At 35.4% G+C, this 144,179-nt stretch overlaps 2 protein-coding genes and 1 long non-coding RNA gene across 4 annotated transcripts in view; 1 reads left to right on the top strand and 2 right to left on the bottom strand.

The window, feature by feature from the left end:
* The window catches only part of LOC115218849 (acidic mammalian chitinase), a 32,441-nt gene extending 15,873 nt beyond the window's left edge, over positions 1-16,568 (top strand). The window contains exons 4-11 of the mRNA XM_029788801.2: positions 931-1,183; positions 2,725-2,828; positions 4,430-4,517; positions 5,935-6,120; positions 11,151-11,273; positions 11,618-11,748; positions 13,590-13,669; positions 15,029-16,568. Of these exons, the coding sequence (XP_029644661.1) occupies positions 931-1,183; positions 2,725-2,828; positions 4,430-4,517; positions 5,935-6,120; positions 11,151-11,273; positions 11,618-11,748; positions 13,590-13,669; positions 15,029-15,237 (1,174 nt within the window). The 3' untranslated portion in view covers positions 15,238-16,568. The remainder of the gene's footprint in view (positions 1-930; positions 1,184-2,724; positions 2,829-4,429; positions 4,518-5,934; positions 6,121-11,150; positions 11,274-11,617; positions 11,749-13,589; positions 13,670-15,028) is intronic.
* A 47,770-nt stretch (positions 16,569-64,338) lies between these two features.
* LOC118763420 lies at positions 64,339-73,678 on the bottom strand. The gene is made up of 2 exons (XR_004999180.1): positions 73,617-73,678; positions 64,339-73,531 (listed from the first exon to the last, which is right to left on the bottom strand). It is a non-coding gene; the product is annotated as an uncharacterized LOC118763420 (long non-coding RNA).
* Positions 73,679-74,528: 850 nt separating this feature from the next.
* Positions 74,529-140,475, bottom strand: LOC115214865 (patatin-like phospholipase domain-containing protein 7). 2 transcript variants are annotated; one of them, XM_029783899.2, is made up of 33 exons: positions 140,180-140,474; positions 122,370-122,454; positions 120,234-120,319; positions 118,547-118,629; positions 116,576-116,719; positions 114,923-115,082; positions 114,234-114,314; positions 113,540-113,601; positions 111,539-111,686; positions 110,540-110,753; positions 109,246-109,382; positions 107,242-107,391; positions 106,035-106,112; positions 105,267-105,341; positions 103,073-103,206; positions 101,858-101,989; positions 100,092-100,265; positions 99,571-99,698; positions 98,772-98,897; positions 97,101-97,164; positions 95,024-95,195; positions 93,836-94,018; positions 92,091-92,209; positions 89,670-89,826; positions 87,387-87,450; positions 86,708-86,830; positions 85,530-85,646; positions 84,346-84,494; positions 82,823-82,975; positions 81,539-81,661; positions 77,121-77,214; positions 75,293-75,399; positions 74,529-74,678 (listed from the first exon to the last, which is right to left on the bottom strand). In XM_029783899.2, the coding sequence occupies exons 1-33, from the start codon at positions 140,252-140,254 to the stop codon at positions 74,628-74,630; spliced, it is 3,948 nt and encodes a 1,315-aa protein (XP_029639759.1). In that variant the 5' UTR covers positions 140,255-140,474; the 3' UTR covers positions 74,529-74,627. The 2 variants fall into 2 exon arrangements, 1 of the variants encoding a protein (XP_029639759.1); XR_004999176.1 differs by lacking the exon at positions 74,529-74,678 and adding an exon at positions 79,229-79,321 and having other exon boundaries at positions 75,383-75,399; positions 140,180-140,475.
* Between the last annotated feature and the right edge of the window lie 3,704 nt (positions 140,476-144,179).

Here is a 144,179-nt window from a genome sequence, read left to right as displayed (position 1 = left end):
TACTCGCTGGAAGAAAAATATACCTTTCTCTGGAATCGTTACCATACATACGTTTGTATTGTTTATATTGTATCGCAAAATTCAGTTTTCTGAAGAAATAATATATCTTATAGTGACAGGCGACGTAGGCAAGCCACCTCATTAAGTGTTATTTTGCTTTGAGAGGGGTTCTAAGATATTTTCTTTTTCTTTTATAAATTGGACGAGAGAAAATTGACTGATAATTGACATCTAAATTGCTGTATGCTGCTGTTGGTATTCTCAAGTATTAACGTTGAGAATATATATATATATATATATATATATATATATATATATATATATATTATATATATATATATATATATATATATATATATATATATATATATACACATATATATAGTTGGAAAGGAGTTAAGCGTCCATAAAAATCAAAAGTTATGGTTGAAAACGTAAATAAAGTTGGAAAAGGCACAAAAATAGGTGTCTGTGTGTGTAAGTGTGTATATATATATATACACACACACATCGACGTACAAGATTATACCAACTTAATATCATTCGATGATAAATATATGTCTCTCCAGTCTATCACACTAGGGCTTCATAATAGTAAATCCAGTTTTGAAATATTTGAAAACTGCGAATTTTTTAATGATTTTCAGAAAGTATTTCCAGAGTCTCAGGGTGTTTAAAACTGATACGGTAACATGTCTTCTTCAGTGCTGTTCTTGAAAGACAAAAGGCCTGAAAGGTAATTTCAAAATAACTACAGCAAAAAATGTTTAATAACAACTAGCAGTTCATGATTTTTATTCGTTTTCATGTTACACGTGATATTTCAAAACTTATTCATTCTATAGAAAACAAAACACTAAAGATAATAAAGTTCAAGTTCTTTATGTAATATTTTATTGCTCATGGTTTATATCAAAATATTTCTTTCAGCATTAGCCGTGTTCTCGATCTCAAAAAACGAAATCCCAACCTAAAAGTCTCAATCGCAGTTGGAGGCTGGAACGCTCGATCTCCAGCCTTTTCCCAGTTGGTATCTTCTCAGCAGAATATTAACGCCTTTTTAACGAACTCTATTAAATTTCTCCGAAAATATGGTTTTGATGGCCTTGATATTGACTGGGAATACCCAACCAAACGTGGAGGTAAACCAACTGACAGAGAAGGCTTTTCCCAGTTAATACGGGTAGGTACACCACTCAGTTCTATAATTAAACGTAATTTTCATTGTGATATGGAAATGCAAACGAAAATGTACATGTTGGTAAGATGTGGGATAAAATTCATGCCTTTTTTACTTCACAGAACTTTTATTTGCAATCCGATTCGTCTTAACATAGACCATCGGAAGCCTACCGACTATATGTATGATTACTGTAATACTTATATTTTTAAACCTAGAGGAAATAAAATAATGTAAAAAGACAGCATTAAAGTTTTTGAAGTTGAAAATGTCTATTAAAATTCCCTCGGATCTTTACCTTTTGACCTACAGATTTAAAAAATATTTTTTGTAACTAAGAGTAAAACATGTTTTATATGACACATTCTGCCAGTGTCCGAAGTTTGAAAGTGTTTAGTTACAAAAGATTATTTTTTAAATCTTTAGGTCAAAAGGTAAAGATCCATTTCCTCGTCTATGTTTACGAACAGGCGTGAGAAAAATTTGCTAAAATAGAGATGTTCGGTTTTCGATGTATGTCGTATGAATAAAATAGGATCTGACTGAATGTATGGGAGAGATAGAACAACAGTGATAGAGAGCGGGTGAATCTTATCTCCGATTTCTATTTCAACATGCAGCGTTGTATTCTCTGAGTGTAACTGAACATATACAATGCATCTCAGTACCAGTCATATACAGAAGTCAATGGTGTCAACTAACCTCTCCCTTAAAATGAATAGTCTCGAGGCTAAATTGGAAATGATTATTACTTCCTCAATGATCGAAAATATGAAATTGTAATTACGTTAAATTACCCACACAAACTGAAAACTGCAGACACAATTTAAACTATTTCTGCTTCACAGATTTGCAGCGAGAAACGGTGTAGCCAAGTATTTAACTGACTGATCATGTGTAGTCTGTTCAAAACTGTATGACACTGGGTACCTCGGCTTAATAAGCAGTTAGAAATTGGTACCAGATCGCGCTAAAAGATAAACGCCTTACCATTGGTTCTGAGTGTGTCACTATCCATAAAACTAGATATGTTTTTGTTTTTTAAGTAGTTATGTAAATAAGATCAGATTATAGATATTGCCGAAGGAGGAAATTGTGAAATATATTTCTATTTATTTATTCATTTGCCTTCCTTATCAAATTTACCCTTCTTTGCAAGATTTAAAATCTTATATTTCTTTTCCTTGCCTATTCTCTTGTTTCTACTTAGAGAAATGGCTACCGAAACTACTTAGGCATAAAACCTTACTTTACATGTTTATATTGTCTACCTAATGTAGTAGTTCAATAATTCTGTGCAAATTATTTCCCATGATTTGCTTTTAGGTTTCCTTGTCTTGTTTTTCATAATCAATTATGTACACTAGTAAAGTATATTTTTGCAATGTAACATCTTTGATTTCCGTATACATTGATACCATATTTATCTAAATCGCTTCAAGGTTTAACAAAACACAGCAATGTTTGGGATGGGGGAAACGAAAACCATGAATTTAATGTGATTTATTTATTCACTGTATTCATTTTTCTAATTGTCTTGCCAGACATTGCGACCAGCGTACCAGAGAGAAGGCTTGCTACTGACCGCAGCTCTTTCAGCAAACACACATTTTTCACTTCAATATTATAATATTCCAGTTCTTGCACAGTAAGTAATTTTTTTTCTTTTGATAAAATAAATCATTTTTAATGATTTTTTTATCTTTTAAAAATCGCTTGCGTTTTATATGTTTGCTTTATGTATGTAAATAAACATATACGTTAACATCTCTATGCACTATTAATAATTGATCTTATCAAAATTATTCATGGTTTATCTACAGAAAGATCGCTGAAAATGTATTTATTTTAATGTGTTTATTTAATGCTCCATCTAGATAGTAGTATTGAATTAATTTCTCTATCTCGTTTTAATTGCTGGTTTTCTCTAAAACATTTATGCTGTATCTGTCGAATGCTTGCTGATACAAGAAGTGTTCAGTTGAAACCTGTAATCCAGTAAATGGGTCATAGCGGCAAAATTTGACGACTTCGTTGTCAGGAATTTCAGCGGTTTTTGCTCAAGTGCATACTCATCGCGCAAGCCAATGATCAAAAGCGTTTCAGCAAAGACCATCAAGTCTTTTTTTTTTTTTAGGGCTACATTACCGAACGTGTCTATACTATTGAATATATCCTTCCTCTTTTTAAAGGCATCATTTGATTCGAGGGATTTTTGGCTGCCATAGAAATATTGATCAGTATGCATATTTGTAACCCATACCGTTATCAGGATCGGTTTGATCTTAAAATTAATCAAATCTATATCCCACTTTTTAAAATAGATGAAAGAAATTTCAATTGATATTTTTAAAATCAAACAAAAATTTTGACTAATAGAGAGACGTAATGAAAGATGTCATCCATGGCTTTCTTAAAGGTATTAGCAGCCAGTGTAAGTGAAATAAAATAGTTTCAAATGGGAGTAAGAACTAGATTCAGATTCTGTCAGATAGAACGGTTCGGGGTTAGGTTTTTTCTTTCCTTTTTTTTTTTTTCTTAGACACTCGTGACACTTCTAATGATTATGTTTATATCATAATACAAATATCATTGTAAAGATAATGCTAACCTCTTTCAATATCTAAATATTGTTAAGGCGGCGAGCTGGCAGAAACGTTAGCACGCCGGGCGAAATGCTTAGCAGTATTTCGTCTGTCTTTATGTTCTGAGTTCGAATTCCGCCGAGGTCGACTTCACCTTTAATCCTTTCGGGATCGATAAATTGGGTACCAGTTGCATACTGGGGTCGATTTAATCGATTGGCCCCCACCTCAAGAATGTTGGACCTTGTGTCAGGAGTAGAAAAGAATATCTAAATATTGTTTTAAGAAATAACATTTCAGTTGTGGAAAAATAACACAATAGTTTTAAATAGGTGGATTTGATCAATAAATACACAGCTTTATTGGACTATGAACTGTTATATTCTTACATTTACTGGTATAAATTCCCGTAAAAAAGGGCTGAGTCATGTAACCACATCCCTGGCAATAATGTTTCTTAAATATCTATCAGATCTTTTATTCGACTTCAGTTAGGTTTTATGAGGTAAAATATTTTGTTTTGTTTTTTCTAGTAGAAAAGATGAAATCATTGCTAGTAAGAGGTGCTAACCGCCTCAACATTCTGTTTGAATGACTTCAATATTCTTGTTGCCGTTTATATTTGGATTATATTATCTAATATACATTTTGTTTTCCTTTGTAGGTATTTAGACTTCATAAATTTAATGACATACGATTATCATGGACAATGGGAACAGAAAGCTGGTCTTTGCAGTCCTAATTCAGAAATAGTAAATATTATTATCATCTGATATTTCTCTAAAAGTTTCAAATTTACTCAGAGGAAACTATAGGGGTGGGGTGGAATAAATAATTTCTGATTTATCATTATTTTCTCCCTACCTGTTTGAAGCCATTCTGAAATAGTGTTCTGAATATGTTATAGTGTTTTTAGTGCACGTAGAGGTCTTTTGCTTTGCTAATATAGATTTTGTAAGGTAGTGAACATTTATAAAAAAATCTTTTTTTTTTCTCAGTCAAAAATACAGTAAATATTACTTGTCGTGTCACCCCTAACTTTCCCACTTTTGTCAGTGACATTGATAACAGGAATGGCTGTGTGGAAAGTAGCTTGCTTACGAACCAGATGGTTCCGGGCTCAGTCCACTGCGTGGCACCTTGGGCAAGTGTCTTCTACTATAGCCTCGGGCTGACCAAAGCCTTGTGAGTGGATTTGGTAGACGGAAACTGAAGGAAGCCCGTTGTATATATATATATATGTGTGTGTGTGTGTGTGTGTATGTGTGTGTGTGTGTGTGTGTGTTTGTCCCCCCCCCCAACATCGCTTAACAACTGATGCTGGTATGTTTACGTCCCCGTAGCTTAGCGGTTCGGCAAAAGAGACCGATAGAATAAGTACTAGGCTTACAAAGAATAAGTTCTGGGGTCGATTTGCTCGACTAAAGGTGGTGCTCCAGCATGGCCGCAGTCAAATGACTGAAACAACTAAAAAGAAAAAGAGAGTGTAATGGTAATGAAATGACCAACTAGTAAAACATTCAAGAGTAGAGATTTCCAGTCGGTACGCAACGGCATATTAGTGTGTCACAGTATTTAACAAGGTAAACCTACAAAATGATAAGATTTTATTCTGAAAATTTGAGAAATACCTGAAATTCAAAATATACAGTCTTGATAAGTATGCTTCTTTTATTGAATAATGAAGTAAGTCCTTGATTTTCTAAGGTTAAAATTATCTGTATTTATATCCTAAAATTCACAATACTTTCAGAAAGGCATTGTATACACAAAAAATATGACTGTATACACAAAAATGTGCCAAAATGCGCCAAGTATTTTCTCTGCTTCATAGAGTGCCTCAAGTAAAAACAGTTCTAGAAGGTGGTATAGTAGCAAGAACAATAAAGTGCCAGATTAAATGCCTTTTAGTATGTAATTCGTCGCATAACACAGCAGTACTTATAATATTACACTCTCATTCACAAACGTGGACACTCTTCTGTTCCTCTCTGTTTTTTTTTAGTTTCTGTCTCTGTTTCTCCCCATGCGTATATTTCTCTCTCTCTCTCTCTCTCTCTCTCTCTCTCTCTCTCTCTCTCTCTCTCTCTCTCTCTCTCTCTCTCTCTCTCTAGTTCTCTCAATTAAAAATGTCATGCATAGTAATATTTGGTCTTTTCAACTTTTCAGCATGAAACAGTTGACTTCTATATCCGAAATGGTGTGCCAGCAAATAAACTTACTTTAGGTTTACCAGCGTATGGACGATCTTTCACTTTGGTAGATTCTGAGTTGTACGGAGTTGATGCTCCTGTTGCTGGAGGTGGCCAAGCAGGGAAATATACTCGAGAGAAAGGATTCCTCGCGTACTACGAAGTAAGCTGATTTCTATATATATAAATCATTTCAACTGAATTAGTAACAATGTTAGAATCTTTTTAAATTTCCTTCATTTCGTATTTTATATTTTTTCCAAGTAGCAATCCTTTAAGCAAAGAACTTGCTCAGTTTATATTTCAATTACATATGCCTTCATTGGCAGCTTTTTTCATCCATTTTTGTTAAGCCGTAGAAAAAACAATCAATGTCGATTAAAGATTGCTACCATAAATTTAGAATAAGCACTATAATCCTACTATTCCGGGCTCTACATTCAATACATTACTTTATGAATTAGCCTTTTTCAAAAACTAGCAAAATTGTTATAGGTTAGTGTTTGTTTTTTATCAATATAACAGGGGGAGCAACTTCTAAGATATATTGTCGGCCATTTTGATGTTTGTTCAAGATTCTTCGCCTTTCATAATCACAATAGTTTAAAATATAACAGAACGTCCTCAAACTGTCGATTCATTCTACTCAAAACTTTGCTAATTTGATCAAGACATGCGTCTTCATGAATGAAGAATTGGGACGATATTATATATGTATAATATATTCATAATACATCCACAATAGATGTATCAAAAATAACTACTATATATGAAACCGAAGAGACAATAGAGAAGCAGAGTAAATAGAATATGGAGTTTAGTTACCAATTCCTTGCTCTGTTTTACAAATTACACCTTTTGGCTCAATTGTTGGTTTCATAAAATCAGAAATAATAATATAAGTACCAGCAAAATTCAAAGATCAATGTAACTTCTTACACCTATACCCTTTAAGACCTATTGCCTAAGAAAGAAGCTGCACAAATATAACTTAAACTGATTGGATACTTGGATCTGATACCCAAGAAAGAATGGGCTTGGGAGATGTCCATGCTTTACACCTGACATTGTTCAAATACTAATTTTCATAACACTATCAGAGATTATGTCTCCAAAATCTGAACACGTACCATCACGCATACAAACGCATATTTTCATAATGCATACATACATACGTGCATGTGTACATACAGACATACGTACGTGTATGTATGTATATATATATATGTATGTATATATATATATATATATATATATATATATGTATGTGTGTGTGTGTGTGTGTGCGTGTGTGTGTGTGTGTGTGTGGTGTGTGTGTGTGTGTGTGTGTGTAATATATATATATAGGTTTTGAGAGGTAATGGTATCAAGAAGATCCAAACGTGTAGGTAATACTCACCGTAAGACCTTATCTTTATAAATGTTCTGAAATCTTTCACAGCCTAGGATTTTTATTTCATTCTGTTATATATATATATATATATATATAATATATATATATATATATATATATATATACATATATATATACACACACATATATGTATATATATAGCGTATCTTGTTGTTAAATACTCAAAAAACAGCCAACAACTGATGAAGTGATTTTCTTGTGTTGTTTTTCTTGTTTTCCATTTGTGTCTTTCGTTGTTTGAAAAAATAGTTCATATTCCATGTATTCGTACTTCATATTTTTTGTTGTAAACGTTTCGTGATATCCTGTGCCCACATATGCATATATATATATATATATATATATATACGTATAGATGTATGTACATATACGTATGTATATATGCATATATATATATTATTTATATTATTATATGTATATATATATATATGTATATATACACACACACATGTATGTATATATACACATGTATATATATATATATAGATATATATATATAAGTATATACATGTATGTATATATGAATGTTTTATATATATATGCGTGTGCGTGTGTGTATATATATATATATATATATATATACATATACATATATATATATATATATATTTATATACATATATATATATAAATGCACACACACACACACAGAAACACGTGCATACATAGATGTGTACGTGTATGTAAATGAGCTATGAGTGAGTATTTATTGCTAATCTCTATTGTCATTTAAATAGTTTCTTCCAACAATAGCTTCTTAAGCATTTTCCTTGTTCATCTTTGCGCAATCTTTTGTTCTGCAAATTTAAATTTTCATATGGAAATCACGTCTGCGCGCACACACAATGCATCTCATATGTGGTTTTGTGTGTTTGGTGTTTATAGACATATACATTTATATACACAAAGAGTTATTGTTATCTGATATTCATTGATCTTGCGCCTTTCTTTTACACAATCATTTCATTAAAAGAACAGGCATTGTGGAAGTTTGTCTATTATTCATGTAAGATAAATAGCAAGTTTACTTAGATTTTCTATAACACAAGAATCCCCACGTTAATTCTCCTATGTCTATTTCTTTATCAACTTCAGAGAAGTGTGATTGCAAATAAAATTTATCCATTTCAGTAAAGTAGAAACAATCCAACAGTGGGCTATGTACGGTCTCTGTATGTAACTATTTGCAACACTATGACTCTTCTGAGAAGCATGAACGTCATTCAAACTCATTTGCCCTCTTCTCTAAATTCCTTTGTATTTATCAAGCTCCTGAAAAGTATCAAAGACCATTGCCGGTCATCTACAACATACATGTTCTTGAAAAAGGCATTACGAGTTTCCTTTTGTCTTCTCAGATACTTTCAAGTTTTAACTTACAGTATGTTTAGTGTGATGAATTTGTAAGACAAGATCTTTTTTTATATTATCTATTTAGGTAGTTAATGTTTCTGCTTTCGAATCACATAGAGATCTATTTTCATCCTTTCAGAGTTGACGAAAACTATACTTGAATCAATTCAACCAATTATATTTTTTCTCTACTAAAATAGGTGTCATACATAACTAAGGAACCCATCTAATCACATCTACGTCGGATAAAGTATATACCCATATAATCACATGTTCTTGCATTCTCCTGTCAGCTACTGGAGAGAACGCAAGAAGGCTTTCATGTCCCCTGCGCTTTCATTTGTTACGTTAAGATATCAACTCAGATTCTGTAGGTGCAGTGTGGCTGTGTGGTAAGAAGCTTGCTCCCCAACCTCATGGTTCTGGGTTCAATCCTACCACATGGTTCCAAGAGTTTTCTACGATAGCCACGGATCAAAGCTTTGTGAGTGGATAAGGTCGACAGAAACTGTTTGTCTATCTTTGTATCTATGTTTGTTTCCCACTACCGCTTGACAACGAATGTTGGTGTGTTTACGTCTCCGTAAAGAGATCGACGGAATAAGTATAAATCTTAAGAGATCGATTCGGTAAAGAGATCGATAGAATAGGTACCAGGTTTTAAAAGAATAGTACTAGGATTGATTTATTCGATTGAAAAATTCTCAAGGCGGTGCCCCAGCACAGCCGCAGTCTAATGACTGAAACAAGTAAAAGATAAAGAATAAAGTTTCTGTGACTGAGATATTATTGTTAGGATGTTGTATGTAATTATGTGTCGGGTTGTTTGTACGCGTGTTAATGCATTTAATGTGTGAAAAGCACATAAGTATATGAGCGGGGTGTATATGTGCATATGTATATCTTCCAATGCGGGAAGATGTACTTGTGTGAGCCGGCATTAACGAAACTTTTAAAGTCTATTATACTCATTGTAAATATTAAATGTATTTTCATTACTTACATTTGACGGATATTTGTCCTCATCTTGTTTGTTGTTAACACATTTCTTGGGGAAATTTTGAACTTGGGTTCTCATTCTTGAGGTATTTTTCGATGTTATTATTATTCAGGTCACTGGAATCGAACTCGGAATGTTGGGGTTAGTAGCCCGCGCTCTTAACCTCTACGCCGTATGCTCGTGGAGTGAATTTTAGGGCTGATAAATCAAATATTTTCCTATCCTTCCTTAATACCAGTTCCCATATGCTATTCATATCTGCAATCGGTCTGCTTAGGGGGTTGTTGTGTACTAACATATGTGCTGCCTCTTTTAGTTTTCATATTTCCAGTGGTGTTCGCTGTCTTTTATTTTAACTTCATCCCACAGGGGAAGGTGGTTCTCCATTTTTCCATACATGATCAGCTATACCCGATTTATCTCCTCGTGTCACAGCTTTGTGATGTTCCTCTACTCTTATTTTGAAGCGGCACCATGTTTCGCCTTTGTATAACTTACCACAGCTGCATGGGATGGAGTTGCACACAGTTTTTGATCATATTCTCTTCTGTTGGTGGTTTTACTCGAAGGAGATATTTGCGAAGTGTTGTATTACTCTTCAATACTGTCCTGGTGTCATACGGGCCGCATATCTTTTGTATCTTTTCGGAGAAGTCTTTTACAGAGGGTAGACAGACCGTGGACAGTTTATTGGTTTCATTCTCTCTTTTCTTCATGATTGGAGTGGATAGTATGTTTTCGGGATAGTTGTTGCTTAACAGATTGTTACTGAGCTTGATCATTTCTTCATGGTAGATATCACGATCGCTTCTTATATTCTTTACTCGACGTTTTAGGCACTGAGTAATCCCTCTCTTTACACTGTATGGCTGGTGGGAATTGAAGTTGAGATATCGTCCAGTGAAGGTCGGCTTGCGGTATACGGATGTCCTGAATCCATGTTTGGAGCGTGTTATTAATACGTCCAGGAATGTCAAAAATAGAAAGTACGCCAAGCTGACGCATGCGACTTCAGCTATTTCCTAGCAACACATTTCTTTGAGCTGCAAAGCTACTTCCGTTTCCTTTCAATAATTCAGATCTGGTGAAAAAACTTACACTTATACACGAGGGGTTGCTGAAAAGTTTCTGGCTTTAAGTGAAAGAAAATACAGGAGGATCAGTTAATTGCGATTTTATTCAACGGATTCTCCTCTCAGATTCACTCATTTGTTGAAGCAGTCCTTCAGTTTTCCTAAGCCCTGTAAAAGAACTTGGAAGTTTGGGCCTCCTACCAGGACTTTCGCAATACGCTTAAAGCTAGGGACTTTTCAGCACCTCCTAGCATACGAGTTAATTGAATCAACAAATGAGAGCATTATATAAGTGTGTGATATCGTTACTTTCTTGTTTGATATTTATTTTTATTATATATTTTTTCTTTCAGATTTGCCTAAATATTCGTAACAACAACTGGATCCGCGAATGGTTAAGCAAAGAAGGTGTCCCCACTGCTCGTTCAGGCAACCAATGGGTTGGTTATGATGATATGCAAAGTTTTCGAGAAAAGGTGGGTATTTCTTTGAGCATTTATTGTTTCCCATAATAATTCATTGCCTGCGTCCAACATATATGCTAAAAATAATAACCAAATTTCTCTTATTCTGCTCTCTATCATCATGCAAAAATTCCCCCAATTGGATTATCTTGTAGCCTTTAGACAAGATAATCCAATTTTAATGATAGGCTTGGTCGATCATGAATCAACTGGAGCTCACATCTTAATTATCAACATCTACTACTACTACTATTACTACTACCAAAAAAAAATTAGGTACCATATCTATAAATATTTATATATGTCATCGCCAACCCCTACATATAAATAATACTTTTCCATAAATTTTATTGCAGTCAAGATATATTATAGAAAAAGGACTTCTTGGAGCAATGTTTTGGGCCCTTGATGAAGACGATTTTAGCAACAAGTGCGGCAACGGAAAATATCCATTGTTAACCACAATAAACAATGTATTAAAAGGAGGGTAAGTCAATTTATTTAAAGTTATATGTATTATATATAAGGTGATGTACTGAATGATGTAAGCAAAAGAATTCTTAAGTAAGTGGAAATGTCCTCATAGCTGGAGAAATAAATCAAAAACCTAGAGGCACTTGTAAGAGACTCAAAGTAAAAGAGGAAATAATCCCACGAAATTAATTGGAAATTGATTTCTCAAAATTTAATTTTCATGCTGTTGGGAAGGTATGTTCTTTGATGCAGGAAAAAGACAACTATGGACATATTTTGCTCTGTTAGATCTCATCAGCATAACATAAATTACTCGTGTGTGCCTAATCATAAAAGATTTTATATACAGAGAAAGTGTTCAGATCTTTTTTTTTTTTTTTTTGCGCAGGCATGAGTTTGTAGTTAAGAAGCTTGCTTTCCATCTACATGATTTTTGATAAAGTCTCACTGCACTGCACATTGAACAAGTGTCATCTGTTATATCCCCAAGCTGACCAATGCCTTCTGAGTAAACTTGGTATCCAGAAACTTTCTGGATGTCCGTTGTGTGTATATATATATATATATATATATATATATAATATATATATATATATATATATATATATATATATATGGGAGAGTGCCTTTGTGTTGAAGTTTTCCCCTCAACCGCTGGACAATTATCATTGGTTTGTTTACGTCCCTGTATCCTAGTGGTTCAAAAAATGAAACCGATAGAATAAATATCAGACTGTAAAAATACTGGAGTCAATCTGTTCGGATAAACCCTCCAAGACGGTATCTCTGCATGGCTACATTCCAATGGATGAAAAAAGTGAAATATAGATGTCCCTTAGTGGCTGACGATATGTGCATCTCTGATCATGAGCAGAAGTAGTAGGGGTGGTATCATACCCATGTGCTGAGAGGAATTCTTTGGGGTTTGGATAATTCACCTTTGGAAACATGAGTGTTTTGTTCAATATCCTTAAACCCTTATTCAGGGACATTTTGAGCGAGATGAACTACTCGCTCTGAAAAAAATTCTAATTGGGTCCCACCTACAAGGTCATGCGCTGTTTGCACATATGGTTGTGATGCATGTGCCTGGTGTACCCTTATCAGACAAGTAGTCACAATGGGTATACTGGGCTTTATATATTTTACCCCAGTGTCACTTTGATGGCATGCACTCTCATTCAATAATAATAAAAATAATAATAATAATAATAATAATAATAATAATAATAATAATAATAATAATAATAATAACAACAATGAAGGGAGTGTAAATTGTAGTAATAGCCCTGAAGGTTAATGAGATTAATGAATAGTTTGTAACTGTTACTTAAATGCCGTTGAAAGAAAAGATGTCTGCGACAAAATTTGGTAGCCGTAATTAAGATAATTTCTGCAACAATTGTATCTAAGATATGTGTATGGGAGGTATTGTGTGTGTTTGTATAGGAGTATATGCATAAAGCAAAATGTGTGTGTGTGTGTTTGTGTAAAAAGAGAGAGGGGCAAACAACCAGACAGAAAGACAGACAGACAATTTTTAATGAACTGTAGCATTTGACCCAATGGTTCATAGCTGCAAGATGAAATCCAGCCTGAAATGACTGCACTTTTTCATCGTGTTTCAATGTTAAAAATGTGAGAAGAAAATAAGTGGAATTCAATCAACAAACAACTCCTTTCTTAAAAATCAGTGTTGGGTACTTTCTTAAAAATCAGTGTTGGGTACCTCCTCAAAATCAAAAGAAATCTGTCTTCCTGATACATACCTATGTTTATATCAAGATATACTTCGTTTTGCTTAAGCTTCAGTCTTTTTGCATATTAAAAGATTTTTCTTTCATACATTTGTAGAGTTCCACCAATAACACATCCAACATATCAACCTATAACAACAACAAGCACATCAGTTACACCAGTTAGAAACACTTGTGGTAAGTCTTTCTATTATTATTATTATTATTATTATTATTATTATTCCCCACAAAATTTCCGGTCATGTGCCTGTAGTAGAAACAATTATTACTGTTATTATAGAGTAAGAGAGCAACGCATGCCATCAAAGTGACACTAGTGTACTAATATACGAAGCCCAGTATACCTGTCTGATAAGGGTACACCAGGAACATGCATCACAACCATATGTGCAGAACATGGTGACCTCGTATCATGATAAACAGTGCATGACCTTTTAGGTGGAGCCCAGTTAGAATTTTCTCCAAGTAAAGTGGCCTACCCTGCTCAAAAGATCCCTGAATAAGAGTTGTTTTAGGGTAATGAACGGAATTCCTATATTCCTAGAGGTGAATTATTCAAACCCCAGAGAATTCCTCTGAATACATGGCTCTGACGTTTCCTGCTTGTGAACAGACATGCACTTATCGTCAGCCACTCAGGGACATGCTCAACTGGTTAAACTCAAGCAACTGACGGGTAAACTTGTGGTATTAAGCAAAATATTTGCTGTAGGCCATCTATACCAAGACAAAATATCTTAACACTTCTAGTCAGTTAAGATCAGATGCCATGGGAGCCACTGCCTGATACTGTATCAGGGCATTTATTATTATAATTATTTCACTTTATCACAGGTTTTGTTGGAGCTCCTATGGTCATGCATGCGAAGCGGGCTTGCTACCCGTAGCCTACGGTGCCATGCTAACCGTTCGTTTTGGCTATCTAATATATTCCTGATTACTCTGGCAGTGCCAAGGAGGCAAACCTTTTTTAAAAGTTCTACTGGGCACTCAATTCCAATTTCCTTTATATTCCCCTTGATACCTTTTGATACTGTTCCCAAGGACCAAACAATAATTGGCACTATCTTCACCTTCTTCCTTTTCCATAGCTGGACTATTTCGTATTTAAGAGGATTGTACTTATCTATCTTTTCACTTTCCTTCTTGACTATTCATGGGTCAAAGGGGCATGCAATATCAACTATATAACAAATGTGGTGCACCTTGTCCATCACCACTAGATCTAGTCTGTTATGCTCTAGTACCTGATCTGTTTAGACTGGGAAATCCCAATTATTATTATTATACAGAAGGCGAGCTGGCAGAATCGTTTGCAATCCAGGCAAGATGCTTAGCGGAATTTTGTCTGTCTCTACGTTCTGAGCTCAAATTCTGTCCTGGTCAACTTTATTATTATTGTTATTGTTATTATTATTATTATTATTATTATTATTATTATTATTCAAATTCCGCTCAGTGCCAAAATTTGTGTCCATGTGTCTACATTCAAAACCATTAAATCTATATTCATACTTTTTTTCCATTTCTTTTCAGATTATTTTACATCAGTCCCTTTATATTGTGGTCACTTACGAGGAATGTTTTTATATCTTTATGACTGCCGTTGCTTCATTCTATGCGAAGAGTTATATGCCAAAATATTAAGATGTCCGTCTTATCTCCTCTTCAACCATCAGACTATGAAATGTGACTGGCCACAAAATGTACATTGTTTCCGTTTCCCTGGTCAACTTGGGAAATAGTGCCGTTATTCTGTTTACTGTATTATTTACTGTACAAACTTTGTTACACATCAATCCAAGTCTATGTTTCTTTTGTAGTATTTGTTAAACGAATGCTCACATTGCTTTACACCAGGTTCATGTACTGAATAAATTTCCATTTCAAATAGTTCATCTCTGATGAAGTAAACTTATAATTTATGTTAGACTATAAAGTAACAGGTTTTAATTGTCCTGCTGTTGCATTTTATTAACAATAAATTATTTAAGATATACATGGGACAACAGGGCTTTAATCATATGTAGATATAACGATATAATGGCTAATGATTGTTATAATATTATAAAAACTGCTGTAAAATCAAGACATTTAAAAATACAACAGATATTGCAATTGCTGTAATTGTAACGATTGATGTAACAGTATTGCTGTAGTCTTAGCTCGATATAAGAATTGTACAGTTATTTAAACATGAAGATTGTTGTAAGACTGTTACATAACGACAGTAAATGTGAAGAAATGATGAATTCTGTAACATAAGACAATCATTTTAACGATGTGACAGCCGTTGTAACAACTTCACATTTTTTAAATTGTTATGGTAGTAGTTGCAGTATTCATTGTAACAATATTTATTGAAAAGATATAACTGTCAATGTAAGGAAATAGTTTGTGTCATAACAATATAGTTGCCGTTATGGTTATATAAGAACTAATGTAAAAAATATTGTTTCCTGTAATATTTTTATTATTTCCTGAAGAGTAGTTTTATAAGAAATTTTAACGATATAGAAGTTATTGTAATGATATAAAATTGTGATATCACAGCAGTAATAGTATATCAGTTACAGTACTACTAAAATAGTTATTGTAAGGATATAGCAGGTGCTGTTTTAACATCTGATAACCAAAAAGCTTTTAGGAATTATACTGAAACAATTCTGAAATACGTTTAATGATTCAACAATATATATTATCAATTTCGTCACTGAACCATATAAATTATTTCCAAGTACTCTATATAAGCATACTTGGGTTGGTGTTGCTATATAAACCCCCATCTTTTCGTTGGGAACCAATGTATATACTTGTTCATCTTTGTAATTATGTAATGAATGTGAAAAAAATGTAAATTCTAAGAGACAATGATTTACACTTCATATTTAGGTCCTTGTAACTGTCTTTACTTTTCAAAACAATATTTACCATCATCAACGCAACAAATTAACATAAACACACACGCACACACACACACACACACACTTATCTATATGTAAATTTACACATCCCCACATACATAATTATACCATGCATTATCAAACGTGTTTAAAATTAAAACCAATTCTGCTCACTTTTGTTTTTTGTTTGTTTTTTTGTTTTGTTTTGTTTTTATTTTTAGTAATCAATATCTATAAAGCTGAAATGCGAAAAGTTTCTTTGTCTCATTTTGGGATTGGAACGGGTTAAGGGGCACTAGATGGGATCGGATTGGCTCCAAAATTTACAGGGACATGTAAAATGAGGCGAAGAAGTGAGTGGACTAGGTTAGAAATCTCTATCTCAAAAGCTGTGGTTACTAGGGCAACAAAACCCACACTTTGACAAGTGTTTGTCGTTTCCCTCTTTCGCATATCACCCTGTCTTCCACCGTCTCTCTCTTTCCTTCCTGTCCTCCACTTTCTCTCTATAACGACGTTTGACAGCTTCGCCGTCTCTCTGTCACTCTTTCTCTCACCACCTCTTTCACTGTACGTCTGTCTATCTATAGAGAGAAAGCGTTGACAGCCGCCACAAGTCTTTTAGAACGGTGAATTATTATCGCCCACCACCACCGCACAATCTAACAAATATTATTAATCATAATATCGTGTTAATTAATATATATGTGTGTCTATATAAATATATATATAATGTATATACATATCTATATGTGTATATATATAAAGTGTATTCATCTATATATATACGTGTGTGTGTGTGTGTGTAGACGTATATATAATGCGTATATTTATGTACATATTTAATGTGTATGTATATATATATATAATGTGTACATATGTGGTCAGATTGAGCTGAAAATATGCACACCTATGTTAAAAGTGCTTGCGAGTTTGCATGGTAACTTTGAGTTTGCTCAACTGAAAGGCATGCCCTCTAGAGTAAAATTCCTCATGTTTTAAAATGTGGCCCGCGTAGACTCGAATGAAATCGGGTTATAATACCGAAACAAGTAAAACAATCTAATCCATAAAATGAAGAAGGCAAACGTTGATACAAATTTTTATGTAAAATGAGGTTTAAATGGGGCTGGAAGGGGATTAAAATTTACAGGAGGGGGTAACTTGAGGTGAGAAATTGATTGGAAGACGTTTTGGGGCGCTACAGTTGTTGCTTTGGTGTGAAAACAAGGATTTTATTGATTTTGGGGGACACTTGGGTGTCTAGATTGGACGCCTTTTGCCCGATTTCAGTCAAATTTTCCACATGGTAAAGTGGAAGCGGATTTGTAATTTAAGCGTGAAAATCTAATTTTTTATAAAGCCTGCAGATGATCTCTAAACGCCATTTTTTCTCTTGCTTGTACTAAATAATAGTATTAATAAGAATTTCTAACAAAGATACAAGGGAAGAAATTTTATAGAAGGACACAATAAGTCAGCTATATTGACCCAGTACTTATCTAGTATTTTATTTCATTGCCCTCAGAAACATAGAAATGTGAAGTAAAGCGTGTTGATGCTGCTAACCCTTTCATGACTTAATTTTTGATAGATAATCTGTTTCAATTAATCTTTAGTGCCACTTCAGCATACAGTATACGTGGCCATTTACACTTTAGCATGCTATCTAACTCTAATTCTAAACCATAGCTCTAACCCTAACCTAACCAATAGCGAGGCATGTATATGATGTACACAAAAAGAAAAACAATACAAACGGATAAAGATTAAATTGATTTTAATGCTGAATATTAAACTTTCAAATGCACAGTAAGATTCCATGGCAGTACATACACAGTTCGGGCAAAGGTGCATATAAAAAAATAACCAGGCAGGTGTAACACATACAAATTACCGCAGACAAGTAAACAAAAGTTGGTGAAAATAAATCCCGAAATTAACGCAGGTAAGTATACAAAAATAAAATAGAACAAAGTGGTGAAAATAATCACAGGCAATAAGTAAAAATATCCAAATGCATTTTGTAGAGATGACCTATAAGTTGTTGCTCTTCCGCAAACAGCAGTACATTGCTTCAGTTAAATACACGTCATTGATTGGTTAAAATTACCCAAATACGACAACTTTAACACGAGATAACTTCTAAAATACGAAATTTTGTCAAAACTATTCAGAGTAAACCATGTTCTACGTGAGAAATTCTACTCGTATACGAAATTTCAAACTGTTTAGTTTAAAAGACTTAATCTAATAATCTGTAATTCAGATGGAATAGATCCGTCTATTGTGCTTATACGAGGGGCGTTCAATAAGTAATGCCCCTGACCCACTTCCCATAGCAGTAGAGCAACGAAACTTGGCACAGTTATTAGTCTTTTTTCACATAGGAACCACCCAGAGTTACGCATTTCTCCCATCGTTTGATGCAGCTCTGGAGACCGTTTTTGTAGAAGACCCCAGCTTGGTCCTCCAACCATGACGTGACTTCAGAAATCAAGGCTGCATCATCTGGGAAACGCTTTCCTTTCAAAAACAACTTCATGGCTGGGAAGAGGTGAAAATCAGAGGGTGAAAGGTCAGGAGAGTAGGGGGGATGTGGGAGGAGTTCATAGCCGCACGCCTGTACTTCTGATCTGGCGACATGCGAGTTGTGGACCGGAGCGTTGTCCTGCAGGAGGAGGATTCCTTTGCTGATCTTGCCCCGCCTCTTGATTTTGATAGCTTCTCTTAATTTCCTCAAAAGTGAAGCATAATAGGCTCCTGTAATTGTGGTACCCTTTGCCAGAAAATCTGTCATCACTACTCCGTCCTGGTCCCAGAAGACTGTGAGCATGACCATGCCAGCGGAGGGCTGCACCCTTGCCTTCTTTGGAGGAGGTGAGTCACGGTGCTTCCACTGCATTGACTGGGCTTTGGTCTCTGGATCACAGTGATAGACCCAGGTTTCATCCTGTGTAATCAGTCTTTTGAAAAATTTTGACTCATCTTCTTGGCACATCTCCAAATTCATCCTCGAGCACTCGACGCGTTCTTGCTTCTGGAAAGGTGTGAGCAACCTGGGAATCCATCTGGCAGACACCTTGCATATGCAAATGGTCATGAATGATAGTTTCCACAGACCCGGTACTAATCTTGACATCATGGGCTATTTGGCGAATAGTTATGCGTCGATCTTCCAAAATGGCAGCCTCAACTTGACGGACAGATGCCTCATCAATGGCAGAAGGGGAGCGACCAGATCTGGGAGCTGTTTCCACAGAGTTCCGATCATGTTTGAATTCACGATGCCAGCGTTTTACAAGGTCATATGATGGGGCATCATCACCATAAGTTACTTTCATTTCATCAAAAGTCTCCCGTGGTGTGCGTCCTTTCAAATACAAAAACCGGATCACTGCTCGACACTCAACAGGCTCCATTTCACACTTGACTCAGTTCAAACATCTGTAAATCAGAAACCACAATTAGTTCAGAGCTGTAATTTGCCACTTAATCTATAGAGATATAAATAATTGAACATGCAAAATTTCAGCTAGATCAAACAACTGCAAGTGGGTCAGGGGCATTACTTATTGAACGTCCCTCGTAAATATGACATACTTTTATTTTATATTCTTACATGAACCCCGTTCTTAAATATTTATCATTACAAAAGATTGTTTTCTTAAAATTAGTAAAACTATAAAAACAGCTATTCAATTAGATGCTGATATGTTAATTTTACGGTTGTGAGAGATGTTGCGGTAAGGAGTTGACTTTTGAAATCATAAAACAATTTCATGTCTTTTAAGTATTTAAGGTTTCATTTAACCCGCTTGATGTCTTGTTTTTTTGGTTTTTTTTTAACTTTACTTGACACCTATCGCTAGATTTTTAAGTGCTATAAACCTTAATTTTCTATATTTCATCCCATTTTATCACGTATGAGACATGTATTAAACCATAATAGTATTTCTTCAATGTATCAGCTAAAAATTATTCTACAAAATGGATTAAGAGGTATTTGTGGTTATTCTTCTGGGAATTTCTTTTAGGTCAGAGATTTTAAGTTTGTTGAAATATTTTTGACATCAACTTGTCTTTTCTAAAACAACGTATACTTTAGTTCAACCTTGATTCCAAAAACAAAAATGCTGACGATATCAAATAGGTATATGGGTGGAAATATTACGGTTGACTGACAGAACTAGAGGATATTGTTAATAAAATGACAGCCAATCACATTTGTTAGCAGCGAAGCACTATGTTCTGATATAAGCGAAATGGGGAATGAGAAGGGAGACAGTAAATGGCCAATCCGATCCCAATTCGACGCCAACTAAACATGTTGTTTCAGTGATGACATTGATAATAAACAACACTGAGCAGATAATGACTCTAGCAGTCACACTGAAGATACAGCATAGCGTAACATGGCGCTTGTCTGGAAAATTCTCCTTAAAACCTAAACAAACATTCTCCTAGTAATTGAACAAAAATGTCTTACAACTAACGAGATTGTCTTGTTTTTCTTTTTTTTTTTTCTTTCTTCAGTTCAGATTTTATTAATTATTATGAATCATTGTTAGCATATTTATTCCAAGTCTATATTTTTCGTACACAAATTTTCAGAATAGAACAAGAAACAATTTCTTAATATACGCCTTTTTATGACCAATTTCTGGCTGTTTCCGCTATCAGAACGCTTTGTAAACTTTAAAAGACGTAAGATTCTGTTGTTTTGTCTATTTTTTGGTTCCAGCTGCCGAATTTTCAAACAACAATGATTTATGTGTCTATTATTATTATTACTATTATTTAGTAGTAGTAGTAGTAGTAGTAGTAGTAGTAGTAGTAGTACTTTCAGACCAGGCGGCGAGCTGGCAGAACCATCAGCACGCCGGACAAAATGCTTAGAGGCATTTTATTCGTCTTTGTGTTCTGAGCTCAATTTCCACCAAGGTTGAATTTGCGTTTCGTCCTTTTGAGGTTGATGAAATAAGTACCAGTTAAGTATTGGGAGGAGTGCAAACATGCTTGGTATTCCTGCTTGCTTGAGGACATCTTTGTAACATGTCCAAGACGTATGAGATGGCTTGGCGATGTTAGCCGTATGAAAAAAGGCAGAATCCCCAAGGACATATTCTGCGGAGAGCTTGCTAGGGACACTAGGTCTGTGGGAAGACTGTTCATACGATACAAGGATGTTTGCAAAAGGGACATGAAGGCCTGCGGCATCAATATTAGCAACTGGGAAGCAGTTGCCAGCAACCGTGGAGATTGGCGACGTACCATAAAAGAGGGAACACAAAGGAGTGACAGAGGGAGAAAGGAGAAATGGAAAGACAAGAAAAGACGTCAACAAAAACTATGACATTACAACCAGCCAGACAAAGTCTTCGCTACATTTGCGGCACCTGCCAGAGGGAGTGTTTGTCCAGGATAGGACTACACAGCCACAGCAGGAGATGTATTAGGACATTGAAATGTAAAAGCCGGACTAGATTATTTTATGCGCAACTCCATTATCTCCCGAGACAAAAAGGATGCCAACAAGTACTGGGATCGATGTAATCTACTTGCTCCTCCCCTCAAAAACAACTAGTCCTGTACCAAAATTTGAAACCATTATTACTTTCAGTTTGAATGTTGTCCGTCGCTTTCTCTTTTTTTTTATTTTGGAGGGGCGGGAAACTGACCCCTACCCGAAAGAGATGGTGGGTTCCTTTCCTCGCCCCTTTAGCGGAGCAGAAAGAGATCATAATTCTATTTCAGTAAAAAAAAAAATTCTTTTAAATTTGCAAAAGAAAAACGCTGAAAAAAGATATCGTAGGAAATAAAGACAGGGGCAGATGATTAACTCGGGGACCGTCACCACCAACGCCTAGAACGTGACAGATGGCAATAATATTAGAAGCAGTATTCTTAAAATCAATGATACCATCAACAAGCAACAACAACAATACAACAAGCCGGCGAAGAAGACATTACGTAGTCACTCAACTTGCTAAATTAACAGCAATATATCTCTCAAATCATCGTATTAAAAATGGAAGTATACATTGGCTAATGTAGTCCAAGATACGCTGTTTGAGAAGATATTGATGGTTATTGCTGGTACCCCTTTCATCCTAGGACAACTCGATCAGAACTGACCCGGGTTTAAACATCACCGAGTCAAAGCTAGAAATAAAGACAAAATTCTCCTCAAACTAACATCTTAATATCTTTAAAAAAAAGAAGAGATTGGATAATGTAGTTTGAAAATAAAATAAGATGGCTATGGCTGGAACACTTTGATCATAACCGAGCTCAGACTACTCAACAACAACAGCAGAATTAGCACAATCAACACCTCCTCTATCACAGTTGTTAGCAGCGACAGTTGATTTACTATAACCACTAGCACAAAGAACCCCGCCGCCAACAATTGCAGAATAACCTTAAATCACAGAATACCATTTTACAAATATAAGAGGACACATTTGATAGTTATAGCTGGAATGCCTTTTGTCAAGCTCAGCTAGAGTCAGCTCGGGATTAAGAAACAAAAAAAATAACAAAAATGATCATAAGCGGGAGGCTTATTTCTCAGAACAAGTAGATCTTGCGTCCATATTTCTCTGGTGTCCAAGGAAGAAAATATGAAACGAGTGCACAAAAATAACGATATCTTTCCGCCAGGGAATGAAATAAAACAAAATTTCAAAATATATGTGAGTTGGCCGAAAATCTAAAATAGATAAGAAGACCGGGAACGCTGAAAAAATACTTAAACGGGGCGAATATTGCTTTGGGGGGGGTGTCACAATAGAGATACTGTACGAATTTATTATAGAGGCATTGTTTTACAAATACGAAGTCCAGAAACACTCTGCTGATCAATATGTCGGAAAGTAATTTGACTTCGTACCTTTTTACGTAGGATCCAAAATTACTTTCAATAAGGTGCTGCCAACGCTGGATAAGCGGGTGAATATGTAGACGTGATCAATTTCAGGTCGTCTTAAGAAACTGCATTGAAATTTCAGACTTCACAAACAATAGAAAGCATCTATCAACAGATGCACCCAACTACATTGTACAATGTCGAATAAAATAGAATGCTCTTGTACTATAACTACGGCAACACTAATCTTCTGAGTCTTCTGACACCAAAAAGGCAGGAAAGGTACCAACTCAACCGCATAAGTAGCAGCAACAGTAAGATCGTAACTAATGATTGGAACATCGGCAGCAATCACATGCACTAATGGGGGTATCTCTATATAGCTGAATAATCTAATCCAGATACTCCTTAAAATACAAAGTGGTCACGGATGGAATTACTATGATCATATATCTCTACTCAATCAGGGCAATATAAATATAAACATGTATGAACACATGTTAACCTCCAACTTCTCGTCAAGCAACGATACAGACTCCAAAGGATGAAAAGTTGTAAGCACCAAGAAGGAAAAGTCCTCTAAAAGAGAGGTAAGAGATCCAAGAACCTACCAGTTACTTATTTCCAGCAACAGCAAGAGCAGCAATAACCAAAGCAACAAAAAACATAAGCAAAGACAGCAACAAGAGCGATTTATTAATGTAAGTTGAGTACGTTGTTCTTAAAACTGAAACTTACAGAAAACAAATTCGCAAGCTAGATGGAAGCTGACAGATATTATTATATTATATTATAGATATCATTATATTATATTATTATATTATAGCAACAACTAAACAGAACCAAACGCACAAGCCCCTCCTTTCTATCATCAATTTCAATATTGTTCGGGAAAAAAACCGTGTTTTGATGAAGAGGGTTATCAACATCAAAAACATTTTTACGGAAGGTGAAGGTTATGATAAACTTCTATCCAAAACTACCCAAGTTTGACAAATACAAACAAACGTAACCAGTACTAATTTGAGTGACTTTCACTTTTCAACATAGAGTGGAAAACAAATGTACATGCACCAGGATCGCCTTAGAGGCAAGGTCACTTGCTCAACAACCTCAGATCATAGACATATATGTAGTAACCGTCAACAAGACAAGAATTTCTGTATCATTCACATTCACTTTTGACGATACGGTTTACTCATCATATGGCATCCGGTCTATGAAATATCAAAAGTGTACTATTGGGTATCACTAGTCACAGACTCCAAAATGTCAGAAGTGATTGCTTGCTTCGTAGCTGGTTTCAAAAATTCAGCACTAAGTTGAAAGACTCCCTCCCATTGTTTAAAACAGCAGACCCATTCCATAGTTTTGCGACGACGAGGAAGATATAAAAACGATGTGTGGAAGGCTTCTGAAAACAATGCGAAATGCAAGAAACGAAAACAGGCGCACCACCACTAAAATGTCAACATACCCTTAGAAAAGGCGAACGAAAATGTAAGAGGTTATCATGTGCACAAGACTGGGAAAAAGTTCAGTTCTTCGTACAAGAAACGAAGAACTGATAAAGCTACCAAACGATATGAAAGAAGAGAAAAGTAGTTATAAGCTATTTATTGAGAGTGAAAAAAACTCGATTGTGTCAAACATTCAAATCGTAGTCTGTTAAAAGCTATATGAGTTTATGATCGGCTAAAATGCACTTATCTAGTGAGCGTTGAATATTTCTTGCCCAAAGATGCTCACGGACACCTTCGAGTGTACCAGTTTCAGGGATTGGAGGGGACCGGAGTTTGAGGTGAGATGTTCTGGTCCCACTTAGCTTGGTTACTCTGGTGTGTGAGTGTGACTTACACAATTTGTGTTTTCTGCTTTTAATTTCATATCTTGCGTGTCATATGTTAAATTTCTATCCAATGTTTACTATGATCATTGTACATGCCACTGAGATCGACTTTGTCTTTTATCCTTTCGGAGTCAATAAAGTAAGTACCAGTTGAAGCCAGAGGTCGATGTAATCGACTTACCCTTCCCCCGAATTTCTGGCCTTGTGCCAAAATTTGAAACCACTATTATTGTTGTTATTGTTGTTGTTGTTATTATTATTATTATTATTATTATTGGGTGAAAGAGCAGTGCATGCCATCAAAGTGACACTGGGGTAAAATATATGGAGCCCAGTATACCCATCATGACTACCCGTCTGATAAGGGTACACTAGGCACATGCATCACAACCGTATGTGCACGACATGGTGATCTCATATCAAGATAAACAGCACATGACCTTGCAAGTGGGGCCCAGTTAGAATTTTCTTCTGGTCGAGTAACCCATCTGCTCAAAAGGTCTCTGAATAAGGGTTGTTTAAGGGTGTTGAACGAAACACCCATGTTTCCAGAGGTGAATTAGTCAAACCCCAAAGAATCCCTCTCAACACATGGCTATGATGCTCCCCAACTACTTCTGCTCGTGATCAGAGATGCAGATATCGTCAGCCACTAAGGGGCATGCTCAACTAGTTAAGGTCAAACAAATGACAAGCAAATCTGTGGTATTGAGCAGAATATTTGCTGTAGCCAGTCTTTTATACCAAGACAAAATAATGTACATGATGACACTTCCAATCAGTTAAGATCAGAAGCCACGAGGGCCACTGCCTGGTACTGCATCAGGGCATATTATTATTATTATTATTATTATTATTATTATTATTGAGCTGGCAGAGTCGTTAGCACGCTGGACGAAATGTTTAGCGGTATTTCGCCCGTCGTTACGTTCTAAGTTCAAATTCTGCCGAGGTTGACTGTGCCTTTCATCCTTTCGGGGTCGATGAATTAAGTACCAGTTGCTTACTAGGGTTGAGCTAATCGACTGACCGCCTCTCCCCAAATTTCAGGCCTTGTACCTATAGTAGAAAAGATTATTATTATTATTATTATTATTATTATTATTATTATTATTATTATCATTATCATTATCATTATTATTATTGAGTGAGAGAGCAGTTCATGCCATCAAAGTGACACTGGGGTAAAATATACGAAGCCCAATATACCCATCATGACTACCCATCTGATAAGGGTACACCAGGCACATGCATCACAACCATATGTGCGCGACATGGTGATCTCATATCAAGATAAACAGCACATGACCTTGCAGGTGGGGCCCAGTTAGAATTTTCTTCAGGTTGAGTAGCCCATCCCGCTCAAAAGGTCCCTGAATAAGGGTTGTTTAAGGATATTGAAAGAACCACCCATGTTTCCAGAAGTGAATTATTCAAACCCCTAAGAATTCCTTTCAACACCTCTCCCCAAATTTCAGGCCTTGTACCTATAGTAGAAAAGATTATTATTATTATTATTATTATTATTATTATTATCATTATTATCATCATTATCATTATTATCATTATTATTATTATTATTATTATTATCATTATCATTATCATCATCATCATTATTATTATTATTATTATTATCATTATCATTATCATCATCATCATTATTATTATTATTATTATCATTATTAGAAAGGAGGCGATCTGGCAGAATCGTTCGCACGCCAAGAAAATTGTTTAGCGGCATTTCGTCCGTCTTTAGGTTCTGAGTTCAAAATTCCCCCGAGATCCACATTGCCTTTCATTCTTTTAAAGTCGATAAAATAAGTGCCACTTGAGCACAATGGTCGATGTAATCGATTTACTCCCTCCCCCGAAATTGCTGGCCTTGTGTTAAAATCTGAAATTATTATAATTTCAGCGCTGACCAAGTCAGACATGATTTTTTTCAAACCGCTCTCCGATGCAAAGGATTTTACTAAGCGAAAAAGAGTTTTTACTAAGACTATTCCCATATAGATAGTACCCGAAAGCTTAGAGCTAACTCCGACAGAGTCGGCAAAATGAGAAATATGGCTTGTGATTTTAGTTTGTGGACAAAGTTGGTTTTTTCTTCATGTAGCCCACATACAAAAACATGGCTACGAACATTCCGAGCCACGCCCCAAAAAGAAATCGGAAATTGAGCAAAATAACACATTTGACAAACAAGAAACAAACAAAAATTTCTGTTTGCTCCAGGATCTAATCCAAGTGAAGAAAGAAGAGAATGACTGAGAAGACCAATAGTATTGATTTCCATCTGATGTCAAAACAGCAGTGGAAGGAAATACTTCACGAAATATCTGAAGGTGTTCTCCCGATTGAGTGGGGTAAGGCATACAGGATGCATCTTCGGATCGAGAACTCAGTCAAAGTACAGGATGAAATAATCAAGCATATCTCCACACTATACTGTTGTTCTCCAGTGTTTGGATAAGGATCACGAACAGGAACATTAGAAAAGATGTGAACCAATAGCTGGTTGTCACTTTTGTGCCGTTGTATGGGGAATGGCTAGAGCAGGAGTTACAAAAGGTGACACGAGGTCGGGAGGAATGAGAAGAGATTTGCAAGCCCTAATGACCCCCGAAATCTACAAGGCCATACCGGAGCTATGCCAAGTTGAAGATACCAAGAGAAAATGCATGGAGCTAATGGTAGGGACGAAAAACTCTATTGAGGGTTTATACTGAAGAACTGGAAAACTAGAAAAGCAGAAAAAAGATAAAAAGCGGCTGATAGCAACCAAGGCAAGAATACGATCACCAGGCCCCAATTTCCATAGGACCATAACTCACTGCTCCAGAAATGGTGAAAAAGGTCACTTAGAAAGGCTTGGAATGAGTAAGCAGGTACCATTTTCTTGACAATAGCAACCAGTCATACCAAACCATTTTCCATGATGAGGGAAATATGGTGATTGCAAGGGAAGGTTGCCAAATATTTAGGGAGAATGCAAAAAACAACAAGTGAAAGAAATTACAAAAAAAAAGAGTGATACCAACAGAAAGCACAAATTGGTTAGAACTCTTTCCTCGGAATGAAAATAAGCCTCTCCTCAGAATAACAAATTGCATTTCCCCAGCCTTTGAAGATCTAATAGAAACTATTACATTTGCGTTGCAACGAATATAATGACGATGTACTGAATACCGGGATGCAATTGGTGTTGGAGTATAAGAGATACTCAAAGGACAGTTTGTTGTAAAAACAAAAGTAGTAGGAGCACTCCGTTGGTTACGACGATGAGGGTCCCAGCTGATACGATCAACGGAACAGCTTGCTCGTGGAATTAACGTGCAAGTGGCTGAGCATTCCACAGACACGTGTACCCTTAACGTAGTTCTCGAGGAGATTCAGCGTGACACAGAGTGTGACAAGGCTGGCCCTTTGAAATACAGGTACAACAGAAACAGGAAGAAAGAGCGAGAGAAAGTTGTGATGAAAGAGTACAGCAGGGTTCACCACCACCCCCTGCAGGAACCTTGTGAAGCTTTAGGTGTTTTCGCTCAATAAACACTCACAATGCCTGGTCTGGGAATCGAAACCGCGATCCTACGACCGCGAGTCCGCTGCCCTAACCACTGGGCCATTGTGCCTCCGAAAAACAAAAGAAGATACTTATAATTAACTGAAACAGACATACCTTGAAGACTCAGAAAATGCTAATGGTTACCTTTGCGTTGTAGTATAAATAAGAACGGGTGGATAGAGACATCCGTTGCTCCAACTCGACCTGACCAGTGGTTTCTCATCTGTGTGCGGGTGAGAATCCTATATGTTTTTAAAATTTTATTTTGTTTACACTGTGTAATTACTCGAATGCTTTTGTAATTTTTAAAGCTTCTACTCACTTTAATTCTATTATGTCGTTCGCCGTTGCTCTCGCCTTTATATAACTTCTTTGTTCCATCCCACGCTTGTTTGCAAGTCCAGCGTTCAATGTGCATTGCATTTTATTGTCTCTTCGAGCTCTGTGTAAGTAATAAAGATCTGGTGCTGTTGTAATTTCTACAGAAGAATTCCTGTAGACAAGTACCCAAAGTGCGTACTCACGATATCCATGACCTTTTCTGTTTGTTTGCTTTTGTTTTTCAATGTTACTGAAATATTATAGCCAGCGGAGCGTAACTGAAGACGTTCTTTTGGAGAAATGTGCTTGTTACAATTGCTGCAGACAATCAAATAAAGCTTGGATGTTCTTTGAAGATGATCCAATGTAACTTATGTCGTCAACGTTAAAAAAAAAATACGGCCTGTTTTCATTTTACCTGTTTTTATTTAAAATATTTTTTTCGCAGTTTATGAACAGCTGAAATTATTTAAGAACCTCCTGCTTTTTTCTTTCTTTCTCCTAGACATCAAAACCTCCATGATGAATTACTCATCTCTACTACTAACAACTATCAGACTGATAGCTTTAGGATGAACTATTGTAAGCTTAACACAAAGTTACTTATAAGAGCATAAGGAAAATGCCTTTTCACCTGGAAAATTACACACGGAAGATTCAAAATTTGCCATGGGTCTCTTTGATCACTTGCTAACCTTGCCTAATTATTTTTCAGTCTAATTATCCAAAATATTTGGTTAGGAAGATTGACGCCTCTCACTCGTAACGTATTTTTCATATTCTAGCAGGAATATATATTTTTACCATATGAGATCTAATTAAAGATTAAATTAAACAGAAAAAACCTGAAGGAAATTAATAACCTTATAACCTAAATGCAAAATAAGCTAATTCAGTGACTACTCATTTGTGTGGTAACAGTGCTAATAATAATAAACTACCTCCCAAAACAATCAAATCTGAATTTCAACAGATTCAACTTTTTAAGATTATTCTAATTTAAATTTAAATTTGTAAGAATATTGATTGTTTGTTGTTTAACCCCAAGTCAGCGCTAAGATCAAAGGTCGTAATGTTTATTTTTTCACCAAAAGTAGACTACATTTTTTTAAAGAAGTCAGAATGCAATTTGAAGACGATTTGGCTAGTATTTCTAATAGTTCGAGCGGCCACATAGAGATTCCATCCTTACCAGAATGTCTTAAACTTTTTCAGTACTTCCTCTGTTTACCAGTTCGCTATCAAGATTTCCCTCCCATATATGATGAGAAAAATGTAGTTTGGTATACAGCCCATTTTTTGCCTAATAAAATAGGAAGATTGACACTGTATTAATTTAACGTTAACACCCTTAAAAATCAATATTTTAAAGCATCTGTTGATCAAGTTGATCATATATTTGCACATATGTGTGCAGATATGAGCAACATTTTCTTAAAGGAAGATTAGTAGCTATCTCCAGTATAGAAGTCTCCCCTCTTCCATGCAACCGATGTTTCTCCAAAGAAAAGATAGACAACTTACACTAATACAGCTTGCACCAGTATCGTTGAAGGCGTTGCTATCACAACCACAAGAGTGGAACAAATATCGCAAGACACCTGGCCAGATTCTCTAACAGTTTTGTCAATCCACCACCTTGGATTACTACCCTTTTTTTTATCAATTTTCAAAGTATTTAAAGGTACGGTTGACCCAGCGGCATTTTAACTCGGAACACCGAGAGTCGGAACACATATCGCAAGGTATTGTATCCAACGACTGATGACTCCGCCAATTTTTCACCAAATTCAGCATTGAGAAAAATAAATATAGGAAAATAGTTCTTTCTTTTGAAGGCACAAAGCCTGAAATTTCAGTAGGGCGGGATTTAGTCGATTACATCGACCCCAGTGCTTGATTGGTACTTAATTTATCAACCCCAAAAGGACAAAACGCATAGGTCGGCCTCGACAAAGTTTGAATTGAAAATACAAAGACTGATGAAATGCCACGAAGTGTTTTGTCCGGTGTGCTTACAATTCCCCCAGCACGAAACCGCAATCTAAAGAAATAATCCTTTCTACTATAGGCACAAAACCTGAAATTTTGTAGGGAAGTGACTTGACGATTACATCGAATCCAGAGGTCAACTGGTACTTATTCCATCGATTCCGAAGGATTAAAGGCAAAGTCGACTTCGGCGGAATTTGAACTCATTTAATTCAAGAAAATAATAGTGCGAATAATGATAAAGATTTTTTCGACCTGAAGATAATTTCCCCTCTGGAATTCCCATATTTCTCTCTGCAGTCTTGAAATCTTACCCGGATATGAGGGCAATTTTCCCTAGATTAAGAATTGCGACTCTGTATATTGATTTCAGACAAAAGAATTCGTCGTGAATTTATTAAAAAGAAAGAAACTTTTTGTGGTGCTTTTTCAAAACTGAGTTGCGAATTAATTCGAGCCCTATTCGATGGTTGAACCTTCTTTTTGAAAGTTATGACAGCTATATCGTTCTTTAAAGCAGTAACACTTTAATGGAAATGGAAATTGTTTCAGGTTAATCGAAAATGAAAACTTTCATATCAGAAATCAATGAAGGTTATGAGCGGTGAAAATATACAGTCCAAGCGTGGTTGTATAATAAGAAGGGTCCGAGTTCACTCCTACTGCATTACACCTTGGTCGAGTGTCTTCTAGTATAGCCTCGGGCTGACCAAAGCCTTGTGAGTAGATTTGGAAGGCAGAAAGTGAAAGAAGCCCGTTGTATATATCACGCCTGTCAGCCAACGAGACAATATTCAACATACATGCACCTTATTACAATGAAGCACTAGCTAGGACCGAGTATAAGGAAAAAATCAAGTTCACACCTGGCGAAACCCTAAATAATACTAATACCCAACAGCACGTTTCTAATTCAAGATCACTAAAAAGTTAACGAATAAACTATTACTTCGGGCTATGTTGTCCATGAATGAGCTACAGTAATTTTTGTAGAAGGATGTTACTTTCCCTTGGTAACATAAAGACCTTAGAATATTAGCAAAAGCGCTGGAGCTCCCAGCAGTTATGTGATATGAGGGACCAACGCTGAAAAAAAGGAGAGTTGCCGGTAAACACTTCGATCATATTGATTCTATTCTACTCACATTGTTTGCTGTACAATTCCTAAATTCTGACATTTAGATTTAAAGTCAAACTGTTCCACTCTCTCTTCCTATATTGTATTTAAATGGGGAATCTATTCAATTCCAGGTTATTTTTACTTGTTAAAACATTATTTATATTTACTGAAAAGAATGCCATTTTGTGTGAGAAGTATTCAAAAGCAGTTTTTTTTTCTTAGCTAATTATCCATATTTATAATGGAAGAGAAATTAGGAAACTAGCAACGAAGGCAAAGGGAAATCGAATCAGAACTCAAAAGAGAGCTTAACCTTTGGTTAAGAGTGATAGCCTTAGGGGTGTTGGTTATGATCTTTCTTTAGAATAGCTAATCTAAGTCAGTAATTTTTATAGGGTGAGACAATAAGGTTTGGAATGAAGGTGGATCGAACGAATTGCCATGTTTAATAAGAAGAGATGGTTTTAAACTTTTTAAACTTGGCAAAAATATAATTATCTGGATGCAAAATATTTTGTCACATACCTGTGACCTCTTCAGGAGGAGAGACGTGGGATGGAGAGTCGCTGAAAAGGTCACAGGTGTGTGACGAAAGATTTCAAGACAATGGACATAAAATAAGAGCAAACTATTTTGCTTTCACATTAATAAAGGAGTGAAGAGAAGTAAAAAGAATCTACTCCTATTTTGGTGGGGTCGTTTATGTCCATTTTGAGAATCACCGGGCTTAGTCAATTTGGTAGGGGTCGTCCTGTTCCTAGGTATACATACAGCAGGCGTATCTTTCAGCAAATTAAACTATTTTTAATTTTATCGTATTGTGTCAGTTTATTACAGCGTATTATTCAACACTACGGAGCTTATTTACATTCCAATGAAATAGACTGGTGTGCGATCAGTTGTCTTGCCTATAAACACAGTGCGGTGCTGGTGATATGATATGAATTGTCAACTGCGGCTTTCCTCAATAAGTAGGAAATATGAAACAGAATCTTTGTAAAATTAAAGAGGCGTTGGTTCAAAACAACCCACTAATGTGAATTGTAACACGTGTACCGTAATTCTTAATGTGTGGTATTTAAATTTTTTATGATACATTGTACTTTACCAAACAAAGGAAGTACATTTTTACAGTACACTACAGACCACCATAGCATAAGTAGAAAATAGCAACGTCTTTTTTTATTATTGTAATCTAACTCATTGCAAATCTGATATAAGTATTTTACCGCCTATCAACAAAAATATTCTTCTTCAAGAGGGTATTCACGACATTTAGCGGTGAACGCATTAATCTACATCTGTGAGAAGAATCAAGTTTAATACATAGCTAAGTGTTTTGTGGGTGGGAGAATATAACTAATGTTAATATAGTATCAAATTCTACTTCACTACCATAAGAAAACACTAACTATTCTATGTTGACAATCTACGACTAGATACAAACATATTCACAGAAATTTAGAGCAAATTTCTTTTTCCAGCAACGGCACAAAGTGATACTTCTTAATCTGTGACACTCGAAATTAATTTTTATTTTCAGATTTATGGAAGAATATTTTTATTTGTCAATATATATTAATCTTACAACATAGACGCTATCACTGGCAACTGAATGTGTCTCAGATATATGATCGAATTACTCTTTTACTTGTTTCAGTCATTTGACTGTGGCCATGCTGGAGCACCGCTTTTAGTCGAGCAAATCGACCCCAGGACTTATTCTTTGTAAGCCTAATACTTATTCCATCGGTCTGTTTTGCCGAACCGCTAAGTTACAGGGACGTAAACACATCAGAATCGATTGTCAAGCGACGTTGGGGTGACAAACACACATATACATATATATACGACGGACTTCTTTCAGTTTCCGTCTAACAAATCCACTCACAAGGCTTTGATCGGCCCAAGGCTAAAGTAGAAGACACCTACCCAAGGTACCACGCAGTGGGACTGAACCCGGAACCATGTGGTTGGTAAGCAAACTACTTACCACACAGCCACTCTTGCGCCTATAGTACTATTTAGAATTCGTTGGCTCAGTTTTCTGTCTGGCTCAGTTTTGTTTTGTTTTTATTTTTAATTTGTTGACAGAAATTTACATGATCATTTCAATTCAATTACAAACTCAATTTTTTAAAGAACTTCTAACTCTTTCAATGTTATCTCTATTCGACATAAATTATCAATATATGTTCTGTTGTCACTCAAATTAATGAGATGGTATGATTTTCTATTGTCACTTAAATTAATGAGATGTGACTTTACCGAAACTTTTGATATTAACGAACGATCTGAGCTGAATTAGCTTATTCACAAATATTGATTTACTCGACTAGCTATAAGAATATTATTTATAAGAAAGAATTTGAATCGATTTCAGTGTTACTATGCTATTTTAACCGATAAGAAATGGAAAGTAAATTTAACCTCAGCGGAATTTGAAGGCGGAACTCAAAAACACAAAACCGTAAGCTATTTCTGTCGTGTTATACAAACTCAGTTATATGCCCCCCCCCCCAACCGCCATCTTGTTATACTAATTTTAATTTCTAACCAAGGCACAAGTTCACAGTTAATAGGAAAGACGTAAGAATAATCGATTACTTCTATCCCAATACTTATCAGATGCTTAGTTTCTTGACGATGGGGTTGTGGGTAAAAGTCTATCAACTTTAATGATATGTGAACTGGGAATGTAAATACCACAGGATATTTGGTCCGACACTACGACGAGCGAAATTAACAAGATCATTTGAATTCTTGATCAAGTCTACAAACATTGAGATTAAATATTGCTATGCATCCCATGATTTATATCCGTTGTAGAAATTTATTCTTGTCCGTCGAAATTGAGAGACCGCCTTCGTTTTCATTTCTTCAGAAAGGATTAAATCACACAGCTTCAGCAAAGATATCAATACAAGTTGAATAACATGGATTGTGAACGAGGAAGAGTTTACTTTCTTTGTACAACGGGTATGATTGTGTGTTTAAGGAGCTCGCTTTGCAATTACATGGTTTCAAGTTCTGTCTTCCTGCGTAGTATTTTGGACAAGTGTCCCTTACTATAGCGGCGAGACGACCAATGCTTTGTGAGTGAATTTGATAAGCGGAAACTGTGTGGAAGCTTGTCGGGTATGCATATATATATCGTAAATCCTCGAGTATAGTCCGCCCTTGAGTATAATACGCAGAGGATTTTTAGAAAAACCTAAACCTTGTGTATAATACGCACCCCTTCTCTAACTTGAGTCAAGGAGGTCTATATAACGTCCTTGGTTTGTAAAAATGTATACGGTAATGTCATTTATTATTATTTTATATATAACTATAATGCAAACGTGTAGCATTTTTGTGCATTTTGTTTTCAGAAAATAAAGAAATAACAGTAATAACGTTTAATAAATGTTGCTTACTGCATGTTATGGATTATTCTTTTATGACTTCATGGATTTCAGGCTCAGCTTAAGGTATTTTCACGCCCGACATCAGAAAATGCGTCTGAATAAACATTGCCAGATAGCAAATAGAGACGCGGACATTGCTTAGAAAATAATTTTCATTTTTAACCTCGTGTATAATACGCACTAGGGATTTTGACCTTTAAATTTTGGGGAAAAAATACGGATTATACACGAGGAATGACGGTATATATATGCATGCTAACGTGTGTGTGTGTGTGTGTGTGTGTGTGTGTGTGTGTTTTGTTTATCCCCCATTTCCGCTTGACAACCAGTGTTGATTTATTTACATCCCCCGTAATTTAACGGTTCGGCAAAAGAAATTAATAAAATAAGTACCGGACTTCAAAAATAATTAATTGGGTCGATTTTTTTAATGAAACCCTTCAAGGCGGTGTCCCAGCACAGCTGCAGTCTGGTGGTAGAAACAAATTTAACGGTAAAAGGCAACATTGCAGTCTCAGTCTACGTTTTCATGCCATAAAATAAAGACAATGAGATGACATTTGTTCTGCTCCAGTAAATCAAGTCCCTATAACAGAAATAGACAATAAAAAAAATCAATAGTTATCTCATTTATTATTGCTTACTGATATCTAAGACTAAATATTGGTTTCAAATTTTGGCACAAGGCCAGCAAGAGGGGCTAGGTGGGTAAGTTGATTATGTCGCCCCCCAGTGTTCCACTGGTACTTATTTTATCGGTTCCCGAAAGGATAAAAGGCAAAGTCGACCTCGGTGGAATTTGAACTCAGAGCGTAATGACGGACGAAATGCCGCCTAACATTTTGTCCGGCGTGCTAGCTATTCTGCCAGCTCACCGCCTAATACAATGTAAAATATTGTTTAATGGTATTCTTTTATTCTTTTACTCTTTTACTTGTTTCAGTCATTTGACTGCGGGCATGCTAGAACACCACCTTAAAAGGGTTTTAGTCGAAGAAATCAAACCCAGGACTTATTCTTTGTAAGCCTAGTACTTATTCTATCGGTCTCTTTTTACCGGACCGGTAAGTTATGGGGACATAAGCACACCAGCATCGGTTGTCAAGCGAAGGCGGGGAAACAAACAGACACGTAAATACAAATACACACACACACACATACACACACACACACACACACACACACACACACACACACACACACACACACACACGACGGGTTTCTTTCAGTTTCCGTTTACCAAATCCACTCTCAAGGCTTTAGTCGGCCCGAGGCTATGGAAGACACTTGCCCAAGGTGCCTATGACTAAAACAAAAGAAAAGCAGAAAGCATATTTCCATGGTTTTGTTACTTCAAATCGGGTGACCAAATGCAATTCCGGCATTGTCCAAAAACGACACAAGGTTATATAGATACTGTAATAAAATAACATCGTTGCCAATATTCCGATCGATAAAAAAAAAAAAAAAGCGGGGAAGGAAAAGCAAACTATGCGTCCACCGATTTTTCACTTTCTGATACTACCATCATTCGATCGCAACGCGTGGCAGAAGAAATACGGTTACATCTATTCCGTTTAATACAAGAGAAACTGTGAGATGATAAAAACAATGGTTTGTACGCTTGGTTAGTAGAGTGATTGGATGAGTTTACCTCTGAATGATAGCTGTAACTGAATAATTGTTGCAAGCACAAATTGTCACTTCAAGCAAAACTAACGAAGGTGCTTCTATGTGGTTGCTAGACTTGCTAAAACTAACAGCCATATCTCCCTCAAATCACACTCTACTGCCTTCAAAAACGGAAGCTTAGTGGGTGATACAGTTCTATATGAAAAGTTATGATAACTTGCTCATCAGGATTTACCTTGGACTAAACAAAAATTTTGCTGTTGAATCATTGAGAGTTTGAGAGTTGGAATTCATAACTGTAGAAATGCTGTAGGAGACGAGTTATCACTACCTTATAATAATTCTGCTTGTCACTCCGTTTCTTAGCCCGTCCGTAACGTTTCCACGTGATTAGTTGAAGAGGAGAGAGAGAAGAGGTGGTGATGAATGAAATGTGTGATTTTCTTTTTTAATTAAGTTTGTTTTTCCTCTGTTACTTAGCCCGCTGTAACGTTTTCACGTGATTAGTTGGAGGGAAATGTGAAGAGCGAAAGAAAACGGAGAGAGAAAAAGAGAGTAAGACGAAGAGGGAGAGTTTTGTGTATTGTCTATAAAATTATGCATAAAGTGTATATATAAAGTGCATTAAGTAATCATCGTATTCCAATTTCCTTCACTTTTCAAAGATTAGCTGGTGAGCGACTATCTTTCGATACTGACGCAGCACAGGCTAGGCTTTCAGGCTTTTTGGATAAAGTTTTCAGAAATAATCCAATAAATTTACCTATTTCTTTTCTACCCACAATGGGCTAAACTCAGAGGGGACAAACAAGCACAGACAAACGGATTAAGTCGATTACATCGAACCCAGTGCGTAACAGGTACTTAATTTATCGACCCCGAAAGGATGAAAGGCAAAGTCGACCTCGGCGGAATTTGAACTCAGAACGTAACGGCAGACGAAATACGAATTTCTTTATTGCCCACCGGGGGCCAAACATAGATATGGACAGTACAACTGATGGGATCAGTGAATCGATATGATTTTACATAAATGTGACATCAAAAATAAAATACAATACATAAAAATCGAATGGAATACACAGTACAAAAGCAATACAAATGAAGCGATGATCAAGTTACGCTCCGATCCCACAAGCCCCGATCTACCGCTGATACCTTTTTATTTTTCCTTTTTTTTTTTTTTCCTCGTCTATTCACACGGTTCCTTGCAGGCACAACACTCGTGCAACATACTTCCATCTCTTTTGGAACGTACACTCTGACAGACACCTCTTCTCCAGCCACAGTTTCCTTTTCAAATGAAAAGAAAAAAAGGATCGTAAATTGTCACCAGAGATAAAGTTGCCTGTCTTAATTCCTTTTATCCTAGTATTCCATACAGCCTCTTTTGCTATTGCTACAACCGTGAGAAAACAATTCTTACCTTCGTTCGTTAGAACTCCCGGTGGGTCAATTTTTATAATTGACTCAGTCGACAGCCGTACTCTTCCTTCGCCGGACAACAGATGTTCAGCATAAGCCCACATTTCAGTTATCTCCGGACACTGAACAATAGCGTGAGGGACGGTTTCCCTGTCCCCACCGCATCTTGGACAGGTCGGCGACTGACGTTTACCATGTCTTGCGAGCTTATCCCAAACGGGCAAGGCACCTCTGTAGCATTGCCGGGTTAAGGACTTTTGGAAGTTGTCCAACGTTCTCAACCCGAATGTACGATGAAACAAGCTGTCCAGTTGAATAAATCCGAGACCTAGAGTCGACCCCAGGCCATCGTCGCATTCAGACTCTACCAACCCACTATATAAAATCCGTGTGGAACCCCCACCGCTGGCGTTGCCCGAGCGCCGGAACAGCAAGAGGGCCTTACGGCACTCTTTATGCCACTCACTCGACCTCGGTCTACGAGAACACCAGGCTTCCTGTTCGCAAAAACTCTTGAACTCAGGGAACATTTGTCTGGCCAGTGGAGACCACACCCGTTCACTATCCAGGAGAATCCAGAGGTGCCTCAACCTCAACGCATGTCTGCGCATCATTAACCAAGGCATCCCTAAACCTCCATTTAAAGGCTTTTGACAGCAGACAGAGCGTTTCACAAGTGGCGACCTGCCCTTCCACAAAAAGCGAAAGAGCTGTCTCTCCAACCTGATCAACCACGAATCCGGACAGGGCACGACAGTCAGGCGGTAGGTAATGACCGATGCGATAAACACATTGGCCACTTCCGCCCTCCCTTTCAGGGATAGCCACCGCCAAGACCAAGTCTTGACTACTGCAGCCACCCTGCTTAATACCTCCGTCCAGTTCTTCTCTATCTGGAGGCCTGGTCCAAACCAGACTCCCAGCAACTTAACCGGTCCCTCCATCCAGCGCCTAACAACACTGTCTGAAGGCATCGACTTGCCAACCCAGGTGCCGAGCTGCAAGCCGACCGACTTTTCCCGGTTAATCTTTGCTCCTGCTACCTCCTCGTAAGCCTCAATAGTCTTACCTACTTCACGTAGGCGTACCACTGTGGTTACACTGATAGTGATATCATCCGCGAAAGCCGTAACAAACTCCTCTAGTCCTGGTTCTCTCGGGATGCCACTCAACCTTTGCAGTAATGGCTCGAGAGCCATCACATACAAAAGTGGTGAAAGCGGACATCCTTGACGAACCGAGCGTCTGATGCAGAACGGCTTCGAAAGGAAACCGTTCACCCGAACTATCGAGTCAATGTTGTGGTACAAAGCGATAAACCACCTGAGGAAGCCAAAGCCCAGGCCAAACCGCGCAAGTACAGTCGCTAGGTATCGATGGTCAACCCTATCAAAAGCTTTAGACTGGTCCAAATGCACCAATGCCCCACCTTTGCCAGATTTATTACCAAACCTCTCTATGGTATAGCGAATAAGATGGAGGGTATCCTGAATGGTTCTGCCTGGGATGGCACATGTCTGTGCCTCCCCGACTATACCATTCGCGACACGCGCCAACCTTTTTGCTAGAACCTTGGCCAAAATCTTCACTTCTGCGTTTAACAGAGTGATGGGCCTGAAATTCTCTAGAACGTCCCCCTTGTCCGGGTCCTTTCTGACCAACGTCACTACTCCCCGGCGCACAGATCTGGGGATAAACCCATTCTGTTTCCAGTTCGCGTACACGTCAGTCAGTAGTTGCCCGAACAAGTCTGGCATACATTTATACAGCTCGTACGGAAGACCATCAAGTCCCGGTGACTTACCCGCTTTACAATCGGCCAAAGCCTCCATCACCTCCTCAAGTGTGATTGGCCCTTCGCAAGACTCCGCATCCGACCCCGAGAGGCACGGCAGCCCGGTAAGAAAGTCCTCGAGGGCTCTCCCACCACCAGGACCGCCGTCACCCCCGAACAGCTGGGCGAAGTACTCCCGAAAGACCTCACACATTTTCTCGGGTTCGTTTATCAAGACACCATTTTGATTCGTCAAAGACCGAATAGAGGAACTATTTCCTTGCCGAGCTTCCACCACTCGGGCCCATCCAGCGGCTTTGATTCCTTCACTTCCCATTGCCCGTAACTTAGCTCTGGTAATACTTCCCATGTGGTGGGCTTCAAGATGCTGGTTTAACTCCAGTCTTTTCACCCTCGCTTGGTCTGTATTACCAGTCCTCCAGGCTTCTTCTAGTTCCTTAACTAGACCATCTCCTATTTTACGTCCCTTCTTAGCTAAACTTATGCTAAACCTAATAGACTCATATTTGATGGCTCTTTTTAGGGCGTACCACCATTTGTTATTAATGATGGTACCTGTTAATACCCTCTGTATTAACATCTTGATCCGCTTTCTGTACTCCTCAATCGCCAAAAGGGACGTATTGAGTTTCCAGTAGCCAGATCCCTGTCTATGCAACTTATCTACCGTCAGTTTACAGGTAACCATCTTGTGGTCACTGTAGCTGACTAGAAAAAACTGTGGATACTCAACTATGGACTTATCTTTTTCTCTAATTAAAATCCTATCTAGATATGTTCTGGTAGACCCGTCACTATTTGACCACGTCCACTGTGGAGTGTTCGGGTGCTCCAACCTATATGGATCTGCTAGCTGAAATTGACTTAGCAGATCCCGAAAGCCTGTGTTACATTTTCTGTTCATGTTCGAGTTTGAGCCAACACAATCTGTGTGTGCTGCACATATTGTATTAGAGTCTCCTAACACTACTAGTGAATGCGACGTGGCTAGGAACTTTCCTAGGCCACGAAAATATTCAGTTTGCGGGCCAATAATGTTTGGTGCATAAATAGCGACCAGCCTGATTGTCTTGCCACAACTGAATGTCAAGTCGAGAACGACCAGACTGCCTTCTGGGTCAGAAAAAACCAACTTTTTCTCGGCTACCCGGTTTCTTTTTAGTAGGACCAACACCCCACCCCCACCTCCCGCCCGACTCGGAGAAACGTATTTCTCGTAGCCGTTCAGGAGGGGGAGCAGATCTCTTGGCCCCTTCACCCGGGTTTCCGTTGCAACAATTACATCCAAATTTCTCGACCTGATGTCATTCAGAAAGCGTCCTTGCTTCCAGCTTGACAACAGGCCATGAACATTTAAACAACCAATGTGAATAGCCATCACTTACCTGTTTAATTAGGATTGTCCGGTGGAGGGGGACCCTCCACCTTTTTTTTATCCAGGGTCGGAGGTGGACGGTCTTGGGAAATAGATTTGTCAAAATCCCGTCTCACCACCGACACAGAATTATCAGGTGGAGGGGGAATCTCCACCTTTTCCTTTTCTCGCGGGATCGGAGCTGGTAATCCATGAAATATCGACTTGTTAAAATCTAATCTCAATGAAGATACAGTCTTTCTGTACTTATTTTGTAGAATTCTATAAGTCTTATTTGAGACTTTATATATGTCGTAATTGATAAATTCCTCTGAAAGGTTATCAATTTTTTTTACAGTCTTTATGAGTTGAATGTCTCTCATGAGCTCAGTATCTTTAGTGTATACGGCTATTATGCCTTTTTCTTCTTTTTCTCTTCTGGCAGTCTTTTTTGGTCGTTGTTCTGTAGTAGTCGCCGCTCTCGGCTGGGTTGCTGGTTGTATTTTTCTTTTGTTTGTTGTTTTTTTCTCATCTGTTTCTTCTTTATCTTCTTCCTCTTTGTCTTTTTTCTCCTCTTCCTCCTCTTCTTCATTTTCCTTGCAGTTCCTTCGAATGTGGCCTAATTGACCACATAAAAAACATCGAGGTTTTCGGCCCTCAACAAACACCACGAGGTTCTCCTCCCCTACCTCAATTGTCTCAGGAATTGTTTGAATTATTTTAGGGTCCGCTTGAATGAGAAGATTAATTGTTTTACCATCCCAGCGTGGGTTTTCCGTAGCGGTAGCCTGGAGGAGAGTAATTTTTTCTACCTCTTTGATTAGGACTGCCGCCAACAACCACATAGGTTCGACCTCTGGCGGGACCCTTGTAATTTTTATTCGCGACGTCCTCATCCCCATATAATAGGGTATTAACTCCACGTCGTTCGTTTTCAACGTTTCCACTGAGTTCTTGTGTGCTATTTCTTTATTGGTGAACCTTACTTCCACCGTTCCGAATTTTTTTCCTCTTCTCAGAAATACTACGTCGCCCAATATTGGCTTTAAGCACTTTTCTATTTTCTCTTCTGACATTCTTTCAATTTTTCTATTTTGTAGACAATATGTTTTGAAAATTATTGTTTTTTGCTTTTCTTCCTGTAATAACTTTTGCGGAGGTTCAATTTTCACACTGTTGTCATTTATTTCCATCATTTTGCTGTATTTCATAATTTCGCTTTTATTCATCGACAGTATCTGGGTTCCACCCCCAGCAGCCAACGCAAAACTTTTTTTTCCATTTTTTGGTTCTATCTGGATGCTAGGCACATCAATTATTCTCTTCGACACAATGCCTTTGTTCTCTGGCAAAGTCGGAAACTCTTCTGGTGAAAGTTCTGACGAGCTCTCAGACACATCTCCAAAAATATCAAATATATTATCCTCTCTGCTATTCCTTCTTGTAGCGGGGGAAACCCCTATTTCCTTGTCTGTAGTTGGCTCCTCGCCGGACATGTATTTCCTCCTCTCAACAGGAGAAACAAGTATTTCTGCTCCAACGGTAGGCTCCATGCTAGACGACATTCTTCCCCCCCAAAGGGGGAATGAACAACGCGTGCTACCACAAGCACTAAGTGTTTTCAATTGAAAACTCCAACAGTTAAGTTATTCAACAGTTTAACAAGAAACAACAGTTGTTAACAGTATTAACACCACGAAACAGCAATTCTTACTTCACGAACACATGTGCGGCAGACGAAATACGGCTACGCATTTCGCCCGGCGTGCTAACGTTTCTACCAGCTCGCCGCCTTCTAATCCAATAAATTTACCATTAATTCCGTGAAATATTTACGGGTCCTGTTAGTAGTAATAATTATATGATGGTGACACTTTGGCAAAATATATTGAATTCCAACATAATCTAATAGTTGCTTTTCACTGTTTCATAATGAAAAGTGTAATCAACAAAATTACAGAGCGCCAGATTTCCTCTTGCAAGATAGCGGTGCCGTAGAGAATGAGCGTAGATATTAAGTATTTTGGCAACAGAACAAGGATTATCACTGGTACTTGTCTATTGATATTGTAAGGATGGAGAGAAAAATCAACTTTGTACGACAGTTGAACGATAATATTGTCTCAGCTTTGTTCATTACCTTTAATATACTAATATTATCAAGTAACTTTTGTTCTTGAGTCGTGTGAAACATAAAACAACGAAATTATAGCAACAAGATTATTTGCTTAACTGATTATTTGCTTAATTTTTCCCCTCCCAAGGCGGCGAGCAGGCAGAAACGTATTTCGTCTGTCGCTACGTTCTGAGTTCAAATTCCGTCGAGGTCGACTTTGCCTTTCATCCTTTCGGGGTCGATTAAATAAGTACCAGTTACGCACTGGAGTCGATATAATCAACTTAATCCGTTTGTCTCTCCTTGTTTGTCCTCTCTGTGTTTAGCCCCTTGTGGGTAGTAAAGAAATAGGTATTTCGTCTGCCGCCACGTTCTGAGTTCAAATTCCGTCGAGGTCGACTTTGCCTTTCATCCTTTCGGGGTCGATTAAATAAGTACCAGTTACGCACTGGGGTCGATATAATCGACTTAATCCGTTTGTCTCTCCTTGTTTGTCCTCTCTGTGTTTAGCCCCTTGTGGGTAGTAAAGAACTAGGTATTTCGTCTGCCGCCACGTTCTGAGTTCAAATTCCGTCGAGGTCGACTTAGCCTTTCATCTTTTCGGGGTCGATTAAATAAGTACCAGCTACGCACTGGGATCGATATAATCGACTTAATCCGTTTGTCTGTCCCCTCTGTGTATTGTCCCTTGTGGGCAGTAAAGAAATAAGAAACTTTAGCACGCCGGGCGAAATGCTTAGCGGTACTTCGTCTGTCTTTACGTCCAAGTTCAAATTCCGCCGAGGTCGAATTTGCCTTTCATCCTTTCGGGGTCGATAAATTAAGCACCAGTTGCGTACTGGAGTCGATCTAATCAACGGGCACTCCCTCCCCAAAAATTTCGGGCCTTGTTCCTAGAGTAGAAAAAATATTTTTCTCTCCCTCACTTTCAAATAATGGTTTCAAGTTTTGGCGCAGATAAAGTAGTTTTTGAGGAGAGGTGGAAGTTGATTGCATCGAATCCAGTATTTAACTGGTACTTGTTTTTATCGACCCCAAAAGGATGAAATGCAAAGTCGACCTCGGCGGAATTCGAACTCAGAGCGTAAAGATGGACAGAATGCCACTTATCATTTTGTCCAGTGTGTTAACGATTCTGCCAGCTACCGCTTTCCTTCCCTTTCAAATAATGTTATCTTTTGAATACAGTTTTGTGATTTCATTAAAAAAGTAATTTTGATTAATTTCTTCATATATATATATGGAAGCACTCCGTCGGTTACGACGACGAGGGTTCCGGTTGATCCGAATCAACGGAACAGCCTGCTCGTGAAATTAACGTGTAAGTGGCTGAGCACTCCACAGACACGTGTACCCTTAACGTAGTTCTCGGGGATATTCAGCGTGACACAGAGAGTGACAAGGCCAGCCCTTTGAAATACAGGTACAACAGAAACAGGAAGTAAGAGTGAGAGAAAGTTGTGGTGAAAGAGTACAGCAGGGATCACCACCATCCCCTGCCGGAGCCTCGTGGAGCTTTTAGGTGTTTTCGCTCAATAAACACTCACAACGCCCGGTCTAGGAATCGAAAATATATATATATATGAGTCTGGTGCAGCCATCTGGTTCGCCAGACCTCAGTCAAATCGTCCAACCCATGGAAAGTGGATGTTAAACGATGATGATTATGATATATATATATATATAGAGAGAGAGAGAGAGAATAAAATTAATGTTGATACTTGTTTGGCCATTGAATTTATTTTCCATTGTTAGTTAAATGCAATATATTTATGCTGTGAATAAAAATCATAATAAATTTACCAACGATGTATCGGTTCGCGGAGGCCTTGCACGTTGTAACAGATCAGAATATAAAAGACAAAGATTTGGCAAGCTACAGCTGCGTTCTGGATGCTCGAACCAAGCTGAAGACCTTGTCAAAAAAAACACAAAACTCAGAACCTTTAACAAGAACGTGAAGCTGATTCTACAGTACTTGTGTGAAATTTGGCGAGGTACAAAGTTCTCTATCGACAAGCTGCAAGCGTTTGTGAATAGATGTCAGCGGAACATCCTTTGGGATTGCGAGACAGATTCACAAACAAAACCTTTATGGCAACAGGTGAACCAGCAATTTATTGAAACTCAGGCTCAATGGGAGACAATGGATTGGCTAGGACACACCCTACGGAAACCTGCTTCCTACATTATAAGGCAAACTCTCTGATAGACACCGCAAGAGAAGTGGAAGCATGACAGACCAAAAACAACAGAGATGGTCTGCAGAAACTGAAGCACTGGTAGGCGACTACACTTGGAGACAACCGTAATCCATTTCCAAAGATTGAGACAGTTGGAGATCTTTTGTAGGCGCCCTATGCTCCACATGAAGTGAACGAAATTAAGAAGTATTAGTTTGTAATAAAATTACTTTGCAATGAAATTACTAGCCTACAAAACTGCAGGTGATGTATTTACCACTACACTATTATCTGTGATAAATTTGGAAAATTGTGGTTCTAAATAAAGTATAGGATGGTTTTTAGAATCCGAATTAAACGAAAAACATGTAATAGCGCTTGGATTGGACTGATATAGTCTTTAGTAATTAAGTGACAACACTTTCTGTTGATTTGATGACGGAATAGTAGTTTTACATTAAAAATATTTCATTCTCATCATCATAAGTATCATCATCAATGATATCAATATCATCGCCACCACCGTCAACCGTTTTTATCACTAATAGTATTATCGCCACTTATCATTACCAGGAGCCTCTATCGCTCCAATCCAGCAAAACACAACAATATTACCATCATCTTCTCCAAAAACATCATACCGAGACTAATGAGGAAACGACTTTAATCTGGTAAATCCCATGTAAATCATTTTCAGATGTTGTCTGAAGAATTCTTGCAAGCTTATGTTTTACATTAACTATTTATGGGGCAGCGGCAAATTTGGAGAAAAAATCGAATCCCTAGTCCAGATACGATCGGTAGCGAGAATGTCTCTGGAAAACCAAAAATATACTAATTTCCAATTTCTTCCAATTTCAAATTAGAGTCTTCTTTGATCGTTCATGTGTTGTAAATTATATTTTCGCTGTTATAATTACAACTTTGATTACATAGCACCTGTACGCCCCTTCACTCCAGTTCTCTTAATTACTTTAAATTATTTACTATATAGAATATACGAGTCTATTTTAAGTTTATGGTGTATGTCTGTGTGAGTGTTTGCATCTTTGTGCGCGCACGGTCGCATATGTATATTTGTGTCTTTTATATATATATATATATATATATATAAATATATATATATATATACACATGTATGTATATGCGTGTATGTCTGCATATTTATGTATATCCATGCACACACCCATACACATGAGCGAGCAAATACATGCATATAACTACTACGTGTGTGTGTGTGTGAGATGTACGAATGTATAAAATCCACGCCATTTTTCTTAATTTATTTTCCCGTGGCATCTCTGTTAGAATCATAAAGATTACTATCAACAATCCTGGCGACACACTGTCTCCTTCAGACTCTACCCTTCGAACATTAACCTCCTTACGGTTCTGACTATTCGCGGTCAGTTGTGTTCTTTATGTTTTCATGCTTTTCTGAAGAAAGTTGATGCTATTTTCCACATTTCCTGTTATCCTCAAATATTGTCAATCTAAAAAAAAATAAAAAATTAAACTATGTAATGTATTATTGTTATTTTTTATTTTGTGTTGTCTTTATATTTTTTTTCCTTTTCTGCTTTCAATCTCGACTTCAGATTATTTTTAGGTTACTTCGTTTTATTTCGTTGCTGTTTCTTTTGCTGTTGTTGCTGTACGCTCTATCAATTAACTGAAACCCTTCTCATCACCATGCTCCCCTGACAACATCCCCACTTCTTTTATTAAAAGAACCCCTTTTTTTGGCTGATTTTGAAAGGATTGTTAGCTTATTCTTTTTTTATTATTATTATCAGGTTTCAAGACGGAAAAAGGAGCTAGGATTAACTATATATTTACTGTAATCTTGAAGGAAATATCTTCGGCTATGTAGCGTAAATCAAATTTAACACGTTATACTTAGACGCATAAACACCACATGCTTAAAGGTTACTATCAGTTCAATTTTTCAGACTGACAAATTACGTTTAGGAAACGACATGGGGTGGTATAGCACATTTGAAGAAGTCTAATTTCTATTAAGATTTTAGTACGGATGAGAAAACTTCAAATTGGATTCTTAACTAATCGAATAAGCTTTTCTTCCTTCTCGAAGCTAGAAAATAAACACCAGTTACATAAATCAAACAACTAAATAACTTGGATGCATGAGTAACAAGAAAGTCAGCCACGCCTACTTTTTACGTGTTAAATGTCAAAACGAAAGACTGAGCCTTTACAAAACATACCTTGTCTACAAGATTTTTTTTTTTGTGCTGTTTGTTCTTGGTTTCTCTAAATCTACCAATGGAAGTTACTCTTCCGTTCAGTACGTTCCCAGAACAACATGTAAATGTGCTGAAATTAATTTGGATTTATCGATTATATCTGGAAGAACGATGAACAACAATGGTGAGAGAAAACAAATAAACCAAGAGAAGTTGCTAAATGGAAAAATAGTTGATTTCAAAGAATGGCATTGATCGGTGAATTTGAAAGTGACTGGAACGAATATTACAATGTATGTACTTTCTGAAGCTACTCCAAATGAACGGATTGAAATTGATGTTATATCGATATCATCACAGCCATTGATAACATCGCCAGTTTGCGGTGTTCTTGCACGAATTAAAGATCAATATTACATACAATATATTTTTATCTATAAACATTTATATTCAGTACTTTTGCCTTTGCAGTTTCTGACTAACTTTAAGAATTCCATGAGCCATTTTTTTTTCAAGTTCTTCTTTTGTATTTTTTTTCGTTTTATCCCCCGCCCCACCTCACCTTTTTTCTTTCTTTTTTGTGTGTGTGTGGGGGGGGGGCTGGAGCTGTAATTTTATATTAATTCATAATTGCAGCACAAGATTAAGTTCCTTTTGAGCTGAGACTGTCATTCATACGGTTTCGAAACCTACCTGAAACCAGTTCACTTTACAGAGTTCGGTAATGCGCTTAAGAAAAGCCTAAATGACACAAACTCTTATCTTTTTTTCCATATGAAATACTGATTAGCAAAATCAATTGATCGCTGGAAAAGTGATTTGCAGTAAACTGACATTACATTCTATGCTCAAATTTCACCAGGGTTTACTATTTCGTGTCTCAGAGGTAGATACAATAAAGTATTAGCATTGATTAAATTGACTATATATGTCCCCAACTTGTGTAACATTCTACTTCTTTCAGAAATAATAACGATGGTAGAATAGTTGGAGCTTTCATTATTTTGTTCCGGCTCTTTGCGTTCTGAGTTCAAATTTCGCTGAGCTTAACTCTGCTTGCCTAAATTTGAAACTATTATTATTATTTCATAGAGTGGCGAGCTGACAGACTCATTAGAAAGCAGAGCAAAATGTTTAGCGGCATTCCTTCGGATAAATATTGGATAAATTTGAAGGATCTGTGTTTGTTCCCTACATGCCACCAACAGCTTCACAACCGATGTTGATTTGGTTACGTTCCCGTAACTTTGCGGTTCGACAAAACGGAACGATAGAATAAGTACCAGACTTTAAAAAATAGGTACATGGGTCAATTTTTTCGACTTAACCCTTCAAGGTGGTACTCCAGTATGACCAGAGTCCAGAGACTGAAACAAATAAAAGAAAAGATAAAATAGAGTATAACTAAGGTGAAGTGTATTTCACTCTTTCAAACCGCCAGGAAGACTTACATCTAATCTAAAATGTAGGCAAATTAGCTCGGTTAAAATAGCAATAGGACCCATCAAAAAGAAAATGTTAAAAAAGATTAACAATAGGCGCGGGAGTGACTGTGTGGTGAGTAGCTTGCTTACCAATCACATGGTTCCGGGTTCAGTCCCACTGTGTGGCACCTTGGGCAAGTGTCTTCTACTATAGTCTCGAGCCGACCAAAGCTTTGTGGGTTGATTTGGTAGACAGAAACTGAAAGAAGCCTGTCGTGTATGTGTGTGTGTGTGTGTTTGTGTGTGTGAGTGTATATGTGTGTGTGTGTGTTTGCCCCCCCCCCCCAACATCGCTTGACAACCGATGGTGCTGTGTTTATGTCCCCGTAACTTAGCGGTTCGGCCTAAGAGACCGATAGAATAAGTACTAGGCTTACAAAGAATAAGTCGTGGGGTCGATTTGCTCGACTAAAGGCGGTGCTCCAGCATGGCGGCAGTCAAATGACTGAAACAAGTAAAAGAGTAAAAGAGAGTAAATAATATAGAGGCAACAAAGGCGACGAGCTGGCAAGATGGCTACCGTGCCGGACAAAATGCATACCGGCATTTCTTCCGACTTTACTTTAGGCGGTGTGCTGGTAGAACTGTTAGCACGCCGAGCGAAATGTCTAGCGGCATTTCGTCCGACTTTACGTTCTGAGTTCAAAATCCACCAGTCAACTTTTCCCGTTATCCTTTTGGGGTTGATAAAGTACCATTTGAACACTGGAGTGGATGTAATCACTAACTCCCTTGTCCGACCTTGCTTGCATTTGAAACCAGTATTAGAAAGGCAACTAGAGACCAACAATAGAAAAACAATGATATAATAATAGACAATCCGCCCTCTTTCTCCAGAAACTTTGAATACTTGAGCAAGGGACCAAAAATCATTTATATATATGTGTGTGTGTGTGAATAAACAATATATCAGTATAGATAAAGAGTAAAGTGACGAGCCGGCAGAATCTGATTTAAAAATAAAAATAATAAACATGACTATGTTTTACCAGAAGATGCAATAACATAGGCGTCGTAAAAATAGAAATTACGCAAGCAAAAAGTGCGCTTCTCTTCAATATTCTGTCTGGATCAAAAAATGAGACTCCATGGGTTCATTCATCATCACTGCGGGATCGTTTCATAACGCAGATATATGCAACTTTGTCGGCCTATACACACTAAATGTATTAATTAGGAAATTTGTTGATCAAATATAGGATTATATAAACATAATGGAATAAAGATTTCTCATCACATTTTGGCTCCCTTTAAGAAAACCTCAAAAATTTCGGCCAGAAATAACTATTATTCTCAGTATTGCAGATTTCCTTTCACTCTCTGCGTACAAACATAAATGCATTACGTGTAATAAAACCAAACAAGAAAGTTATGTATTTACTTATGTATTTCACGATGTTATAACTTACAAGGATTACTTCAGTATATATTTTTCACTCTTCATTTATATGGGTTTCAAATTTTAGTACAAGGCCAGCAATTTCGGAGGAGTGGGTAAGTCGATTATATCGACCCCAATGCTCAACTAGTATTTATTTTAAAGACTCCGAAAGGGTGAAAGACAAAGTCGACTTCGGCAGAATTTAAACTCAGAATATAAAGAAGGACAAAATGCCACTAAGCATTTTTGTCCGACGTGCTCACGATTCTTCCAGCTCGTCACTTTACTCTTTATCTATACTGATATATTGTTTATTCACACACACACACGCGCACACGCACATATATATAAATGATTTTTTTGGTCCCTTGCTCAAGCATTCAAAGTTTCAGGAGAAAGAGGGAGGATTGTTTATTATAATATTTCACCAAAAGCAAAGTTGACCTCGGCGAGATTTGAACTCAGTACGCAAATAGCAATAAATGGCACATGCATTTTGTCCGACGCGCTAATGATTCTGCCAATCCACCACTTAAAGTATATATTTTAAAAAAAGGGAAAAAAGCGAGTTGACACATAATGCATTTGTAGAGAAAGGGGCTGGCACATATGTAGTTTCTAAGTAGATTACTACAGATGTTAGAACTATTTGATTAGAAATGGATTAAATGGCTGGCTGATGATGTTCTGACATACAGCAGCTGTGTAAATAAAAAGAATTTAGCAAGCAAACTGGATAGAAAGGGAAAGAGAAGTGGATAAAAACAGACAGGGAATGAGATAGATGCAGAGACACATCGAGGACACGCAGCTACAAAAAGACAAAAAAAAATTGAGACAGGCAGGTAGATGAATGCATGCAAACATGCTTGGAGCGAGTAAAGGATAATGTGGCGGGAAGAAGAGAGAAGAATAAAGAAAGGGAGAGACTGTGTAAGGGAGCAAAAAGATGCATGCAAACAGATAGACAGACAGGTAGACAAAACGAGAATTATCTAACTGGTTATACAATTAAATACAAAGACAGGCAGCTAAGCAGATACAAAATAAGAAAAACTGACAGAATGATACAGGCAATTAGAATATTTAACCATTTGGTCGATAAAGATCGTGTTTTATTAGTAACCCTTTCTCTGAAAGTTAGCCGAGTCTCTTGTGAGCTTCAGCTAGAGATCAGCACAAAACAAACGAAGATAACGGTAGCCATCAGAGAACCAGAGCAGCTTGCCTGCCATACGATACCAAGGGGTCCAGCTAGCCTGGGTTGATAAGTCCGAGTGCCTGGACTCTATTGTTAACCCAACAGTAGACTGTAGCTGAGAAATCGAAGCAAGTCTTGATGCAGGAAGGTCAGCCCTTAACTATTCAAGACAATATGGAGAAACTGCAACCTCTACAAAAGCACCAACCTGAAACTTCCAAAAGTCCTGGTTTGGCCAATAGCCTTGTATGGATGTGAAGCAGGAGACCTAAAGATGGTTGACATCAAACAACTGAAGATGTCCGTGCAGCAGGCGAGTGCTGCAGATCAGTTTCATTCTCTCTCTGTGACTGACAAACCTCTGTTTGACAGTCTATCTATCCTTCGCTCTTCTTTTAAGCTCCGTTTAGCTTAATCAAAGCTTGACTTGATTTGTCAGTATTTTTGCAGAGATGGCTATCCGCAAGTGCGAGCCTTGTGAGTCGGAGTGGAAGCTCCAGCGCGTCTCCTTCGCCATCCTTCGGGGTAACTCCCTTTCTATTTTGTCCACCGAGACTATGAGGCGGACAAACAAGTCTTTTTAGCTGTTGTATCTCTTAAATAAAATAGAATATAATAAAACGCCAATTTCAACTCTCCAACAGAAGCAGTTGTTCGGCAAACAGATTTGCCTAAATAAAGTTTGCATCACCAACAAAACTACCCCCTGTCTCTCTCTCTCTTTCTCTCTCTCCCCTCTCTTTCTCTCTCTCTCTTTCTTTCTCGGTTTAATTAAGAATAAATTTTGACTGGCCACCTACTTGATAGCAAGGTTGTGAAAGGAAGTATTTTGTTCTGTTCATCATCCTTTAAACCGTAAGAAATTCGTGCAGGTTTTTAGAGTTCCAGATATCATGATTATATGTAGTGTATGAATTAAAGATTTACGTTTTCTTTCCAATGTCCCAAGTTCAACTATACTTTGTTCCAGATGGGTTGGTATGTATCCTGTTGTTCCAGTAATAATAGATATAAATCTGAAAGTGCATTTTGGGTACTGGATTTGCAAATTCCTTATCAATGGTCCAAAGATGTCTTCTTTCTCTTATATTTTTCTTATTACATTAGTGTCTACAGGGCAACTGATTTCCACAACACAACATATATTTTCGTTGTGGTCCCACACAACAATATCTGGTCGGTTATGTTTTATCTTGCTGGTTGTTTTAATTTTTAAGTTCCACCAGTATTCTTTTGAAACATCAGTCTCAATATAGTCAAAATCGTCTGTAGATGTTTTCTTTTTTGATATCTTGTTCTGGCCACCACGTCATGCCCATTGGTAGATGATATCTGGGAGATATTTTCTTGCAGTCGGCAAAAATGAGATTAATGTTGTCAGTCTTGGTTTTGCACAGCCTACGTTTGTTGTCTGTCAACGTTTTCTGCTTTTTATTTTCTAGTTATTTGATTGGGGTTTCTTGTTCTTGGATTGCGTATATATAGCCTTCGAAATAGGATGTCATAAATTTGTCTGTACTCCTTGCTAAGACATTGACATGATCAGTCCTTTCTGTGGTTTGTGTTTGACATACTATGTACCCAAGTACCAAGTACTGGTCCATTTTTCTTTTATATTTTGTTTTTCTGATAAATAGATTTTGCCAATGCTTCTTGGGAAGAGATCTGTATCGTCTCTTATGTCATACCTCTTCTCAAGTTCATTAACTCTCTTAATTATCTTATTGATTTCGTGGTCACAAACTTGGGCAAGATAGTTGCTGGTCTCTTTCTTCTGCTGCAAATATTGTTTCAGTGTCACAATACTGAATATGTTTCATATGACATTAATACAGATTTGAGACCGTATGTATGCAAGCACGCACACACACACACAATCATCCGAACTGTCGGACTAAAATACTAAGATGAGCACAACATTCTCTAACAGAATCAGACAACAGTAGTAGTCACATTTTCGAACTTTGCTTTCTCTTCTTGGAACGGCCATGTTCAATATAAACTCTTAATAATACAAGAGACGACAAACTAATCTTATTTTTCTTGGGATCCTTTCATTGTTATTAAATTAGTCTTAACGTTAAATTATCAAAATATATAAGAGTTCTTTCACATTTCTAGTTGGTCACTGTCCTTTACCTTAGGTAAATCCTAATTACGACTTACGATGAAAAACGTTCGAGCCGTGGGTATCCCGTCCGTCTCTTCTGCATTACATTATCCAATGTGTTCCTTGCTTTTCAAAACAGTAGTGCGTAATTTGAGGGAGATTTCACTGCTGCTTCTAAAAGGTCGAACGACTATATAGAAGTTACCTTGTTCGTTCAAGATCTATACGGTTTTCAAGTTTAGTGCTATTCTGTTGTGTCTAAGGCGTTCATTGAAGAAAAGAAAATATTTCCTCTTCTATAGAATATCAGTCAATTATATATAAATTTTCCCGCGATAATTGAATTCAGCATAGTGAACCAACGAATGAGTAGTCAAGTAAAACCTTCTACATAGATGCTCGACTTGCTAAAAATATAGCAACTAAAACTCCTTTAAATACTACCATACCGTTATTTAGTTATAACATTTTTATGTTCTGGGTTCAAACTCACAACGACCCCAGGACTTATTCTTTGTAAGCCTGGTACTTATTCTATCGGTCTCTTTTGCCGAACCACTAAGTTACGGGGACGTAAACACACCAGCATCGGTTTTAAAACGATTTTGGGGGGACAAACACACACACACACACATATATATACATATATACGACGGGCTTCTTTCAGTTTCCATCTACCTAATCCACTCACAAGGCTTTGGTCGGCCCGAGGCTATAGTAGAAGACACTTGCCCAAGGTGCCACGCAGTGCTGAACTCGGAACCATGTGACTGGTAAGCAAGCTACTTACCACACAGCCAGTGTATATGTTTTACTGTAGATAATTTGAATGTTTATCAAGCTCCCATGAAACTGTCGGCAAATAAGTTTAAGAGCGTACCAAGATTATGCAAATTAACAAATCAAATGGATGGTCATATGGCTGGTCGTACTGCATTGTTTTGTTTAATAATCGATCATTGTTACGCATTAATTCACTATGGGAAAGCGTCGTAGTATCAGCCCAGTTACTAGATCAAAGATCGTGTTGCTTCTTCAGCAAAATGTATCCTTCATGAACATTAACAAATAATTAGGATGCAACAAAACGGCTTGTGTTCAAGCATGGAAGCTTTACCAAGCCACTGGCCAATACAAAGATCGGCAAAGAACGGGCGCTCTGAGAAAAACAACAGTACAGGTGAATTCATAGGCTCTCTGAAGGTAACCGAATGCTAACAGCAGTGGACATTTGCAAGCAATTATCGGAAGAAACTGACATCAGCTTTACACCACAAACTGTCAGAAAAGAATTTGGACTGTTCGGCCGGATTGCTCGAAAGAAGCCGATAATTTCTGAGACGAACTGGTGGAAGCGGATCGAGTTTGCTAAAAGCCATATTGAATGGACGGCTGAAGACTGGTCAAAAGTTCTTTGGAGCGACGAATCCCACTTCTGCGTCTTTGGATCACATAGAAAGACTTACGTTAGACGCCGTCCAAATTGTAGAAAGATTTATAATGCCTATATCATTCGAAAGAGAAAAAAGTTCTACACATACTGTAAAATGCAAAATAGTTTTATAGTTTTGTTAAAAAGTTAATGAAAGAATAGAACTGTCAATATCGGTCTTAAACTTATTTTGGCCAGTGTATGTCTTTGTGTGTGCCCCCCCCCCACCACCACCACCACTTGACAATCGGTGTTGGTTTGTTTAGGTCGCCATAATTTAACAGTTCGGCAAAATATCGATAGAGTAAATGCCGGGCTTTAAAAATAAATACTGGAGTCGATTCGTTCCATTAAAACCCTTCAAGACGGTGCCCCAGCATGGTCACAGTCCAATGACTGAAACAAGTAAAAGATAAAGCAGGAGTTCCAGAAGAATGCAGTTTACGGCAGAAAGAGTTAGAGGAAATGGGATTGTGGGATATGGAACGGTACTGGTGACTAAGGCGGCGAGCTGGCAGAAACGTTAGCACGCTGGGCGAAATGCGTAGCCGTATTTCGTCTGCCGTTACGTTCTGAGTTCAAACTCCGCCGAGGTTGACTTTGCCTTTCATCCTTTCGGGGTCGATTAAATAAGTACCAGTTACGCACTGGGGTCGATATAATCGACTTAATCCGTGTGTTTGTCCTCTCTGTGTTTAGCCCCTTGTGGGTAGTAAAGAAATAGGTACTGGTGACAAGAAATAAAGCAGGTGCATCAAACAGATTTGACTCTGTTAGTTCAGAAAAATAGGTATGTTTGTAGTAGAGTAGAAAGGACAGAAAACGGGAAAATCGTTTCAGTGAAGTTCTAATATAATGTGGAAATCATTGGTTTCTTTTGTATAATTTTTTCACTACATATTTTAAAATAATGAGGAAATCGGATATTGTAATATTCATATCTTTACAAGTGGTGTAAATTTAGTGATGTTGCAGCAACTAGAAATTAATACAATATCTCACACCACACTGCTATTGGTTTTAAAATAAAATAAATCACGATATGATTTTGAGCTCAATATGTTGCTCAATATATTTGGTCGAGGCTTTCAGCTTTCATACCTAATATTCGCCTAGCTTTTAATGCTGATGACCACCGATTAATGTTCATATATGCCAGTATCCGGTTGACGCCCTTTAGAAAAACTTATGTAGGGAAGACATTCCAGAGGGGTTTTATTCTAGGGAGGAAAGATTGATCAGAAAGATTTGTGGGATGAGACAGTGATGACGAGAGAAGATAAAGAATTTGAGAAATAGATATCCTGGGGATGCTTTGAGCAAATACTATGCAGCTTCCTGGTTCTGATGAAAAGCCGTTATATTAGTGAAGGATGACCTGTTTTGGATACAGGTCTAGAATATTTGTGAGTGATGGTAATAGTAGCACCATTCAAAAAGAATTTGTAAGCTGCATTTCTTTAATTGTCCTAATTTTCAAAAATATTTCCAATTTTTATTGTGTGTGAATCATCACGTATTATTTGTGGACAAAATATTTTGACATTCCATATTATGAGGTAGGCTGAAACTTTTCTAGGCTGACTTTAAAAGAGCGATGCTAGAGCAGTGAAATCTTGCGCGCATTAATTAAAATTTTTTATTCCTTTCGAGGTAAACGGACATCTGCCTGTTCAAAGGAGACTTCAAAAGTAACTAGTTATGACTTCTCTTGAAAAATCAACAAAACTTGGCATCATGATGTTATCAAGTACCTTCAGGAAAAGGTCTTAGCCCCCAAAGATATTCACGCCGACATGATTGCTACATTAAGGGATGATGCTCCAGTTTTATCAAGTGCAAAAGTGGACAGCTGAATTTATAAGAAGGGTAAGTCTTTTTAAGATGACCCAACGTCTGGACGTTCTGCAACTGCCACCACCAAGGAAAACATCGATCATGTTTCCCACATGCTGATGGATGACAGGTGATTAACTATAAATCAAATAGCCAGTACTATTAGCATATCCAGTGGAAGGGTTCAGAATATTCTGTACAATGAACTTAATATGACAAACGTTTCTGCTCGGTGAGCGCCACGTCTTCTGACACTTGATCAAAAGCATACGAAGGTGATCACACCACGGGAAAATCTGAAATTGTTTGAGACAAATCCAGCTGCTTTCCATAAACGTTTTCCAACCCAGGATGAGTGAATGAGTGTTGGTTTTGTCACTTTGAGCCAGAGACAATCTATGCAATGGAAACATTCCTCCTCACCTCCTCCAAAGAAGGCCAGAGTCGTTTCACCTGCAGTGAAGGTGATGACCTCAGTTTTGGAGGATGCAAAAGGCATTGTGTTTATTGACTATCTTCAAAAGGGCCACACCATCAATAGAGAGTATTATGCCAACCTGATGCAATTATGAAAGGCTATCAAGATCAAAGCCCAGGAAAATTGACGAAAGGAGTCTTGTTTCATCAGGACAATGCTCCAGCACACCAGTCCTTGGTTTTAATGGCTACTGAGCATGACTGTAGCTTTGAAGTGATTGATCACCGTCCCTATTTTCATGATTTGACTCCATCTGACTATCATCTGTTCCCCAATACGAAAAAAAAAAAAACGCTTAGCTGGGGACAAGTTAGACGATGATAATGACGTCATATCTGCTGTTGACGTTTTTAACCATGAGATCGAAGCACTGCAACACCGATGGAAGAAGTGTGTGGACTCCAAGAAGAACAATGTAAAAAAATAAACCTCATTTGATCACATTCCATGAGAGTATTTTCTAAGCCTATGGACTTTTTAGCCGACCCTCATATTTTGATGAGATGACAATAGTATCTGAATAGTGATCAGTAGCAATTTTTTGCTGAGAATATAATTTTGAGTAGTAGCAAGATTGTCTTTTTAGAAATATGAAATTGTTATGAGTGGATTCCAAGTGCCTTCGTTCCCGCCCCTTTTAGTCACCTCTTACGCCACGCAGGGAATACGGCGACTGCATTCTACCGACCCCTCCCCCGTCACTGGGAGGTTTGCTAATTAACCCATAGCTGGGATCCTTACAGGTGCTACCATCCTGGGCCAGAGTAGACCTGGGATCAATAGTGGCTAAGAGGTAGTTCCACACTCCTCAAACCCTGAAACCAGGGCCCCACTACCGGATGTAGTTTATAGTCATATCCAATTGATAAGAGAGTGGTAGAAAGGTTGGTGGATGTGCATGTAATGAGAGGTGAAGGTGGAGAAGTGTCAGATCACTTCTTAGTACAGAGTAAGTTGCAGGTATGCTCAAAATGGAATTATAAACGAGTGACATGGAGGAGAGCGGTTGTGAAGGTGAGTGAACTGGATAGGAGAGAGGAGTATGTAGAGAAACTGAGAGATGAATATGAACAGGTTAAGAAACGGGAGGTGGGAGATGTGGAGAAGTGAGAGGCTTTTAGAGAGACAGTAATGAGTTGTGTTTCTGAGGTATGTGGTACGCGAGTGGTTGGAATGGGTGTGAGGAAATGTAGTGAGTGGTGGAATGAGCAGGAAAGGGATGTGGTGGCAGAGAAGAAAAGGGCCTTTGAAGAGTGGTTCAGAAAAGAGATGGAGAAGCTTATGATCACTACAGAGAAGTGAAGAGGAGGGTAAAGAGAGTGGTGAGGGTAGCGAAGTGGGAGGCGAGTGAAAGGTTCAGGAAAAGTTAAGTGAGCATTTTGTAAGAAATAAAAAGATGTTTTAGAAAGAGGTACAGAGGGTAAGGAAGGTGGTTGGAGGAAGGGAAGAAAGGGTGAAGGATGTAAATAGAAATTTGTTGAAGGGAAGTGAGGATGTACAAAGGAGATAGGTAGTATATTTTAGTGAGAAAATGGGGAGAAATGGAAGGTGAGTCCATTTTTGCTGATGTTACAGCACTGGTGGCGGATTCAGAAGAGCAACTGAGGAAACTGGTGGTAGAGTTTGGAAGAGTGTGTGAGAGGAGGAAACTGAAAGTGAATGTAGCTAAGAGTAAGGTGATGAAATGTTCGAGAGATGGAATGGCTGGTAGGATGAATGTGAGTATAAATGGTGAGATGTTAGAGGTGAGTGTTTTTAAGTATCAGGGATCGCATATGATGGTGGATGGGGGGGGTGACTGAGGATGTGGGATACAGAGTGAGGGAGGAGAGTAAGATAATTGGAGTTGTGAAAGGTATGCTGAGAGATAAAAGGTTGAGTATGAAAGCAAAAAGAGGCGTGTACATGGGTATGATTGTGCCAACAATGTTATATGGTACAGAGACATGAGGGCCGAGAGAGGCGGAAAGAAGGCGAGATGAGATGTCTGAGGGCTACGGTTGGTGTGACATGGATGGACAAGGATAAGGAATGAGGAGGAACCAACGGTGAGCAGGAATGAGAGAAAAACTAACAACCAAAATGGATAGACAAATGTTGAGGGGGTTTGGCCACATGGAGAGGATGGATGAGGAGTGGATAGTAAGGAGGATGATGAAGGCAGAAGTGGTATGCAGTAGAACCAGAGATAGACCTCAGTTTGTGTGGATGGATGGAGTGAGGAAAGCTTTGGTGGTTAGAGGTGTTGGAATGAGAGAGGCAAGAGAGTTTATAAATGACAGGAAAGTTTGGAGAGTATTTGTGAACAGATGAATGAATCTGATGATGCTCAAAAGGGTACGGAACCAGCATGAAGCGGTTGGGGTAAACCAGTATATGCTATTGGGCCCCGCTGCTGATATTGGGGGTTGCACTGAGCTGGGAAATGAATGGAATGCCTGGTGTGTGTCTTGTTGTGGCCACCCCCTCCTAAAATAATGGGAAATAGGCCTGGGTATATAAAAAAAATAGTAGCAAGGAGGCATTGCAATAAAGGAAAGGAGCAATAGTTGAAAAACATTTGAGAAGTAGAAGTCCTGCTAAATGACAAAGTTTGATTATTTAAAAAGTAGACTGTAGCAATTAGGACATACTGTATCCAATTTGTTGATCATTTAACATTTCTATATCAACAACTTTTGATAATGATAGCCTACTTATTTTAATAGGTAGGCTAATTAAGATAGTTGATCCAGTTGAATTTATTATAGGATAGTTTGTAATTTTTTCTACTAAAGAGAGGCTAGGCTTAAGCCTTGAGCATTTAATCCAGCCATATCCTGCCCAAATATTCTACCTGCTTTATGTTAAAACTGACCAGATCCAAACTAACACCTACACTACCATGTCATTCTAAAATTATACAAACACACCACTGAAACCTCAAAGCTACAAGATAATACCTGATTAACATATAACAATGTGAATAAATAAGCAATACATTTAACAAAGAAATCTGAATGTCAAAGGGTTAAGAGATGTTCGATGCAATGGCTGTGTATACACGTAATTTCCCTACAATATTTCTAAGTTAAATTAATTATTCATGGTTGGCAATTATGTCTGCTATGACATCTCCCAACCAAGATATGACAATAACAAAATTCATTAGTAAAGCACAATGTCAACAAGATTTACGGAGATGTACTTGCATAGCAAATGATTTGATCTGAGATCGTGTGATGGAACAAAAACAATTGCAGCGTGGAAGATGTTTGTAAGCCATTTAAGAAACACACAAAAGCCGTTCGATTCACTTCAACATTTAAGTTTAATTTGTCAAAATATTTTCGTCGCTATAAGACCGCGACCTGTTCACTAACAAAAATCCGTGCTGCATCTTGTAATGTCAACAAGGTTAACTTGAAAACATGTTCATAGCATATTTCTGGTATTTATCAGTACTCTGAGTTGAAGTGAATTGAACTGTGAACAGTCAGAAATGCACTGATTCACAGATGCCTCCTGAGACATAATAATGCTAAGATTAATTGAGGAACAGGATTGTTGTAAGGCTAAGAAATTCCTTTTACAACCATATAACTCTGAGTTTAACCCTTCACCATTCACATTATTCTATCAAAAGTAATGCTTATTTAGTGACATTGTTTTCAAGTAATCATACATTACCTTGTAGATTTGAGGATTCTGATGAGATAACTTAATTTTTACAATGATATTGTAGGGCTGATGTGAGAAGCCACATCTGGCCAGTTTGAACATAAAGCAGAATATTTTGGTTGGATATGGCCAGTTTAAATGCAAAAGGTTAATGTTATATTATGGCCCCTCTACCACCACAGCTTCAGACTGATCAATGCCTTGGTGAGTAAAAGTTTGTTAGACATTAACTGTAGCTTGTCATATATGTATATCAGTAAAAGAAATACATATCAAGAAAATCAATAAACCCATACATTAAACACAAAATACTTCAGTGTGTATTCCAACCACATTGCATTGACACTCTATTGCAATTCCAGCCATCAGAAATGCAAGGAACAAGTGATTGGTTAACTGGAAACCTATAACTAACAATCTTTTATTTTTTTACAAAAAGTAGAATATAAAATAAAATAAATCACTTTTTTTTTAGTAATTCAGGTATTTATTTTGAAAAAAAATTGTGTGATACAAATCCATAATGTACAAAATGACATTTGAAATTGTAGTAGAAATAGTAATAGTAATTTATACCATGATAATTTATATCATGATTAAAAAAAATATAAATACATCAGTAATAACTGTGTGGTATTTACAGGAATTGCATTGCCTATCAGAATGTAAACAGAATCCATTCTTTGAGTTTTTAGACATTTAAACCTTTAAAATTTGAACAAAACTTATTTTTAAAAACAAATATTGATAAAAAAAAAAAAACGATTCCAAGATGTATTATATATGAATTGCATTTCTTAAAGCAAAAGTTTTTTTTTTTTAATTCTTTAAACAAACATTTTGTTTTTTAAATATAACATCAGTATTTTACAAAAATGAAAAGGAAGGAAAAAAATATATATCTAGACAAAATGGCAAGGATTTTGATAAACATTTAATTTAAAAACCATTAGAATAATTGGCAGACTAGATGAAGCAAGTATAACTGAGTATCTTTCAGAATACTGTTATTATAAAGTTTTCACTTTTCTGATAAAAATTATCTTTTCCTGTTAGTCATGAAATTATAAACAAAAGAAAAAAAAAAAAAAAATTAATAAAGACATCTATGTAAACAAATTTACTTCATGGTTTTGAAAAGTGAAAATATCTTCCTCTCCTTCGCTTCATAGCATTTATTGAAATGAAGAAAGCAGTTAATGAATGAAAATACACAAATACATAGACCAGCAATTCTCAAACAGGACAGTAACAGATCCTTGAGAATATTATAGAAAATTTAGAGAATGGGGCAGTGTATATCAAAGGGAAGGGCCATTACACATAAGACAGGACAGAACTCATAAAATGTATAAACATGCTTTTCCAAGTACAAATATTTTTTAGTCATATATTTTAGCAATAAAGAATAGAATTATTAATTTTAACTAAATTTGAACCTTTACCTTTGTGTATTACATTGGAGATTAATGCAAATAATAGGAGAAAAAGGTAAAAAAATAAACCTTTCCATAAATACATTACAGAATGGTAATCTTCAACTAGATTCAGATTTTTACACTATGCTTTACATGAAAATAAATTATTGTGTCTATTCTAAACAGGAAACAGTTTCTGTTATTCTACTAAATAACAGGGAGATATTACATCATGCAAAGGATACAAAATGCTAAATAAAATAACTTTAATGTGCAAATACATCATTATAATTACAGCCACTCTGTTCAATTGGGTGACTAATTGTTTATAGGACAACTGAGCTAATCATTTGTATAATCTTAAGCCAATGGATGACAATATTTTAATATTACTAACCAAGTCACTAAGTACAAAGAAATGTACAAAAATAAACACACATTGCAGCATATCTAAAGTAGCAGATGACTGCTGACAGTCTGCATGCATAGCTAGTACACACACACAGTATATATAAATATATATATTATATATAAATATGGTTCAAATAGGAAGATATATTTTTCAATGCATAAATGCTGATAGAACAGCAGAGACAGGATAAAATTCTGACAAATTTTTCCTCTCTGTAAGGATTTTATCCTGTCTCTGCTGTTCTATCAGCATTTATGCATTGAAAAAAATATATATCTTCCTATACATTTCAATACTGCTAAAAAGACAAGCTTATGTTTGTTTATATAGGATGTAAGGATGTAATATATATATATATAGATATTTGAAATTAAGTGCAAAACAGCAATGCTAGTAATCAGATTGCTTGAATGTAATTTTTAATTTGAAAACTTCTATCCCTAAAATGGCATCTAATAATGAGAAAAAAGGTTCAATTTTTCTATCATTTATGTTATGAGCCCTGTTCCCATAAGACCCTCTATTACCTCTAAGTTTACTTTGCCAGTACAAAGTTTTCAATAAGACTATGAAAGATCATCTGTATAAACAGCTGTGATAAATGTTCAAAGACCATACTTCTAGGATTTAACAAACAAACAAACAAACAAATTCAGAAACAGGTTAAATACATTAGGAATTTTTAAAAAAATTTTTAAATCAGGGAAATTTGAGAACTAGATTCATACTGAAGTTGGGAAAGTCACAGAGCTTTGGTGAATCATTTTTTCAGAAATGCTGTCTATTGTTTCTCAATCTTATGGTGATAATCAGACGTATCCTAATCAGTAATTACACTGTTACATGAAAGGTGAAATGTCTCTTGATATGAAATACACTCCAAAAAGAGAAACAGTTTATTCTGCAAATTGCTGAAACTATTCTGAGGGCTAATGAGTTATTACTTTGAGTACATGGGCATTATGCTCCCTATCAAGAGTGCTGTAGAGTTATTTGTTCTGTTAACACCAACAAATTGCAAGGGGTTTTTTTAACATTAAAATTGTAGAAGTTTTTCTGGATAAAAAAAATAAATTCTACTAACATAACTGACTGTGGAACTTAAGGGGACACTATTATGGTTAGCAGACATCAAGACATAACTGCATATTTGAAGGAAAACATCTTTTCTGTTTTTGCCATTCATTGTACAATTTTCATAATCATTTCTAAATTGATCTCAAAATGCTATTTTACAATTTCATTTCTGTGAAGAATATTGTTTTGCATAAGTTATTTTCCCATATTTACAGATAAAGGGGTTTGCTACCACATCCTCTGTCACAACAGTACTTCATATGGTATCACTATTATTTTCCACTTGCTTAAAGTTTTAACACTCCCACAAGTTGAGCATATTCTCTAGATATACTCTGATTACTTCAGGTTTATATTGGTTTCAAATTTTGGCACAAGGCCAGAAAGTTCAGGGGAAGAGCTAAGTTGATTAAATCAATCCCAGTGCTCAACTACTGCTTATTTAATAACTTCAAAAGGATGAAAGGTCAAGTCAACTCCAGTAGCATTTGAATCCAGCACATAAAGACCGGTGTGTTAATTCTGCCAGCTCACCGTCTTTCTTCAGATTTATATTAAGATGTGATTTTCTCCAACCCAATTAAAATTTATATAAATTAGAATTTACCATTATTGTTCTTATGGCACCTTAATAAGCAACAAATATTTCCTTAAAATAAAGATGCCAAAAGTAGTATACTTGTATAAGTGCAATGTGATGTTGAGGGGACAGGGAAGGGGCTTGATTTTACAAAATCAAATGGGAATGTTTGAGCCAAAATAACCGAGGACCACTGTGGACGAGGAAAGATAAAATTTTGCATGTGGCTGATAATCTATAATAGAGTTAATCTTACTATGAACTTCACAGGTTCATAGAACTGGTAATTAATTGTTGCTTTTATAGCACTAAATGAAAACACATAGTGAAGAGATAAAAAACAGTCAGGACAACTGTATCACAACCTCTGATTGTAAGTATAAGAACAAAAAACTCCAGCTGTAGAATAAACTTGGGAGAAGCCACCATGTGATAAACAAGACTTACAAGAAATAGCAACTAAATTGCCCTCAAATCACATCCTACAATCTTAAAGATACATTCAAAAATATAGTCCCCAATACATGAAAAGATGGAAATGTTACTGTTAAAATACCTTTAATAGGTCTACTCACATATATAAAACCAACAGTATATGGTTTTATGTAAAACATACAAAATCATGTATTATTTGGGTCTTCTGTTTGTTTGTTTGATGGAAGATAGTTATTCTTTTGGAGTGGTGATTACAAACAATGTGTACATAGCTGAACCAACATCACTATCTGCTCAGACAAATATATACTCACAGACACACTACTATATTAAAAGGGAATGTGAAAGTCTTTGAAGCAGATATCAAATTATAGGAAATATAGGAAATTCAGGAATAATTAGTTCAAATTAACTCAATATTAAATAAAATTGCAAGTGTAAAATAATAATTTTTTTTTTTCTGCTTTTCAGGCAAGTAAACACAAATATAGATTATAGAATTAAAAGGAAAAACAAAACACACACACACACATACATACACACAAAAAAAGAAACTTAATGACAAGTCACATCAGGATAAATTGAGAAAAAGGAAAATGATGAATTTAGAAATCTATTTGCTTATATCTATATAAAGTTTCAAAAGTGAAATTTAAAATATTGACACTAAGAGTGTTAACCATCTTAGTTTAATATCTTATTTATTTTCCTGCATTCCAGACATCCAACAGATAGAGAGAGCGATAGAGATAAGAAAGTGTGTGTGTGAGAGAGAAAGAGATTGTAGTTGAGATGTGGTATGTATGAAAAAAAAAAAAAAAAAAATAGCTATGCAGTGGTTCTGAACACTTTACTCATGAAATAAATCATTCAGACTTGTTTATTAATTACCTCTGTAAAACATGAATTATAATGTAGAAGTAACTGAGTAATAAAGGAACCAAAATAGTCTTTCTAGGGGATTATGGCATATAGCTGCATTCATACTCCATTTGAAAAGAATCCCTATTGGCAGAGTTAGGATATCCTTTCAAAAAGGAAGCATTACATGGGGTAACAATTTAAATACAACTGGATATTTGGGTCTAGTAGTGTTCAGCTATAAGATTTTACAAATTTGTCAACTGTGGAAGCAAGTGGAACCAGTGAAAAGTAAACAGTACTAGTTATTAGTGAAAGGTTTTTGTGAGTGGAATTGTGGGTATAAAGCATTTAGTGAAGTTGATGGTAGAGTTGAATGACAAAAAAGAGAAAGTTAACCATGGTATCTTTATCAACATACAAATAGAAAATAAAATAGTATGTAACATGAATATTGATCTTATATGATTAGGCACAAAATTTCAAATTTATAGGGAAGGAAGAATATGAGAATGATGTACATGCATGCTTTTCCTGCCTTCAGCTTCTGTGGAGTATATGTTGTGTATTAATGTGTTATGGAAAAACGTTAAAATGCAGTCAAATAATTTTCCACAGAATATGTAGGAAGCTATAAGAAAGAAGTTCAGTAGGCACAAGTCTTTATGTTTTGTTTACCTTTATTTCAAAAAAATATTGAAAAGACTGCACATTTATTTATATCAATCCTAAGATATCCATCTCATCAAATAAAGTCATTTCCTTGACATTCCCTAATGAGAGATATCAATCTATGGTTGATAAATTCTGCTAGCTTTGTGCAAGGAGAAACAGTGAATTTTGAACAATAGGAGCAGTAGGGGTATATGGGAAACAAAACAATTCAACAAGAAATGAAGATTTGAAATAAAGCTGTGTCTTAAGCTCACAAAGGTCAGTAAGCCACGTGATGACACTTGCTTTCATTTATAAACAACTGAATGAACAACTGAATGAACAATTCAGATTTTATCAAAAGTGTTTTATTTTCATATTATATATGTTATTCACACACGCAAACAAATGGCTAATGTTTCGGTGACTGACCACCATCATCTCTTGTAACCTTACCACAAAATAACTCTGTGATACATCAGCCAATTTTGGCCTTTTTCACAGACATGAGACACTACTTTTTGTTTGTTTTTTTATCATATAAAATTTACTGAAGATTTTTGGCTGAAAACATTTTATTGAAATGTTAATACTATAGCCATCTTCCATGCCACGAGGCAGGGTTAAAAAATAACTGCTTATATCAGTTTGTGAATAGTCAACAGATTTCACATAATAACTGATTGATTAACAATAGAAATGGCAGCTAGCAGTAAATATATTTGTTCAATAACAAATATTAGGTTGGTGTACAGCAGTCTGTCTCATAGAGAAGAGGGCCTCTTACGATTTGGCTGGTAACCCTTCTAGAGATAGTGTCTTAACAAATGTATGAGAGGTAGGGGTCACCTTAAAACACTAGCTTAATTATCACTATATGTGGAAATGTTATATCATAGAAAATCCAGAACTGGAAGAATCAGAGACCCCTTGGGAATCTGTAAAGCTGAAGCTGTTATGGGTGGCAGGCAGGTGATGCAGGCAGTGTTGGCTGTCATCCAATTACAACAAATAACATCTTAATTTAGGCAAAAGAATAATATAGTTAAAAGTACTAACTCAATTGAAGCAAGATTTAGTAAAAATGTTAGATACTTGAAATGGACAAATAATTCCAACCATGACAGTATGGAAACAAAATGTAAAATATACATGTACATGTATGGATGTTAAATGGTGAGGATGTTTTCTATTAAAATTTCAATCAAATAATTCTGATGACTGCACAAATGAAAGAAAACTAAAACTATTGCCAATAATTATATTAGCCAAGTTCACTATTTTCACTCTTTCAGTTTATATATAACATCACAAAAAAAGAAAATATAAAACATTTGCTATCCCTTGATGACCAAACATGTTTTCAGAACTAACCAAATATGATGCAAAGCTTATCACCAATCAAAATATTTTCATATGCTTTAGGATTTTAGAAATCTGTAAAGAATGCTATTTTACATAAAGCAATCATGCTTTATCTATTATCAGGAGACTCAGACATAGTTATTAGATAACACATGACTGCAGGATGAAGACGAATTAAAATGCAAAGATTAAGAAGCTAATAACATTAAAACATACTAATCATGTTTTATCCATTATAACTATACCATTTATCTCAGTTTTATTGACACCTTAATAAAAATGATGAGATTATAATTATGAAACCTAGAAACATAAAACAGTAAGGTTTCTTTAAATAAGAATTAAATGAACCATGAAGACATCCAATAGTTCTCTTTCCCAGGAGAGAAGCAAGAAGGCTCAAATATTAAATAAAAAAAGAAAAGAAAAATAGCATTGGAAAAAACAAATTGGTGTGCTATGAGGAGAAAGTGCATTCCCAATGCAAAAATGTTGTCTCTGATCTTAAGAGTGAAGCAATGGCATAAGCATTATGGCAAATGTAATAAGATTGGTTAATTTAATCTTGTAATTATAACTAGGAAATATATTACTGTTTCTAGCATAGACACAACACAAGGCCTGAAATTTGAGGGCGAGGTGTTAGTCATTATCATTGACTGGTTCTTTATTTTATCAACTACAAGAGGAAGAAAGGCAAAGTTGACTTCAACAGGATTTAAATTCAAAATGTAAAGAGCTAAGACAGACTACAAATTATTCTGTCTGATACTCCAACAATCCAGCCATCTAGTACCTTGAGGAAACGCATAACGATTCCCAATTCAAACAGTTTCTTCAAAATAATACATGTAAACAAAAGACAGGAATAGCACTATTGATTACATGGTCATGAGTTCAAACCTTACTACATCTAATGTATTGCAACCCATGAAATGCAAATAACCCTGCATTAGTTTTCTGACTGACAACAGGTTCAATTCCATCTTCATGGTAGAGTGCAAAAGGTATTATGTAAAAATATTTCCTTTAATAAAGCAAAATCACCCATCCATGTAAAATGGAAACAGAATACCAAACACATTCAACCTCATCTTACTGCATATTATTCCAAAAATAATAGCCAAAATTCTTGGTTGAATATCACAAAGAAGAACATTACCATTAAGTGAAATTTATTCTGCAATAAAAGACGACAGACTCCCGATACAAGTAAAATATCACCAAAAATGTGATTTGTTACATTTATGTCCAGAATCACATCACACCAGAACACAACCAAATTAGATTAGAAGGAATTTTTTTCTGTTAGTGTGCATATACATAGATATATTCACACAAAACCAGGACAAATGACACCATCTTTGTTTTCATTAAAAGAACACTGCCTTTTGATATTCCAATAAATTTGTAGGGTAGACTTTGAAAGAAATGTAAAGATCACACTACAAATAAATGGAATTAAGATAATCTTGATAAAATCTTAGAGTCTGTATTCCTACTGCAAGAAAAAACTGCGATGGCATTGCACCTCAGAATGTAATATTACATCAGTATCAGAGATATTCTGTTACTGATTTCAATTATTCAGTTGCAGTTATGCAAGGTATTGCCTTCAAGGGTTTTAGTTTATTGTATCAACCCAGTACTTTGTATGATACTTATTTAAAAAACCACATAGGTAGAATGGCAAAGTCAATCTGAGAATAAAAGGAAGTAACCAAGATGGAATCAAAGACCCCAAAGTAATTTTGTTTGGCACAAATTAACAATTCCATGCTAAACACGGACACATCTAACAAACTGCACAGTTCTACTCTTTTAAATGTCACTCAATGCTTCAGCCAACCTAAAACATTAGTAGAATACATGCCCAAGGTATGACATTGTGGTATTACATTATTGCAAGGCAAACTTCTAAACTACACAGCCATAAATTTTTCTAATTTTAACATGTACTACTAAATGATATCCCTCTTACTTATATCATTTAGTAGTTTAGTGGAGCCATCAAAGTAAAATATCATACTATCCTTTACATATATATATTTCCCAATGTATGTGTATGGGAGGGATCGATAAAAAGATGGATCCTGATCATGAAGCAGGGATAGGATCTAGAGAAGGCTGATGCAGAAAAGATTCTTATTAGCCTCTTCAAAAAGGCACAAAATATAAGAATGTTCTCACAAAAGTGGTTTGCCAATCTTAACAATAAGGTTTAAATGAGACACATAGAATAACATAATCATTAATATATTTAACAAATAAATATGGAAATATAATTAAGAATTACTTATTTCCAAAACCAATCATTCAAAACTCATTTAAAATTTTGAAATATGTACCAAAAATATATTCTCCAGCTTCTTGTGAAAACATTTCTGAAAGCTAAAATTTATTAAATGTGAAAAACAAACAAAAAATGGTATTTACACTCTACAAGTTACTAAATGACAAACACTATCACGAATATTATAGCAGAAGTTATTCAAAAATATTATAGTAGTAACAAATTTATACATTTTTGATTTTAAGGAGCTGAAATATTACCGAAGTCAATGCTGCATCTCAGGGCAAGGGACGTAACTCTACCAATTTCAATCTAATTGACTCGACTGAGTGACAGCTAGAAGGAAATACAGTAAAAAGAAATAATACTTTTTTTCTTTTTTTTAACCAACGCAACAGAAATTTGCCTTCTGGGAAAAGGATAATTTGCAAACCAAAGAAACGAGCAAGAATAACTATGAAATCAAAGGATAGGTAACACTGGGAATCAAACTTTGGCAATCTTATATGATAGAAACATCCTTAGTTCAACAAGATATGAAATATTTGAAAAAGGGAAATGTTTTAATATACTTTCAAACTGTGTGTTAATAAAGAGCATCACTCCAACTACTTAACAGATATGAGCTGATGAGGTAGTATTGATGTAGTCACTTGATTTGTTAGAAATAGTAGTCACTTCTGACCCACCCCTGCCCCCTCACACACCTCAACACCTACTGTCTTTAAAAATGGAAGGGCAAATTGGATAAAGCAGTCCTTGTATTTCCCTTAAAGGAAACGCATAACGTTTAGGGTTCATTTAGGGTTGACCTGGGGCTGAACAACTCAAACACTAAATGTTTATATAAAATACCAGCCTCTTCTGCATTGAGGGAAAAATTGAGCTGGCAAGGAAATTTCTACATGACTTGACCTATTAAATATAACTAAAGCTTCAACAACTATTAACAGCCACATGTTTATGCTACATTTAAGGACAGAACACAAAAATGGAATGTTGTCATTTATAAAGGAATATTAGATAGATCAAAAAACAAATTTCAGCAGACCAACAGCCACATATTTTGTATCTAAAACAAAAGCACGAGATATTTAAATTGCAAAGTGGTTAAATATTTAATTACTTATCTCTGTGCCACTCTGAGGATAGTGATATTCAATAACATTAAAATAGATTTATAGGAATAGCTGTATGATAGAGAAGTTTACTTCCCAACCACATGTTTCTAGGTTCAGTCTCAATGAGCAGTACCTTCGGCAAGTGTTTTCCACAATAGCCCCAGGATGACCAAAGTCTTGTGAGTCGATTTAATAAACAGAAACTGAAAGATGACCATCAATGAAACACGTGTGTGTGTGTGTATGTTTTACTTTATAATCTGTGATCACCTATATGGTACAATGAGCGATGTGGTTGTCAGTTTCCTCTACTAACAAATCATAGGGCACTTTGTGCCTTCAAAACTATGTTAAATAAGAGATTCCTTACTTAAAAAGCAGATAAGAGTTAGTGGTGGAAAAGAAATCCAGCTGTAAAAACAATACTTCAAAACACATTCATCCAATCCAAGCAAGCATGGAAAAATGGACATAAAATGAACAAACAATTGAACAAAGAAACACAGTTAATTGTCAAACTCACCCAAGTGGTGAGCAACAGAAAACAATAACATCAGGTTTTGTCACATCAACAATAACTTGTGATATCACACCGTGTGTCACAATCAAACACTAGACGAAAATATTTTTTCCTGAAACAAAGAAATCGTGCAAAAACTTGTAAGATTGGAACTATAAGAAATAAATTTTTACTGTAAGAAGTGCAAATTCTTCAGAGTAATTATTTCATTTTGGTCACTCAAAGAACACTAGAATTTTTTAGTGAATTAAATTTAAGCTTATGAGGATAACCAAATGTATTCGACAAGGAAATGAAGACAGCTGTAAAAAATATATACATAGGCTGTGTTAAAAAATAAGAAATTAAAATTTAGGAGGACAGAGACATTCCACATTTTCCTTAATCCTCACACCAGCAGAAGTGCATGGATACAGCAATTACATTGATATCTGCATATATGAAACAAATATTGAAGATTATTCAGAAAAGGATGAAAAATTACATTGAGGTTATTAGCAAAGGATCAAAGAAGGTTAAAATATATAAGAACAACATAGCAAAGGGTTATCTAACTTGATGACTATGAATTTCTCTCTCTCACGCACAAATGCATGTATCAAAGTAGTCTAAAGAAAATCAGTGTGCTGTAGTAGACAATAGAAATACAGATAGAACATTAAATATCAAAAACAACCCTAATAAGGATACTGAAATACTACCTCATAAATATTTCATTAGTCCTGAGAGAAATTTAGAGCTGTGGGTAGATTTAACAATTGGCTTGAAATGAACGGGTGCCAATAAATTATATGAATATCATAATTCATAATATTTAACCCAATTTCTCCATGCATGTGTCACCCCACACTGATACTTAGACCATGAAACACAAAGCACAACCCTAAATTTCAATATCTTTAAATATGTGATAATGAGGATATCATATACAAGCATTGAAAATGCCAACAAATGGACAAGTAATTTATATCTTTTCTTTTACTTGTTTCAATTATTAGACTGCAGTCATGCTGGGGCACAGCCTTGAAGAATTTTCAGTCAATCGAATTGACTTCAGAACTTTTTTTTAAAGTTTGGTACTTATCAATCAGTCTCTTTTGCTAAACTGTTAAGTTACAGGGACATAAACACAACAACACTGGTTGTCAAGTAGTGGTGGGGGACAAACACAGACTACATACACACACACTAGACTTCTTTCAGTTTCTGTCTAACAAATCCACTCACAAGGCTCTGGTTCTTGAAAGCCTTAGACATAGATTTTTTTAACTAGAAATATCAATACTAATTACATATTTCTCAGGTAATGGTTCTAAATTGGCATTGTCTATATTTAATGTTCTGTATACATTGCTATCACCTATAACATACTGATTTTCTGTACATTTTGTGATGCTTCAAACAAACAACAGTCTTCTACTCAAAAGGAAACTGCTTATATTGACAGAGGAAGGAGAGGAGGATCATAACACCCACAGTTGACAAGTACAACAAATCTAAATGTCTAAACTCTGAACTTTCTGGAACACACATTGTCCTTCCACATATTATGATTCCAAGCTTTTTCTCTTTTTATATTTCAATTTTTGAAGTTGTGCAGGTTTGTAAATATATCTAATTTCATTCAATTTTCCTTTTGTATTGACTATAACCATGGTTAACTACAGTTCAGTTATAAACTTCTTTCTGACTCATCCACTCCAATCATCTCTCAAATGAATCTTTGAAAGAAAAAAAAATGTATATCTGCAGTTTTTATTGTCAAAATACACTTATCTCTCAAAATTTGTGAAGATTATTCCACCAGATATAGAAAAGAAGCACCCATCATTTCTCCGTAAATTTCAAAGTTTGAGTACACTTTCTGAGAATTCCAAGCCATAATCTGCACCATTAATTCTGCTCCAGATAGGACAATGTCGACATATTGGTGAAATCAATTTACAATAGAAAATAAACAGCATTCATCTGCTCAAACATCAGGCTGTTTTTGTTTGTTTGTTTTGTTTTGTTTTGTTTTTTTGTATTTGCTTTTTTTTTCTGATCACTTCATTGGAAATTGGGTAGCATGTTAAGTGGAAGACTTTTTCTTTGTATGTGAAGTTCTTTGCCTTACTGGATTCTGGGGAGAGAAAATAAGAGTACCACAAATTGATGATTATTAAAACAAATCAAATACATGCAACACACTGACAATGTTACCGTAACTTTTGCAATCAAAATGAACATATTTTAAACATGAATAAAGGAAAATAACCATAAATGCTCCATATTATTTAATTTTACTAATAATTTCTTATTGTTCTGATGGAGAGTCTTGCATGAAATCAGACCTCACAGCTAACTAACTTATTTCACTTTGTAAGCTGTCTGTATTTACTATTTGACAATTCTAATTCCACTAGAAGATGCTGTTGAAAATGATGTTTCTTTTTTCTGAATCCTCTATTTTACATTTAAAGCAATGTCAATATAATTTGACAGGCAGTCATCTCAATCACTAAGCTCAGGAAATTCAATCCATATCATTACAGATTCTAATTAAGCTTATATAATTTCTCTCTCTTTTTTCTTCTTTATTTTTTTTATCTATTTATTTATTTTCCAATTTCAATGTCTAAATCTGCTGACTACTCAAATATCTCTGAGATATCTACATTATAAAGTTATAACAGAGCTAAAATCATTAAAAAAAAATTATGTAATTTTTCAATAGGGAAAACAAAGTCAACTTACATTTGGTTTTGTCACTAATTCTTCTTCAGGTAAAGGTTCAGCTTCTGATGAGGTTGAGCCAGGAGAATTGTGCCTATCATCAAACTCTTCTTCATGAATTACTTCCTCTATTGTAGGAAAAATTAAACAATTTAACAAATTATTACTACGACATATACATACATTATACATATGTCCAAATTTAACAGATATTTTGCTAGAACACTGAATACTATATTATTTTGAGAGGACCTCTCATATGGATGTATGGTGCATAAAAGCAAGCATATTGTTGGCAGGCAAGAATCGTCTGCTATGGGTATAAGAACTGACAGAGCACATGATTTCAACCTACCTAGTCTCCTCAGTGGTAGACATCCAGTAGCAACATAACAGCTAAATCTCGCTATCAATGGTATCTGAAATTTCAGTGTTGTTTCAGGCACCAATGTCACATAGATCCAGTAGACTTATTAAAAAATAATTGATAGCAACAGAAGTAGTACAAATGCCAAAAGGCAATCTTTATGTCCAACTTAACGTTGATGTTATATTAGAACACAAAATTCTGCATTATTTACCATGAGTGGATCTCTCATACAAGTGAATGGTATATAAAAGCATTTATATTTATATCACTGTCAAACAAGAATCATCTGCTACGAGCAGAACTGCCAGATCATGTGATTTCAAACTGCTCAGTCTCTTCAGTGGAAGATGTCCAGTAGCAATATAACAGCCACATTTCAGTGGTTTTTCAGGCACTGATTTCTACCAAATCCACTCACAAGGCTTTGGTCGGCCTGACGCTACAGTAGAAGACACTTGCCCAAGGTGCCACGCAGTGGGACTGAACCCAGATCCATGTGGTTCATAAGCAAGCTACTTACCACACAGCCACTCCTACATTATTTGAGAGCAGGCATGGCTGTATTGAGAAGTTCACTCCACAACCAGTGATTTCAGGTTCAGTTTCACTGTGTGGCACCTTGAGTGACTTCTATTTAAAACTGAGGATGCCTAAAGTTTTGTGAATGGATTTGGTAGATGTAAACTGAGAGAAGGCTGTGTGTGTGTGTGTGTGATCATTTAACATCTGTTTTCCATGCTGGCATGGGTTAGACAGTGTGACTAGGACTGGTAAGCTGGAGAGCTGCACCAAGCTCCAGTCATCTGTTTGGCTTGGTTTCTACAGCTAGCTACTCTTCCTAACACCAGCCACTTTAAAGAGTGTACTGGGTATTTTACATGTCACCAGCACATGTCAATGGCAATGACCACAATTCACTTAGCTTGACAGATTTTCTCAGGTACAGCAAATCACCAGAAGTCTCGGTCACATGTCATTGCTTTTGTGAGGCACAACAATTGAAGATCATATTTCACCACCTAGGTCCATGTCTTCCTGAGTCTACCCCTTCTACCTTAATAATACATTTATCTTAAGAATATAGTTGCTTTACATACTGTAACAGTTTCCACAAAATAATCACAGAAAACCAAACTGGAGTTACAGCTAAGTTGGTTGCCATTGTCAAAAGAAAACATCGAAATCAAAGTACAAAAGGAAAATACTGAGTGTTCAGGAATGTTTTTCATATTTGTTCCTGAATATAAAACATTGGACTAACAACAAGGTCATGAGGTTAAAGAAGTTAAAAGTTTTCAGTACAGCCAATGACTAGACTAATAGTCCAAAGTTTAACATATTGCTGAGTTTGCAATAGCTTACCCAGTTACCAGTAACTATAATATATTCAAAATTTGTACAACCTATCACCAGATTTATTCTCAAAATAAAAAAAAAATGCATGTAAAACTATATATAAATAAAAGATAATATACTTACCTTCACTCTCAGAACTATAGTTAACAGCATGATCTTCTATCTTGCTGACCAATTCAGCAAGATCAGTGAAATTAGCCACAGTAGGCATTGATGGCTAAGAAAAGAATAGAGCAAAATTGAATAAAAAATCTCTAGTACAGACAGAGCACTATTTTTCTCTTTAATGCTTTTTACTGTATTATCCATTGTGGATCATTTGTGTAACTATTCAAATGGAATGTGATAAATTCATAAAACACAATAGACAATTATTTTTATAGAATCTGGTCAGTGTCAAAGAAGGCCTGAAAAGATCTTGGACATTGTTCCTGCCCTAAAAAAATCCATAAAGTTCAATGAACATTATAATTACTGGGTTCATTTAAAAACAGATGTAAAGATAAATAAATGATTGTTGTTTGCCATTGCTTCAATATAAATGTGTTTTCTCTGTTGCCACAATCATTCATTCTGACATTCTTTCACTGGATGACAGGATAAGAGTGAACAAAATTATTTAATCAATGATAAAAGTTCAAAGTTATGAAAATAAGGTACCTCTTGTAGAATGCATTCCATTTTTATAACTAAATATTTCACAAATAAGGAAAAAAAAAAAAAGGCTAATGATTTATGATTAACTTCAGATACATTTCACATACCAAATCTAAGGATATCAAGATATAATACAATGAAGAAATATAAAGGCCATTGCCATATGGTGAAAGCAGAAAATAAGGAATTATAAATGTAGATTAATAAGAATATAAACTGTAGCAAACCAATATTAAACTGGACACTGAATAACACAATATAACATCATATGTGTATATGAAAGAAAATATACTTTGTAAAAAAGCTAAAGCAAAATGTAAAATTGGAATGCAGAACAATAGAATTTAACAATGTATTCTCCAGGATCAATTCTAAACCAAACAGTAAAATTGGAGCTTTATAAAGGAACAATGCTAAGAGGTATAAGATTTGTATCCTTTTCAATTTCATTAACAATATAAGTAATATAGCTGCCAAGTGGGAGTCAAGGAACACAGCTAAAGCCTAACTTCTAATTTACATTGCTAAATTTGGTAATGATGGTGTTTAAAGACACACAGAATCGGTACATAAAAGAGACAATGTGCACAGAAGACTTATAGTTGTAGAGAAATAGTTAAGTGGATATAGCTTTCATTAGCCATTTTGAAAGTTGTAGGCTTCTTGTGATTTTGGAGTACACTTAATTCTTTATCTTTTACCTATCTATCAGAAATAGCTATCAGATTATGTGGAAATGTTATGATTAACACAAATACTTTATTAAGTATATTCGATCACTATCTGCTTTAAGACCATAAAACTGGAGCTAAACTAATCTTTGAAGCTTTTTGAGGTTTAGTAAACATTTACAATTACTCTAGAGTAAATAAGTTTCTGGTAAATCAACTCTATGACCAGATTTCATTTACTAGTTGTGGTTAGCTTATTTCAATTTATACAGTGAATAAGAAAGGATAGCATAACTAACATTTTCCCACCTCTCTAAAACCCTTCATGTCTCAAGAGAAGATGACTTGGAAGTCATGTACCTGTCAAGTAATAGGGTTGACATGATCAACGGTTTGCCCCATCACCCAATTTCTAATCATTTACTTATATTCTGTTGGAGAATAGAAAGAAAATATTCACAATATTTCTTCATAACAAGCTCTATGGTTCAAATAACATGCTCAAATGGTTTTATAAGTTACCCAAGCTTAAATGATTTTCAAAAACTCATAAAACAGAAGTTATGCTCATTATTAACCAATACCAACTGGAATATAACTGACAGCTGAAATAAGCTATGGTAGGAATGTTCATGCAAGGAAAAGAAATCAATTTTTATGTATCCCATAAATAGTTAAATGCAAGATATTTGTCAGACATTTAAAAAAACAAAATCTGCTTGTTGACAAATTGAATAAAAAGATTTAGAAGTGCATATTGTTATATGATTTTTTTAAAGCTGCAAAAAGCTGAAAAGGGTTTATAGTTTTATCCAAAAATACAAGATCTAATAAGGACTTTTGTGTGTATATATTATATGAATATATAATAGCTAGCTGAAGCATTAGCATCAATAACCTTACTAGGAGTTGGAATGGAGTAGATACATATCCTTGGCCTGTAATTTTAGGATCACCACTTTACTTCCTGCCTTGTAAAAGGCTCATATCAGCCTGCTAAAGAGTACAAAAATTTCAGAATAAAAATAGTGTGTGTGTGGGAGGGTGTGTAATTACTACATATATCTGATATCATGTAGACTTTAATGTTTAAGAATGCAATAAACAAATAGGTAATACTAATTATCTGAACAATACACCAGATTTAACACTTTCGCAATCATAATACTAATGCTAGTATTAAACACAAAGATGTATTTATATAAAAGGATGAAACAGCAACACTAAGAAAAACATTATTTCCTGTATAATTAGTTGCTATGAAAAAAGTATTCAGAAAACCCCAAAAGGTTAATTCATATAACTATTTTATAGCAGCTGAATTTGATTGGTTTGAATTCTAAGATTGGAAGAATTTGACCCAAAAAGTAAGAATCCCGCCCAATCTGTAGGATAGAATATCATAACTGTTTTCTGGTGTAAAGCAAATTCTGCCAGATGACTCACAGTCAATCAAAACCACTGAAATTAACTGACTACAGTCATTTAATTAAAACAAATTAACCTGTTACATCTTAAACAGAGCAACAGAAGACTTTCAAAATAATAACAATAATGAGGAGGTTTCTATGTCATTCCTAAAACAAACAAATATTACTCAAAGTCTTTACTACCTTTAAATAGGGACCTTGTACAAAGCACTAAACCTCATACTTATAAATATACAATGGACACAGCGTGAATGGTTTGTATATGTTCAATAAAAGCTTACATCTTAAATAGGTGACACAAGAATATAAAAATTTCAAAATTAACAACACTATACTGTACTACAAACACTATAATATCTCGGTTACCCAGCATACATTTATACTTCCTCAAGCTCTTGTGATTCAATTGTGTACATCAACATCAACTGTAGCAGTTGCACTATTACCAAAACAGCTAGCAACAAAGCCACACAAGTTTCAAAAATGTTTCATCGTCATTATAATAGTTTAGCATCCTCTTTCCATGCTGGCATGGGTAGGATAGTTTGACATGGTGCTAGCTAGCAGGGAGCTGTCCAGACTCGAACTGTGTGTTGTAGCATGGTTTCTACAGCTGGATGCCCTTCCTAACACCAACCACTTAGAGGTGCTGGATGTTTTTATGTGCCACTGGCACAGATGCATTTACATAGTACCAGCATAGGTGCATTAATGCAGCACCAACATGGGTGCTTTTTAAGTAGCACCAGCACCTGAAGGACAAGCCTGTATGTGCTTGATGCATCTTATCAAGTGCAGCAAATCATCACATCTCCCAGTCCTTCTGGAAGACCAAGAGTGCCAGGACTAGTGTTTAGAATTGAGCAGTTGTAAATACCATCATGAACCTCATGCAAAAAAAAAAAGGTTACTTGGGTCACTTGACTGATTGGCATGAACTTGCTCACAACCCCTGGACCACAGACAAGCTATTTCCTCATTTTGTATCTTCTGCCATCACTACTACAACCTCTGTTCCTTGTAGGTGGTTGATCTCATGCCACTTCTATCAGACCTACCAAATTCATTCACATTTCTTCATTGCCCATACTGTCTCTTTCCCCTTCCTCACTTCTTTTCAATCCTTCCTTCTCAGACTGTCCTCCCTCTGAATTTTCCTTACAACAATCATGAACTTGTAGTTATTCAAGAAGAACATTAACTGCAACAATATCTCTGGTCTCAGAGGGTCTTCCAAGGCCATGGTCATAGCCCATTCCTCCAAGCTGAAGACCCTGTACATCCACGGGCAAAACTCGGAGAAGCAATGATTTGAACAAAATATTGATCTCTACTATGGTATTGAGTACTCTTTATTTCTGATAGTCAACACTGAATGGATATATAAGACTACATTATGTTAATATTCAGTTTCAACATTTAAGATCAATTGTTAAGAAGAAAGGAAACAAAAAGAGACTAGTAGAAGACCAGTGAGGAGGAGAATACGAAGACAAAGCAAGTCAGTCAAAATGACAAGTAAGTTTAGGGTGTTAATTTATTGGTATGTTTAAAATAGTAATTCAAATATCTCAACAAAAGGATAAAAAAAAAACAAAAGACACTACACACAAAATATTTTACTAATTTGCTAATTCCAGTTTTGTAACAAGTCAATAAACTTCACATTATGTGTGTGCGTATGTATGTAAATATACACATACACACACAATACAAAGCTAAGAAAAATGTACAGAAATGGCAACTATTAGAAAAACAGTAAATCTTTCAATGATATTCTTACAAATAATGGCGATGCTTTCTTTTTGAACTTTCTTTCTTCTGATTTTTCCTTGAAAAGATCTTCTAAAATTCCTCCTTTGATCCAGCCACTGAACAGTGTTTTAGCATGATGGTAACCAACTTCCTACAAGACAATATTTCAGAGAGAGAGGAAAAAAATCAGACATATAACATAACATTTGAAGTGATTGTTATTTTCTACTATAGTTAAAGATTCCTGTAAAAACTAGGTTAATAAAAACAATTGTACTCTAAAAAAAATTTTTTAAAAAAGGAAAAATCCACAGTGGTGTAGCCATACTACCTTGCATATAGTGTCATGTATACTTTTGTTTTATTATCAATCATATTACATAGAGTCAAAAGATGTACATTTACAATCTGAACACTTAATCTGGTTTGCATGGTATACTGAGATTACAACACTCTGCCCTAAACAGGACACAAGTGCATCATGGGACAAGTCCATCATAGGACAATATCTACTACTGAATACCATCTGCTATCTACTACTAGATACCATGAAAGAAGTCACAGAAAGATTAGAACTCTAATAATTCTGTAAATGTGAGACCTTCTTGCAGTTTTATTATAGTTGTAAAAATTAATGATTCTTGTAATATAGTAACAGTTTATAAAATAAATACAAAATCAAAAGAATGGAAACTAAAATGAGGTTTATATTTGTTTTGAAACAGATTTGATTGTTTTGAAACAGAGCCCTGTGAGGTGGGCAGGTTACAGCAGTAAGTATCACTGACCATTTTTTGTGGCAACACCTTTGCAATCATGTCCATGAGGCATAGCTTAACACACCATTTGTTCAGGTGTGACCACCTGTTATTCCCTCGCCCACCATCTTCTGCTGCTTAATGCCACACCATTATATTTTCTTTATTTTCTTAGTGAGATAGTTATGGGTTTTCTTTTTTATCGATAATTTGATCCCTTATACTTTTAATGTATTTTTTTCATTCCCAAGCATGACCAACCGAGAGTATGGTGACTACCCAACCATCGTATACCCCTAGGTCTCCTGCCAATTGGTTAAGCTTGAAGAATTTGTCTTATGATTCTTTCCTGTGACATTCTAATCACGTTTGTTGTGTGACCTCTCAATGCAGAGAAGTAGTGACTTAACCTACAGAGACCTTATCTCCAAGCTAAGTACCCTGTCAAATAATGTTATGCCACAGACCCTTTTGGGATTTCTCACTATTTAGATATAATAATATGTTTTCAAATAAAAATGAATTATTTTTTTTAAATAATTAAATAAACTTGCATATATTTCATCAAAGCTTCCGAATTGTAATGTTTTGAATTTGTCGATTGGTGGTCTCACATATTCACAGTAGTCACTATTTTTCACCATTTCAAGTTGTCTCACACACGATACATATGCTAGCCGAGACTGGATTTCATTCATGTCTGGTACCTGGAATATGAACACAAACATTAAACATTTAGCTCAACCCATTCATGAAATCTACCAGCAACAAAATTCATTCAACACTTGAAGGGGAAGGATTTTTTTAAATCCTTGGTTTGGTTTTATATACTCATATAATCAATTTTAACCAAATAAAATGTCAAAATTTCAGCTGGAGTGTCAATACTTTGTAGCTAATCCTTGGTGTTGTATACTGTTTTTGGTTAAAGGATTAAACACCTACACTTCTGTGGGGTTCCCCACCTCTCTGCCACTTTTACAGATTCCTATGACATCCAGTTTCATTATTATTAATTTGAATTAGGAGTTTGATCCATAGTGGATCTTTTATTAGCTGATTACACAGCCATGGGTACCGCCCCTATAGATGCATTGCCGCTGTTCTCTTGATAGAGCTTGGTGATTCTGGCCATTGATCTATTAGAATTCCTGCACTCAGCATCCACGTAAGATGCACAGTTGGTTTAGTTGAGCTCTTCATAACTACCATGCTGCAATCCCATGACTTTGCCATATCTTTGACAGGATGGCTAATCAGGTGCTATGCTTTTCCAAAAAAAGGGCAGCCCATAACTATGCAGGCCACACTCACTCCATGAGATATTTTGAAATACCTACATTACACTTATGTAACAAAAGAGAAAAAAGAGAAACTCAATGATAGAAAACTGAATTACAAATTGATATGTAGTTTGGTGGTTTATTGAGCTTAGATATAATCCTCTTATCATCCTCATTTAATGTTTGTTTTCCATGCTGGCATGAGTTAGATAGTTTTGCAGGATCCAGTGAGCTCTAGGGCCACATCAAGCTCCAAGGTCAGCTTCGGTATGGTTTCTACAGCTGGATGCCCTTCCTAATGCCAACCACCTTACAGTGTTATTGAGTGCTTTTTTTGTGCTACCAGCACTAGTGAGGTTACCAAGTAACTTGCAAGACTGGAACAAGGAAAACAAAAAGCTCCCTTGACTAAGTAGTTGGGAGTATTTGAGGTGGGTGACATTGGTTTTATATCAGGTATTGAAAGACTAAAGTATGATAGAAAGGAAAGCACAAGTGTCCTGCAAAAGAGGAGATACATGGCTACTGGGTGGGTGGAAGTAGCCGGAAAGAAGGTGGAGTTGGTGATGATGTGGTGCCACAGCATCTCAAAATACAAGATGTATATAATTAAGGATACAGACAGTGGATTAGGGGTGAGAGGGAGTAGTTTCCCAAGAGTGAAGGGCAAGAGTAATAGATGATTAGAGATGGGAGTAGAGATGACTGTAGTGAGTGAGAAACAAAGGTGGAGGTGTAGTTGATAGGAAATACCAGTATAGAGAGGGGATAAGTCAAAGAAAATATAATCATACCTTCACATTTTTTGCCCATGGATTCCAGCGGTTCCAGAGAAGCCACCAACCTGAGAGTTCATCCCCATAATTTGTGAGTTCATCTTCAGTTTGACTGCCTACATCAACAGCAAATATTGTTTGAGCACCTTTAGCACGCATCACATCAGCTGGAAAAAAAAAAACAGAAAACAAGAAAATTAAAAATAAAATAAATGTATTAGTCATAATCATATGCTGTTACTTTCTGACAAAATCAATAAAAACAACTAGACTATTTTCCTCTTATCTAGGATGACAGTTTACAATAGATACACATACAACAATCTAAACCACTCCATCCAAGCACCCAAGACAATGAACAGACTCACACAGTATCCAATAACAGTTTGATTAATTTATTCAATTTAGGTAATGATATTCAAAAACATGTACAGAATCACTACAGTAAGAGTATCTGTTAATAATATTCATTATGATAAATATTCCAAATATTAAGAACTAGAAGATGACATCAAAGAATGCGGTATTTACAAAGGAGTTAAAATTCTAATGAAATTCCTAATTGCTATGTTAGCAACAAATACCATCATTTAAAAACTTTTTCTATGACCCCTTTAGGTTTTGTGTCTATCAGTAGTATATCACTAAAAATAAGTGAAACTATTCTATAAAGTGCAAAGTTGAACTGAAATTTGTTTTAACATCAGTTTTCCCAAGCTATCATGGGTTAGAATAGGAATTATATGAGACAGGATTTTACAGCTGGCTATTCTTCCTGTTGTAAACCCTTACCTGCATTTTCAAGTAAGAGATTACAAAATACCATTCCTAATATCAACAAGGAATTTTAATATTATCATTGTTTTGCTCAAGCTGTGACAAATGTGAAATAACTTTCATACACATTTATACACACACGTCACATATATACAATGGGCTCCCTTCTATTTCTGTCTCTCAAATTCACTTATAAGTCACTGGTTGGTCCAAGGCTATAGTAAAAGACACTTACTCACGCTGTTATGCATTGAGACTGAATCCAAAAGCATATGGTTACAAAGTGAACTTCTTAACCATTAGTTTAACTTTTCCAGTTAAACTAATAATACCTTGTATATTCTAAGCCAATTTACTAAGAATTTATCAAATACTTCAGTTACAGAAAACTTTAAAGGATTAAAAGCTTATAGAAAGCCACGTACCTGGAAGGTTATTAACATATCCACCATCTAATAATAGATGGCCATCAATTGGATCACAAAGAGGTGGAAGGTATCCAGATAAAGACATACTGGCTCGAACATAGCGCCAAAGAGAACCTATAAGTAGAAAATGTAACAATCTCTCACATCAAAATTTAAAAGATAAATGAATGACTGATAGGTAAATATAAAAGAGAGTGAAAGTAGAATGCATTAAAACAAATAAAGATACTTAACAACATAGAAAAGCTGGTCTAACGAAGACTAATGACAATTTAGCATATTTTACTTTGTTTTAAATCTATTTTTACCTAGTTAGCATTTTTGATTATGTTATATAAATTTCTTTGTCCATTATTATTCAACACTATGGATTAGGTTAGCCTTAATCCAGTAGGCATACGATCAAAGGTATTTTAGTTGTACCATCCTATCCTTTAAGAGTTCATAGTACAGGACTACATCACCCAATGTGTTCATTCATCATTTATCTAGACAGAGAGAAACAAGTATTGTGACTTGCCTGTATGTCAAGTGCAATAACTATAGTGAAGTTTGTATTCTGGCCATGTCATCAAAAGTCAAACACATTAAACTAAGTCAACTTAATATTAGTTTCAAATTTTGGCACAAGGCCAGCAATTTCAGGGGTGGAGGTAAGTTGATTACTTCAACCCTAGTGCTCCACTGGTACTTTTCTTATCAACCCCAAAAGGATGAAAGGCAAAGTCAGCCTTGGCAGAATTTGAACTCAGAATGTAAAGATGAATGAAAAGCCACTAAGCATTTTGCCTGCTCTGCCTCTTAAGTCAACTTAATATCAAATTCAAGAGCATCAAAGATAAAAGTTTTTCTAAAAGCTTTCATAAAACCTGCCAGCATAAAAAAAAATGGACATTAAACTATTGATGTTGCTGATGCAATCAAATAGAACAAAACTGGATTTCATAATCTGCATTGATTTTTTTCTCCACAAAAGCTGAAATTCTTGTAAATTTAAGGTATATTTTGTTTAAGTTATAAATAATGGCTGCAGTTACATTTAATTGTAGTCAGTAATATATCATCTAGTTATTCTAGTTATTTCTTGAAATAAAGTTTAAAGTTAAGAGAGCATGTATTATGAAGTATCACATTAATTTCAGAGACATTAGTAGACCAAATAATGTTTTCCTTACCTGTGGTATGTACTCTCATTGAAGAAGAGCAAATGTCAGTGGTGACACAAAAGTAGGGTATCCAAAGATCTTCAATTTGACGATCTTTAAATACATTTTCCAAACTTTTATTAAAGGCACATCCTACAAAAGAATAGTAAGAAACTATATTATATCTACACTGGGAAGTGTATGTAATGTAGTGAATTAATTATAATAAAATAAACGTAAAATAAAATGGGTAGCAAAATAAGTGAGTGATTTGATGTGAAGGTGGGGTTAAGACAAGGTTGTATGATGTCTCCGTGGTTGTTTAATTTATATATGGATGGTGTGAGGTAAATAAACCAACTAGAAATAAGTTTAATATTTTACATTTATTATTTACCTGAGAAAGTGTTGGGATATAGAATTATGAAAAAGTCAATAGTAGTGCAAAAATTCGCATTTTACAAAGTGTTTGCATATATATGAACCTTATTTTAATTACTTTAATTAGCAGTAATGACAAGTATAAAAATGCTGAAAACTAAGGTATATACATAGAGATACCTGGAGAGTATCTTAAAATTTTAATTGGTTCTTAACTTAAATTTTCTTCCCGTGTAAACTATTCCTTCCTCACCATCAAGTCATGCTTCTGTCAGACTTTATTTAAAAAACATCAACAAATAAAATGACTCGTATTAAGTGGTCTTACCTGTGAACATGGACGTAACAGGATAGGTAAGATCAAGAACTTTCTTCCATAACGAAGTCATTTCCTGTTAAAAGGTTTCAAAAAGATATATAGGAAATAGAAGAGGAATAGAGAAAGCTAAAAAAGAAAGACAAAACTATATAAAATGAGATATTGTGATAAATAAAATATAAACTACGATTATTGTGCCATCCCAATTAGCTCTGTCTAGACATGTAGAGATAATTGATGGAAAAGTGTTCAGTTAGTATTTCAAGTGGGAGCAATCCAATAATTTTGTAGGCTTACTGCTCAAAAGATTTAGACCCTAAAATATATAACCTCTAATTTCAATATTGTAAATGGATCATTGATAGAGCTTTAGAGACTATGAAGCAATTTACTAACAAAAATTTTCCAAGAAAATCTAGCTGAAATTGACAAAAATGATAGTGCTTCTTGTGGAGTTAAAACTTAAATTTTAAAGTATAATTTTCTTTTCCTTGACCAGATATTCATAAACATCACAGGTCACAATGCTTTCATTCTTTCCTTGATTATCTCCTTTTCCTATTGTCTTAGAGGTCTTCTGATCTCTTGGATACCACTTGACAACTGCACAAGTCCACCTATTATTTGTTAATTTTGCAAAATGTCCAACCTAATGTTTTTTATATATTCCATGATCCTATATTTCATTTTACACTGTTCTCAAATTACCACATTTTGGACATGCTCCCACAGTGATATTTCTAACATGGATCTTTCCACTGCAACTCTATATCAGATAGTCACTATTCTTTCTTCTTCATTGTAGCCTACATCTCACTTGCATATAAGAATGGCAATCAGATGGTACTATCAAAGAGATTGGCATGCAGAGCCTTGTCCAGCATTGTTTTGAGCACATCTTTAATTAAAGCAAAAGAACTTCCACTCTGCTCTTATTCTACCTGAAATGTCAGCTTTCATGTCTCAGGATATATTTACAGCTCGTCTGAAGTAGATGTATTCCTTTATCCCTTCAATTTCATTGCTTCCCACCACCTTTTAACTATATGCTATATTTGTAGATGGCATGCATTTTGTTTTTAGGTGGTTTATTTTGAGGCCTATTACTGAATTCTTGGGGTTCAGCTCTATTAGCATGGTTAGCATTTGATCTGAGGTTTCTGCAATAAGCACAATGCATACAAATCAGAGATGTGTTAGGAACTTGCTGTTAAAGCTAACACCACCTTTCTGATCACTGTCTCTGATGACCATTTTGAGATGTGGTGAAGAGATGTTGTCTCCTTGTTTGACACCCTTCCCAACTAGAACTCTTACAGGCAGAAATATATAAGCATACACTCCAACATACACATACATGGATGACATATCTAACAAAAAACTTAAGTCTAATAAATAAGAATTACAAACTACACAATATAGTACCTGAGCACTGTATACAATAATTTCATTATTATTATTATTAAACAATATGTCTCTTATGCTTTTCTCTAGAATACCAATGAATAGAAATAGGAAGTGGGGTTTGACAAAATACTAAATCTTCAACCTCTTCTAAAAGTTCATACCAGCATTTAAAAATATTTAATAATTCGAAATAATACTGATTTAAAAAGAAATAAGGCTAAAGAAAGCCTTAACAGTAACTTTGAATCCTACTTCATTCACTGTTGAATTTTCCTTTTAGAGCCTGACATTTAATTGTGCTTCAGGATAAGGCACATAATTTTGATTACCTCACTTTGCCAAATTGACATTTTTTTTTTAATGATTAGCAACTAGGAAAACTATTCAGCTTTAAAAACAATCGCACAAACAGTACTTAAATGTCTAAATTTGAAACATTTCTTTAGGCCTTTAACTCCTTGGCAGAGTTAAAGAGGTGCTGTCATGGTAGCTGGTGCATCTTGGGTACTTTTGTTAGACTTGGCGGAGCCAGTCTCTCCAGATCTGACCACAGCTAATTTCTTTCAGAGAGAGACATATAAATAGAGAAGACTCAACCCAAGTACAGGACTGGTACTTTATTATTGACCTTGAAAGGATGAAAGGCATAATTGATCTTGGCAGGATTTGAACTTAGAGAGTAGAAAGCTGAAACAATTACCACAATTTTTACAATTCTCTAACAACGCTGCCAAATGATGACAGAAAAAGAAAATTACTGAAAAACTTAGGAATATTAAAACTAGATGAGGAATATACATTCCAGTAAACAAATATGATGCACACATACATAAAGTAAATAAATAAGTAAATAAAAAGAGACACAAACTATTTCCTACTACTTACATTAGACCATTCGCGTGCTCTCTGTACTGATCTGGTAACATCTTGAGATTCAGCCCAAATGGCACCCATTATGGAACCAATGCTCGTACCTCCTACAATATCAATAGGTATTCCAGATTCTGCCATGGCTCGGATCATCCCCATATGAGATATCCCACTAAACAGAAAGAATAGAAAATAAAGAGTCTTATTAATCATGATAGATTATCTTTTACACAGTATTAATTCAGCTAAATTAATATCAGAATCTATTTTCAGACTGTTTACAAGAGCTAAACAATAACAACCATTAAGTTATGTCTCTCAGCTTTTTATAACTATTAGCTTTCTCACATTACCAAAAGCAAAATTTTAAAAATTTCTTGTGTCAAATTCCAGTCAATAATGGAAGTAGGTATCCAAACCTGTTCTTAACTTCTGCTAAGTAGAGATAACATACAAATATGAAAGCGAAGCACTGAGCAGTGATGTGTACAAATATAAACTTGTTACCAGTTCACATATGTTTGAGACATATTTGAACTCATAAGAAAGTCATTCACTATTTTGTTATGGAGAAAATTTCTCGACACTGGCACTACTTCTAATTCATATTTGAATTTATTCTTACATATGCATTATCAGGGCATACCAGCAAACAGCTTTTACACTACTAGTATATAGCCATGGACAGGTGAGTCAGTTTGCATCCAGTTCAGTTCAGGTACTTGATGGTGATAAGCCACAAAAATGGCAAAGCATTGATGTCCATCACTCCTGAATGGAATTTGGGGAAAGTTGTCTCATCTGTCTATGACTTTCAAGTGTTTCAACACCCAGTGCTTTCAGGGAGTCATCCCCACTGCAGTAAGCAACAGCCTGCCAGTGAACAAGCAAAGCACATGCATTGAGTATTTGTGGAAATGTTTATAACACTAGCACTGCTTCTAATTCCTATTTGAAAATATATTTATAACATATTTTCAACATATATTTATAACATACAAAATATTTCTTTTACAATATAAACAATTACTGTGAATGAGAAATGTCAATTATCTCAACAAAACCATACAAATTTTGTTTGGTATACTCCCATACAAAGTAAATTACTTAACATGTTCCAAAATGTTTAATTTAAAAGTTCCACTCTTATTTCTCTGAACTGTGAGGCTAGGTTCATTCCTATTCACAATTCACAGAGCAGCAATTGAAAGAGCAGTTGTAAATGAGACATTTACCAAAAGAATATGCAAATATCCATCCAAATTAGGATTAAAAAAAAACTTTCTGGTTAAATTCTTAAATATCTTATAGCTCTGAAAATATTTAAATTTTAATGTAAAATGCTTTAGCTACTGAGCTGGTTTGCCCGTAGTTTAGTTCAAGCCCTAGTAAACATCAAATAAGACAGCATGACAACTTTGGCTCTTAGCTGAAGCCACTCTTTGCAGGGAAAGGCATAAATATCAAAACTGAAAATATAAAACCTCTCTCTAAATACAAGTTTAAATTTTGTAATAATGACATAATACTTGGTGAACATTAAAAAATATATATATAACTGCTAGTAAAGTTAATTTCTAAACATAATATATTTACTTTATCCTGTAGAAGCAATTATGGTCTATAAGCAATGAGATTCTATTGGGACTAAACTAAAACATTCAATATATAGAGTAAAAACGGCAAGTTAATATGGCAAAGCCTATCCCTATACTAGCTGCTAGTCACAGCCAAAATTCGTTAATGTGAAATCCACTTTTAGAGGAGAAAATAATGATATATTTTGGCATTTATTCTTTAATTCTTATACTGGTTTGAACCAGAGGCTGGGGCCATGCTGGAGAACATTTTCCAAGAGCCTAATTGATGTAAGCAAAATAAAAAGACACCAAATAATAACCAGAACTTGATCATAGACAGCTTGCTTTAAAATAAAATACTCACAACTTTTCTGGTAGTCAGACAATTGTAACTAATTTCATAACCTATTTAACAAAATAGGTCAATCTATCTAATTAATAAAAAGGTTTGCTTTCATTAATTTTCCGTTTATTTTTCTGTATTTTAATAAGTGTCAAAGTATTGTGAAGCCTATCCCAGATTGTGAAAAAATTCAGAAATACTCCTACAGTGATTACAATGATATTCTAATGTTGGCTTTATCCAAATGACTGTAAACTGATTTGCTCCATAGTAATCTCAAATGAAACAACTACTGTTGATGTTTGAACATACTTCTGCAACTGAGTTACCTAACTGAATAAAGCATTGTATTTTTTGTTATGCATTTTGTCTCAAGATTTCAACATACAATTATTTTAAGACGAAGTTTTTAGAGAAAAATTTGGCAATATAAAATTCATAGTGTAACTGACTGATTAGAGAAATGAACAATTGCTTTTTTTCTAATTATTTTGCTGAAGAAAAATCTCTTACCGAGCACCACCTCCTCCAAGCACCAAACCTATTGATGTACCAGTGAGGAACCGTGCTAGTCTGGCAAAATCAGACATACGGTCTGGCTCTGATTCAAATAGTTTCTTATATGTTTCTAACTGAAAATGAAAAACAAAAATCAAATTTAAATATTCAAGTTTAGCTTTAAAATGATAAAATTAGTGAATATAAGCATGTATTGTTATCCATGGAATCACCATTTTCTCCATTTCCCTCACAAAAACTGGCTCCTTTTCCCTGGCTCAATGCATTAGCTGGCCTTTATCTTCCCTATCCAATTCTAGATCAAGAGCCCAAAATATTTGATTATCCACACTTTGCAGTACCTGAAGTTAACCAAATTCTTCCCCGGACCCTTTCTGGTGTTAATATACATCTTTATAAGTTTAATGATTAAATGGTGAAAAGGTACTGCCAAACATATTCGTATAACTGTAAAAAGTTGATTAAACTGGTTGAAGCAAAACAGTAAAATACATTTCAACATTACTGCTATACAGTTTAACTGAATACCAACAATACTGATTTCTAATTTTGACACAAGATCACAATTTTGTAGGGAAGAGATATAAGTCAACTGAGATGACTTCAGCATACCATAGTTGCCTATTTTTTCAACCTTGATATAATTTTAATAAAATTTTTATAATTTTAATAAAAGGTTAATGCTATAATTGGACACACAGACACACACACAAAATATATTCAAACTTGCATTGTAGCAAGATCACAGACTACTATATTTCAGATTATTGAACTATGAAAAGAAAGAAAATCTAAATGCCTCCATAAACTATTTCTAAATAGAACTACATCGCACTAGAAATATACTCAAGTTTACTATAATCCAAATTAAACATAAAACTGCTCCCAGACTTGATGAGTTCCCAAAATATCTGAAACCTGCTTCTGCTACTCTTCAGACTAAACAAGTAAACACCACTTGCCAAACACATCCACTCACCAAACATGTTCACTCTCATTTTTACAAACACAATCATTGTTGTTTTCCTCATGCATTAAAGATATGACATTTGGTAAAAAAAAAAAAAATTTTTTTAATTCTACAAAGAGAAAAGTCAAACTTGTAATAGTTATTTTAAATATTAATCATCATCATCATTTTAATGCACACTTTGCCCATGCTTGCATTGGTCAGAGCTTACCAAGGCAGATTTTCTATAGCTTGATGCCCTTCCTGTCACCAACCTGCACATGTTACCAAGTAAAGTAATATTTCCCTGTACCCAGACATGTTTGACATTTTTGCAGAAATTGAAAATGAATGATACTGCTTGTATGACAGTAACATTCATTTGCAATTATCAGGCGATGTCAAGACAAGGGGACACAAACACACACACTCAGGCATACATACATATATATGACAGGCCTCTTTCAATTTCTATCTACCAAATCCTTTCACAAGGCTTAGATTGGCCTGAGGTTATCATAGACACCCACAGTGCCATGCAGTAGGACTGGACCGAAAACGATGTGGACTGGAAGCAAAATTCTTAACCAACCAGCAAGGCTTGCACCTATTGATATTTACATGAAATATAAGGAGCAGGCACAGTAAAAACGAAAACTTTATCAAACCAGAGAAAAACCGATGTATTAAAAAATAAATTTCAGCAAATTGCAAATATACATACAATTACAAATTTAAGTGTAGTGTCAAAAGGACAAAGAAAAAAAAAACAAAAGAAATAAGAACTTACTGTTTTTTCTTTATTTTTCTTACTGAACACTCTCTTGGGACAACGAATATGATGATGCGAGGAGCACCAACCACGTGCATTTAACCAATCAGCTGTTCTGCGAGGTGTATCAGTACCTTCTTTATGTAGCAAAATTAATTCTTTTTGAGCTCGAACAGCTATGTTTTCCAACTGTGTTTCAACCTGAAGCACAAAGGTTTGAACTAGAATTTTATAGCATTTTAAAAGACCAAATATTAACCAAGTAATTTATATATATATATATATATATATATATATATATATATATATATATATATATATATAAATGAATAACCATGAATTCTGTGGACAAGGTCAGAACAGTACTGGAGGAGTATTTTTCATCACGGACAAGTGAATTTTGGAAGCGTCTTCCAGATAGAAGGAAGAGTATTGTAGAAAATTAAGGAGCGTATATTTTAGATTAAAAAAGAATTTCATTTATTTTAATTTTGAAAAATAAAAGAAGTATAAAAAAACTGTATTACTTATGGGATGGCCCAATATATATAAATGGCAATAATAGGATACTGTACTTGGAAAATAACTAAAGACATTTTGTTGCAATGTAACAAACAGAGTGCATAGCATCTAAAGAAAAATTGTGCTATAGCTTATATTTAACACCCACATACATGCAAATGGGGATTTAACTGTTGAAAACCTGATGTGCAAATATTGTTTAGTTAAATTAAATAAAGGTACAATTTAATGTGCTACAAAATATTTCCTAGTTTTCATTAATTACTAAATATGTTACTCTAACAAAAAAAAGCCTTTTTCTTTCCAATAAAATAAGATAATTCATGTACATATATGCACTTGTGAAAAATTTAGTCTAAAAAATACTTTGCAAAATAAATGTTATAAAAAAAGTAGTTAGGAATATCAATTAGCTTTTAAGTGACAACATTCAGTTTAGATGAATTATTTACTTGACAATTACAATACATATGGTGAAGAAACTAGTAACAGAAGTCAGTGCCAGTTAAAAACTGCTCTTAACTTCTGAACTTGAAAGAGAAAACCATTTGTGATTACTTATATATATATATATATATACACACACATAGGATTGAAAAACGATTTTAATGAGAAGGTTATAGTGGTAAATTACATTTACTATGTAGCATGGGTAAAGTTAAGATTTTAAAGATTAGTGCATACTTCACCCAATGATGTGGGGTCATTTGTGGCAACACCAACAATTAGGATACAATCAGCTTGCCTCACAAAATGCTTAGTCCATCGTGTCATTGTATTATCACATTGGTATAAAACCATTCGATTAATATCTTCATGTTGTCCAAGCCAGCTGAACAAACGGAAGTCATTCAAACTGAAATTTCATAAAACAGCAAAATTACCAGCTAATTTCTTTTAAAGAAAAAGAACATTAATGAGACATTTTAGATTCATCTAACTCCTGACAGCACATCTATTATAATGATAATTATTCCTCAAAAAATCTTGCCCAGGCCTAATCATATATATGCAGATGCATGGTTTCCATAGACCAACAGAGACCCCAGAATGAAGTGTCATTCTGCAAACAGAGAGAAGAGCCTTGTTAATATTTGTTTTCTACTAAAGGTCACAAAATGATGCAATTTGCTGAAAATAAAAACTTCGGATTTTTTTCAGTCATCTCTATTAACTTTTCTTATCAGTAAATGTGTATTAACAGTATTCACCTATTATGAAATTTGAATATTTTATCAGCATTAACAACACAATTTGCCTTTTATATAAATTCGAGAGAAATGAAGATTTTAGAACAGTTATTAAACTTCTCCATCAGTTTCAGTTTTAAATCTTTGTATAATCAATAACTTCTCACATTAAAACCATATTGGTTTCAAATTCTGGTACAAGACCAGCAATTTTAGAGGAGGGGAATACTTGATTACATCAATCCCAGTACTCAACTGGTACTTATTTCATTGACCTTAAGGATGAAAGGTAAGTCATCTTCGGCAGAATTTGAACTCAAAATGTAAAGAGCAGGAAGAAATGTCACTAAGCACTTTGTCCAAAGTACTAACAATTCTGCCAAATCACTTCATTAACTATTTTAATCATGCAAAATATATCTACTATGTCAACAAGTCATCTGAGCAATTCAAAGTTGCTAACAATTCAAATTGATTTAGCACACCTGAAATTGGTTCTTAGTTAAACTGACAGAAGTGATTTTGCAACCATTGTTTGCATTAACTACAAAATATTGAGATCTTGCTTAATTCACGCCTGCATAAGAGAAAAACCACTTCCTTGTGAACTCTTTTACTAATAAGTACCTTAATTTGACACAAATATGGTCTCTTAAACTATAAAGTTTTTCTTGTTCCTTTGATTTTTTTTATAAGAATCTTCAATCAAGTACCCAAAACTGAATTCTTGAAAGTGGTTCAAAGACTAAGATGAAGAGAAGTGAGCTAGAGAGCATTACTGGATGTCAACAATTTAAAGAAAAGTTTAGAGAAATCTATTTTGATTTAACATGAAATGATTAAATCTAAAAGCTTTAATTCTGTTACCTCTACTTAAGGCAATTTCTAAAAATTTGTTCACAATTCTAAATTATTGACTTCTTATATTGGCATAAGACCACAACTTTCATCGTTCTTATCTTTTAACATCCATGTTCCATGCTGGAATGGGTTGGATGGTTTGACAGAACCTGATGGTTTCAAAGACTGCATCATGCTCAACTGTTTGTTTTGGTTTTGTTTCTACAGTTAGATACCCTGCCTAATGCCAACCACTTTAGATTGCATTGAAGGTTTTGTCAGGGCACTAACACTAGTGAGGTTGCAATGCAGCTTGCATGATCATTTTGACTGAATGGGACAACAGTAGAAAAGGAGGTGGCTTTATGCTAGTTAATGAGAAAAGGCCAGAACAGAACAGGTTTCATGCTGCAGAGGAGTTACATAGGGTCTCACATTATAGAAGTGAGAGTGGGGGCAGGAAAGAGAAATAAAATAGTTGTGATAAGATCTCAGGGTGGTCCCTCACAGTAAGGCTTCATTAACCCTGATAAGATTTCAACACAGAATTTTAGATGGACGAGACCAAATGCTATAAATAATTTTGTTTAGAACTCTATTGTTTTTGATAAGTGTCCTAATCTTCTTCAATAAAAGTAGGACTAAATCCTTTAAATTATAGCTTCTAAAACAGATACAATGAAAACTTTCATAGAGAAATACAGAAATTAGAATATTAGTTCTATAATTACCTGTTAAATCCAGAACTACCAATTCTTGCACTGACTATCTCACTAGTGATCCGAGCAGTTGGACCTACAAAATAAATTTAAAGCCTGGTGTAAGATTTGATGACAAAGTTATTTACTTTCAAAATCATAATTGGTCAGAAAACAAATTAAGAATTCTTCAATGACAATATAAATGATGAACTAAATAACATTATATAACATATCTAATGACCGAGACCTTTGGCCATGTACTCTGCTTAAGAGGACCCATCAAGTCAAGTGCACCCGTAATGGTGGCATGTAAAAAAAGATCAACCTTTGGATGTTGGGCCTCACGAAGGCAAAGTACCTTTTGAGCATTGAGTCTGACAGAGTTCCTTTCAAACACTGGGCTTCACGGAGGCAAGGTGGCTGAGTTCCTTTCAAGTGGTGGGACTCACGGAGGCAATGACCAAGACTTTTGGCATTATGTCGTGCTTAAGAAGAAGACCCATCAAGCTGAACAAAATTGCAGTCATGGCAGATATTGGTGTTACACAAATGACACCCATGCCAGTGGCATGTAAAAGCACCCATAACACTCTCGAGAGCAGTTGGAAGGGCATCCAGCCAGAGTAAATCATGCCAAATCACACTAGAGCCTGGCGCAGCCTTCCAGTGTGCCAGCCCAGTCAATCATTCAACCCATGCCAGCATGGACAACAGACATTAAATGATGATGATGATTTTGTCTTCATTTAATAATACAAGATACACTGAAATTGTTTACAGCTGCCTTAAGGAATCTTTCATGCTTAAAGAAAAATTTTAGCTTTACACATTACAAGTATACAAAAGGATTCAATTATAAGCCAGTGATGTTCAATTAATTTTCCTACAGGTAATTAAAATGATATAATGCTCCACAAATCAAATGATTTCTATCAACAAGAGATATTTTAAGAATAAATTCCATTTATAAAACTCATTTCTTAGTCTGTTTAAGGAAGCAAATCCTTTAATAAACTTAGTTTATTAAGTGTGTTGGTATACTGGTACCAATTTTCATTGAAGTATTGATTTTTTTAAACCAATACATTGAAAAGAAAAGCAAGTGTCATTTAAATCAACCCTAAATTCATCATTATCACCTTTTAATGTCTGTCTTCCATATTGGCATGGGTTGGAGAGTTTGACAGGATCCAATGGTTCCAAAGATTGCATTATACTCCATTGTCTACTTTAGCATGGTTTCTACAGCTGGATGCCTTTACAGAGTATTCAGGGTGCTTGTTCATGGTACCAGCACTAGTAAAGACACCATGTAACTTGCAAGACTATTACTGGAAACTAATTTATGGAACCCCACCTCTCAAAAAAAAAATATAATACAAAATAAATTGCAGCAGAATTTGAAATCAATGTAGAGACACAAAAACAAATACTGTAAGATATTTAGTTCATTGCTCTACTATTCCTGTCATTCCCAGTCTTTGAGCAAACAAGCTAGATACAGCAACCAAATTGCTCATCTCAAATTTGTTCTTACAGTTTGAAAGAAAGTTTTAAAGAAGTAAGAACATATTGGATAAAACAGCCCTAGATATATTATAGTGGTATGGTAATACATTTTCTCAATGAAAGCTGGTCTAGGGGTTCAACAACACAGCACCAAGCCTTATAATAGAAACTAAATATTAAAACAAGATTTACCTATTGCATTGAGAGCATGTTGTAGTTCCAGGACAAAATTAGTAAGAGGTACATCACGTGAGACAGGGACAACAGCAACAGTTGAAAGGTTTGAAACTAAGAGCCGGTTCTCTATACTCAGTGGGGCTGTAAAAAGTAAATACATTTTAAAGTGTTAATGAAATAGACATACTTTTTTTTATTTGTTTATTGGTTCATAAGAATGAGAACATTGAAAACGTTAACTTTTCTAAACAAATTAACATTTTTTTTCTTACCAATATATCAGTTTTTATGTGGGCAAATGAGTGTGCTGTGAAGATGTGTTTGACAGCAACTTGAGCTTCAAATTCAGGCAAAAATGTTACTTTGTTTGAGTTAAAAAAAAGCCTAATTGACTTGTTCAGTCAGTGGGCTTTGTCAGGGAATACTTCATTTCATTTCTTGACACAGCCCAATAACTGAACAAGGCAATTAGGTTTCATTTTATCTAACAAAGCAAAATATTTTTACATGAACATGGAATTCAAGTAAACAGTACATATACATATATAGTAAACATTTATAACTCTCAAATTAATGGAGTGCATTCAATGGTTGAACTTACAAACAAATAAACAATATATAAAATTATTTAGTAGTAAGCTATGACAAGTGTTGTGGAGAGGATTTTATATGAGTAAAATTTGATGCAAGATGTGATAAGTGAAGCAGAAAAGAGACTAACATTACAAACAATATAACTGAACCTTACAATATTTGTGCACACAGAACATTACAACACCAATATGTCATTTTGTTAATCAGTATGATTCATTACCTGATCTGCTTTGAAGACTACCAAGCAGTCTCTGCCCCAACAAATGAATGAGACGAGCAACAATCTGTGGGTATTTTCTTTTAATGTGATTTAATAATTCTGCTGGTATATCAGCAAGTTCAGTATCTCTAAAATGGAGAGAAAGAATGAAAGAAAACATTACATTTTGGTACTGAAATTAAAACAGAAACATCATTAAATTGACATATTGTTTAAAGCAATAGAAATACAAGTTTTACTATTTGTAAATCATTAAACAGTGATCTATTGGTTGACGGTCAAAAGTTTATAATTTATCAGAGAATTAAGAGCAATGAAGCAATCCTTAATGTTGTAAATGGTGCAGTAAATAGGCACAATGAAGAGCTATAGTTCCTTACTCAAGTAGAGCACACTATATAATTCAAAGTTTTAACAACTTAAAGAGCTGGTATCAACCCTTTAATAGAAAAAAAAAACCCTAGCAAATTGGAATAATGATGTTAAACATCAACTTGAATCATTAATTTAGAGTAATTTACCTCACAGCCATCAATGTTGTAGCTCGTTGGGTCTGGGTTAATGCTTCTACAATGCCAACAAGGTCTCCACGGCCATATTCTCCAACCAGTTCTTTCTTATCATTTGGAGTAGTAATGATTGATCGTAAACGCCCAGTCAGGATGATATAGATCGAGTTGCACGGGTCATCTTGCCTAATGAAGACAGAATGGTTGGTAGTTAGTGATATATATTATGTAATTTGTAACAATTATTCAACTATGTAACGAACTATAGAACAATTGCATTTTGCTATAATTTTTGTCAAACATTATTAGAGCAGTAGTTGAAAAATAGTCAAGATGTATGTACTGCATACAATCTGAATACAGAACTGATGCAGTCTAAATTGGTTGAAATATGTTTCATTGGAGGAGCATACTAAATCTTCCCTAAACAAGTTTTCTTCAAAATTATTTTAGCACATACTAAAAATAAATACTTACAAAAAGATTCTGATGAAAAAAAAAAAGAGAAGGAAAAAAAAAACAGAGCAATGCAATTAGATACAATTAACTCTGAGAGCAAAGCTATATGAACATTGTTTTTGTTTTTTTTATGAATTTTTCTTCTGGAAATTAGGAGGGAAGATGATGTGATGAACTCATCTGAAGGATGCAAATCCACAATACATTTTGTAATATAATAAAAAATAACCTGAAAGTGAGACAAAATAAAAATAAGCTGCAATAAAAAGAATAGGAGTTAAGGACTGTGTGTGTGTGTGTGTGTCAGTTGATACCATCTCTGGCAAGGGCTTTGAAATAAAACCAAGAAGAAGTTCCAGACACCCAGCTGAGTACTTGACAGACACTGACTTTGCTGACGACATCGCTCTTATCAGTGATTCTCTCTCCAATGCCCAGTCTCTTTTACAATCTCTTGAACAAGCCTCAAATTGTGTAGGTCTTTACCTTAATGAGACCAAAACTGAATACATAAACAAGTGCCTGTCCAACAGTGATTGCATCATCCACACTCTCAACAGTGCACCTTTAAATATGGTTTCTGATTATAAATATCTTGGGTCATACATATCATCATCTGGAAAAGACTTTCTAACTAGAAAGGGTATGGCCTGGTCAGCCTGTAATGACACGCATAAGATCTGGTCATCAAATCTAAGTAGAGACTTCAAACTTGAAATATTCAAAGCCACAGTCGAACCAATCCTACTATATGGCTCAGAAACCTGGACGTTATCAAAGAAGCTTGAGAGGCGGTTGGATGGAACCTACACTCGCCTCCTTATGAGAGCTCAAAATCTCTCGTGGAGGCTAAATCCAACTAAAATGCAAATATATGGGAAATTACCACCTGTGTCATCTCTTGTGAAGGGTAGGAGAGTCCAGTTTGCTGGACATTGTTGTAGAGCTGAAAAAGAAGTAATTTCTACTCTTCTCCTCTGGAAGCCATCTACTCGCAACACCAGAGGGCACACACTCTCCTACCCTGATGTAATCTCCAGGGATACAGGCATCCAGCAACAGGACCTCCGTAATGCTATGATGGACCGTGAAGTCTGGCGCAACATGGTAAATTCCATTGTCTCGACCACGGTCGAACAATGATGATGATGATGTGTGTGTGTATGTGTTTGTGTGAGTGCATGCATGCATGTGTGTGCGTGTGTAAGCATACGTGAAAGAGACAATATAAGTCATACTTTACAAATTCAGTGTTTTCATTGTTGAAAATTTCTTTTTAAAGTCATACAGAAACTAAGAAATATTTTGATTTTTTTTACCTGAACAAAGCTTTACCAGCTTCTAGCATTGTCCAATCCAAAGCAAAATCAATTTGCCTCACAAAGGCAGACATTCTCTTGACAATAGTATGGGCTGCTTGAAGTACTATGGAAGGTTGCTTTTTCATTATTCTGAAAAAGTTTAATTTTCGAAATGAGAAAATATTTTTACTTTAACAACAAACAAAAACATCCCATTTTCAGACTTTAAACAAAAGCCATTAATCACTTGCATTGATATAACTGTTCCCTCCCTTATTCTCACAATAAATTTGTTCCTCCCAACATGGAAGGTGACCCTGGTAGTGCTGATTCCACAAAAACTGGCCAGTGCATTCTGTACATAATTGGTAATTGATTTGAGCAGCAACAACACAAGGCCTGAGATGGCTCTTTAGTCATAACAGCAAACCAACTGCAACACAGCTTATGCCATAAAAAAATGCACCCAGTACCCTCTACAAAATGGTTTGTGTTAGGAAGAGCAACCAGCTGTAGAAAACATGTCAAAAATGAGACATTGTAGCAAGATGTGGTTCTCTGACTTGTTGAACACCTATTGAACCATCCAACTCACATCAGTATGGGAAACTGTCCTAAAATGATAATGATATATATGATGATGATGATATAGCGTCATCATCGTTATTGAATGTCCATTCTCCATGCTGGCATGGGTTGGACAGTATGACAGGAGCTGGTAAGCTGGATGGCTGCACCAGGCACCAATCGTCTGTTTTGCCATGGTTTTTACAGCTGAATGCCCTTCCTAATGCTAACCATTTTACAGAGTGTACTGAATGCTTTTACATAGTGCTGGCACAGGCACTTTTTATGTGGAACAAACATAGATATTTAAATCTAGTTCAGATGTACAAAAAACTGAAAGCCTAATAAATACATTTATTTCAGTAAAATGTCCATACTTTTTGCTTGGCAATTTTATATTCCTTATTTCATATAAATGTGGAAGGAACAAATTTTTGAAAATTAAACGTCTGTATTGTATTAGAACAATTATTATCACAGGTAATATACCCTCTTAATGCTAACAGTTCAACTGTTAATTAGAACGTTTTGCCAACTAGATATATTGAGGAAAATTTTAGCTAACAGCAGCTAATCCCAAACAATGAAGCAAAATTTAATGCCCTTGTGGCCCATAGACTATTATCTCAAATTATTAAAACAGGAGTAAGAAAAAGTTATACATACGAGTAAAAATCTGCTTTGGATATGAGTACTACTTCTGACTCCGTCTTTGATCGTACAGTAAACATAGATGGTTCTCCAGTTAACACAGCTAATGCACCAACAAGACGACCAAGACCTGCACTAAACAGCAATGTCTGAAAAAAGAAAAATACAGTTGATTGTTTTTTTTCCAATTTCAACAGTCTAAAAAAAAAAAAGAAAGTAACTTAAAACAAAACTCATGAGAAAGGATTTAATCTCAGTATAAACCATTCACTAATTTCAAACTAATTCTACTCATAGCATTTTTTATAGCTATTTTTTACCTGAACTGCTTCAAAATAAATATGATATAAGGAGTTTTGTACTCCAGTTTTGTATAAGGAGTTCTGTACTCCAAAGCACATCTCTCTACTTGTGGCAGGGTGCTAGAACAGTTTCTCAACCAAGAGCTAAAAGGCTGACATCTTATTGATCCAGCTCTTATGACTCCTCATTTAAATCTTTTTATATTTATAAGCAAGCAATCAAATATGAATGCCAACAGGTAGATGGCCCTGCTCGATCTATAGAAAAGGCATGGGTAGAAACTCCATATGATGCACCCAGCGTAAGTTATGGACACATAAAAGGTGCAGCAATATCAAAGGAAGGTTAACGGGGAAAATAGTTTTTGTGTGGAAGATGGACAGGGGCAATAAACACTGAAGATGTACAGAAAACAGATTCCATCACATGCTAGTGGGAGAAACTATAAGTAGTTAGTAGCTTCCGCTACCTAAGCGTCCAAGTCTGTAGTGGGGGTGGTTGCTCTGAGAGTGTAGCAGCTAAAATAAGAATAGCCTGGGCAAAGTTCAGAGACCTCCTACCACTGCTGGCAACTAAGGGCCTCCCACTCAGGATGAAAGGTAGAGTGTGATGCATGTGTACGAACTGCCATACTACACAGCAGTGAAACACGGGCCATGGCTGCTGAGGACATACGTAGGCTTGAAAGAAATGAAGCTAGTATGATCTGCTGGATGTGTAATGTCAGTGTGCATACAAGACAGAGTGTAAGTGCCCTAAAAGAAAAGTTGGGCATAAGATGCATCAAATGTGGTGTGCAGGAGAGACAACTGCATTGGTATGGTCATGTGTTATGTATGGATGAGGACAGCTGTGTGAGGAAGTGCCAATCCGTAACTGTGGAAGAGGTAGACCCAGGAAGACATGGGATGAGGTGGTGAAGCATGACTTTTGAACATTGGGCCTCACAGAGGCAATGACAGGAGACTGAGACCTTTGGAGATATGCTGTCATTGAGAAGGCCTGGCAACTAAAGTGAGATCGCAACCACGCATGTCCAACCCAGCTGAGTACCCCTGATGTGTCGGCTGATATATGCTTGAGAAGACCTGTTGAGTCAAGTAAAACCAATATTGTAGCTATGGCCAGTCCCCGCTGACTGGCTCCCGTGCTGGTGGCATGTAAAAAGCACTATCTGAATGTGGTCGATGCTAGGTCCACCTGACTGGTTCCCATGTCAGTGGCATGTAAAATACACCAGCCACACGATGCCAGTACCCAGTGACTGGGCCCCCATGCTAGCAGCATGTAAAAAGCACTATCCCAACATGATTAATGCCATGCCTGCTTGACTGGCTCCTATGCTGGTAGGACATAAAAGCACTCACTACACTCTCAGAGTGGTTGGCATCAGGAAGGGCATCCAGCTGTAGAAACATTGCCAGATCAGACTGGAGCCTGTGCAGCCACTGGCTCTCCCGACCTCTGTCAAACCATCCAACCCATCTCAGCATGGAAAACGGACATTAAACGATGATGAAACTCATCAGTTTCAATGGGCCAACAAAGTTTATGAACAATGCTCCATCCTTCAGACTCAATTTAAAAAAAAAAAATTCATCTGGGACTCCCTCTGCTCATCTTTACTCAAGAACTAACCTGAGAGCAGTGCAAGCATAACATCAACCAGACTGGTCTTATAAAACTGAAAAGCCTTGTAAAGGCTATGGGTAAGCTTAATAAGAAAAAGATTTTTCTAATTTCCTAATCAAAAACATTGTTTTGTTTTGGTTTTTCTCCTCTCACAATACACTCATGTACCTCAATTTTTAGTTATTGATTCTTGCAGAACACAACTTGTCAGATTGAATTATAGAGATTATATTCAATTATGAAAGAATTATTAGATAAGGGTAGAAAAACTAACCTCTTTTTCTTCATGTCCTACCAAATTCTGAGAGACATTTAATGTACCAGACACAACAAAAAACAAGTTACAATCCTAAAAATAAAATAAATATTAAATACTATAAAACAAAAACCAACATTTGAACAAAATCAATTTTATTTTATAGTTGTTTGATTTTTAACTTTTATCATTACATATTTTAAATCCAAGTAATAAAAATATACTCAATTTTATTTATAAAAATATCGACTTTGTGGCATAAAAGTACATATTTATAGCATACAGGAATTAAATCAAATGAAATTTATTCATTTATTAAAGTATCAGCAATATAAGTAAATTCACTTCAACCATTACTTAGGTTTGATTGAATGACACAGCAACACAAAATTATCTTCTAATCACATCCCAGTCAATATTATTGATTTACTACATGCAAACCAATTTTATATTGAAGCTCAGTTGAACTGATCCAAATATCTATCATATTTCATCAATTCCAACACACAAAATGAAGATAATACCTGTATGATCTGAATGTTTAATGAAGATGGAGGAAACTAAATGCTGTGATCATTTTGGTTTGATCATCCTTACTACTCTTAAATATTATTAAAATGAAATAAGGGAAAATATCTGTGATGATGTCACACATAATAGAATCAAAATATCTTTGTATGGAAATAAAAAAAACAAAGACAAAAAATGAATTAAGAGAAATTGTTCCAATAATGTTTTAAACTGTGAATGAATACTTGTGGTTTCTAAGTGTCAACTAATTCTTACTTGATCGCCTTGTTTCTGCAAGATGGTTCCAGCTTTAAATTGTTTGAGGGTCATTTTATCATCCAATAAACTTGGATCCTTAAAAAAAATAAATTCAAATGAAACATATATCAAGTTTCTTAGTTCAAGTATTTTCATTTACAACACATACAAGTAAAGAATTTGAGTTATAAACAGGTAACAAGAAATAGTCTTATAATTTAGGACTAGATTCATTAATTTTAAAGGAAATGAATCATTCTCCAGTTGAGATATCAATTTACTGTAAACATTTGCAGAAGAACGGTTATCTGTTTTCAACAGGTGGGTAGACTAAAGCAAACAGAGGGAGGGGAAAGAAAGAGTGAGGGAGCAATATTATGAGAGACCCAATATGACGATGTGAGAACGGTTTCATTGTCTTTCACTAATATTCTGTACCCACTCCTTTCCTTCATTCAATCTATCTGTCTAACTCTCTCTCCCCTCCATCCCCTCTCCCTCCTCTACGTCTCCTTGCCTCCCACCCATGCTCCTGCATTAATGCATTATATTTTTGTTACCTGTCAGCGCTATGAATCTCTTCTCTCTCATTCCCTGCCTGTCCCACCTCTTTGCTGCTTTTCCTCTCACTTGAACTATACTTCCTCTGCTTAAGTATTATTTCTCTTTTTACCTCTTCCTTTGAAGTAAGCGTGACACACACCACAGGTACGTATGTAAAAAAAATTAACATAATATTTAGGATAATAATAATAATGTCACTTTTTGTAGTTTAGTGATTTCCAGAGAAAATGCATGTGCACACACAACATACTTCTTTCAGTTTCCAGCTACCAAATCTATTCACAAAGCCTTGGTCAGTCCAAGAATATAGTTGACAATGCTTGCCCAAGGTACCATACAGTGTGTGTATGTGTGTGTGTGTGTGTGTGTGTGTGTATGCATGCAGAGGCATGATTGTGTGTGTGTGACTCCTTGTCTTCAAATCACATGATAGTTGTAAGCAAGCATTACTGTCAAAGTGTACTAATAAGGTACATGTTATACCTTACTGGAAAACATGTGAGAGTTAGCAACAGAAAGGGCATCCAGCTGTAGAAAATCTGTCTCAACAAATTCCATCTGACTCATGCAAGTGTGGAAAAGTGAACATTATGATGATGATGATGATAATGGTGTGTATGTGTGTGTTAGAAAACAAAATATTACATGTAAAGATATTCACCTTTAGTTTGAAAAGATTACTCAAATCCACTTGAATCAGTTCAAGTTTTTTCACATCCATTAATGTTCGTCCTGCAGAAAGTGAATATCCCATTGGAAGTGATGCATGTCTCTTGATATTCATTCTTTGCCTTGCTAATTCATCATCACTCTAAATGAAAGAATTAAATAGATTAAAGAAACATTTCTAATATTTAGACATAAAATAAAACATTTAACAAAACAAAATTCTCAACATAATTTTATAGCTGTAAAATTATAAAAATGTTAATTGTCCTTCTGAAGAGGAAGCCTTGAGCTCCATACATGATGAGTTAAATATACATTAAACTCTTTAGAATTTAAATAGCCATATCTGACTCAAATATTTGACTTGTTTTATGTTCAAACTTGCCAGATCCAGACTATCACACCTAACCTACAAGGTCATCCTAAACACAAACAATTGAAGCTCAAGATTATGCACAATTAATTCAAAACAATGTGAGTAAATAAGCATTACATTAGACAGAATAATCTGAATGCTAAATGGTTAAAAAGGTCATCATTTTATGTCCACTTTCCATGATGACATGAGTTAGACAATCTGTAATGGTATGAATCAGTTCTTATTTAGAGTTAGCAATAAATAGATGCTTTTTAGATATATCAGTGGTCCAGATCTCACTTGTAGGTTTCATTTTACTTTGGCTTTATGTCTGGATGCCCTTCCTATCACCAATCACTCTACAGAGTGTAATGGGTAAGCATTTTATTATCATGGTGCTAGCACTAACGTGGTAACAAAATATCATTTAAAAAGTTAATGCAAATATAACAGATTGCTTTATGTATCACACAAACAGAACCAACATATTTAGATTACTTGGGGGTTAGATGATACCTTAAAGAAACTAATATAGCTCATAAAAATAAATCAAAATGAGGCTAAAGGCACAGCATACTCAACAGCAAATATTTTTTTAGATAATTTTTATCTAACAAGCACAAAGCTGAAATCTGGAGGGCAGGAAATACTGGATTTATTTGAGCCTCAGTGCTTGACTTATACTTTATTTTATCAACTCCAGAGAGATGAAAGGCGAAGGTGACCATAGCAAGATTTGAATACTATTACAAATGATATACAAACAATAGGTTCAGTGCACCCTCAGATAACATAGATATATTAAATCAACCAAATCAATGCACTTTGCGTTATAACATACCATGTATCTCGCATACATAGAACACCTAAACAGCAAAATGAAAAACCACTTCTAGTTAAGAGGGTTACTCAATTCCTAACCATTGCCTATTAACTTACCCATTTAGATTTCAAATCTTTAACTAACATCTTCCTATATCAGCAAAATGGCCATCAGATTGTTAAATTTTACCTACCCCTCCTTCCTGTGGCCTGAATGCACAACCATTAATAAAATATAGATACAATAAGGAACTAGGATTAACCAATATCACCCAATTCAATATTTTACAAGTATGACACTAAATCTACGAAAGTAACAAAAAGAGAATGAAACAGAAATAATAAAAGCAGATTATACAGAAATTTGATTGTTTATCTCAATAGTGTTATTGATGATATTCAGTTTGGGAAAGTAAAGCATTACCATATTCCTAACCACAGAACCCTAGGAATTCATAAGGAGGAGGTTGATATAACACTTGAACTAAAGAGATTTGTATATGAAAATAGAATTAAAAAGCACACAATACATAAAAATGGCTTGAGTTTAATAATGCTGTTTTAGAAGTTCAAGGTATAAATGCAGACTTTTCTACTGTCATTGAGTTCTACTATCAATCCTATATAACTGGCTGCTTTAGTTTGAGTAGAAAAGAACAAGTTACATTACTACATTACAGCTGAGTGTGTAAGAAGACCATCCAACAGCAAAAATAACTGTTTCAATTAAGCCATCTTTAAACCATCTCACTCAAGATACATGATTGGGAAAATTAATGTAAAAATAGAAAAAACAACAAAAAAAAAAGCACTTACCAGTTGTACGGGTGCAAGCCCCCCAGCAACATTTCTTTGGAATGAGGTTTGTGATCGACCAAATATAGGATCAAATTCAACAGAAATAGAATCACTGGTAGCTGATACAGAACTGCACATTGAAGTTGATCTTTGTACTTCAAAAGAGAAACATTTAGTCATGTCAAAGTGCATGATCAAAACTATTTGTATATTCAAAAGTCATATTTCGTATAAAATATTCTACACAACCAGAACAAATCCATAAAAATATCATTCTGTGAAAAACAGGTACATGCAAAACTGCATCAACATTTTAACATAGGAGAAATGTTAATTTTGAAGGGAAGAGCAAATAATATCCAGAGTAAATAAGAATATAAATTATATTTTAGCTCAATCCCTAACAGAATGTTTCATTCCACTAACAAAATCCACAATCTATTTCATTACTCATCAACATCATATAACATTTGTTTTCCATGCTGGCATAGGTTGGATGGCTTGACAGGAACTGGCAAAGCCAGCAGCAGCACCAGGTTCTCTAGTCTGTTTTGGCATGGTTTCTATGACTGCATGCCCTTCTTAATACCAACCAATTTACAGAGTGTACTGGGTGCTTTTTATGCAGCACCATCACCAATGCTTTTTATGCAGCACCAGCACCCACACTAATGCTCTTCTAGTGGCACTTTGGTAACAATTGAAATTGGTTACTGGTTGATGTATGTTTACATCAATTCCAATATTATCTTGAGTGGATATTCTTGTACTTTTTCAAATTGTATACCACTATATCAATACAATACACAAATGATAGCCAATATTTTGTTCTCTAATCAAAAAACAGAGCGAAGAGCAGTTACTATTCAATGTAGATATTAAATAATGTTCTGTAACCTACAGCATTATTGCAGTTTTCAAAACCTCATTAAACAGAAGATTGGCTGAAATACTTTCCACTGTCATCAGTAAAACAAAGTGTTCAGTATTGAATATGAAGGCTAAAGCTTTGATGAAAGAAGGAAAGACAAGTTCAGCAGAGAAAAGATCATTAAAGCAACAGGAGAAGAGTCAGCAAGAGGACAAAGATGAAAGCTAAGTCAATGATCATTATTGTTTGGTGAGGAAATATTTGCCATTTATTAGGAAGTTTCATTTATAATCTACCCTGTGATATGTGAATATGTATCCATACATGATCACACACTATCCAAGGTTTTAGCAAATGTGTGCTGTTTATAGGTTTTACCAATTAATGTGGATAGAGATAGAAAATATTTCAAGCAAATTACATAAATCCTAAAATACTTACAATAATTCTCTTTAGGTGCATATCCAGAAGATTTCTCAGATGAATAATCAATTGTCTCTGATTCTAAAGATGAAGTTACATCCTGACATGGCAAGTTTAATAATGGTGTGGATTGGTGGTCTTTTAAGCTTATGGATCTCTGAGGACTTCCATGGCTGTTATTGAGCAAGGAATAGATATTCAAGTTTTTCACATTTTCGTCTTGAGACACCAACTTCACAATATAAAAAGAAAAAAGAAAAAAATATTAATAGTTTATCCCTGATTTTATGACATTAAACAGCTAAACAATCTATTTTCTTCCAAAGTAAGAAAAGATACAAGCCTATTTCAGGTTTTTTTGTTGTTGTTTACAAGAGACTAAGCACATTACCATACATTAAATTTCAGTTATATAGGGGTTCCATTTCTCACTATGGATGACAACCCCTATACAGGATACTATTTTACTGCTAAGTAGTAAATGTTAAATGTCATATCAAGAATATAGTACAGCCCCAGTGAAAGAACAAACAAAGAATCTAGGAGCAAGGGACCAGCAAAAACATCTGAGCCAACAGATTATAATCAATATTCAAAAGAACCTTTGAATGTAAATATAATACATTACAGATAAAAAAAAATTATAATTGAAACATAATAAAACGAGAATTTTGAAGTCTTTATCTTCTATTTATATAAAATAACACTTAACTGTTGAACACATTGCTCCATATTATTGGTGGGATGGGCTTATTTTCACAATCAGAGTTATGTGCTTTTTCAGAAAGCATAACAAAATGGTTAACAGATAAACAAAGCTATTACATTAATGCTTAAATTATTCATGTCGATATTTTTATCTAGAAAATGTCTCAATCATTAACCATACTAAACTCAGCAAGTTATTCCTACACTCTAGTCTAGGATTACTTAAAAATGTAATGGGTTCCCCTTCTCAGTAGATTTATAAATAAAACACATAACAAAATGAAAACAATAAAAAAAAAATGATGATACCGGGTTAATAAGTTCAGTGCAGAGACCAAGGTATTTATGTAAAGCCAAGAATGTAACTCTCTGCAACCGAACCATTATAATTTGTACAACACGGACTAAAGAGTCTGGGTAGGTTTCAAATACAGACTGAAACGCCTGTACAGGTAATCTATAAAATAGAAAAAAGAAATTAAAAAGATATAATTCACAAAAAGTGGAATTTTTTTTTCTAAACAACTAACATGATTACATATGTCAAATAAGACACCTGACGATGACCAGGATGCATCGGTCAAAACACAAAAAAAGGTAAAGTCTAGAAATGAGTTTATATTCCTCACATATACTCAACAATACAAACATAGTAAGCAAATTTATCAGATAATATTCAACAGAATGACATATTGGCATAATCATGACAGCACTGGATAAAATATTTGCAATATTTGTTCCAACTCGAGGGGGCAAGCTGGCAGAATCATTAGTATGTCAGACAAAATGTTTAGCAGCATTTTGTCCGTCTTTATGTGCTGAGATCAAATTCTGCCAAGGTCATCTTTGCCTTTCATCCTTTCAGAGTTGATAAAATAAGTACCAGTTGATCTCTGAGGTTGATGGAATTGACTTACCCCTTCCCCAAAATTGTTAGCCTTGTGCCAAAATTTGAAACCAATATTTGTTCCAACTCACTGCATTCTAAGTTCAAATTTTGCCAACTTTACATTTTACCCTTCCAGCCTCAATAAAATAAAACACCAGTTAACTCGTAAATGCAAATCAGGGTTGGTTTCTAAAATCAAAAATCCCAATAATGTTGAAGGTCTTGGTCTGAGAGACTAAGCATTTGAATTGTTTTCCCACTACCTTATTCTGATTAATAATAGAACTTGAAATTAGTACAGTAAGTTCATAAATTAGTCATTAATTATACAATGTTCTGGCTCTTTAGAGCAGTGAGCTGTATACACTATTCCAATACAGGTTAAATCTATTGGTTATGAACACTTAACTACTAAAGATATATGAACCATCATATTTTAGCTAATAATCCATCATGCTTACTAACTTTGCTAGCAGAAAACATGATCATCTTATAACTATAAAAGATTTCCTTCAAGATTTTTAGCAATTTGCAAATTCTAACCTGAAGTACTTTTAAGTTATGTCCTGAATTTTGTTTTTATCATCATTATCCTTATTATTATAAATGATTCTAAAGAAGATTATATGGTCTGGGAGTGAGATGTATCAAATAGTTTGGGTGAGTGTGATAGTGTTATAGAAGTTAAAGAGAGGAGGATCATATAAATCAGTGATACAGTGATTGAGCAAAACTTTTCTATGAGCTAGATCTGATCTAGAATATTGTGTGTATGCCAGCTCATAATTTTGGATACATGAGCAATATTGTAATGTGGTCACACGTTTTGTAGAGTCAGCAACTCTTCTGAACTGAAAAACTTTCTTGTTCCAAACAAAACTTAGATTTTAGTATGCAACCTTTGTTATAGATTAGTTGTTTCTATGAGGCCAGAGAGTGTAGGACCAAACAGTTATAGAATGCTTGAAGATTTTAGCTGGGCTAAAACAGGGCACATATAGAGATGTGTTTTGGCATCAGTAATGACTAAGCTATGCATCCACTGATGGATGAATTGCTTCTGTTTATGGTTATAGTATTACACTGGTAGTAGGACATCTAAGCTCATATAAATGATATCCATGTACAAGGTGAAGAAGGAGCGAAGTGCTGTATTATCTGCATGTGGACATGATGTGCATTGATGATGTGAATATGCATATCTTAAATCACAGCCTATCACCTTAAAAGCAGGACATATTGAATAATGTATTCTTAGAAACATTATATGTCAAAAAAATACAAGATGATCAGGTTTGGAAAGTATTTGCTTATAGGTTAACTCAGTCAGAACTAGCATGGGGCTAAACAACATCTTGAAATATCACCTGCTTCAATGTAAAGTTATTTTCTGTTCACACACACACAGAGTTATTATTTACCTGAGAACATGTGTATTTTCAACAGCCTTAGCAGATACTGTTTTGAATGGTGACGGGTGACCCTAAACAAAATTGAAGACAAATTATTATTATTATATATATATATGCATATATATACACACAAACTTCTTTATATATATATATATATATATATATATATATATATATATATGCATATATATATATATATGCATATATACACACAAACTTCTTTATGTAAAAAAAAAAAATGCTTATTATCATTTTTAATTATCTTAATATTTAGATTTGCTAAAATGATAAATTCAGTAATGAATTTAGAAACCTTTGTTATTTGTAATTTGAAAAAGAAAGCTATTTCATAGTACTGATGCTAGAAATATCAATTTTCAAATGCTAGAAATATATTTTACTATGTTTAAATATGAATAAATATACCTAACAATTGGTCATGCTTGCTAAAATTTTCTTCCTACTTTCTATAACCTTAACAGTAACATTTACTCCAAACAAGACTGATATATTCAGTCAATGAAAAAGTGAGATATGAGGAGTCTTTAACAGTGACAGCAACAATAGAAATAATATTTACTGAACTTGAGAATTTAAAAAATCATCTATCCATTGTGTTACAGAAGAATTTAGCATGTGAATGAAATAAAAACCAACTCTAACTATAATCAGGGAAATATAAAAATGAGTAAAAAAATCTCACCGTTAGCACATCAACAATACTGAGGAGACTGTGAATGCTTTCACCAGTCTGTACTTCTTTGACTAAATAATCCATTCCATCCTAAAAGAGAAGAGATTGAAATATAAAGTTAAGTCTACAAGTTTAAAAGATTTGTGCCAAATAAACTGGTTTAGCAAACAATCTCAGCTAATAGAGTATATTTAAATATGTAACACTAAAATATTGTTATCATCATTTTAACATCCACTCTTCACTTTTCCATGTTTGCATGGATGAAACAGAGTTTGTTGAAGCAGATTTTCTACAGCTGGATGTCTTTCCTGTCAGCAACCTTCATCTGTTTACAAGTAAATTTAATATTTTCCCATAATTAGACAGGTTTTCATAGAAGATTGGAAATGAAGGACACTGTTTGCATGATGGCGACACTCACAATTATAATGTGATGTCAAGGCAAAGAGAGAGTAACACACACACACACACAGAGGCTTCTTTCAGTTTCTGTCTACTAGATCTACTCGCAAGGCTTGGACATGCCTAGGGCTATAGTAGAAGACACTTGCCCAAGGAACCACACAGTGAGATTGCACCTAAGAATACATGATTTGGAAGCGAACTTCTCACAACACAGACATGCTTGTCAAATACTCAAATTGGTAAAAGTGTCACCAATGAAGTAAAAACTGAAGAATAAAGCAACAACTTACACTTTCGGTAAAGCAGACATGAATTTTGCCACTTTCCACTACGTATATACTGTCGTCATTGTCACCAATGCGAAACAGATAACTATTTGCTGGTATAAACTTTCGTTCAAAATCTCGGCAAAGCTCTAAAAACAAATCTTTTTGAAGATGTCCAAACACCCTGAGTAGAAAAATGAATAAATGAAGAATGAAACACCAGTATAATGTTTATGAGAATTAAAAATAATTCTTATTCTTTTATTTATATATACAATAACTGGAAAATCAAATGTTAAGTAACACAATGCATTATAATTCATATTAAATAATAAAAAAATTATTCAAATATCATATTTATTGAAAATTACCTAGCAAATAGAAATGAGGAGTTTCTTTCGTAAAGTAGGAATGGAATCTGTTGTCAGGGGAAACAAGAACAAGGTAATTTATATTTTTATTTGAGATTCACAACATTATGGCTACAGTAAGATTTGAACCTAGGACTATGTAATCCAACAACTTAAACTTTATACTATCTTAAACTAATGGATTACACATCCAAAAGTTAGGCTTTTTTCCAGAGATAGAAAATACTCCAGCTCTGATCAGTTGCAGACATTCAGTTCATGTTTGATCCACAATAGAAAGTTGCTTGAATATGTGTAATAGTGCTGCTGCTATTCACTCAAACACCTTTAATTATAACCAAAATAAATCTACTATAACACAGACACTTAGTTTCTTTTCTACAATGACCTCTTTCTTCTATACTAACAAACTCTTATCATACCTACACCAGCTCACTTGATCCAGTCTTCTCTCATCCTTAACATGTCTCACCTCTCTTTCTTCTCATGCTATATATCAAACACTTTGCCTAGTTATTTCTTCCAAGACCTGCAACCCACACTTTCATTATTTATGTTAAACTATAGAAGTTCAAACTTAATAACTGTATTATTCACACTAGTCTGAGAAGGAATACAAAGGTCATAGGTGCTGTTTTCTACTGGTAAATAAATAGAAAAAATAATACCAACAGCTTAAAAAGATCAATACACTTACTACATCAAGAAAAACTTTGAGCAAACAGCATTCTAGTTATTTTAAATCTACATTAGTTTTAGTCTATTTCAATCATTAAAAGGAAGTCAACTGGTGTTAGTTTTCAAAGACATCTAGAAAAGATTTGTCACTGTAAAGCTTGTATTTTCCAACATTCCATGCATAGAAAAATCTTGCAGAAATTACATATACAAAATTAATACCAATACAGAACAATAAAACTTATGATGAAAAGAAACTGAGAAATAACCAAGAGTGACACACACCAGTGTGCTAAAAGAAAAATAAGCAAAATAGGGTCTTAAAATTTTTTAAATAATGGAAATGATAAAAAGCAATATTTCTCCCAATCAAGAAGTTGTGTTATTTTAGTAAGTAAAACAGAAAAATATAATTAAGGTCTAACTCTTTTCTAAGAAAACTGTGTAAGGTTAAACCATATTGGAATATAACTGAACTTAACTGGGATTACATGAAGGATAACCTACTACGGCAAACAAATTATCTGAAAAGAAATTATTGTAGATTTGTTTGAAGAAAGATACTGTTTGGTATAAAAAAAACAAAAATACATAAAAGATTAACTTGAATAAAATTACATTTACTTACCTAACACTTCTGAGCATATACAAAATATCAGAAGGAAGTCTGTGATCAGATTCATCCTGTTCAGAAGAATCAACCTCCAAGAAAGATCGTGGAGGTTCTTTGACTAGCAATTTTGGATGATTCTCTTTCTTGTGTTCAAGAAGCCTGCAAGGAAACATTGCACAAAGAAATATTATTTACTCCTAAGTTAACACCTGTCTATTGCACAAAGAAATATTATTTACTCCTAAGTTAACACCTGTCTAGGCATTTTAAATAAAAATTACAACAAATATGAGTTTAAAATCTGTTCTAAGTGGATGAATCCAAGCCTTTAAACATTATTGTATTCCAAGTTGAAGATATGAAAACAACAACAACAAAAGTAATATAGAGCAGTCTCACTGTGGAGCATAAATGATAAAAGGATAAAAATCCTTCCTTGAGTCATATATACTCATAGGGCCAGTTTTCCCAGTTTCTGTGGCATACATATTCCCCACCTGGATGGGATACCAGTCTGTCACATGATTACTCCTTTTTACCAGCTGAGTGGACTGGAGAAATGTGAAATGAAGTGTTTTGCTCAAGAACACATGTTGCTCAGTCCAGGAATTGAAACCACAATCTTATGATTAGGAGTCCAACATCCTAACCACTGAGCCATACACATCCTGATTTTAAACCATCCTTTGATTTTTTTTTTTTTCTAAGACAGTTCTTGAAGAATGTGAAAGTGTATCAAGTATTTTAACAGTGGATGAGTATGCAGTAATATTTTCTGCTTTAATTAGTACATCTATTAGATACATTCTTTCTAAACGTAAAGGGAACTAAAGACTGATAACAATGTTGATTAAGATTTTCCTCTCTAACTTCATTCTAATTTTCATTAACAGACAACATAATTTAATGGACACTACCAACTCCATCAATGTCATCAGGGCCAGCTGAGCAAGTCTCAACACAGATATTTACCTTGATGAAATAGTCACCAATTCTCCCTCAAATCATGCCTTACTGTCTTAAAAAAGTGACAACTAACACTATAGACCTACATATGCCAAAAGATAGGATGGTTATAAGTGGAGTATCATCCTGGATCTTCTTTAATCAGGGCTGAACTGAGATTAAATGACAACAGGGTTTGGGGGAACTAATTTCTAAAGATAATAAAGTAGTAAAACAGTAGAATCCAAAGAAACTAGAAGTTGTAAGCATTAGCAAATTATAATTACAATAATTTTGAAAAGTAGAATAAATTATTTTACTGTGAAGAACGGGGGAGGTTGATATTTATATCAAAACCCTTCCTCAAAAAACTTCTGAGTTCAAGTTCTGCCAAGGTCAGCTTTGCTTTTCATCCTTTTGGTGGTTGATAAATTAAGTACTAATGAAACACTGGGACCAATGTAATCGATTAGGCACCTCACCCAAAATTTGAGACCTTGTGTCTACAGCAGAAAGGATTATCATCATTATTATTATTATTAAGGCAACAAGTTGGCAGAATCATTTGTGCACTGAACAAAATGCTTAGTGGCATGTCTTCAGGCTTTTTAGGTTGACTTTCTTCCTTTCTGCATCAATAAAATAAATACCAATCAAGCACTGAGATCAATGTAATCGACTTGCTCCTCCACTCAAAATTGCTGGCCTTGTGACAATATTTGAAATTATTTTTATTATTACTAAGGCAGTGAATCGGCAGAATCATTAGTTCACTGGACAAAATGCTTAGCAGCATCTCTTCAAGCTTTTTAGGTTCTGAGCTCAAATTTCACCAAGGTTGACTTTTGCCTGTTGAGGATAAAAATAAGGTTGGTGGCATTGACTAATTCCCTTCCCACAAAATTGCTGGTCTTGTGTCAAAATTTGAAGCCATTATTATTATTACTACTACTACTACTCCTACTATCAACATTATTATTACTGTTATCATTATTAGTATTATTGTAGCAGAAACACTTCAGGAAACATTAAATTAATTACCTTCTTGCCAGTTTCAATACAAGCTGCCGCTTTTTCATTCGACCTCTGGGACCTAATACATTGTTTTTCGTAAAAGTTTTTACCTAAAATATAATCATTATCAAAATGTTACATTCATTTTTCTATGTTTGCTTGGGTTGGTGGAGTCTTTGCCAAAAATACATACAATTATACAAATTCCATGGAAAAGTGGACATTAAGACAATGATGAATGATGTAGATATTGCGATGGAAGTCTTAATTTAAGGATGTGGAAACAATGTTGGTCTATTACTGGGAAAATTAAGTTTGCATGTTTTCATCAGAACAGCTCTGTAATTTGGATACAAAAACAAGCACTGAACTAGGCCTATCCCTCTCAATTTATGTCACTATAAAATATGGGAAATAGTCAATCATACTAATTAGAAACTCACATGATCTTCAGTGGTTTACAGGATCAAGACCATATGTTCTAAATCGAGAATAAATTTTTAAAATATACAACATATACTTGGCTTTATTTAAACCAAGCCCCTGACAGAGTTCAGTCTCATCCAGTTAGTCATCAGCATCATTATCAAGACCAACTGGGTAATCAGGCTTTCAAGATGGCTTTTTCAATAGTGGAAAATAGAACATCTGACAGTCTCCTACCCCTAAAGAATCCCCCTGAATGAGATAATGGGAAGGCAATCTATTGCAGGGTTAAGCCCAGAGTGGACACGGGAAACATGGAATGTAGTACCTTACTCAAGGACAAAACATGCCATCTAGATCAGTAATCAAACCCACAGTTTTACACCTGTGAGAATAACACAAACTTAGCACCTTTATATTCAGTAAGTAAATTAGATGTTTATGAAAACATTCTTGGTGTTTTAGAGTTCACAAATGAAAATACTTGACAATGAAATTACATTAATAAAATATAGTGTCAATATCCAAGAAAGACAAATGACCATTCCTGGCTTCATTAAATGCACCTCTGGCATTAGGAAGGGCATCCAGCTGTAGAAACCATGCCAAATCAGACTGGAGTGTGGTGCAACCCATCAGCTTACCAGCCTTAGTCAAACCGTCCAACCCATGGACAACAAACGTTAAATTATGATGATGAAAACTGCAATTTAACTGCATCATTGGAGCTGATGAATGGAAAGGATTTAAAATTGATGTAATGAATCATAGGGGTCTTTGACACCATCTTTTAGCACCCGATTCACTGTTTCATAAATAAAAGCAAATATGCAGCTCATTATTGACTAATACAGTTAGACACTGCAACCAAGTAGGAGCTGATTTACAAAAGTTAAGAGACATTGGATTTAAATCTAATTAAGAGTATCAAATGCATTTAATATTTCATAAAGTGATAAAGGTAAGATAATAAATTGATCTAAGTGTAGTTGCATGAGATGGGTTAAGTAGATAATCAGAAAAGTAGAGAAAAGGATATTGGTCATGATTTAAGTTGCTAAAAAATATTTTACTAGATGAGTCAATATGATTCACCTAGTAAAATTATATTGTAAATACCAAAGAAATCAATGCTCCAAGGGTAACATTAAGGATTATCTAACACTCAAAAGTAACGGTCAATTTACTCCTGATGCAAATGTTGAATAATAGAACATCTAATTGTGCTTAGACTTTTCAAATTTAAAAAAAAATTGATATGGATAAAACCTTTTTGTCTTTTACTTACTTTCCTCAGCATTTTCCTCCCATAAAATAAAACTTTATCTCGCTTCCGAAACCTAATTTTGGATTTCTGGGTTTCATTTGGTAAAACTGAAAGATTTTCATAAATAAAATAATAGAAATTAAATATAAAAAATTCTGAAATACTGTGTTTTTATTATTATTGTTCAGAATCTACTGTAACTGTCTTACGAGTATATGCATGCATTCATCAAGTATCAAAACTTCTAAAATTCACCACAATCCCAACTATTTAAGCAGTCCAAATCATTTTCTATTATTCTGAAATAGTGCATTCTCAAGCTATAGAAATCCTAATCTTACCAAGCTTTTCAATCCTTCTCTTGCTATTCCCAAGAAAAGCAAGATGTCTGACTCACAAGGATGAAAAAAAAAAAACACTCACACACAACGGCATACTTTATCACCTTCAGTCTCTCTTCCTAACGAGAGCTAATACAGTTTCCAAAGAACCAAATCGATTAGTAGCCTGTTCTTCATTGATATACATCATTAGCACCTTGTCTTATAACTTCAGTGACAGAGCACTAATGATCCCACTTATTTCTAACCCTTACACACACAACAATGCAGATGATGCCTTCCTTCGTTCTGTTTAACCATTCTAATACAAGTGTAACCCCCATTCAACCAATATATCATATGTCAAACATGCAAGGTTTCTTTGAACAGAGTTATTGTGAACATTCTTCAAAGAGGTCATGTCAACATAATCTCCTTCAACAGTATTACCCAAACATAACTGCTACACATATCAGTAAAACAGTCTTGCACTACCCTCTCCTTATGCATAAAGAAGGCAATAAAAGTCTTCAAAATCACTAAAAAAAGGTTAAGCTCCACAATCTCAAATAATGTCTAATGACCAGATCCTCTCTTATGCTCACCTACCTGGAGAGTTTATTCTGGTGCACCATCACATCCATCTTTATCTTAATCTTCTCAAAACTATTACTCACCCCTATAATGTGGAGCAGCTATGTATCCTCTCTACTTTAACCTCTCAGCATCTGGTATAAAACCATCTCCCCCTACTTAATACACACACACACACACACAGTCATGAGGGATTTTTCTCTTTCCTGTTCTTTTCTGTCTGGCAACTTACTTGGCAACCTCACTAGTGCCAGTGGCATGAAAAAAAGAGAAAATCCAATACACAGTATAATGGCAGTTGGTATTAGGAAAGGCATTCAGCCATAGGAAACATGCCAAAGCTAACACTAGATCATGGTGCAGCCCTGTGGCTTTCTGAATCCTGTCTAACCATCCAACCCACGACAGCAAGGAACATGGACATTAAATGATAATGATAAACATTATTAGAATTGTGCTCTATAAATTTAACTTCCCCTTCAAAGTCAGAAAATACTTCAGCTCTTATAAATCATAATCTCTTACATATCCAGGACGATAGTAGCAATGGTGGTGGTGGTGGTGCTGATGCTACTACACAAATATTACAGACCACATCTCGAAAGAAAATTATAAAGGCTGATAGGCAAATATTAATCAGTGTCACACTACAGCTATTGGCTTGATAGACATTCTTTCTTCTAGTGCCCCAACAACAGCTTCAGCTCTAAACTTGTAAGTTGCATATCACCTCTGCTGAAGCTTAATGTACCACCTCTGTCTCTTCCTCTAGCCATCTTCACTAAGTCTCAATCACAAAAACCCCACACTTAACACTCACTCAATTCTTCCTCCCCTTTCTAATTTTCAAGAATTCTTTCAACCCAAGTTTTCATTTTGGAGAACCTGCAAAGGTCATGTGCACTTCCATTCTACTTCTGATAAAACAAAGCAAAAAAGAATCCCTCTTATCCACATTCCATCTTCATACAACATACTCATTTTTTTGCCCTTTTTTATGCAACAATCGTGTGTGTGTATGCTAAATTAAATATTCATTTTTCTTAAATGTTTAGTAACCTATTTATCTGGTATGAAGTAATAACGAAAGCTTAATAAAAAAGTGTTGCATAAAATACTTCAGATCATAACTGATTTTGCAGTTCTTTAGAGTAGTATCTGACAATCAATAATTACAAAAGGTATTAATTTGGAAATCATAAGCAATCAAAATTTAAAATACAATATCTAAATCAAAACTTACCTTTGGCTTTCAGTTTGCTAAAGCCCCAAATTATGATAAAGACAAATACAGCAAATAAGCCAAAAACTATTATCCAGAAGAGAGACTGAAAAGAAAAAGAACATTTATAATATTATATTGTCATGACAAGTGCTTGAGTGTTACACGTAACATTAATTATGGGATGAAATTAAAACTTAATCAAAATCTTTTAATATAGTGAAACAACATTAAGAAAAACTACAAATTTATGCATCAAAATAAAAATAGCATTTCTAAACCATGGTATTTTGACAGGTGTCAAATGTGAATGCTAACAGAAGGCTATAATAAATAGCATTGATAATGTATTCTAGGTGCAGGAATGGCTCTGTGGTAAAGAGTTTGCTTCCCAACTACTTGATTTCTGGTTCAGTTCCACTGTGTGACACCTTCAGCAAGTATCTTCTACTACAGCCCCAGGTTGACCAAAACCTTGTGAGTGAATTTAGCAGATGGGAACTGAAAGATGCCTATGATATATATATTGGAATTAAGCACTACAAAGTAGAAACTACATGCTGCTATGAAAGTATTTTGTAACTTTTTAATGATGCTGTATTCTCTTCTCTATTTGGTATGTGAAAATATGAAAGAGAAGACTCTCCAGGATTCAACCTCGCCTTTTCAGTCATCTCATTGTGTAAATTCAACCCAATGATGAACTAGAGGTCTGTGTTAACACAGCCTGGTTATATGTAGATTAAGTTTCAAAAATAAAAAGACCACAAACAAGAGTGCAAGGTAATAAACTTAATGCTGTTAGGAAGAAACAGAGTCCAATATTTCAGATAGTATCTTAACTAAGAACAAATGAAAAGGAGTTGGGATATGTGGGAGCAATGTTTACAATGAAAGCCAAGTAGTGAAATCTCTATATATAAAACTGTAGTTGTGTGAGTGTCTGTCCCCTTCGATTTAGATTCCTAACTACTCCCACATTTTGCGGTGCAGTTTAACCAAATTCGGGTATCTTATAGTCGTGATTCATATCGAGCCCGTCTGAGTATTAGCGCGCGTCTACGATTAGTCTACGATTTTAAAAATAATTTAACATAATTTTTTATTCCATTTTAATGCATAATTTTTCGTGTGTCGATGGCGGTGGAGTTGGCGTCCATGGTCACACCTGCACCTGTTTGCTTCTCCCCCTTCTTCCCTCCCTCGTGAAGCTGTGGGGAAGGGAGTGTAAGGAAATCAACGTCGTAAAGCATTGTCAAGGAGACCAGCGTTCTTTTAGAACAACGACTTCATGGCTTGAAGACACCAAAACAGAAATGGCTAAGAAAGCCCGAATTGGCATCTATAAGGGAAGTAACTCTCTAAAAATGCTTATATAGTTATTTCCCTTACAAACCCGAGCAACGCCGGGCGACACTGCTAGTAAATAATAAAAGTGGGTGCAGCCATAAGGTGCCTTGTTTTGTTTCACTTTTGAGCTAAGAGAGATAATGTACAAGACGTTATGTAAGGGTTTTAGAGCTAAGGGAGATAAGGTGTGAAAAAATTGTGCACAGGAATGTGTGTGTGTGTGGTGTGTGTGTGTGTGTGTGTGTGTGTATAAGTATGTAAACATATTCAGAGTGTGTATGTTCTGCTGTATTTTTGGAGCAATTAAGGAATACTTGTGTGTGAGTGAAAGAGACTTAGAGAGGGTAGTATTACCAGTTAGGCAAGTTGTGGGTCCATGGTCTAAAAGCAGGTAGGTGTGGTCAGGAGAATTAAAGTTATAGGATGAAATTATCCAGTGTTGTTACACTGGCTATCAAAGGTGGGTCCCAAAAACAATCTGCTAATCCCAAACCAGTTTCTCCAATATACAACAAACCACAAAGCTGGCATTTAGTGCAGTAAATAATGTTCTTGGTTGTACATATGAAATAGGTTGGAGCATGGAAGAAGTCCGGTCTGTGTAGGGAGGTCATATTCAGGATAAAGGGACAGTGGTTGTGAGAGGAGACAAAGGATCCATGTTAGGTGTGAGGAGAGATGAATAAAAGAATGGGCTAAAAATTTCCTAATTTCTCACTCTTTCTGCAGATTTAAATCTGCAGAAAGAGTGAGAAATTAGGATGATCTTTAACTTTTGTTTCAGTCATTGGGCTGTGACCATGCTGTGACCATGCTGAGGCATGACTTTGAAGCGGTCATGGTACAGGAGTTCTCCCCTTTTGTTACTGTTTTATTTTGGTGGACCCCCATAGCAATTTGAGGTTTAAAAGCTAGTTTTATAGAAACTGCTTTCAAAGTTATTTTGTTTTTCACACATTAACTTGTGTAGGTTGAACCATGTAAAATGTTAGAGAAAGAAACCTAGGTGTTTATTGCAATACATACATAGACAAAAAATTTTTTCAGGAGCCTTTAAAATAATATTGTAGATCCCCAATTCACTATTTTGTTGCATGGTCCCCACCAAAATCTTATATGGAGCCTCAGGGTCCATACGGACCCCAGTTGAGAACTACTGGTTTAGTTAAACAAATCAACCTCAGTACTTATTTTTAAGCTGGGTGGCCTATTCTATCATTCTCTTTTGCCAAAGTGCTAAGTTAATGGGTTGTAAACAAACCAACACCAGTTGTCAAGTGATGTAGGGAGACAAAAATGGAGATACGAACACACATATATACACACAACAGACTTCTACATAGTTTCCATTTATCAAATTTACATACAAAGCATAGTTCAACCCAGTAGATGACACTTGCCCCAAGCACCACAGTGGGACTGAATCCAAAACCACCTAGTTGCAAAGCAAGCTTATCAACCAAAGGCCCATGTGAAAAAAGAAGACGGAAATACAGCAAGACAAAGTGCTGAAGAGGTCGGTGGCAGAATTGGAGGTGAGGGGAAAGGAACAAGCTACACAGACATTACAGGGGCATCATCTCACAACACAGCTTGACACCCATAGCTTTCAACAACTCTTTTCATCATGCACCAAATTGTATATCCAACATCTCTCACCATCTCTGTCAACTTTTGTCTTGATTTCACCTCATCTTACCCCACTCTCACCAAATACTCCATGCATCATTACAATTCTTCTGCCTCCACCATCTTGTAGCCACAACTGGTTTCAGTACCAAGTTGCATCAAATGGCCTGCAACTCCACAGAACATTGTTATCCCCAACAAACTGTTACACCTGTGCTTTCGATTTTCTTTTCACTCTCATGTTACATATCTGCCCTCTCACCAACCACCATTCCTTCTCACCTACTAATCATCCACCATCTTACCTCTCCAAAATACTATTCTATGACACTCCCCTCCTCTAATCTGATGCTGCTATTTTCCATATTATCCCAGAACACCATCTTGCAGCAGATGTGACTACAATCTGCATGACCTTCTGCTCTATCGCTCTTTCATTTCTTGTTACACTCAACATAGTTCCTTTGCCTGCTCCCACTGCAACACCTGTCCCTTAATCCAGAACACAACCACCCTATACAGACCTAACTTTACATTCCATGTCCCCACTTATTTCACCTATATAACCAAAAAGATTATTTACTGCATTAAATGCTCACTTAGTGATTTGTTGTAGAATAGAGAAACTGGTTAGTGACTGACAGATTGTTTCTTGTCTTTTATCTTTTACTTATTTTAGTCATTGAACTGGCCATGGTAGGGCATTACCTTGACGAGTTTTAAAGTTAAATCAAGCCCAGAACTTAGTTTTAAGTTTAGTACTGATTCTACTGGTCTCTTCCGCCAAACTGTTAAGTTATGAGGATTGAACAAACCAAGACCAGTTGTCAAGCAGTGGTGGGGCAGACAAACTCAAACACAAAATATACACACACCTCTCTCTATATATATATATTAGTTTCCATCAACCAAATTCATTCACAAGGCTCTGATCAGCATGAGGCTGTAGTAGAAGACACTTGCTCAAAGTGCTGTATGTACAGTGAGACTAAACCCAAAACCATATGGTTGCAAAACAAGATTCTTAATCATACAGTCATGCCAGTACCTACACAATGAACTAAACTTAAATAAATAATTAGCAGCAGTAGCAGTAACCTATTTAACAGCCTAAAATTTGAGAAAAATATACCAGAACTTTAAAGTAGTAAATCAGTCATTCCTTTTATCTGGTAGCAGTATTTAGTATTTTGCAGTCACCAAAATTCTTAACATTCCAGTCTCCCAGATAATGAGGTACATTCAGTAAAAGTATTAACAATTTTAATTACTACATCAATAATTTAAAATACTATTTAACTATTAAAGTATATATACTAGAACTTTAAGCAAAATTAAGCGATGATATTTAAAGAAGATTTGTGAGATGTATCTATTTGGGAAAGGGCTGAGATAATTTATCTTATAATAATTACAAACTCAATCATAAATAGCATAATGAGTAATGTCTGTTAGATGTATATGGTACAATGGTAAGGGGAAAAAAGTTTCACCAAATTACTGTAACAGTTTATTCCAGTTTAATCAGTTATATCCACCCGAAATTTCATTACCCTGAACTGTGGAAAGCAGTTTTATATATTAATGTATCTTTTGCTGAGCTATGTCATGTCTGAAACTATTTTTTGTAGAGGTATATCAAGTTTATTGAAGCAACAGGACTTGCAGAAAATACCAATTTGTATTTTTTTTTTTATAGATATTTAACACCATTACTTGAATAACCGTTAAATTTGATTTTACAGTTAAAGGGTTAAATGTTGCTAGATCATTATCAGCCTCTCTCCACCACTACATTAATACATTTACAACTAAATTAAAAATTAATTACCAAGCTCTGCATACTACACTAGCATAGGTTCTGTGTAGTTGATTCATCTAAAATTAAGAACCTTCAAAAGGAATGTAACTTGAATGGTATTTTGTTCACAAATATCTACTCCAATGTAAGTGGACAGTGGAAGGGAGAAAGAGGGAGGGAGAGAGAAATTATAGGAGGAAATTAAATACTCATAAGTAAAACTTATTCTAAGTTTACTCCATTCCTCTAATGGTCCCTGTTAAGTTTTCTTCTAATTAAATGCTTTTGACCTTTATGATAGGATGTTGCTGTACAAGGCTTCCTCTTCTGTCACATTTGTGGTTGGGTAATAAGATGACATTTAAAATTAAGATTGAAAACTTTCCCCTAAATAACAGATAAATACACTAAATATTTTTTTTTATTTAATGCTTTATATAAATGCATGTGTGTGTGTGTGTGTATTTGTTTACATTTGTGCTCTACAACAGTTGCTGTAATCACTTCTATCAACAACTTGTCTGCTCTCTTCACACCTTTGTAGATACGAAAAATAAGAGATCCCCGATTTGAAAAATAGTTGAAGGTTAGCAACAAGTAACCAATTGTAAAACAACGCCTCAATAATATATTTGTCTAACTGTGGTCAAGCAGTGAAACACAAACCGATGCAGCTGTGCACACTTGCACATGCACAAACATACACACACAATGGGCATCAGTGTATTTTCCATCTACCAAATTCATCACAAGGAATCAATCAATTAGGGGCTGTAGTAGAAGACACTAGCCAAAGATGTTGCAAAGTTGAACTAAACCTGAACCTAGGCTTAAAATAAGTAATGGAGCTGATTTGATTGACTAAACTGTTCAAGGCTGTGTCTGATATGGCTACAGTCCAATGGAAGTAACAACTAAAAGAACAAAAAGTATCAATAGTTTTGCAACTGAATGTTAAAAAAATTCAAAACCACAACAGTTTTTATCTGAAAACAACATCCATCAGGAACATTTGTGGCACTGTCAGTTACAACAGTAAGAGTTCCAGTTGAATTGATCAATGGATCAGCCAGCTCATGAAATTAACCTGCAAGTGGCTGAGCATGCCACAGACATACAAACCCTTAACGCAGTTCTCAGGGAGGTTCAGTGTGACACAGAGTTCGAAACGGCTGGCACTTTGAATTACAGGTACAACTCATTTTTGCCAGCTGAGTGGACTGGAGCAACATTGTGCTCCTTGCTCAAGGACACAATATGCCACCAGGAATCAAACTTACAACCTTACGATCTTGAGCTGAATACCCTAACCACTAAGCCATATGCTTAGACAGGAACATAAACACTTTGATTTCATTATGAAGCACAAAGTAACATTTTGAAACTTTCCCTCTACTAAGTCACCATCTCATTTCAAAATGAGACAGAATATAATTATATTCAGTATCTAATCCAGATAAAAGTATTTGAAATGGATTTAAACATGCTATGGTGCCTGATAAAACTTACACACTTCAAATTTAATAACCTTACAATAATACCTATTGCTGAAAGCTGCAGTAAAGTTTAAAACCACTTGCTCCATTTGTTTTAAAGATCTAGCTAATTTTTTCAACTCAGCATTATTTCCTCTCATATTTTTTGTCCTCTCTTTTGTTACATTTTTTAACTTCTTCCAATTTTAAGTCTAACTTCCAAAATAGATTTTTCTGATGTGTTACTTTTCCATATTTTGTAAAGCACATAACTTCTGCAATTTCAAAGCTGCAAATGCCTCTGATAAAAATCATATTTATATTCTGTCTGAAATGGCATTATTTTGATCCAGAGCCAGAGAGAGAAAAAAATAACAGTGGAAGCTACTTCTTGGAAGATAAAACTTTTACAGTACCAATAAGAAGCTGATACCATTAAGCAGAAGATATTAGAATCAAAGATCCATATTTGTTATAAGTTGACAGTTTTCAATCCATTTTAAATAGTTACGGACTGTTTTATAAGATTATCTGTGATTATAACTTCCACCATGTATATACAAACACACAAACACCAATACCACCTCTGACACTGACATGATTTCACCACAACTCTCCCCATACACCTATTACATTTCCATAGCTACCGTGCATTTTTGATCTCCAGAGGTATAACATTAGTTGTATTGGTTGTGTGACAGTTTAAAACCACTTCTAATAAGCAGAGAATATTTAATTTCTTTTAAGATAAACGTTTGGGACCCACTAACAGTTAGGTAACAACACTATCTCATAACAAGTAGCCTCTACTGTATTGAAGAACTTGTATTAAAATACTGTCTGCCTTTTCAGGTAATGAAAATAAAAGATCACTGCTTGAGTCTTCTAAATGACTAGTAACTGTTGAAGAACTAACATTTTGAAAGCAAAACAATTTACTGGGGTAAATTTTTTTTTCAACAGTCTCTATCATTACAGAAGCAAATTTTTAACAATCTGTATAATCTGTTGTGTAAGAAATTTACCATTCATAAATGGCTTCCTCTTTCCACACACACACACACACACATGGCAAACCCACAGCTGGCATACACACAAAATTCAGGCTTTTTGTTATTGTTCTTATATCTGTAATTATAACTTCCTCCATGTATATACAGACACACAAACATCAATACCACCTCTGACACTGACTGATTTAATACACCACTATCTCCACTCCTATCACTGACATGATTTCACCACCACTTTCATTTCATTTCTTAACAAATAGACTTTTTTAAATCATATTTTGTTTGTCGATATACTCTATTGCATTGCAACACAATAAAGTCTATGTCATATTTCATATCTTTAGAGGTTAAACTCCTTGAAGGTCCCATAGAGTTTTATGATAGATAAGACAGTGTTCTATCTGATAGTAAAACAAATGAAAGTTCATCTTTCATTAAACACATGCCTTTCGTTTGGTATTTTCTGCTTTTTGAAGTTAATGCAATTTGCATTAAGTCAGGAGAGAGAAAAAATGAAAAATATAGCTTTCACCAGTAATAGCAACTTAAAGCAAACTTTTTTAAACCATATACTTCTTAAAAAGAAAAATCTTTCTTCAATGAGGTGTACGTGTAAGTATGTATGTGTGTGTATATATATATATATAAATACACCCTTTTAAAGCCTAGCCAGGCTCATGGGCCCGGTTTCAATGGCGTATGTGTTCCCCAGCTGGACGGGACGCCAGTCCATTGCAGCGTTACTCATCTTTGCCAACTGAGTGGACTGGAGCAACGTGAAATGAAGTGTTTTGATCAAGAACACGTCGCCCAGTCCAGGAATCGAAACCACAATCTTACGATCATGATGCTGACACCCTAACCACTAAGCCACGTGCCTCCACATTATATATATATTCTTTTACTTGTTTCAAAGTACCACCTCGAAGAGTTTTAGTCGAAGAAATTGACCCCAGGACTTATTCTTTGTAATGCTGGTACTTATTCTATTGGTCTCTTTTACTGAACCACTAAGTTACAGGGACAAACACACCAGCTTCAATTGTCAAGCAATGGCAGGGGGGTGACAAATGCAGACACACTATATGTATGTATGTATGTGTGTGTGTGTGTCTGTATGTATATATATATATATAGAGAGAGAGAGAGAGATAGATAGATAGATAGAGAATCTATTTACAAAGATTTGGTTCACCTGAAGTTATAGAAGATACTTGCCCAAGGTGCCACACAGTAGAACTGAACCCAGAACCATGTGATTGGGAAGCAATCTTATATATAAAGGAACAAATAAAATGAGTAGTGATCTGAGAGCCTACTGAGATGGGGAGGCTAACATGACCTTAGCAGACAACTATCAATTAATTACAAAATAAATTTTCGAATATAATTATAATTAACAAGCTCCTTTTTGCATCCACAACTTGCATTTACACCCAAGTAATTTTTTCCAGGTTTAACTCGCACACTGCCTGCCTACCTTTCCTCCAACCACTGCTCTCGGTCTTCCTCCCTCACCACACAATGCTGGCAAGATATTGCTAATGGTTGTATAACTGTTCCTTTGAAATCATGCTTAAGTATTGTCATGCAGTCAAACTGATTTTTAAGGTAGCTTGTACAATTGTAATGAGAAGGCTCTAATAAATAAGTATCTCCATACACACTTTGAATATTGTTTTTTTGCTGACAGTGAGCTCCCTATGCTCAAGTATAATTCAAAACTTCACAGAGGCAACAGAATCTGTTTACTTAAAGGGCAGCAGGTTGGGACCACTGTACTAGAGTTTATTAGATTTTCTCCAATGGTTCGCTAATATATTCTTGAGCTTGCCTAAAATTATTTATGCTATATGATTTTATAAATAATGTAATTAAGACACTTGAAGGCTGGAGTGTACAACAACCAAAACATAGTGAAAGTAACAATCATGATGAAGACACCAGTTTAACTAATGTAAATAGTATATATAATATAAAATTTTCATCTCGGCACACAATTTTACTACGAAAAAAAAAAGCAATCAGATTGATACCAGATTTAATTTTTTTTTTTTCTTTTTTTTTAAGAGAGAGATACTTTTACCATTGGGGTTAAAATTATGTTTATTTCAAAAAGAAAAAGAATAGGAAAAGGTATATTTTGTGTGTCAAATTGTTTCGTCAATATCACTACCATAATTAGCAAAGACAGTTTATCTGTACTATCAACGTAAAGAGTGATATTGTAGTGTTACATCGAGATAAAAACATCTTGAAATGTGTTTTTATGAGTGAGAAGTTTTCAACGAAAAATAAGCTTGTTTACGTTCACTAAAATAGCAAGTCACCGCATATGTTTGTGTTACGATCGTCAACAACTATGAACGCCAACATTAACACACACACACACACGTTATATGAATGTATAATATAGAACATCGAAGCGTGTGCTTATTATAAACAGCTAAGATTATAAGTACAAAACAACAATACTCAAACAAGTGTTTGAGATATGTAACAGGGTCAACCTATTTTCAACTAAAACAATTTTCACTTTGGCACAATGCCACAAATTAGGAAAGGGCTTATAGTCAGTAATATACAAAATACAGCATTCTTTCGATCGAGTAGCATCATTGAAGAATACATCATGAACATAAAAGATAGTGTAAAGTGAAAAATGCACGGAGTTATAAATCGGTCCTCCGTCAGTTTCGACGGTGCGTATTGCCGATGTTCTCACACCCAACTCATTATAACATCGTGTAAAAGGCTGAGTATTCCACAGACACGTGTATTCTTGACGTATTTTTCAGGGAGCAGAATCATCAAGATACAATATAAACCAATGGTGGCCCTCGAACAACAGGTATAGTTCAACTGGTGAGTGGAAATAGTTACTACAGTCACAATTTTAGTTAAGAGAAAAGTCATATTTTATTAAAATACTATGAAATAGATAAATCAAATCCACATTCAGGATTACAGTGATTATTTCTTTTCATTTCATTCACACAACAGAATTCACTTCGGTACACTTAAAGACCTCATGTATACCGCAATCTTTCCATTCCGAAGCAACTCGCAACAATACTTTCACTAACGGCAACCTGTAATATCGGCATCGGACCCAGGTTTGTTCACCCGACAACCTGAGGATCGCAAGCTGACAAGTAGCGGCTGTGCTCCGATAGGTTTCTTTTTAAACCTGAAGGGACAAAAAAAGTCCTAGTCTCCGAATCTACCAACTCAGATCGAATTAAAGATGACCATCCGCAGATCGGATTAAAGATGCCCTCTCCATTCTTCCAAGTAATTTATTCCCTAATTTGTCTGCCGTGATCACAGACTATCGTTACCTAAGTATTCTCTCCAATTATCCGTATTACTTGGGCAATGGATTACACACTTAAGCATTTTAATCTTATATAAGTCTTCCTTTACCTGGAGCTACCATTTTGGTCAGAAATATCCGGATATCATGAATTCATATATGACAGTATTACAAGTATTTAGGAGGCGGGGAGAAATAGCGTTTTATTCAATATTTTTTTGCAAATAAAAAAAAATTAAATCAGTTGTAATTCATTAAGGCTTTTACGAGACTTTACACAATTCTACTAACCCAATTTCATGGCACATGCTGAACAGCAAGCATTTCAGCAAACCTAGACAAAAATGTAAAGTAATAATTGCCTACTCATAACTTGGAGGATGTCACGAGATAACTTGAGAAATCGTTGTCAACTAAGTTCAAAAACTGGTAACAACAGTAATTCCACAGTCAGTGAAGTAACTCCCTTGTCCTATTTGGTTTGCTTAAGAGCTGTAGTTGTTTAGCCCTAAGTCTTGATCAAACAGACCTATGATCCAAGACATTGCGGTCGTGGCCATATCTTCCTATTTTCAGAGATAGCGTATCCAGAACTCTCTCGATGTGGTTTCCTCTTTTTCCCTCCTAAAGGCGATAAGGTGTAATTTAAGGAAGATTTGGGATGCTATTTTTAGCAGGTCAACGACCACATAAATGCGATTTCACTGACTAGGGCTCAAGTAGTCATGTAAAAATTTACACGACCTGCTACATTTAGACTCTTTGCACAATGTTATACAATAGAAATCTACGTGATTTCGGGTTCAGTTCCACTGCGCGACACCTTGTCTTCTACTATAGAAAGCTGTAATTGTGTATCTCCCACCACCGCTTGACAACCGGTGTTGGATTGTTTACGTTCCAGTAACTCAGAGATTGGCAAAACTTCGCTAGAATAAATGCCATACTTAAAAATAAGTGCTGGGATCGATTTGTTCGACTAAGCCCTTCAAGGCAATACAGTGCCCCGGCATAACCGCGATCCAATGACTGAATCAAGTGTTAGAAAAGCAACAAAAGCGGAGAGCTCGATATAATAATATATTCCAACGAAATTAAATACATCGAGTGATCAGTTGTATACAATGGGGAGTAGTGACGCTGATTATGAATACCAACAACAAGGATAATGTAAAATACCTCAGTCAGAGCGCTATCCATTCACAGGGCCTGAAATTTTGCGGGAGGAGTACAGTCGATTACATCGACCCATGCTCAACGGGTACTTATTTCATCGACCCTGAAAGGATGAATAGCCAAGTCGATCTCGGCGGAATTTGTGCTCAGAACATAAAGATGGACGAAATGCTGCTGAGCATTTACCCGGCGTGCTAACAATTCGACCAGCTCACCGCCTTATTCTATGTATAAATATAGAGTAGTCTGGCGTGTATAAAATACTGAATCGAAAGACTTCGATTAAACTGAGTCTAACTTCGCAATCAGAAGATAAGAACTTTAAAATCAACTCTACCACTTTTCCTCTATTTCAGTATATACTGATAACTTCTAAGTCTAACCAATTTGTTGGAATATTTCGCTGACGAGCGCTATAAAGATCGAAATATCTCCGTTACTTCGCCATTTACTTTAAGAACATGTGATGCACGCCAAACTGCATTATTTTATTCTCCGGAAATCTTAATTAGCTTATATTAATGGAGCTATCTACAGTTATTTGAGGTCCTTCAACGACTCGCTATATTACATATGTAAGCATCGTAACTAAACGATTTCGTTGTAGTTTGCGCACCTGCAACTTCATACTTATTGTAAAAATAAGAGCGTGGCTGGGTGGTACGAAGGTTGCTTTCCAACCACATGGTTCAGTTCCACTGCATGACACCTTGGGCAAGAGTCTTCTATTACAGCCCCACTCTAACAGAAGCCTTGTCAGTGGATTTGGTAGACGGAAACTGAAAGAAGCCTGTTGTGTAGTATGTGTGTGTGTGTGACCACCACCGCTTGACAACCGGTGTTGGTTTATTTACGTGCTCATAGTTCGGCAAAAGACCCACAGACTGAGAAAAATAAGTATTGGGATCGATTTCACTGAGAAACTTTCAAGCCGATGCCCCAGCATGTCCGCAGTCCAATGACTGAAGCAAGATAGTTAAGAAAAGTAAAATATATTTCTTAATCTTTCGGAAAGTTTGCTTAGTTGTCAAAAACTTAAAGGAAAAATATAGAAACAAATTAAACAGTAGGACCCGAGGAAACTGTATCGGCAATTAATCAGGAAAATATAGTTTGAGTGACCTTTCGTTTTATGCCTGTTCATTATCTTAAGCTTTATTTTATCTTCGTTAAACGAATAAAAACATTGATCTCACGTCTCAAAGGGCTGATATCAAATATTCATAATTGACCTAAATAGAAATTATATACAACACAGTGTAAACAATCCCACATTCACATGCAAATATTCTTTTACTGGTTGCAACCAATGGACTGAAGGATACTGTTTACACATGTTTTAGTCAACAACATTGATCCTGAGCCAGATTAAGGTCAACTTAAAACTGACGACTCTTCTATCGCGTAACTGACGCACCTGGTAATTTAACTCGGACCAGCCGTTTCGCAGGTTAGACTACGGGCACTACGGTAGACCGTATGTTAAGGTAGCTCCGAGTAACTGAATATCAGAATAACATATGGATTAAAAATTAGGTTTACTTTGTACGGAAGTCACTAGGCCCTAGAACCATGTCAATTATAACAAATGTGAATTATTTTAATATAACACTAAATACCAAAAAGCAAATTTATTTATAAACAGGGCAGGTCATCAGCAAGTGGATAGTAAAGTTTACCTCGGGAAAAAATGACAGAAGACGGTAATATTCTCCCAGAGATCAAGAGAAGAATGATGCTTAGGTTGATGGGTTTTGAAAGATCAGGAGAAGCATTAAGGCCTGTATAAGGATCAAGCATAAGGTTTTCAAAATTATGTTTAGGATGACATGACAGCAAGACGTTTGCATTAAGCAACATCATCATGGGAACGTCTGTGATCGCTCAGCTTAGAAAAGAGCGCATTATGCTCGGCAGCACTGTGGACCAGAAGAGGAACAACTGGATCCGATAGCAGACAACAGGCATCAACGATACTATCACTACCATCAAGAACAAACATAGGTGAGCTGATTATGTTGCACAATTTAAAGACAGAAATCGTCCTGTAGGATTGGAGAGACACAGAAAGAACAAAGGAACAAGTATTAGTGAGCGCACATAGACACGCACACGTGTGTGTAGTTATGGTTAGCACTGTACACCGGTGCGTCCATCCATGTGAAAATTTAACAATCTGAGAATATAAATACAAGAGTCAGAACAAGCTACTGAGAGAATGAGTTAGATAACGGAGTAAACCATAATAAGATTCTACGATTTCATTAGTCTACATAGAATCCGCGTGAGCAAGATTAGCCAAACCCAAATGACAGTGGAGACAGCTCAAACAGAGAGGATTTCTTCAGAAGTGATATTAGTCCTAGAATGAATGTTAGAGCAGATGATTTTTGTGTTTTAATTGCAGTCTTTGATCAACTATCAGTAATTCACAACAGAGCGAATTATTGAAGTTGGTCCGTATAACAGAGCCAGATTCCAGTTTTATCGTATCCAAAATTTAGCACACGTTATTAACTTCTTTATTATAATGATCATCATAGGCCAAAAGAAAAAGGCGATAGATTGGCAAAATCGTTAGAGCTTCGGAAAAGATGATTTGCAGTATTGCTTCCAGCTGTTAAGGTTTTTTTGTTTTTCCTCTTTTTTTTTCATCCCTTTGAGAACGACAGACAGTAACACTTAAGTACTGGAGCCGATGTAATCAATTAACCTCACCCTAGAAACATTAACAAAAAAGGGCAATGGAGCAGACCCGATGCTGCGTTGGACGAAACGCCTATCTGTATTTCTTTCAGTAGTTTTTATGTTCGGGTTTCAAATCCCTGAGGTCAAATTTTCCTATCATCCTTCTGAGATCGATATAATAAAACGTTAGTCAATATTGGAGTTGATTGTATCGACTAACCCCCATTCCCCGAAATATCAGGCCTTTATTTTTATTACTTTGTTTTTCAGTAATTGCGCCCCACTCTTTTCGGGGGGGGGCTTGTTCAGCTTCACCATTGTACAGTAATGGGAAAAACTCTGCAACGTGCTTTTCTCGGTGCCCTGTATATTATTTTTAATGGTTAATCCGAGAATGTAGTCATTCTTGTATTTATCTTCTCGATTGTTAAATTTTGACAAGGACAGCGGTTTACAATGCTAACTACAATCACACACGTGAGTGTGTGTGCGCGCGCGTTTTGTTTTAGGTACGTAAAATCCAAACACACAAAAGATTAGATTATGGTTATGGACAGGCCTGCTGGATCCTGAAGATGGGAGATAGAGTTGCCTGAGGTCTGGACAAAACGTACGAGACAAAATGAAAAAGAAAACTAAAATAAAGTCCCTTCGACGAACGCACAAAAGACGAGTTTTGAAATTTTTCTTTGCGGTTTTTTAACAAAAGTAATGTGTATTCAATAGCAGGGCCATAAAGAGCTCTATTACGTTCTATAACGAGTATAGGTGTGGTCTTTATTACTTTCTATAATGAAAATAAAGTGATGACTTCGTGCAGTCTCTTACAATTAACAACTCAAATTAGGAGTAAATTTTATTTTACTCTTTGAATAATTTGATTACCTATTTGATTGGATTGTTTTTTTTGTTTTTTAATCGCCGTAGTTTTGCTCCTATTTTACTTCTTTAAATGAATAATTTATCCGAGTGAGGGAAGGGTTGTGCTACATTGAATTTGATAAATGGGTGGAAGTGCTGCAGAGGGATAAGTAAAATAAAAGAGGTAAGGCTCGGAGTTAAAAAAAAGACAATTACTAAAAGGCTCGGAGTTAAAAAAAAGACAATTACTAAAAGAAAGCTAAATGAAACAAAAAAATGGTGCAAAAGTAGTGAAACAAACTGACGCCCACCCTTCCTTTTTGACAGACACCACGAATAATGATGTGATAAACATATTGTGCAATATAGTGTATAGGCGCCGCACATATACGTGTGGCAAAGAGGTTCACCTTGCAACTACGTAGTTCGAAGTTTGATCACACTGCGCTACACTTAGGGCAAGCACCATCTTCGGTAACTTTGTGAGTGGAATGTTTTTGGATGAAAACTGTTTCTATTAACCTGCCTTTATGTAAAAACAGGATACACAAGCGTGATTAAGCGATGTAATAAATACTGAACGATAAAAACCTGTACACAACCGCAGTCGAATGACTGAAACCCGTAAAAGTAGAGGGTGATAGTTTGACAGAATCGCTGAAGAAAATACATGGCCGTATTTTTTTTCCTTTATTATTTTCATTTTTTCGAGTTGATAACAAAAAACTAATCACGAACTGGAATCGATGGTATTGAGTAATCCCTTCCCCTCGAAATTGCTGACCTTGTTCCTAAATCACAAACTGTTGTTATTGTTGCAGTTAAGGGTGGTGGTAGATCAGTAGAATCGTCAGAGTGCCAGAAAAAATACTCTGCAGTAATTCTTCTGACACTACGTTCCGAGTTCAAATCCCACGAATATTTTGAGAGGAAAAGAACAGTAAAAGAGTAAAATTTAAGCGAGATGGTCAGTGAATGTAGCCACGTATATTTTATAATTTTCATTTTCACCAAGTTTTTTTATGAAAAAATATCGCCCGTTTGTTCTTTCCATCTAACCCCCAAAGGTTACAAGCAGAATATTTATTGTAAGTAAAATGTTTCAAAGTCCTGAAACAAGACGAAATTAACCATAAACAAGTACATTGCACACGAAAACGCTATACTTCAAAGATAGAAATACCAAAATTGAATCAGTCCAGTATTGAGGCTTATGTAATCGGATAATCCTTTTCAAGTTTCTAGCCTTGTACTTATGTTAGAAACAATTAGCAATATGGTAAATTGAAAATACCCCTAAGAAGCGTTCTGCATATTGAATAAATACGATATGGTCTGAGTAAATAAACAAGTTGTAAGGCTTCGAAGTGTAAAAAAATAATAAAAACAACTAGGGGAAATAACTCCAATAAGATCTGTGTTGATCGAAATTTTTGGACATTGTAAGATAATACAAATAAAAGAAACCTTGATATCTTGTTTCATGAAGAGCCACAAAAAAAAACAAACCTACCATTATAGGGGGAAATGGGGTATGAGAGCAATGTTATGCTTATTCATTTCACGAGAATATTAATGTTGTAACTGTAGTCGACTTTCTACAAACAGGTAGTGAAATTAAGCCTGCGAGGATACGAATCAAACGATAGCCAACTGCTACCATTAATGCCAACAATATTAGTATAACGCAAAGTTTAAAGCAAAATAGTAATTGCACTAAATTCTGTGAAACAAATTTAAAGTTGATCCTTAATTAAACACAAGAATTAAGATTTATAAATGATGTTAAGTAATGTTTTTGTTTCGTGTCAGAGTACTAACATTATATAAGTGACGCGAAACAAAACATATAAAACTTGGAATCGACTGTTTACCCTCAAGATAAACTGATTGAATTCAAACCTTCATCAAGGGCATTAACGACGTTGAGTTAAAAAGTAATAAACAGACCTATGATCAGATTCATTCTATCCCCGGTCATCTACCTTATACACTTTATCGAAAGCCATAATTTTTTTTCTTTCTTTTCTTAGTGTTTTTTTTTTTTTTTTTTTTTGCTCAGCATTTCGGATTTTTTTACAAAGTAATAAGTGTGCAATAGAAGAATTTAATTAATTTTTTGCGAACCGAACGAGCACATAAAAAATTCCCTGGATGACTCGTTGGTTACATGAAGCTTAGAAACCAGTTTCGGTAGCAGCATCCTTTTCTGCTCTACGATGTAAATAAAAGACTAGTAACAACAGTAAGAAAGCGAAAGGAAAAAACGGAATAGCTACTAAAACAGTCTGTTACCTAGGAGTATTAGTACTATTACTAAAACAGTAATTATATAACATTTGCCAAACTCAAATAAGCAGAACAGCAACAATAGTTTGTTTTGTTTTTTAATGTTTTTATCTAGCTATTTGGAAACGATATTCATTTTCAAAGTACACTCATGAATAAACATTTACTATTCCAAGTTAAGCGATTTGAGTATAATTACTTAAATGAATGAAAATTAATTCAAATAAACTTACAAAATATATAACCTGCTGTAATCTCAGCCAGTTGAAACTGTTCAGAGTTATTAAATCACTCGGGGTTACGCCCATTGTCGAAATTATTGGTAAACCTTTATGAAATGTCCTCAGTCACTTCTTCTTAAACTTTTAGACTTTAAGCCTCATAATTGCCAAAAGTAGAGGACAGTTCGTAACACTGTATAAAACAAGTAAGACTTCTTCGGTCATTTGCTCTTGTAAGCACACCACCGTTGACGACGGTGTGTGTATGTATGCGTGTCCACTGCTTTTAGTGACATCTAGAAAATAAAGGAACATGGAATCAAGGGAGGTAACTCTAACATTAAGCAATCAAAAGCATTGAAATATTATTTTAGAGAGGCTGAGTTCAATCCTAATGAAAGGAACATTTATAAATATGTGTGTGCGTGTATATACGAATTAAATTCTCTGATCGTTTCGAAGATTACATACATTCATGCATATATATATATATAATTAACAGAATGAGATAAAAAAAAAATTCAAGGCTGTGTTTTCAGAACATTTATAAAGAGAAGGTCTTACAGCTATTTTCGGAATATTTTATATATCCCTTCATCAGAGACGGTGCGAGAAAATGTTTAATAGTTATTATAGAGAAGATATGAAATACAGAATGAAGGGAAGGAATGAAAACAGGCGTGAGATACGTAAGGATTTTGTATTTGCAGTTCCATTATTTAAGCAGAATGGTGCATATATAAGTTTCCTATATAATTTTCAAAATCCGATGGAATAGCAAAGGTACCAATGTAGAGTTGGGGATAGCAGCGTACCTGTGCGCTAACAATATGTACGGACGCACACATACTTACGGATTTGTCCACTCTTAGCTGTAACCAAGAAGGGATGGGAGTCAGTATGCATTATGTGCTATTTGTGTGAAATATCCTAAATGATAGATTTGACTCTTAATTCCCCCCAAAAAACGGTTTTTTTTTACATGATGTGATCGTTTTGTTCATGTGTATCTGCATATATACATGCATGCATATACATAAACATAAATATATACATAAAATATATGCAGACATATATATATGGATACACAAACACACATAGAAGAAGACTGACAAACCTCCATGGGTATATTTTATATATATATATATATAATATATATATATCATCATCATCGTTTAACTTCCGTTTTCCATGCTAGCATGGGTTGGACGGTTCGACCGGGATCTGGGAAGCCAGAAGGCTGCACCAGACTCTAATCTTGATTTGGCAGTGTTTCTACAGCTGGATGCCCTTCCTTACGCCAACCACTCCGTGAGTGTAGTGGGTGCTTTTTACGTGCCACCGGCACAGGGGCCAGAGGAGGCTGGCAACAGCCACGATCGGTTGGTGCTTTTTATGTGCCATCGGCACAGGTGCCAGGCGAGGCTGGCAACGGCCACGAAAGAATTGCTTACATGAAAGAAAATTACCGGAAACATAACGCATTGTTTACAAATATTGACAACATGTGCTATTTTGTAATGCACAAAATGACAACTTCCAAATCCTGTTTCCTGACAGGGTGAAAATGATCGAACTTTAAGCCTCTATAACATTTTAAAAACAGTTTTCTGGAAAAAATGAAATAACTCCAGCAATTCAGTCTGGGCGAGCGTATTATTATACCAACTTCGGAGTAACCAGAGAACATCGAAGAATCAACACCAAGAAGGAAGAAATATTATTTACATATATTTATTCATAAACTCACAGGTAGTTAGAGACAGTAGTACTTGTAGTCATAGCAAAGTTTTTTTTTTCAATAGTGACGAAAAGGTTGCTGTCTGTCAGAAGAGAGGGAAAGAGTAAGGAATGCACAGTGCTGACTAGAAAGGATAAAGGTGGCTCTGCTCTGATTGGCTGTATGCAAATGAGTTCATTACAAGGGTCTAGAACTCTCGTGGGGAAAAAATTTCGCGGTCAACTTAGACAATGATGTTGATGATGATGGTTTTAAATCGAACAAAATATCTTAAATTGAACATAATCCTCCAAATAATTACGTATATTTCTAATAGCAGTAGAACAAGAAACTGTATGCTATGTCTAGAAATGTCATTCAAATCAACCTTTTAACAATGTAGCCATTTCATCATCATCATCATCATCATTTAATGTCCGCCCTCCATGCTAGCATGGGTTGGACGATTTGACTGTGGGCTGGCGAGCCAGACTCCAATCTGATCTGGCAGAGTTTCTACAGCTGGATGCCCTTCCTAACGCCAGCAACTCCGAGAGTGTAGTGGGTACTTTTACGTGACACCGGCACGAGGGCCAGTTTGGTGGTACTAGCAACTGACACAACCCCAAATGGTGCTTTTTATGTGCCACCTGCACAGGAACCAGTCCAGCGGCACTGGCAACGACCTTACTCGAATGTTTCACGTGCCACCAGCACAAGTGCTAGTAAGGCGACGCGTTAACGATCACGCTCGAATGGTGTGTTTAACGTGCCATCGGCACGAAGGCCAGCTTGTTGCTCTGGCAACGATCTCACTCGTATGGTACTCTTAGCGCCGGATGCCAGTCACCGAGTTAACCATTTAACTATTCAGTTCCTGTCTACTTAATCAACTCACAAAGCCTTTGTCGGCCCGAGGCTATAATAGAGGACACATATAGCTTCTTACCACGTAGCCGCGTTTGCTCATAATTACTATAGTATTATTTTTAAAAGCCCTTGTGGCAAAAATTTTACAACGTGACTAAGTACGTATCAATATGCGTCTTTAACAATAAGATAAATATACTAGGGTAGGGTCAAACGAGGAGTAGGACCTCATTTGGCCCTGCCCTAGTCTCCTTTTGTCACAGTGAGAAAAATGGGATGATGGAAGAATAAGAAGAGGAGTCGTTCATTTTCAATTCATCGGTTTATTCTTACAAGTTTGTACGCTCGATTTAATGATTTAGTTGGATAGTTTGTGTGGTTGTGTGTAAATGAGTGAGAGAGAGAGAGAGAGAAGGAGGAGGAGGAGGAGGAGGAGGAGAAGAGAAAGTAAATAAATGAATATGCATGTCAGCTGCCATGGCATAGCCCCTCGCTGATTGAGGATAGCTCCTAGCGTGAAGCATAACTGTTTGGTTCTCTCTGGTGCATAACTTTGTCTTTGACCGTCTGTCTATAATCAACAACTTATTCGCCAGTATTTTTGCTGACGTTAATCGCTAAAATTGTTGTGTAATTGTTAATCATAACGTCACTACTCAATTTGATCTGGTTTATATTTATAAAAGCTTTCTAAATAGAAAGAAAAAATTCTGGGCTCACATCGAAGTAGAGACCTATTGCAAGTCCTTACATTTACCTATTCACAACCCATACCGTATTGATCCCTCTGCTAATTACTGACTCACGTCGCTATCATCAACGTCGTCATCATCTGGTCATGTGTCTGCACTGATCGCACAAACGTATGACCAAAGCTGTTCGAACCATATATATCTTGTCGTTTTGTAGTATTCTACTTTGTCTAATGTGTCGTCCCCCACCCCACTTTTTAAGACAGTGGGTATGATTTGAGAGAGAGAGTGTGGGGGGGGGGGGTATTTGACTGCTATATACAGCATAACAAAATACTGCATAGATGCTTCCTCGCTAAATGAAATTACTATGCGTAATTACAATGCATAATTTCTTCTTAGTATGATTGAATGTCTTAACCCCAGTGACGTAACATTGGTTGCCAGCGCCCGGAGCAAGATAAATATGGTGGGGATGGCGCGCTAATTTTCATCTCTCTATATATAAACGGCAAAATGTCTGTCTGTGTGTGTGTGTGTGTGCGTGTCCTTTATACAAATCCACAATTTTTCAGTTAGAGGGCTCGCACTTTCTATGGTCATTCAAAACCGTCCAAGGGTGGTCGTGCACATCTTTACATTTCCCCAGTCAACCCGCAAAGCCATCAAAAAATCAATAGAAGTGACTTTTTTGTGAATTTTCTATCCAAAACCCAATCAAAATGCCCGA

The sequence above is a fragment of the Octopus sinensis genome, linkage group LG1 (genome assembly GCF_006345805.1).
Source record: "Octopus sinensis linkage group LG1, ASM634580v1, whole genome shotgun sequence".
NCBI lineage: Eukaryota > Metazoa > Mollusca > Cephalopoda > Octopoda > Octopodidae > Octopus > Octopus sinensis.
The sequence above is the reverse complement of the archived record's forward strand: the minus strand, read 5'-3'. Positions and strand labels throughout refer to the sequence as shown.

Coding starts and splice junctions, on each gene's coding strand:
- LOC115214865 (XM_029783899.2), bottom strand. CDS start 140,254: ATGGGCGTAACCCCGAGTGATTTAATAACTCTGAACAGTTTCAACTGG. Junction 116,720..118,546: donor GTATTGAAACTGGCAAGAAG/GTAATTAATTTA, acceptor GTTTCCTTGCAG/GCTTCTTGAACACAAGAAAG. Junction 92,210..93,835: donor AGAAAAATAAAGAAAAAACA/GTAAGTTCTTAT, acceptor TTTCATTTTCAG/TTAGAAACATATAAGAAACT.